At 50.0% G+C, this 102,788-nt stretch overlaps 1 protein-coding gene and 1 non-coding gene across 2 annotated transcripts; both read right to left on the reverse strand.

The window, feature by feature from the left end:
• Positions 1 to 2,116: 2,116 nt before the first annotated feature.
• Positions 2,117 to 95,064, reverse strand: Fbxw8 (F-box and WD repeat domain containing 8). The gene is made up of 11 exons (XM_076922590.1): positions 94,680 to 95,064; positions 82,519 to 82,623; positions 68,737 to 68,901; positions 64,062 to 64,150; positions 52,706 to 52,863; positions 37,624 to 37,820; positions 34,510 to 34,716; positions 17,535 to 17,662; positions 6,353 to 6,526; positions 4,395 to 4,505; positions 2,117 to 4,000 (listed from the first exon to the last, which is right to left on the reverse strand). Exons 1-11 carry the CDS (start codon positions 94,989 to 94,991, stop codon positions 3,856 to 3,858), a joined length of 1,791 nt encoding a protein of 596 aa, XP_076778705.1. The 5' UTR covers positions 94,992 to 95,064; the 3' UTR covers positions 2,117 to 3,855.
• On the reverse strand, positions 88,741 to 88,846 carry LOC143438276 (U6 spliceosomal RNA). The gene has a single exon (XR_013107221.1). It is a non-coding gene; the product is annotated as a U6 spliceosomal RNA (small nuclear RNA).
• Positions 95,065 to 102,788: the final 7,724 nt, after the last annotated feature.

Here is a 102,788-nt window from a genome sequence, read left to right on the forward strand (position 1 = left end):
TGCTAATGTCTTTGAAGCTCTGGGCGCAGCTAATCCAAACAGCTAATTAAAATGAGATTGACTCACTGGGAGCCCAGTCCTCCAGGCGCAGAAGCAAGCTCATTTGTTCACAACGGCTAGGCCAGGATGCATTTCCACTGTAGAAAGCACCATGAGTACCTACTGCTTGGTTCCCAGCATGCTCTGCAGCAGGCAGGCTAAGGACCATGAACTGGTGCAAACCTGTTCCCAAGCAGTACAGACTAGTTCCTTAGTACCCCATGTGAACTGCAGAGTAGGGAGTTAGCAGGTAGACTGTTTCTTGCAGAACTGTGGGTAGGTGGGTGATACTCCGCCCCTGTGCAGCCAGGCCTCCCATCCCTGTGTGACACGAGTCAGAAGAGGTGCCTTCACCAGCAGCGTGAAGCAGGGTTTGTGCTAACATTTCTGTTGGGACAGGTAAGTTCAGGCTCTCCATCAAGCACAGTGCTAGAGATCTTCATCAGAGACTGGAGCTGGCTAGGTGGCACCTAAGGCTACTGCTGAGGAGCTGAGGGCCCAGGGCTGTGGGTGGAGAAGCAGGTGGAACCGGGCTCTCAGGAGCTGGGTGGAGGGCAGGTACGCTCTCTGTACTCTATAGCAAGTTGAAAGTGGGATCTACCCTATAGTATTGTCCGGTTACCAACTTTTGTTTCTAGAGACAGTTCCTCAAACTTAAAATCCTCCTGAGTGCTGGGATGGCAAATGGGGATCACTGTGCTCTACTTCTAAAGTTGCCCCTCCCCCCAGTTTGGTGGTGGTTTGAGGCTAATGTTTAATCTGGTCTATTTCTCAGAGGACTGTGATACAAACCTCAGAGAAATGGCTGGGTGGACACCTGCAGCCTAGTGACATATAACTATGGGTAAGAAACAGCAAGACCAGTGCAGCCTGCAATTCTGACCCCCTTGGCAAACCAGGTTCTTCGAGACTTGAACAAAACCACTGTTAGGCTCTGGTTCATATTCCTGTGTGCTGTGCTAAGTGGGAGAGGGCAGGCCCTGAGGTCTGGTCCTGGATCCTGCAGTTGAACAGACCAAGTTCCACTGTGCTGGAAGAGGCCCAAGTTGGTAGAAGGAGAAGCGGAAATGCAAGTCACCTTGAGGTTTGGCAAACACCTGCCATAAAGGCCGTCCTTGTATGCTGTGACCTTAAGGAAGTCAGTGCCAGAACCAGGCCACTTCCAATGGCATCAGTGGCACCTTTGTCTTTACCATGAGTTGAACAAATGCCAATGGGGCTTGGGGCAGGAACATGGCCACAGGAGAGCTCAAAACTCTGGCTAGGGCAGGGTTGTAACACAGTGACGCCAAGCCAGCAAAGGAGAGGCTTGTCCCCCCAGGGAAAGTGTGAGAGGCAACACGTCTGTCCTGGGAAGGGCAGCTGCCACAGTACAGGCTCAGCTGGGCACAGGCTGGAGCTGCTTTCCTGTTCCAGGGAGAAGTTCCCTAGTGCACAGCAGGAGGCAGCATTGGCGGCTGGGCGCAGGCTGCTGCCCGGGAGGGGCTCTGCTACCTCGCACATGGGCAATGGTGGCCAAGTCGCCACAGGCCTGCCACAGTAGCCAGGTAACCATCTGGCTTGGCTGCGTGGCCATAATGCCACGGACCGTGCCATCTGCTGCTTCAAGCGAGAGCTCATGGGTAGTGGTGTCTCTATCTAAGCCACTGTCACAGGCAGTCATCACCTGAAACCCCTCACCAGGGGAGACTGTTCTTAACTCCAAGCAACTAGTTTGTGGTGCTGCCCTGTAACGAGTGGACTGGGGCATGCCACCCCCTGGAGGATGGGTACCAAGTGCGTTGTCCTTGGCTGTTGGCTTCCCCATTCAGGAAGAACTCAAAGTGGCCCTATTGGGGAAGGCTGGCAATTCTGTTGCCCAGCTAAAAGCCACACAGTACCCTAGAGAATCTTACCATGGGAACGCTGTCTGAGCTTCAGAAGCATGTCACCTGCATAGACCGACAGCCCAGTCTGCATGCACATCATGTTGCCCCGCACCCCCAGCTGTGGAAATAAACTGGAGCTGCATGTGGTGGAGGAAGACTTCCAAGGAGTCCAGAACAGCACTGTACCTTACAGGAGCAGCAATCAAGGCTGTAAGTCCAGAACCTTTAATAATAGAGCAAACGTGGTCGCTTAAGGCAAAAGGCAAGCTGCAGATGTGTGGCCATCTCTGGCTCCCAGGGTGTCTTCTGGCTTTAGAGGCAGCAGAAGGAGCTAACAAAGACTCCCTGTCCCCCACCTGTGAGCAGGTGCAGCGACAGCAACCTGAGGAGCCAGTGAGGACAGCTCTGATGCTCCGTGAGGGAGGGGCATTTTCCAGGAGGCTGAGCGCAGACCATCTCCGGTGCTTTTTCTAACGGAGGCGGGGGCTGGGGCCTAGGAGGGCATGTATACTTGAAACTACTCTAGTCACCTCTGCATCTGCTCTTAACGCTCTTCAGTGGCCTTCCATGGCTGCAAAGCCCAGAAGGGAGCTGACTGCACAACCAATTTCTCTGACAAGTTTCTCTAGTGGACAGCTCCAGGACTGGGAAAGCTCGAGTGAAGACGTAGCAAGACCAGGCCAGCAGGGGGCGCAGCCCAGCAAGAGGGAGGTGAGCTGCCCTGGGCACTCTGAAGTGCTTTAGAAGGGTTCTGCTAGGGGAGAGGCCACAGCCTCAGCTGGCTCTGTGTCCGGTGAAGCACACTGTGGACGTCTGAGGCCTCAATGTCGTGGTCTGAGATCACGCCACAAAACCACACATTGGTTGGAGGTGTGACTCAGTGACAGAGCACTTGCTGAGCACGGACATGAAGCCTCAGACTTCATCCCAGTACTGGACACAAGAGCAGGCCACCAGGGCACAGTGGCTCTCAGCACTGCTCCAGGTGAGAGCCGTCAGCCCCTTCCCTGTGAGGGGTGCACACCCTCTCAGGCCCTCCAGCACCTTTGTTACCAACTTGAGTTCCACCTCATGGAGCTCTTTACCCCCCCCCCCTTTTTTTTTTTTGCTCTCTGCAGACCCAATGTAGAGTTTTCTGGCCCACTTGTTTTTTGAGCTGGTATTCGCTGGGAGAAACACTGTGCCTCCTGGTGGCCTTTGTACAGGTGTGTTAGGTGCCTGGACTGTGCGGATTTTGAAGAGCTCTGACTGGGTCTCCTGGCCACTGTGTGTGGATTTGCCTGTGACACTCTGAAGGAAGAGGGGGTGAGCTATGGCGGCTGCAGCATTTGTCAAGAGTGCTGCAGCTGCTGAGGGAAGAGACAGCAGCAGCCAGGCTAGGAAAATGGCCAAGTCCATCCCTGTGGAATGGCCGTTTCCCTCTGCAGGGAAGGATGGCTGTCTTCTTCACATGGACAGGACAGAAGAGCGAGTGAAGCAGAGCGCTCCTCACATAGGTAAGGGCGGCTCTAAATTATCAACAGTGGGGTCAGGAGGCCACCGTGAGCTGGGGAAGCAGCCTGGAGGCTGAACGCTTGCCTCCATGTGTGAGGCTCTGGCTTCCACCCTCAGCACCCACACCCAGGAGACAGGCCAGTGGGAGTGAAGGCCCCATGTCCCTGGCCTGTAGAACGAGGGAGGGAGGGTGTCACTGCTGCCACAGGCTGAGGGAGGAGCCACCCCGAAAGGTTAACCCTGAGTCATCAGCCAGTTCCACCACAGCCCTGGGAGGGAGGAGGAGGGAAGTAGCGATGGACTCCGGGTCTGTACAGCAGCTGCACGGGGCCACAGGGCTGTGTGACCGCAGGCATACACAGCACTGTCCCCAGATGTCCACTATGTGCTGCAGAGCCTCCTTCCAGCTCTAAGGTTTGTAAAACCGCCCTTTCCGTCTACATGAGGTGACACTCTAAATATTGTCATGGGGGAAAGACAGTGCGAGGTCATAGCTGTACCCAGCCGTGGTGTTACGGGGCAGGCGGCAGATAGGAAGCGGGCTCTGGAAGGCCAGCTGGTCCACAGCAAACTCATAGGCATGGATCAGGCCGCGATGTCTAGAGGAAGCAGAGATAAGCACCAGTTAACAAGGCTGCTGGGGAAGAGACAGATGCACAACCTAGGCTGGCTCCCCACTGAGATCATGTGCTCTGAAGCCATAGTGTGTCAGATATGCATACTCCAGGGCTGAGGGGAGTAGGGGGCCCCAAAAGACAGTGTTTATGAAGAAGCATCTGAAGGGACCTCAGCACAGAGAGTCTGCCTGTCAGCTGACATTGTGTCTCTGCTGTTCCCAACAGCAGGAGCAGCTGCAGAACACTGCATGCACAACACTGCAGACAGACAGACAGACACTTGGCGTGTGCTCCTGCTAGAGCAGTCAGGCCCGTGGCTGATACCCAGAGAGGACGACGTGACTGGGCTGAGCAGGGAGCCCAGCCCCACACTGACCTCCTGTGACAGGCAAAGTTGTCGAGGTCGGAGTTCCGTAGCACCTTCTCGTAGGGCACGTTGGCGGTGATCAGGCTGTGGCTATTGAAGGAGATGTAGCGCACAGGGTGCCTGCAGTAGTAGGAAGAGCACTGTAAGGCAGGAGCAGCCTTCCCCTGCTGTACGCTGTACGCTGTACGCAGCAGGACCCTCTAGGCACACTTTCCACTATGGAGAAGAACTGGGCCCAGCGTCAGCTCCCAAAGCAGGCGCGAGCAAGGTCTCCTTCTCTGGCACCATGTCATTTTGTAAACACACTTCTAACCTTCTCACATTCCAGCTGACTGCTTCAACAAGTTGGTGTATTTGGGACATAAGAACATTCAACTGAGACAAGCCTACAACAGGGCATAGACATCCCACAAGCCACATAGGCGAGTTCTTATCCTTGGGGTGAGGCCCCAGTCCTGAAGTGATGGCTACAGCTGACAGACCCTGTAGCTGGCGAGGCCATACTGTGAGCCAGGGGACAATAGAGAGTCTACACTGCTGAAGATGGGTGCTTGCCCTTAGAGGCTGCAAACCAGTGGGAAGGTAAGGAGCCCACCTCTGCAAGGAGGAGGGATACCACAGCACACTAAGTGGGGCTGAGGCCACTAGGAACAAGGAGGAGGCCTGTAGCAAGAACAGGCCTTTTGGCAAAAGGACATGAAGGAGAGGGAGTTGGCGAGGGAAGGAAGGCTGAAGACGGGTGGTCTGACAGCAGCTGCATTAGACAGAGCTTGGGACAGGCCCAGGGTGCCTACAGAGAGAAGGCCTTAGCAGGGGTGCCCTGGGCTGGAGAGCAGGGATGTGAAGCACAGGGACCTCACTTCCCTGGCTTCCCCTTGGTGGTGAGAAGGTGTGAGCACTGCAGAGGCCCAGAAAGGCTGGTGCTGTCCTGGACACACAGAGACCCAACTACAAGTACTGGCTATCCTGAAGTTCAGGCAAATGCTGTTTCCAAGGTGGGACTTTTGAACTGCCTTTTGGCACCACCTGGTGGCACCATGGTGTATCACCAGTGAAGCTGGGGAGGGGCAAGGCTAGAGGTAGTGTGGTGAGACCTGGGGTTCTGATCTCATAAAAGCTGCTAGCCAAAGTATTCACCATCCTGCAGGCCAAAAAGAAACCAATTGTACTTTGCACCTTTGGGAGTGCTTGTGAAGCCACAGACCCTGCACTTAAATAAAGGCAGAGCTGTCTTGATTGTGTATCTAGGGAAAGAGCTGTCTATATTATGTTCTCAAGCTGGGCAGTTACAGCATCACACCCTCTTGTTATGGAGGAGCCAGTGTTCAGCTAGAGGACTCCGGGCAGGCTCTGCCACTGAAGGCACAGGAGCCAGATGGGAACTCCAGGCTGCTTCTAAATTCAAAACGGAGGCAGACTCCCATGAACAATTGCACAGTAGGGCTCCAGTCCTAGAGGCCCCAGGCCTGTGCCCAGGACAGGATCTTCCTCTCAACACTCCAGCTTGAGTCCCCCTTAGCTGAGGCTCACTCAACTCACACTCCAAGTACCCTTCTTCATACTGAAGGGAGGCACAAGCCACACTTGGACACATTGAGTCTGGTACATGGGGGGACCTGTGTCAAACCCATCTACCTGCACATTGGGAATTAGTCTCCCCAAGCAGGCTTCTTCCTTTTCCTGGTAACTAAGATGAAGGAATTCACACAGTGCTCTGCACCGCAGTCGTGGAGTTCACCATATCCTGAGAGGCTAGGATGCTCGGTGAGAGAGAGGCTGTGTTACTGAGGGCGGTATTCCTGGGAGAGAGGAGCTCAGGTCTCTGGATTGGTGTCATTCCAAGCCTAGGTCACCTCTCCTGCAAAAGTGCTCTCCAGGAAGGTGCAGCGACCTTCCTGAAGGTCACTTCCTGCGCAGCGAGGGGGCAGGCAGCCTGGGAACCACAGTGTAAGCAGGAGCCAGCTTACCTGGAGTGCACCTCCCACAGCTTCTGGTTCATGCGGTAATCCCACACAGACACCAGCCCCTCCTCGCCTCCACTGACAATCTTCCAGTCATCCATCTGGACCGCAGACACCCCCAGCTGGTGGGCAGACAGCGACAGGGCAGTCTTATCGATGCGGAGGTCATGGATCCTTACTCTGGAAGAAGAGCACCAGGAAAAGAGGGGAACTGAGGAAGCCTGCAAGGACTAGTACTGCCATTCCTAGAGCGTTCCTGCAAGGACCAGGACCGCAGTTCCTAGAGCGTTCTGGTGGGATTCTCCCATGGGGAGTCACCAACACAGAGAAGCTTTCTCTTGGGATCAGAAACAAATCTGCCCAAAAGCCAGGCGAGGTAGAAGTGAGCATGCGTTGCCCCAGATTCCACCTCCACACAAGATGCTTCCAGGGCTTGGGATGACTTTAACCTGCAGATTATGCCTCGCTCACTCCCCAGGCCCTGAAGGCATCATAGAAACTTGCCTGTTAGTGTGTGGTCAGCAGGCACGCAAGGGACAAGGATGGGTGTTGCAGCTCTGAGCCAGCAGAGGTGGATTTCAGAGCAAATGTTACCGAACGTTTGGTAAACTTGCCCATGGGAACAGGAGGCAAAGCCATGGAGAGCTGACTTCCTTTCTACAGACAGGCTGTTTATGAATTTTATAACGCCATTTCTCCCTCGGCCACCGCCTCCAGGTTCCCTGCGTCTCTACATCTGCCCAGTTTTTCTTTTTTTCTTTCTTTCCCTTTTTCTCCCCCCCCCCCTTTCTCTTTTGTTTTTTTGAGACAGGGTTTCTCTGTGTAGCCCTGGCTGTCCTGGAACTCATTCTGTAGACCAGGCTGGCCTGGAACTCAAAAATCCACCTGCCTCCTAAATGCTGGGATTAAAGGTGTGTGCCACCACTACCTGGCTCTGCCCAGTTTTTCTGCTTGAGGGTTTTTTTTTTTTTTTAAAGTTCAGTTTTTTTAAAGATTCCAAAATTCAAAACGTTGATGAGTAAGTGACTTTTTAGGAAAACACAGAAAAAACCAAACAGCTTAAATAAGAAACAACAGTCATTCCTTACACAGAGCAACAGGCATTGCCAGCCATGTCAGGAGCAGCCCTGCCAGCTGTATACATACAGGAGCCCAGGAAGGGAGGGCAGCTCCCACGCCCCAAGAAAGGTAGGCTGTTAACATCTGGCAGACAGCAGGACCAGAGGAAGCCCCCTGGAGACTAGTCAAGCTCTCACACACTGTACAGAAGAGAACTGCAGTCAGCTCCGTGGGGCTGAAGCAAGACACTGGCTCTAACAGGATTCCTCTCAACAGCCAGGCACTGTCAGCACTGCTTCTGCCCACTGTGATCAAAAAGGATACCAAATTTAAGAGAAACAGCCATTTGTCAATATCAATATGCCCGAATCATCAATTACATTTAAAATTATGTTTGTGTGTGTTTGTCTGCAAAACCCAGGGGAGGCTATCAGATCTGTAACCTGGAGTTACGGTTGTGAGCCATGTGGGTGCTGGGAGTTTGACCTGGGCCTGTGTGCTTAACAGAGGAGCCCCAACAGCTCCCGTCTGTATAGACAACCACTAATCGTAAGAAACATGCTCAAAGGGCTGGAGAGGTGGGGCTGCAGTTAAAAACATGGATTGTTCTTGGAGAGGATCCAAGTTCGGTTCCAGTACCCACATGAGGCAGACCTCGAATATGTAACTGCAGCTCCTGGGATCCAGGTGCCCTCTGTTGATCTACATGGGCACCATCTGACCTCAAATGGGTTTTTAGTTTTATGATAGCAGTCAATGTCAGTGTATGCTGTTTTCTCAATTTGGAGCCAAATACATGTAATGCCAGGAACCTGAGAGGCTGAGGCAGGAGGATGGCAAGTTCCAGGTCACCCTCAACAGCTTCAATCACATTCTGTGTCATATAAAAATGTGCCTTGGGATATAGTGTGGTGGTAGAGCCCCTGCCTAACATGGGGAGGTTTCTGGGTTTACTCAGAAAGCTGAAGCATGGGGACTGCTGAGGCTAGCCTAGGCTACATAGCAAGACCTTGTTTCATATAAATTAAAGCCCACAAGTACGTTAGATTATGAACAGTGAGTCTGCAGCAGTTCCTTTATAACAGGTCCCTCCAAGTTACAGTGGAGACCCCGCACGGGAATGTCTTGGCACGGCACACCCAGTTACCCGTCCAGAGCAATATGAATACAAACGCTGTAATGCTCCTCAGACTCTGGCCTGTGGTGAGGCGCATGACTACTGCACACACAAACTCTCTGCAGGGACTGAGCTCGAGCCCCCTGAGTGTGAGGCCTAGGCTGGAATGGCTGCTGCTGGGCATTTCTCGAGTGGATAGAAGGAGTCCGGCTCCAGCATGCATCCCTTTCTCCTGAGTGCAGATGCAGTGCGATCACAGCTTCACATGCCAGCTACCATGACTCCCACCCTGATGGACCAACCATACCTTCAGTGACTCATACACTAAGGGAAACTCAGAGCTTCCCTGCCTGCCTGCTGTAGTCAGGATGTCAGCCACAGGGCTGCATCAGTAGCACCTTCTACCACACACCACCATCGTCCCTGCCCTGTAGGACTGCAGACCGTTTAGACTCAGAGCTGGATGGCTGTGGAAGACGGAGGCTGCGGCCCACAATTCCCAGTGCAGGGACAGGGAGGAGCCTTGAACACCTCAACTCCTGCTCACAAACAGCCATCCATCTCCCAGAATGAAGACACCAACCCTAAACAGGAACTTCCTGAGAAGGCAAGAAGGATTCCAGCCTGGCCAGCAGAGGGGGCGTGGTCGGCAGTGGGGGTGGGGGCATGGAGGGTAAGAGGATCACACTGAAAGGAGGTCCGGGTGCCACCCTGGGTTAGTGCTAGAGAACATTGGTCCGAATAAAACACACATACTGCAGAATTCCATTTTAAAAAACGGGAGCACGCAGAAATATTCAGCAGCCTGGGGGAGAAGGAATCACCAGTTCAGGAATGATCATTACGCTGACAGGGAAATTAGAGGCACCATTAAAGACCATGAATGTGAACGACTGGATGGGGTGTTGTTCGGGCAACCACAGGACAAGAGCTGCTCAGATGTGACAGTGATCATGGAGCAGGGTTGGGGGTGAGTCCTCAGAAGTGAGCAGGTATACGTGGGGACAGGTGGCCATCACAAGGCCGCACAGAGGCCACTGCACTGGCTTCTGGGTGCAGAGTACAGTTCCCATAAGCACAGTTCACAAGTTAAATGCTAACGGCAGTTCCTTGGGAGGGGAAATGTAGCCAGAGCCCTAAGGGAGGTTTTTACTTTACTCAAGGTACTACCATGCTGTTTAAAAATCAGGCCTCAGAGGGTGTTGGCTTTGCCCTGGTACGCACACAAATGCACACACCCAATTTGTTTCAGAGCATTTACGGGTTCATGGCTACTATGAAGTAGGTAGAATGTGGAACAATGGAAGCTGGGGTCCCAGCACAAGGGAGATGAAGGCAGGAGGTCCAAGAGTTCAAGGTCACTCTTGGCTATGAAGCTACATCAAAGCAAGCTCAGGATCAGCCCGGTTATAAGAAATCCTGCTGTAAAAGCACAGCAACAACAACACAACAGATGACCACAGTCCTGGGGTGCAGAACGGAGGCCTCGCGGCAAGATGGGAGTGTAGACTCTCTCCCAGTCTCACTCCAGTGACAAACACGACTGCCTGGCCCCAGGCCTCTATAGGCAGAGACCCAAGGCTGTTGGGGATCCAGGAGGGAGCAGACGGGTAGAGCACTTCTCCACACATGCTGGTTCATGAGCTCTACCGGGGCCCCTCCCTCTATGAGTGCTCACAGTGTGGCTGTTAAGAGTACAGGGCAAACACCTTTGGTCCATAGTTCTGAGCTTGTCATCTGTTCTGTGCTGTTTACAGCAGCACAACGGTGTCAAAGAAGACAACACACAGAGAGACACCACAGCCCAGGTTTGCTAAGGACTCAGAAACTGGCCTACACAGTGGAACCCAGTTTTGAGACACCTGGCTTGTCTCAGACAGAGCTGCACATGCTGCGGTGTCCTGTCCATTCAAACCATCACATTCACATAAAGAAGCAGGTATCGGCCCAGATCATCTGACAGTGAAGTACCAACCCACAATGCAGCAGCTCTGGCAAAGCCGGCAGCCTCAGCACCCACACCACACACTCCACACTGGGAGACAGGTAGCCTAGCAAATGGGCAGACACACATGCCAAGGCCACCGATTCCAGGGACAAGAAGGGGCCAATGGTAGAAACTGCAAATCCTCACCTAGTAAGCATCACCACTTTGCCTGCTGAAAGAAAAATAATTGGTCTGAAAGCTATAATTGTCCTATGTTTAATATTCATAGATGGGCTTGGAGGACAGCCCCAACACTGCCTCTCTGCAGCCCTTGCTAATGAAAACCGAACCATAGGAGGCGGCTTTAGCCCGCCAATTAAAACAAAAGACACCAGAACCTTCCAAAGACTCCAGCAGAGGAGCATCCATCAGATGGGCAGGAAAACGCGCTGGAACGGAGAGGGAGGCACGCTCCGGTTGGTCCTGCGCGAAGAGCTTTGAATAACTCATTATAACACTTGCAGATGGAGTGAGCGTAGTGTTCGCGCCCTGCACGCTCCCTGGCAGCAGGCAGCACACATGAGCACACCACAACTTTCTGTGTGCTGGGCTGGAAGGAAGCGAGAAGACTCTTTAATTGGGGGGTCACACCTTGGGGCGTGCTTCCTATTGGTTTGGACTCAACAGTCCTGCATGATAACAAGACAGACTGAGGAGGCAGAGCTGGCAGTGTTCAGACTCTGGGTTGGCTGTTTTTCAGGAAGAGTCTACACTTGGCTGCACTTCTATCCAGGAACTAAAGGTAAATGTACAGAAATGTAAAATTATGACTACATCAGCTGGAAAACTGCTATTTTTAAAGGGTTAGCACACACTTCCCTCTGACCGTACTGTACCTGAGCTGTGGAGGAGGCTGCACACAGGTACATGCGCAGAGCCCACACCTCACCCACGTAGCACTGTCAGCCTTCTGGGGAGGTTTAAGTCCATAGCAACTGAAACACTGTGTCTGCAGGTAGACATGTCCAGCCCTGTCCAGCTGGGCTCAGCTTAGCATGCTCTGTGCTAAGCTTGTGTGGGGTGGTCCTGAAGCTCTTAGTACACGACTGCTCAGACAAGCGACTAAAGCCCAAACTCTGTGGCTCAGAAAAAGCCAGCCTGGGACACTGCCCAGGACAGCCCTGCCAGGCCAACGCTGCAGAGCTGGAAGCAGGAAAGCTCTGAGCTTGTAGTTTGTGTTTTAAGCCCACGCGTGAGCGAGGCTCAGCAAGTGAGGGCCATGCCTGCAGTAGCCTGGTGACCTGAGTTTCGTCCCTAGGAACTTGGTAACGGTGGAAGAAGAGAACCGACTCCACAGTTGTCCTCAGACCCCCAAATGCAAACTGTGGCCCATGCATCTCCATCATCATGCATACACACAATATATTTAAAAATATGAAATTTAAAACCATTCCAGAGAGTTTGCATTCTATGTTGTACATTTCTGTCGTGTTCCTTTTAGACTTTATTTTTGATTGTGTGTCTATGTGCACTATGTGCAAGTGCAGGAGCCTGCAAAGACCAGAGCGGGGCGTCTGGTCCTTGAGCTGAGTTACAGGGCTGTGACTGGTTACAGTTGTGAGCACCTCATGTGACTGCTGAGAATCAGGCTGAGGGCCTCTGGAAGGGCAGCGCATGTTCTGAAGAGCTGGGCCACCTCTCTGGCCCGTTCTCACTGAGAGCCTCACTGTACAGTCTGCTGTCCCGAGACCTCCAGGTGGTGACTCTCATACCCAACCCTCCATCCACAGTGAGCGAGCACACAGCAAGGCTGGCTCTAAACGGTAGCTATCCAGTACACCCTAACCAAACAATGCAGGAAGCCCAGCCCAGCTGGGGAAGACTGATCAACAGGCAGAACTGGAATGGGAACACACTCCATTTTTATGGCCAGGTCATACAAGGACAGAAAAAAACAATCTTGTCAACAAATGGTACTTAGACAACTGAGCACAAAGCTAGACTCACCTCACACTGTACCCGAATTACCTGTCAGGTAGGTCATGCATTTCAAATATAAGAGATTAAATTATAAAAGTAAAAAAAAAAACCAAAAAAAAAAAAACCCAGATCAATAACTCTGGATTAGGAAACCATTTCTTATAAATAAATGCTAGCACAAGCAACGAAAGGAAATTAGATAAATCATACTGGACCAGAATTTAAAGCCTACGCTTTAGAGTACACTGTCTGTCAGCAGTGAGAACACCCTGTACTGTAGAATACAATGTCAGCAGTGAGAACACCCTGTGCTGTAGAATACAGTGTCAGCAGTGAGAACACCCTGTGCTGCAGAGTACAGTGTCAGCAGTGAGAACACCCTGTGCTGTAGAGTACAGTGTCACCAGTGAGAACACCCTATGCTGTACAGTGTCAGCAGTGAGAACACCCTGTGCTGTAGAGTACAGTGTCAGCAGTGAGAACACCCTGTGCTGCAGAGTACAGTGTCAGCAGTGAGAACACCCTGTGCTGTAGAATACAATGTCAGCAGTGAGAACACCCTGTGCTGTAGAGTACAGTGTCAGCAGTGAGAACACCCCATGCTTTAGAATACAAAGGAAGACTTGAAGAGGATTCATCTGACAAGGGATTTGTACCCAGAGAAGTGAAAAACCTGCCACAATTCAACAATAAAACCCTCAATTGAAAATTGGATTGGGAGCAGAGCGGTGGTGCAGGAGGATCTGTGAGTTTGAGACCAGCCTGGTCTATAGAGTGAGTTTCAGGACAACCAGGGCTACACAGAGAAACCCTGTCTCAGAAAAAAACAAAACAAAACAAAACGGACTTGGGAATGGGTGTAGTAGAGTATGCCTGTAACCCAGAACTCAGCAGCAGACACAGGGGATCACCCCAAATTCTACACAGCAGGTCCTAGGCCAGTTGGCTACAAAGTGAAACCATGTCTCAGCCCATATACCTAAAGTAGGATTTGGATAGACACCTCTCTGTGGAATGTGCCGATGGGTCCATGAATCGGGTCCTTAGGCACCTACATCAGGGCAATGCAGATCAAAGCACATGGAAATGTCACAGACCAGTTGCCTGCCACAAAGACTAAGGACAAGGAGAAATGGGCCAGGACAGGCAGAATGAACAGCTACTCCAGAAGGGTGAGACAATCACCACTGAAGCCAGCAACTCAACTCTCAGGTGTCTACACTCATAAGAAAACTGAAGACACACACACACACACACACACACACACACACACAATTACATGCGGATTACTATAATGATCAAGACTATTAAGAGATTGAATTAATTAAAGCACACAGATGTCAACTGGCTTAGAGATAGGTGGATGCTGTCTGTTCAATGATGGGCCATTACTTGGCCATAAAGAAGAACAGTGTTCTGACATACACCAGCACACCGGCTTACCCTGAAACCACGACACTAGGTAGCAGTAAGTCATCAGAGGCCTCCCACTGACCATGTACATGGATGTCCACAGGTAAGTGCACACTGAAGGGAAGTCAGCTAGTGCTACTCAGAGTGCAGAAGCTGAGCAGGCGCTAGTGACGCTCATGGTGCAGGGCTTCTGTCTGGACTACTATTCTGAAATTGACTGTGCAGTTAAGTTGGTGGCTCACACAGATTGTGAACTCCTCCTCAAGGAAGAAGTTCTAAAAATGAACTTTCGGTGGAGAGATGGCTTTGTGAGTAAAGTGCTTGGCAGACAAGAATAAGGTCCTGAGTTTGGGCTCACAAGGCCCAGGTAAAGCTGGACACAGTAGCACACATGCATAATGTGGTGGCCGTATGATGAGATGAGAGGTGGAGACAGGTATGTCCCCACAAGCTCCTGGAGCAGCTAGTCTGTACACACAGCCAACATGGAGGACGCACGGACTGACAGATAATGTTCTCCTCTGATCTTCATGTGTGTGTAGCATGCACACATGTGCACACACCCACACATGGATGTGTACACACACATATATCCCCTCTCTCCCTCCCCTCCCCACCTTTCTCTCGCCTCTTCTCCTCCTCTCCTCCTCTCCTCCCCTCCTCCCCTCCTCCCCTCTTCTCTCTCTCTCTCTCTCTCTCTCTCTCTCTCTCTCTCTCTCTCTCTCTCTCTCTCTCTCTCTCTCTCTCTCTCTCTCAACAAATGAAATCTGGGAAGGGTGAGAATTGTTGGTCCAAGGAATGTACTTAGCATCCCAACAGCCGCCCTCAGCTCCACCTCTGTCTCTGGCAGCGTGTGAGTACGCTCTACTCTAGACCCTGGCTATCACTGACGAGGGACATGCAGTTGAAGAGGCACATAGGGAGGGGTCTCACTGGACACAGCCCTGTGCCAACAGCAACAAGTTTCCTCCACTTGCTGACAGACATTTTATTTCACAGATGAAATAAAAAAAACCAAGCCCTAGCTGCGATAGTCGTCAACCTGATGGGCTTCAGCGGAGCACCCTGGGGAAGTGGCTGTGCCAGGAGGCTTCACACTGTCCCAATGTCATCTTGCCCTCAACAGGGGTTCCCACAATAGGGCTGGAGGGTAGGGCAGGAGGCGGAACCATTTTCCTGGAATTGAATGGCTTAAACCTCTCCGTTTCCTCAGGAGAACAGAGCAGACTACTGACATAGGGTTGCGAACAGTGTGTCCATATTACTATTCCTAGCTGTTGGGCAGGCTGCCCTAGCAGGGTGAGCCTGGGAATAAACAATACCTTACCAACAGGACTTACATATGTTTCACTTCTTCCATAGAAACTACACATGGGAGAGGGAAGGATTGAGGATCTAGACTTTTTTTTTTTTTTTTTTTTTTTTTCAAGACAGGGTTTCTCTGTGTAGTCCTGGCTATCCTGGAACTCACTCTGTAGACCAGGCTGGCCTCGAACTCAGAAATCTGCCTGCCTCTGCCTCCCAAGTGCTGGGATTAAAGGCGTGCGCCACCACTGCCCGGCGAGGATCTAGACTTTTAGGTGAACCATGTCTGGCTTTTCCTCCAAAGGCTAACTGTAAGCCCTCACTGGAGAGCGAGCCCAGGCCTGTAGCTTGGGTTTATTCTAAAGGGGAGGGGTATCCAGGTTCTAACTCTGAGGAGCTCTGTCCCTGCCTGTCACCTGTTGACTGATGCTGTGCTGGGAATCTGGGACCTCCCGTTTTATTTAAAAATTTCAGTTCTACTACATTCTAATAAATAGATTTCTCAAAATTAAACTTGGGCTTCACACACAGCAGAGGGCCTTCTGAACTGGGCAGGCGGCACCCTGTCATGTCACCGTATGTGAGGAGGTGGACACAACCCAGAGGAAAAGGCAGCTTTACCGAGAAGACCTACATGTCTCTGATGACAGCTTTCAAGAGGCAGCTAATAGTGGCTGTACGTCCTGGAGCTACCTGGGCTAAGGTCTTCACATACGAGAGGCTCCTGTGCTCTGGAGAGGGCTCTGGTTCCTGCCAGCACCAAGAAGCTCATAATGCATACACATCTGGCCAGGGCCCACGGCTCCAGGCTGCTATGTGGTCCCGAGAGGCCCTCGTATTTGCTCCACTAGAGAACGGCTGAGACTGTCAGCTCAAATCCCAGGGACTGATCAGTTTCCCTGGCCACACACTGGAGCTACTTGCCTAGGTGGTGGTGGTCGGTGTGTGTGTGCGTGTGCGTGCGTGTGTGCGTGTGTGTGCGCAGGTACACGTGTGGTCCATGTATGTGTGCACCCCTGAGCAAGGGCATGCAGACATCAGAGGTCAATGGCACCTACCCTCAGTTGCTCTCTACCTCACCGTTCAGACTGCTTTCTCACAGAGCCCAGAGCTGCTGGACTCGCCACACTGAGCTCTGAGGACAGTGCTGCCTGTGCCCCTCCCCCATGGTTACAGACAAGTATGGCACACCTCTTTTGGTTGTTACTGTTTTATTTTTAGATAGGCTCTCAGCATGTAGCCTTCACTGGCCTAGACCTCACCATGTAGACTAGCTTGGCTATGAACTCACAGAGATCCGTCTGCCTCTGCCTCCCAAGAGCTGAGATTGAACGTGTGAACCACCATGCTCAGTATGCCTCGTCTTCTGCTTTAACCATGGATTCTGGGATCGACCTTTAGGGTGTGTTTGCCCAGCAGTCATTTACTGACTGAGCCATCTCTCCAGCCCCCCAAGCCTTAGCACAGCAAACTCAGAGCTCCATTTGCAAGCCCCATTCTGAGTCTCTGAGGAGCCCCTGGGCTCTTTCTCTGTAGGTAGGAGTGGGGCTGGTGGGTGAGGTCCAGGGGTTGGAAATGCTGTGTGATCCAACAGTGATTTCTGCAAACTGCTGCCCTACTGGGACAGAGCTTCGGGACTTGGCACAAAGAAACGGCCGCCTCAGAGCTGATACCCACAGCAGAGCAGCTCGGCACCTGCAGCCTGGCCGGGCCCAGGGGAGGGGTGCCAGCAGCCTTGGTCCCCATCCAGTCTACCTCTCTCTGGGGCACTGGAACAGACACAGCAGGTAACTAGCCAAAAAAACAGAGAGAAAGCAAAGGAGAAGACGAGACACGGGGAGAAAACTAAAATCTGGACCGGAAGGGCCTTTCAAACGCTTTAATCCTGCAGCGAGAAAGGCTGGCACTAGCCCGTGTGCTGGGGAAACTGACTCCCTCAGCCAACGTTAAGGAGAAGGCCGCTAATCAGCTAAATACAAACTGGAATCTGTTCCCATCAAGTCTCTTTCCTGTCACCAGAGGGACACAGTGCTCTGAAATATAGTCTTAGTCTCTCTTGGCACACGGCCCTGTTGTGATGAACACGACGCATCCCTTAGGCTACTGTTTGTAATGCTGGAAAGTGAGCTTTTCAGTGCCAAACAAATTCTGCAGCAGGGGGACAAAGACCCTCCAAGTGATCTCTCTGCACCATCCACCAACTGCCGGAAAAGGGAGCTGTCCTGTGGAGCTTCACGCACCGGGTGGACGCGTAGCAGGTCCAACTATTACCTAATGTAGACTGTGCTCCAAGAGCAGAGGATGGGGGTTGTGCCTGGGGGCACGGATGAAGCATGAGGCACTCACAGCTCAGGGCCAAGACGACGGGCACTCCAGCCCTGACCTACCTCCTGTCCATGTTGCCGCTGACCATGAGGTTGGGAGGGCTGTCACGGAGGTTAACACAGGTGAAGTCTCCAAGGGCATTGCCTAGCTTCGAGAGGCAGCGTTCTGCTTCCAGGCTGTACACCAGGATCTGAGGGGAAGAAACACAGGGTGTCAGTCCCATATGTTAGGGGACATCACCCACTTTTCACTGTGTCACCCTTGGGGAGTGAGCTTCCTTCTGTCCCCAGGAGACGTCTTGCTGCCCAATGGCTTGGACACTTGCAGGCCACTGACAGTAGAGGGACATGGCCGAGCAAGTGACAAAAGACCAAGAGTCCTGGGCGGATGAGCAGCAGTCAGCTAGCTTTCCCCGCACAGCTCAGCTGAAGCCTCGTCCACACACCTGGTTTTCTGGGTTTGCTTGTTGGTTGTTTTAGAAATGGAAGCAACAAGTCCCTGGCCTCTGACCTGGGGTTAGCTGAAGAGCTTACAGGAGCTGAGGAAAGCCTTACTGCAGACGCTACGGCATGGAGACATGTCGCTCACGCCGAGCCACACTCCAACAGCACCTCCTCCCCCACTCTCCCCTCCCAGATTGGGTGTCAAAGACAGTGAGCAGCGACCGTCACCCTCCTGGACGGCTGCGCCTCTTCCTCATTAGAGGAGAATGAAGGCTAGATCACACAGACACCTCCTGGAGTCAGACCCTGAGTAAGGGTTTGGGTTTTGGTTGCTTGTTTTTTGGGACAGGTCTCACTCACTATGTAGCTCTGGCTGTCCAGAAACTGGCTCTGTAGACCAGGCTGGCCTCGAACTCACAGAGATGTACCTGCCTCTGCCTCCAGAGTGTGTAAGTCATCATAGCCTGTTGTCCAGTCAGTTTTGTAATGAAAGACATTTTTAGCTCAGCTGGGCAGCATTCAGTGAACAGTGCGCAGACCTTCCCACTCCACTTCCGCTGAGTGCACGGTGAACACTCTGGGTTTGCAGAGCAGCTCTGGCCTCCAGCAGAGGCCGCGCGTGCTCTTCTGGTCAACCCAGATACTTAGCACTTACGAGTGGAGATTCCTGTGTCCGTCCTGAGAAATTCCTAACACATTAAATCATCTCCACAGTGGGAACCATCAATCTCAAGGTGGCACACATTTCTAACACATGACCCTTCAAGAGTCTGTAGGAGTTTAACAGCATGGTCAGGGTAATTAACTACTGTCAAAAGACAGCGGCAGAATCTACAACACCTTCTTAATGCCTAATCCACAAGACAAAATGCAGCGAACAAGAAAAGTTCCAGACAGAGAGCTGAGTGTGCTTGTTTGTTTATATTTATTTATTTATTTTTAAAAACAGGGTCTCACTGGGTATTCCTGGCTATCCTAGGACTCAGTGTATATAGATCAGGCTGGCCTCCCACTCAGAGATGCACCTGCCTCTGCTTCCTGAGTGCTGGGATTAAAGGCATGTGCCATGCCTGGCTCCTGAGAAGAATGTTTTTAAACAATTTAAATAACTAAGATGGTGCTGTTTCCAATACAGACAGGATCAAATCCATCTTCAGCAGCTGAGCTGGACACTATTACAGGTGGCTTCGGAAGGAGGAACCGTGACAATCAGCCACCTGACCGCGTGTTTGGACAATGTCCCTAGCACTAAGCAGCAGCTCTGAGGTAAGATGTTCCAGGTGTAGCTCTGTTCTGCACATGCAGAGAAAAGCCAAGGAAGCCCGGATGAGTACAGCTGCTATGTAACAATTTAAAAAGATCTATTAACTTTTTAAGAACAAAACCATTCTAGACCTGATTATCATCACAGAGACGTCACTACTTCTGCTTGCACAGCATGTCAGCGCGCACAGCAGGAAGGTGGGCCTCTGGCGCAGAGGGAGAAGCACAAGACTGAGGCTCACACAAGGCGGCAGCAGTCTCCACTTCCTTTTAGTTCCTTTTTGACAAGTGGATGGATCATCTGAGTGAGGCAGAGAGATAATCCCCGCCAAAAAGACTCTGCAAATTCATCATGAAGACATCCAAGTCGGCAGCCGAGCAGTTCTAAAGTGCTCAATAATTCAGCAGATCAGAACTATCCAAAGAGAACCTTTACCATTGCGTTTAGTTAAAGACCACAGAGATTGGAAAACACATCCCCATCTCCAAGGCAGGTCTTCCACGCTACAAGTCCCTTAACGACCTTTACCATGGCTCCCTCCCTCCCACACTCTCTCTCTTTTAATAAGGTTGAGCAAATGGGACTTCATTTGATCTGATTGCCACAGCCTAGTGACATCAATTATTCATGCTCACACTCCCTCTTGTTAAGACCATGCATTAGACTAATTTCTCTCTTTATTGCCCTGGTTGGGTGAGTCTTAACCCACGACCACTTGAGTTGTTCTCAGAGGTGTTCAGAGATGCTTGAGAGAAGGGGAAACTCCCCCCCAGCTACAATGTGGGAGCAGGTGCTCTGCACTAATGTGACCACCGAGTCGATAGATTGGCATCAAGTGCAGGTTCAGCAGTGTTAGCAGGCAGACGCCGTGTGCTGCCATCCGCTGAGTCTCCAGGACAGCTGCAGGCAGCGCGCTGTGAGCTCTCCCTCTCCGTCTGCAGTGCAGGTGGATCCATACGGCCCTCTGGGACCGAGAGCCGCATGGTCATAAGGGAATCAGCAGCAAGTTTTCTGTTTATTTCCCCCTCAGAAAGATTGAATTGTTTCTGATAAAACACAGCTTTACAATCCTAGCTTTCAACTATACTGACTGCTCAAGTCTACTTTTAAAGACATGTTTTAAATATAATGCCTCTTATAGTAAGTTTAACAATAAAATAATAAAATATGTAACAGAAGAATGTGGTGTCTGGAAATAAATGCATAGATTTTTAGGTTAAAGGTCTGTCTCTCTTGCTCTGTACATGCACAACTCATCTCTCTGTGGGCTGGTGTTTTACAGATGTGTCTCCACTATACGAAGCTCTGGGTCTTTTGAATGACTAGGAGAGCTTCCATGATGAACACACAATTCCATTCTGATAAACAAGCTGTTTCTATCTGGTTTTTGATAAATCACTCAACAGCCGGGTGACAAACATTTACAAATCTTCTTCTGTGTAGCAGGCACTGGAGTGAACGGGTGTGGCAGCCAACATACTGCCAGATGAAAGAGTCATATCTGTGCCAGCTGCTGCTGGCCCAGCTGGCCCACTCGTCCCCACATGGGACCTGCCTCTTCTGGGACCACAGAGCCCCTGCAATGCTGTGTCCTAGCAGCTGACGTCTCAAGCAGGAGGGCTGTTGTGCTGGCCATAGTATTAGGACGGAGCTGGTGACAGGCCCAGCATCTAGAAACCATCAGCGACTACTCTAGCTGGGGAGCCTGCATCTTCTACACCAGGTCTGCTGGGGGCGCCACCTGGAGGCTATGGCTTTCCAGACAAATCATGACAGAAGGGCCAGAAGGTGGCTACTACCTTCACAGAGGGGTCAGCTAAAGCTTGCCACCCCCTTCTCCTTCTCCACTCTGAGAAAGCAGGATTCAGCACAGGAGGTCCGTCTAAACCTGGGACTGACATCAGCCATCTGTAAGCAGGAACCACCAACAGAGACGCCTTCCAAGAGCTTTGCCGACCGAACTGTGGCTGTGTTCTGATGAATGAGGAACACAACTCTGACTTTAATTTTACCAAAACTTCAGAGAGTGGCTGGCTCCCTTCCTTGGAGCCTCAGGCTGCCTCTCCCCACAACAGCAGCATTGAAGAACCTCCAGAATCAAAGAGAATCTTCCTGCTTCCCTTTAAATAAGGGGCGTGCAGAACAGGGATGGAGAACATGCCAAAGACACAGAGGGAAGGCCTGACCTAACTCTTGGAGACTGAAGTCGCAGCTTACCCTCCCCCTCCCTCCCTGCTACTCGACCTCTCCTGTCACAACCAAATACACTTTGCTTTTTGGGGGAGAGGCCCAGGCAGAAGCCAGCTCTCAACAGGGCAGGCCAGCCTTAGCACCCAGGCAGTGTGCTCTGCTCTGTTCTCTCCACCACCAAACGCCACACATGTGTGCTGCATCTGCTGTTCCCAAGTGCCACCGTAGACTGTGTCATCTGCTTGCAGCTCTCAAACACTGAGAGCAGAAATGCTGCTGCCCCACCTCTGACACAGCTCAGCACTACAGCAGGTACCAGACGCCATGGTCCTTAGGTGGGCCTGCATCTGGCTAGGCGCATGCTTTTGTATTTAGTGATAACTGGTTCAGACTAGGGACCGATCAAACCTAGAACTCACTCCAGTTTGGGCTTTTCCTTACTGCTTAACTCCTTCTTCCACTCCCAGGTGACCTGAGCTTTATACAGAGCTGCTTCATTCTGCCTAGGCAGAAGCCCACAGTGGGTTCTCTCGCTGTCTGAGGAGGTGGTGGTGGAAAGTGTCTCAGAGTGTAGCTCAAGTCAGCTCCCTTTGCACATTCCACTCACCACAAGGGAATCCGTGTCATATGCAGGAGCCCAAAGTGAAGGGAGCATTGAGATTACAAAGGACTGAGGGAGGCTGGCAGGGGTAGGGGTGGGGAGGGGGAGGAGCAGCTGCTCTGGGGACCCCTGACAATGTTAGGTGGGGACCCAGCATTTGTCAGCACAGAGGACATCACAACTGAGATCTTTCCATAAAGCTGAGCCTATGCCTTAGAGAGCTGGTGGGAAGGTGGGACCTTGCCCTGGTGTAGCTCAGCTCAGCTCAGCTCAGCTCAGAGGAGCATAATGCTCTCACATCACCTGGAGCCACTCAGACCTCTGTGGTACCTGAAAATCAATACCAGCTGTGTATCTGCTCACAATAAAGGATGAATCCTAGACACAGAGAGAAGCAGGGACAGGCTTTTGAAGCACTGACAGTTTCAGGTTAAGGACAGAGTTGGCTGCATCCAGTCTGGGGGTCGGAATGTGCGGATGGATGAGCTAAGCAAAGACTGAGGGTAATCCAGGGAGACCCCATGAGCTAGAAGCTAGATCTGAGCAGTTCCTCAGACACACTGCTGACATGCAGATGGGACTGAGGCCGGATTACTACGTTGGTCCAACACACATCTAACCTGAGCTCCACAGAGTGAACAGAGAAGCTTTCAACAGGCACTGCCTAAGTGTTTGCTATGGCTGAAAGGAATCATCAGAAATCCCCTACAGGATAAACAAATCCATACACAGATGCCGGAGTGAAACACAGAATGTTAAATCCAAGTGATGATCTTAGAGATCCCGCCCTCTGTTTTTGACACACAGTGCCATTGGGTCCCAGCCTGGCTCGGAGCTGGAGAACTGAACGTTCCAACAGCAGAGGGAGAGGAGTCCTCAGAGGGATGAGCAGCCACGGCCACGGCCACGACCACGACCACCTTTGCACCAGTGTCAGTGGATGTCAAAACCAGCAGTCTCTTCAGGAGACTGAGCAATCTAGCCGGGCTGGTCTTCAAGGGGAGCTAAGCAAAGACTGAGGGCAATCCAGGGAGACCCCATGAGCTAGAAGCTAGATCTGAGCAGTTCCTCAGACACACTGCTGACATGCAGATGGGACTGAGACTGGATTACTACGTTGGTCCAACACACATCTAACCAGTGAAATGAGGACATTTCAGGTAGAAAGGCAGCCTGGGGCTCACTGACAAAGTGAATAAACTGAAAACCACTCTGGAAAACGTCTGAGTGGTTGGGAGAAGTGACTCAAGGAAGTGCAGAGAAAGAACAACACTGGCCGCACACAGCGAGGCCTCAGCAGTGCCATGGGCAGTAACAATGCCAGAAGAGAGGGAAATGTCCCACAACCACCAGATGCCAGCCGCACAGGGTGAACATGGGCCTACTTCTCTGAATTCCAGAGCAGTGCCTGGCTGTGCACCAGAAGCAGATGAAGCGTGCAGCCCCCACACACTGTCTGACCATGGTCATGAGTGATGCTGTCTTAGAAAGACAGGCTTTGAGTGTGAACACGAACACATGTCTGCTGTCTGCCCAGCAGTTCCGTTGCACGGTGCAGCTCTGCAGAGACGGCCACCAGCACTCACTTTTGCAAATAGAAGAGACAGGAAGGGAAAGGCTTTGCATCCTGGTAATAACAACTGATACATTTCACCACAAAGCAAGGTGCGCACGCTGCTTCACACACAAGGCTAAGTGAATGGCCCAGGGAATTTACAGATGAGCTCAGCTTTAAAAAAAAAAAAAGGATGAGAAAGGTGGACAACTGGTGAGGGCAAGGAGGCTTGGGAAAAAGTAAATCACATACAAAACAGCCGATAAAAAATAAAAAAGCAGTTAATATACATGAATAATGGATGCCTGATTTAAAAGCAGTTTACTCTGATATGATGTAATTTTTGACAACCAGCCAGAGACGATTTTAAGTCCTTGCCAGAGATAAGTCATAGCGTGAGGCCTGGCGCAGCCGTGTCTGTGAACATGTGGAGAATGACTTTCACCACCGTCTCAGAGGTGACTTAACTGTTGGCAAACAGAAGCTGCCTCTCAGGTGCCCTGAGCAGCACCCTGCATGAGGCAGCGCTTGAAGAGATGGCTCCCTGACATGAGCACAGCCCCCTGAAAACAGCCCCCCAACAGCTTCCAAGACAGACTCTGGCACTGTCCACGCTCCCTCACACAAAGGAGAAACAGCCTGGCTGCTCTTGTGCGTAAGTTTTAATTGGAGTGACAAGCCCACAAGGCCAAGATATTTCAGGGACAGGACGGTGTTGCTGAGTGTAGCCAGGCACTGGGTAGGCAAGGCCCTACACACTCCCTACCACGTGCCAATGCACCTGCAACCCTGGTTGTTCCAGGACTAGGCTCTTCCTGGGAAGGCAGTGCCAATCACATAGGCTGTGCCAGGCTCAGGGCTTTGTGATGTGGGCAGATGTCTACAAAGGACCAGGCCAAGGCCAAACCAACACCTCCTGTGACCCAAGCCTGAAAGGAATGGAGTGAGCACATCCTGTGGAGTACAGGACTTTTGGGTCCCCGAGTGTCTCCTTATACATACCCTGGGTGGTGAAGCTCTCCTCAGAGCAGTGAGCAGATGCAGCTTCTGCCTGCTTCGGCTATCTCCTTACAGAAGCATCTCCACAGGGGAAGAGGGGAAGGACACGAGCACCGGGAGCACTGAGGTGAGCAGGAGGCGATTCTTGTCCATGCAGACACACCTAAAGCCTGAGGGCCTGTGCACTGTGCCTCGTCACAGAAAACAGCATGGATAGTTTCTACACAGTTCACAGGTATTAAGGCCACAGGCCACACGGGGCCTGTGAGACAGGCATCAGTGCGTGCACTTTGTATGGAGAAATGGAAGCGGCACAGCGGGGCACAAGCTCTTTCTACAGTGTCTTCAATGGAGGGTGACAGGTGAAAAGTGGAGACCAGAGCTCTCACAGCCTGTAGGCCTGATGGCATGGCCAGGAAAGCCAGGCATTTACCGAATTGCCCTTTCTTTTGACCAGCGTGACTTCTGTTTCAGCCCCAAATTAGAGAGACAGCGGCTCAGAGGATGGACTGGCAGAAGGTCCCTAAACCAGACCTTGGAAACAAATGGCAGCTGAGGGGGTCAGCGGGTGGGGGGGGGGCGCTAAAGTCAGTAGGGAACAGGCAGAGCCTTTACTATGGGTACACAGTCCACAGACAGGATGCATTTACTTGTTATTCCCAAAGTATAGCAACTTCTGCTCGCTGCGCAGTCCATGATGCTATCCCTGGGGACGCGCAGAGCAGTGTGGCACTCCATTCTCCTACAAGCCCTGAATACACTCATAAGTCTCAATTACCACCTACACTTAGCCAGCAGAAACTGGACGGAAAGCCACCTGAGATGCCCTGCCCACCCCAGCTACCACACTGGAGAGCCCCTTTCTGATCTCTGCCCAAATTGGGTTTTCCCAAGAGCAGCAAATTCTGTGTGCAGGACTCCATTGTGCCTGTAGTTCATCTGACCCTAAAACATGCTACAAGGCGAGACTACCACTTTTCTCATTTCCTATAAAGAAATGAAGTTGATAGAGGACACATCTCTCACCCAGCTAAGAAGTTCTGTAAGTAGGCTTCACTGGAAGCTGGCCATCAATGGGCCTGTTCTTTAAACCTCTACTCCAGGACACCCCAAATGCAGTCCCAGCACGAATGTCAATGGTAGCTCTGGGAACGCCACCCACTGGCCAGACACACTTCTCACCAGCTCTGCTCCTGTGGGTGCCAACCTCAGACATGTTAGGACCTCTGTGCTCCAACTACTTGTGCTGCTTCCCAGCTGCTGTGGGCTACAGTGCTGGTTAGCAACAGGGTCAAAATGTGAGCTGTGGGTCCCTGTGTGCTAAGGTCAAGGGAGGGACTACAAGGCTGAAGCCGAGGCCTATGCTTCTGGAAGGACATGAGGAGATGAGCCGGGAGAGGGAAAGGAGGCATCCGCTAATCCCGGGCAGGAAGGAACACCACATTCAAGAGGTGAACATCTCTGGGCTGCGTACAGAGACTGTAGGCGTGGATAGAAAGCTGGAAGCTAAGTGGTGTCTGACTTTCGAAGGCCACAGTGCTTGGCATGGGCCATTTTTCTGATCTAACTGGAAATAGTTGGTGTATAAGTTTGTACCAAGGAATGTAGGGTCTGCGGGAGCGTACATGTATGCCAGAGAGTGCAGGAGTGAGGGTGAGGGTAGGGGTACAGGGTGTGTGGATATGCCAAGGAGTGCAGGGTGCAGGGATGGGAGGAGGGGTGCAAGGTTATATTTAGCTCTGGGGGCATTTTCAGTGTGCATTTCAAAGTCTCCTGTGAAAAGATGTAAGAGTTCCCAACCCAAGGAAATGGGCAAGTGGACCCCAGCCCACAGCAGGAATAAGAGCTCGGGCCAGTGCCTCAGCCTAGACTCTGAAAGGGACCTGAAGAAAACTGGGTATGGACTGGGATTAGGTCCAGTAAATTGGCACTCCCTCATCAGTGCACTCACTCACTATGCTCCAGGAGGAGGGAAGCAGTGGCTAGGGCCCAGGTCATGGCGGGGCTGCCTCTCACGGTTCATGGTGAGCCTCCAGAGGACCCGAAGTCTTGAAGTCTCGTTTAATGCTCAGCAAACTTCACAACCCTGTCCAGTCCTGTAATTGGGCAAGAGACTGCTCACGTGCGGGTTGCTCACGTGCAGGCTGCTCACGTGCGGGCTGAGCTAGTTCTCCTCTGCCTAGCTGCAAGGGAACCATCCTGTAGTTCACTGCTGAGGGATGCTGCAAGGAGTAGTCTGGCATCCACAGTACAAGTACATGTGCAACTCAGTAACTGGTGCCAGTGCTAACCCTGCTCTCTAACCCAGGACTTACAGAAGACAGATGTGCAGGGTACAATAATAAAGCACAGTCTTCTAGGGACTGAGACAGAGCATAAGCCCTCTACTTTAACTGCTGGGTGTTACCTGAATACAGTAAACATCTAAAATAGTTGGAGACTGAGCCCACACAGGCCATGTGCTGTGTGTTTTTACTCTGCCTCACTCCTTCCCTGCTCAGCCCGTCAGCCTCAACTGCATGGACCGAGTGGAGACATGCAGCTCACCCCAGAGTCACTGTTTTCACGCCTGGAAGGAGGCAAGCATTTCCAGCAGGCTCGCTCATATCTTGGACAACATGCTGATTTCTAACACTGACAAACCTAGCTGCTATCTGGGCAATATTTACCCTGAGACTCTCTGGCACAGAGAAATCAAAGCCATCCCCATCTGTGCTGGGGAAACAATCCCAACAGTCAACTCCAAGTTCAGTCTCCCACGTGTGTAGGACGGTGAACTGGGACAGGAATTCTACATATAACCAGGGAAGCCTCTGGAAAAATTAGACTCTAAATAAAAATCTAATCTTAACTCAAAAGCCTAATAAGGAAGGGTAGTGGGCGTCGTATTTGTCAATATAATGCTTTGTAAATTTGGTCAATGTTTTCAGAATACTTATAAATTGATTTAAAAATCTGGAAATATTACAAACATCAGTGGCACACAAAACCACACAAGAGTGTGCGCAAACAGAAGCTCTCCGAGGTGTGTGCCCGTCCTGCCAACAAGGCCTGACAGCGACACGGCGCCCATATCAGCTCTTCACTTCAGCTCTGCATGGCCCTTTCCACTCATAGGCCTCTTTCAAACCAGTCTCAGGAAGAGAAGCTAACCTGGGCTCCCACACCTCCCAGGGATCACTAGAGCTCCAGCTGGCCTGGGCCACCTCTCTCCACAGGCCTGTTGTCTCTGCCTGCACAACTCCAACTTCACCCCAATACTAGTGGGCACAGGAGCACCAGACGTGCCAAGCATTACCCCAATTTATGAATTGGAATATTAAGGCAAGTAACTTTACCAAGTTTATGACTTTGAGAGCCCTGTACAGCCCAGCAGTCAAACCTTCTAGCATGTCATTCACCCTTCCAGGAACCACAGATCCTAAGTCACAGTTACCTTCCCCAAAAAGGAACAAGAAGAGCTTCCACAGAGCCCTCCATGCTGCATGGCCTTAGAGACGCTCAGGTCTGAGTCCTCAGAGGCTGCTGCACTGAGGGGCACCGACAGTCCCAAGCACCATGGGGTCTGTGGGGATGTGTCATGGTTCCCACTAAAAGTTAAGAGTATGCCATTCATCCTTCATCAATAATACCAACAAGATCAGGGATGGGCATTATTTTAAGAGTAAAACCTGCACAGAACAACCTGGAGTCTTTGTTTCTCGTTTCTCCGATTATCCTTGAGACTTTCAGCACTCTGGAATTCCCAGAGTTCCCCGTGTCCACCCTCACAGGACAGGACCTCTGCATTCCCGGTCACTGTTACAGAGCACAGGCTGGACACAGAGAGGGAAGCGTGCCTGACTCATCATCCAGGACTGATGGTCATGCTCACTGACGTGACAGCACATAACAGTGCTCGGCCCTCTTCCTTCCAGAAAACAGGTCCCCAGGAGTTAGCCATCAACGCCCCAACAAAGAAGTAAATCAGATAGAAAGTTCTGGAGAGAATGTGAAAATATTTTACACACTTTCAATTTTTGCTTGCTTGTCCTGCATGTGAAGTATCAAGTCTTGAGTCTCGGAAGCTGAAACCTCAACAGAAGAAAAGATGGCTCTCTGATTTTGGCAGACACAGCAGAAGGCAGCCCGTCTGCAGCACACTCTGACCCAAGGCTCCAGACAGACGCTCACCTTGTGGCCAGTGCAGGCAACCAATCCCAAGTCTCTTCCTGGCTGCACATGGGCAATTATTTTCTAGCGTGATGTAAGCTGCTGCAGCCCAAGCCAGCCTCCCTGCCCAGCACACTCCAGCCTGCGATGACTTCACCCCTTGCCCTGATTAGGATGCACTCCGCGTGCTGCTTAATACAATCTGCCATCAAATGCCAAGAGCTTCAGCACTAAATTGGGAAATATGTCCAGATCCACAGAGCGATGCTAAGAGCACTAAGTGGGCTCCGGCTCCCTTTATGAGTCACGAGGCTCATCGACAGCTTGGTGCTCGCCCGTGGCAGCTCCTGCCTCCAGCCATCCACCCTGAGAGCGAGCACATTCAGGCAGCAAGGGATTCACAAAGGTAGCGTGCTGTTATAAATGGTTACAGAAACAAAAGCACTGCTGATGAATTCCCAACTGTGAGACAAAAGCCAATCTCAGGAGGCTGCTGGAGCATCAGGGCCATGCTGAGGGCTGTGTGGACGCACCGCAGTGTGAAGTGACGTGGTCAGACACTTCTGTCTCTTCTACTGCCAGCTGCCATTCAGTGACATTTACACTCAAGTCTGTGAATCCAAGAACAGACTTCAGGGACTCGGAATTCTTTTCTGCTGTAAGTTAAAGGCCTTTGAGCAGCGGCTCTTGCTGGGACACTCCATGACTGTCTGATGCAGTGAGCAAAGCCCTTAGAGACAACATAGAAGCTTCGGTTGCTCAGAACCACTCACAGAACCCAGAAGTCACGGTCCATCCCTCATTGCCTAAGAGAGGCCAGACAAGCGGTCCACAGAATCATGGACCCCCAGAGGAGTACCCAGAAAGCAGTGGGGAGGTACCCAGCAGTGCGCTCACCACTCTGCACCATGACACTGGCCCAAGTGCTGCCAGCCCTGCCACACGATGCTAGGAGGCCTTACAAGTAGAGAGATACAAAGTATGAACTGAACAGCAAAGTCAGGCAAAGCCTAGAGAAGAGGCACCCAGGAAGTCTGTGGGGTGGGCGCTGTCAGTGTCATGAAGGACACACTGCTTTGACCCAGAAAGTCCTCAGAGAGGAGCTTACCTTGTGAACACTGGTACAGGCCACACTCTTGCAGAGTGGGCAGAATGTGAGGCCATCATAAGACAGCTCTAAAACCCGACCACACAACCGCAGGGGACTCTGTGATGTTCTTACAAACCGAGCCCAACAGGCAGAAGCAGGAGCAAACAGTGATGCGGAGGGCTCCAGCCCTTACGCACTGCACGATTGTCTTCCTGAGGCGGGGTCTCTCATGAGAGCCCTAACTGGCCCGAACTCCCTATGTAGATCAGGCTAGCTTTCAAGACACACATCTGCTTGCCTCTGCTCTAGAGGCTGGGACGAAAGGTGAGAGCCACTCAACCGGGCTCCATACGTACTTTAGAGAGAGGGAGAGGCCTCTGCTTGGCTGCATTCACACTTACAAAGAGAGGCCCATCTCACAAGAACGCACAAGGAATGGCAACAGCAACTTGGCTCCAGAAGCAAATGACGGCAGTGGCTGACACGCTCTGGGAAGAAGCTCCTGCCTGGCACCTCCCGTATCTCAACTTCTCAATCAGGAGAAAGCTTTATCGAGTCAGAATAAAAGTACTCTAGGGGCTAGAGCAGTGGCTCAGGTTTAAAGTATTGGCTGTTATGACAAAGACCTGGATTCAGTTCCCAGAGCCCACTTGGTAGTTCACAGCCATCTGGAATTCCCACTCCAGGAGTTCGATGCCCTCTTCTGGGCTCTGCAGGTACTGCATGCTTAATGCCCAAATAGACAATGCAGACAAAATACCTATACATATAAAAAGTGTTTAAAAATCTGTTTTAAAGTAAAGGCAAAATTATAAATGAGACATTTTCTTTGACTTTGTATAGCCAAAGAAAAGGCTGGTAAATGCTGTGTGGCCACCTGCCCTGCCCTCCAAATCAAGCCTCGGAACAATGGCTCCATCAGAGTCCAGGTGTGCAGAGCACTCTCTCTCCGAGGCCTTCCACCCTGCACCACAGAGGGCAGCCTTGCTCCCAGCTCAGACAGACAAGCTCTGTAAATGGCTTTTTAATAGATGTCAGTCGCTTGACGGGACCAGTGTGGAGAAATCAGTGTGTGATGTTGTTTAACACTGCAATGCCAGCCACACAGTGATGTGGCGAGTACCTGCGATGCCTGTATGACCTGCCAGCTGAGTGGATGGAGGGCGGACGCCGGAACACATTTCTCAGTGCTCACACAACTGTGGGGCCTGAGCCACCAGTGTGGTCAGCACATGGGACAGAGACATCGTCCGGTGACCAGAGATAGCACCCTTGGACACCCCTGCAGGCTACGGAGAGTTAAGCTCCCGACCAAAATCAATCAGTGTCTGGGCTTCAGCAGGCTTTTACCAAGCTTGCTCACTAGTGGACTGTCGTTAAGCCCCAGCCCCATATCAGGTATGAATGAAGACAGATCAAACTCTCTGTTCTTTCTCATAAAGCTTTCGTCTGAGTCCTAGCTGTAGAGGCCCAAGGCACAGGCCTAAGTTCCCTGTGTGTGCACAGCTCAGGCAAACCACATGGCAGCCTAATGAGCAGCGCAGAACTTCCACTGCCGAGCTGGACGCACAGCCAACTCACAGAGAGCCTGCAGTGTGGCTTACCTCACTCAGACAGCAACTGTGACTGGAATGCGGCTGCTCTGAGAAAGCAGAAGACACAGTGAAGACGGAGGCTCTGCTGGTCCCCATTGCCTCCCTCCTCGGCTGCGTAGCACTCCTGATGGAGAGCCATCTCCGTGCTGGGCTGAGGACTGTGCAGCACTGACACTGACTGACCGAATGTCGCTGCTGGAATCTGAATAATGCCTAACAACATCCTGTCGACAGCTACCTCCACCTCAAAGAGCAAGTCATCCAAAAGCAACAAAACTAGTCATAAGTTATTTGAGGCATAAAGCATTTCTAAGCATTAATTTTTTTTTAAAAAGTAGTGTCTCCTTCAGCTGAGATTACAATCAACTCTTTCCCTGGCTGGAAGCTCAAGAGTCATGACAAGGAAACGTGCCATGACCAGAGGAAGCCTGTGCATCTGAGTCACAAGCAGGCCTGCGTGCAGAGAGGAGCAGAGTCAGTATGACTGACTCAGTGGCCCGTATTTATTAGCAACTGAAGCCCTAGGAACCTGGAGAGAGAGTGACAGAAACTACAAACACCATTTTGCGCAGACCAGTTTTAATGTCACTATTACCCAACATCTCTGAGAACTCTGAAAACAAGACTGTGCAGGCTAACCAGATAGAAACCAGCAACCAGGGCCTTCCACCAGGAGTCCAAGTCTTCCCAAGCGAGGAAGGAAACCCTGTCAGGAACCAGCACCTCCTACCCACCCCTTCCCAGGAAGTCACTCTGGTGTCCTCACTGCAGGCTTCCTAGCTAGGAACATGGCTCTGTTCCAGCACACAAGTGGATCCCAGGCTGAAGTGCTACCTTCCAGAGAGGCTTTGGTGCCACTGACCAGTCTTCCCGCATGTGTAACCAGTGCGGTCCTCCCGCACGTGTAACTAGTAGCCACGATGCCTCCATTGCTGAGCACAGCTCTAATACATGTGAAAAATGAAATGTACAAATGGTCTTAGGAGCCTGGAATCCGTGTGAGAGCAACAGATGAGAGAAAACACAGCCCAGGGCTGACAGAACATCAGTAATGTGAGCGAGGACACATCTCTCACTAGTGTGAACTAGGACACATCTCTCACTAGTGTGAGCAAGGACACATCTCTCACTAGTGTGAACTAGAACACATCTCTCACTAGTGTGAACTAGGACACATCTCTCACTAGTGTGAACTAGAACACATCTCTCACTAGTGTGAGCGAGGACACATCTCTCACTAGTGTGAACTAGGACACATCTCTCACTAGTGTGAACTAGGACACATCTCTCACTAGTGTGAGCGAGGACACATCTCTCACTAGTGTGAACTAGAACACATCTCTCACTAGTGTGAACTAGAACACATCTCTCACTAGTGTGAGCGAGGACACATCTCTCACTAGTGTGAACTAGGACACATCTCTCACTAGTGTGAGCGAGGACACATCTCTTACTAATGTGAGTGAAGACCACGTCTCACACTAATATGAGCACGGACACATCTCTTCCACAGAGCTGAGGGCACTCATTAGCAGGTACTGTCAGGAAGGGGCTGGGGACACTTGGCATCCACGAGCACATGCTGCTCTTGCAAGGGACCCAGGTTCAGTTCCCAGCTCCAAGATGATAGCTCAAAACCACTTGTATGTTACTCCAGTTCCAGGAGATCCAAAGCCCTCTCTGCCCTCAAGGGGCACAAGGCATGCATGTGGTGCACAGAAATGTGGTGTGTGACTCACACACATAAAACGGAAAATACTAATCTAAAAGATGTTTTGTTTTAAGGAGAAAGAGAAACAGACAAAAGAAGACTGAGCAACTTCTGTGAGGTCACACAGGGTCATGGCAACTGGGCGTGACAGTGTAAGTGCAGAGCCCGTCTCTTCAGTTCATGGCACCCTCTGTAGGAAAGGGAACTCCCTCCTAGAAGGCCCCAACTGCCAACGGGTCAAGAGCAGGCAAACCGGAAAGGACCTAAAGCCAAATGAAACGCCTTCCTTCGGTCCTGATCGCACCTGCAGGGGGTGTGTCCTGGAAATGAGCTTTCAGACGGAGGACTTGGCCTGCTGGCAGCACGGTGTGGATCTGCAGATAGGACATCCCTCAGCTAAGGGCTAACGGTAGCTGTGCTCCTGTCCTGCACGTGTGAGTGCATCCCTCAGCTAAGGGCTAACGGTAGCTGTGCTCCTGTCCTGCACGTGTGAGTGCATCCCTCAGCTAAGGGCTAACGGTAGCTGTGCTCCTGTCCTGCACGTGTGAGTGCATGAGTGCCTGCTGACGACAGCAGAAACTAGGGCGGAAACTGCTCAGTCATTCTACTTCTTACTTTCATTACATTATTGTGTGTGTACACGTGTGAATAGTGGCGGAGCACACGTACCAGACACGTGGAGCTTGGAGGATGGTCATCAGGTTTGTGCTACAGCCATGGTTACCTGCTGAGCTGTCTCACCGGCTTCACCTCGTGTGGTTCAGCAGTGACCACCTACACATCCAAGCATCTAACCCAGACTGCACAAGGAGCTCGGCAAGTTGCAGTGTGGTGTAGCAAGCCTGAGATAGCCTGAACAGTGAGGGTGGCCCAATACACGGCCACCAGGGAGAACACTGGCTACACAGCCTCTAAGCTCTAACCACAGCTGGAACTCTAGGCTAGAGAGCTGGGGACATGAGAGATGAAACACTGCCTAAGGTACACTGCTAGGAAAACACTAGGCATGGAACAGCTCACATACCATGACCCCACGTCTGCAAAGATCTGTCCTTAGTCTAAAGATGCATCTGTGTCTGTCTGTCTGTCTGTCTGTCTGTCTGTCTGTCTGTCATCCTCATGGATACCTGTGTACAGTGGAGGAGGAGCCCCATCTCATACTTCATGTCATGGCTTGGACTTTTCTGCCATGCTCACATACTGCCCTGACCTAATTGAAAACAAGAGCATCCTGAGAGTTAGCACATTGCTTGTGTGGTGGTGCACATGGTCATGGCTCTTCCCAGTACACTGTGAGTTCAAGGCCAGCCTGGGATATGTGAGACCCTGTTTGAAATAACCAAACCAAACCAAACCAGAAAGAGCTTCATTTTTCAGCCACCTTAAAAAACAAACTCACACCTCCCTGTTAATACATGCAAACCACGGTTTCCATACCTTGTTTCCTTCATACACCCATCCCAGACTCTTCACTCCAAAGGCAACCTGGCTGGCTGAGACATCCAGACATGTGGCAGGCTGGCCATACACATAATGGAGGGTTCTGGCTGAGTCCTCGGCCTTCAGCAGGTACACCAGGTCCCCGGCAGTGGCTATTGCCACAGGGTACCTCCCAGCATTCGGGACTATCTCAAGGTAGTCAACCTGTGGAGAGAAAAGTTGTTTGGTCCCCCAGTCACCTTGACTTAGTCTGCACAGTCAAGAAACAGCTGAGCACAGGGACTATTGACAGGGATGGACATGGCTCCTGCCCAATGAAAAGATGCCTCGAACAGTGAAAACAAAGTGCACTCTGAGAAGGGAAGCCAAGTCCAGGGAGATAGCATTTTCCACCTGACTCAGCATGAGGCTCAAGAGGCCTGAGTTCACAGAGCTGGAGGTGCACAGGAGCTGGGATCCAGTCCAACTCCTACAAGGAAAGGATGGCAGCACTGAGCACTGGTGTGAGCTCACTGTGGCCCAGGAGGCCCTTCTATCAGTGCTTACAGACACCTGGCATGGCACAGGCTTGTGCATGATGTCACGAAAAGCCATTCCTGTCAACGTGCAGACAGAGCACAGCCACACCAGCACAGGAGAAAACCTCAAGTCTTCCTTATGATCCGAGTTGGGATCATTGGGGGAGGAACTGGGGCAGGAAGCAGAAGTCCCAGTGGGCTACCCCTTCAGGAGGGATCAGGCTGGGAGATGGAAAGACAATTTCCAGCTGTTGGTCTTACCGGTCTTTTAAATCCTGAACATGGCAGTGTTTAGAGCTTTCTTTACTTGTTTTGTTGTTTTACCAGACACTGAAACAGTAAAACTGCCCAGTTTCAAGTGAACAGAGAGACATTTGTCAAGTATGTGTGAGCATCAGAATGCAACACCACAAGAGCTGAACTGCCTGTCAGGCAGGGACCCCACCCCCATGCCATGTGACCATCTGAGGACAGAGAGCAGCACACACAAACCACCCTCGTGTCATACTTTCTCTGACGGCATGGGGTTGGGGGGGAGCACACTCCAGGAGTGAGCCGATTCTCCCCAGAGCATGCACGCCATGCTGCACCTGCTCAGTAATCACAGACAGCATGGATGCTGAAGGCCAGCTACTGCGGAATTATCAAGATCCATGGTGTAAGGGACGGCACCACGCTGATAATATGCCAGAGGCGCTCAAAAGCCCAGGTTCTGCAGGCTGCCCCGGGGAGCTGAGCATAAGCAAACACCCGGTGCCTCTGCTAATCCTAGGCCCAAATCGCGCTGCACAGCCCAGTATCTTGGGCTGTGGGTCCATCACAAAGGCCAGCTGCTCCAAGCTAACACTGTAGACCCGGGAACGTTGCCACAGTTATTCAGGAAACACAGAGAACAAAGATGGTCCGGCTTCATGGGCCAGGGGTGCCTGATCCAGGGATGCACAGCATACACTGTGGTAACTTGGCACCCAGACTAAAAAATAATGCTGAGAGCTGACCTGCCCCACAAGGGCTGCTCACTCCTGTCTCTACAGAAACTCACGTCTTACTTTCCTAAAATCCACCTTTTGGTTGCCCATACTCAGACTGGCAGTGGCAGCATTCACTGGGAGGTGTCAACGACCTCCAAAGCTTCCAGTCAGCCCCAGGACGGCAACTGACTGCCAATGCAGGATTTACGCTTCATGAGGGATTCTCAGCTTGTGAAACTGTGGCTGGTCCACAGAACAAATGGAAGCCCTGCACCCCAAGTCTCTCTCTACAGCTGCCAGTGTCAGGTCCTGTTAGAGGACCACTGAGCGCTGAAGAGCTAATCTAAAGCAGTGACCCCAGGTGTTTGGTGCTTGGTATTCAAATCCAAAGATCCCACAGGGAAAGGGAGAGAGGGCCGGTTCCAGGTCCCCAAACCTCACTGCTCAAGGCTAGCTCCTCTACTCCCCTGGCTCATGCCAAAATGGTGTGTGCTCAAATGAAATACAAATTCGGCACAGACAGATGAACACTGCCACATCACCAAACCATCTCTGCTTGGTGAACAAGACTGGTGGACAACTGAAGCTGTCGGCCCTGTGCACAACCTCCAGAGCTGGCTCAGCTTCGTGTGGGATCCTAAGCCAAGCTCCCAGTCCACACTGGCTCCCGTGGACCTCCTCAAAGGCCACTCCCACCGCTAGGGGAGACAACTGTGTGGGATGAGTACTTTCTGCCACACGGACTGCAGTGAACCACTGCTGTTCACTTAGGTGTTAGACTAGCAGGGAAGCTGGAGCTTCCAGGGTGAGCCTGCAGCGCTGGGAGGAAGGAGGCTGGGACCAACGTAAGAACAAACCCTGGCCCTGAAGCCACCTCAGTGTTTGCATGTGCTGTGGTGTTGCTTTGTTTTAGAAGCTGGGGGTGGAGAGATGGCTCAGCAGTTAAGAGCACATAGTGATTCTTACAAATGCCTGGAATTACATTACTAGCTCACAACCACTTACAACTCCTGTTCCAGAAGACCCATCACCTCATGAGCACATACCCAAATACAGTAAGAAAAAGAGGAGGGGGGGGAGAGGAAGAGGAGAAAGGAGAGGAGGAAGAGGAAAAGGAGGAGGAGAAAGAGGAGGAGGAAGAAGACGAGGAGGACGAGGAGGAGAGAGAGGAGGAAGGAGAGAGGAGGAAGGAGAGGAAGAAGAGGGAGAGGAGGAAGGAGAGGAAGAGGAGGGAGAGGAGGAAGGAGAGGAGGAAGGAGAGGAGGAAGGAGAGAGGAGGAAGGAGAGGAAGAGGAGGAAGAGGGAGAAAAGGAGGAGGAGGAGGAGGAAGAGGAAGAGTGGGGCTGGAACCCAGGGCCTCATGTGCACTAAGGGAATGTTGTACATTAAGCTTTAGCCTCACAGCCCAGCAATTGGATTGAGTCACAACTTAGCTTGGAAAACGGGAAAGTCAGTTCACCACTCTGAGGTGCTCTGGACTTCTTGGGGAAATGAAGGCAATTGTAGCCCTGTCTGAGTGGGCTGCTGGGAGTTTCATGGACAGAAGCCCTGGGCATTGTCACTCTGCCTATGTCAGATCAGGATCCTCTGAATGCAAACTAACAAGCACAGTAAGAGCTCACCAGTTTCTGAACTTCAAATTCTGAGGCTACATGCCAGTGCCCCTCGTCGTTGGGGTACAACATCACAACGTCAAAAGCAGAGGCTGTGGCAACAATGGCCTTTTCCCGGCTCAGCGCAAGGGCTTGTATTCTTGCATCATGCTCAAAACGATAGATAGGGAACCTCCCGGTTCTCAGCTCCCAAATGTTCAGAATCCCTAGAAGGAAAACGTAGAGGACAACCGTAAAGCTGGTTGGTACACACAGACACAGAGCAATCATGCAGTCATTTCTCAGACTACTGTGTGAGGATGGCACTGTATGGCTCTTTGTTTGAGCCTGTACCGCTGTCCTAGTGCAGGACTTTAGGGGTCACTCCATGAGTCTCTGACGACAGCAGTACTCACACAGGATTACTGGGCAGGCCATGGGAGACTCTCCACAAACAATTCAGATGAGTTCCTCTATGGCTCACCCATAAAGCTAGCCCTAGTTCCTACCTTCTTACTGTTAACAGTGACACAATTCCCTCTTGGTCTCTGTGCAGTCCACTGTCTTTTCATCTCTAACTGAAAGTGCCAGAGTCCAGATTCTTGCTCTGACGTAGGCATCCTGCACAGACAGTTAGGTGTTGCAAGACTTTCAAGCAACTGAAGCGGACAGCTGCAAACAGCAATAGAGCTCCCTTCTATGGAAAGGCTTAAACACACATGCACTTCTCTAAGAACTATGATCAAATGGACAACAGGCAGGTCACAAAAGACTTCGTGACATGGTCCACTAGGATATACTTTGGTAAACTCTCTCTATTCTGCCTCAGAGAGAGAGCACCTCTGGGGCCCACTGATTAAGTAGGAGCTGGTGTCTCCCTCTAGGAGGCCTCATTTTGACATGGCCTCGTCCAAATCCTGCTGTGTGTGTTCCATCACACAGTGGGGAACGCTGCACAGAGCCTCTGGGTGCTCAGCATCGCATGCCTCCTCTCACTCTGTGTTCTCCAGTGTGAGAAGAGCAGAGCTACCCCATTCCACACAGACAGGACTGCAGAAGCCTTAGGTGGCTGGCTAACTGCTTCATGACTACTTGCTCTGTGACCGAGCTGAGCTTGACAGGGACTGACACACCACTGAAGTCACCTCCATTCTGCCTGGCTTGGAAGCTGTTGAACCCAGTGCTCCCTGGCACACTTGGAGTGTAAGTACAGATGCAGCTTTCACTCTCGGTTGAGGACTGATGTGTCTGGCATTCTTTCTCAACAGAACTGGATGCGGCAAACACTGCTCAGTACAAAGCGAGCTCCAACCGACTCAGACACTTAGGGCCATACTGTTGACCCTCTCCTTCAGTTACACTTTTTATGTATGACCAGGACAGCCAACTCTTGTCAGTGGCATTGGTGCAACCACAGTCCCTTAACACCAATCCTGGTGTGTAAGCATTTAGTGCTCTTAGGTTTTCTCGAATTAACTGTCCCTCTCTCTCTGCCCTGTTACTGGCTCTGCACTGAAGCCCACTTCCCCACTGACTCCACACTTAGGCTTTGTCTGATTCTTATTAAAACAAGACGCTTTCTCCATCTGTTTACTTTGCTTTGTGACTTTCTTTTTAACATGGGACTGTTGGAGCCAGGCATGGACACACACCTGTAACGGCAGCAGCCGGGAGGCCGGGACTGCAGACTGACAGTCCGAGGTCAGCCTGAGCAACACAGCAAGTCCAGGGTGAGCAATGACTTGTCTCTAAATACATAATACATAAAGTGGATTTCTTGGAGATACCACTTCTTTGGCCTTGTCTCTCTTTCGTTTTTTAATTATGTGTATGCCTATGTGTACCCCATGAGTGCGGGTGCCCTGAAGGGGGAGCTTCTCGTGAGGGTCTGGGAATCAACCTCTGCAAGAGCAGCAAGTGGTCTTAACTACTGAGGCGCCGCTCCAGCCTCACTCCTTACATCCTTGTCAGCTTTCTCCAGACCTAATTTTGGTTCTGTGTTTACTCCATTACGACTCCTCTGATGACTCACTGGCCCAGATTCTCCCTGCAGTCACTGGGTGGGCAGCTTCTTCAGGATCTTAGGATGCATGCTTAGGTCAGCATAGGCTAGACTCACGTGACCTACTGACCTTCACTGAGTACAAGGAAGCCACACAGCCATTTCCCCCTCCTGACCTCTGTCCTACTTGTTCTGCTTTTGCAGAAGCAGGTGGGCTAGCATCTTTTAGAGTGCTGTAAGAAGGAGGGACACTTCTGTTTCCCTAGGTAACCGTCACCTATGCTCACCAACATCACCTCCAACATCAGAAACCAGAAGCTTTGCTAAGAACACAAGGAAGCAGCTGGGCAGCTGTGACAGTGTCCACTCAGCCTTCACCCTGTCGCCCCTCTCCCCCCACTGCAGTCCGCACATCAGTAAAGGCGGAGAGCTTGCAGGAAGACAGACGACACCAGAGCAAACCGTTTATCAGTGAACACAGCTCTGTCACAGCACTTTTCGACCTGAGAACTGCAGACTTGCAGAGTCAATACCTCTGTTAGGAGACTGTTCCATGCTACAGCATGAGGCTACTCTCCAGAAGAGAAAGTTCAATAAAGTCACACACTGAGCAAGTGCTCACCAAGCCCCTTGCAGCATCAAGGAGCCCTGTTAGCACCAAGCTTAGGGTCATAGAAAGCAGAAAATTCCTTACTGCATGAACTGGATTTCTGATGGCATCAACAAAGTTACCCATGAAGATTTAATTGTCAACTTGATACAGCCTAGAGTCACCTGAGAAGTGAGTCTCAATACAGGAATAGCACGGAGGGTGTGATGGGAGTGGGGTGGGGATGTATTGATTGTTAATGGACACTGGAAGGCCAGCCCACTGTGGGCAGCACCATTCCCTGGCAGGTAGCTCTGGGCTCTGAGCCAGCAAGAAGCATCCTCCCTGCTTCAGCCCCTGGGTACAGGAAGTCTAACCCAAAGTTGCTTCTGGCCAGTATTTTGCCCCAGAAACAGAAAGGAAGCTATAAACTTTGTTTAGACCACACACCCACACCCACACCCACACCCACACAATCTGTCCATCTGTCCTCATACTCTGGCAAGGAGCAGTTGACCTTTTCAGACACTCACTGAGTTGAGCTGGTCCATGTTCGCCACATGACTATTAAGGGAGATGCCAGCAACAAACCGTCAGAACCAAAGCAATTCAGTTCTCAAACATACAATATTTAAAGATCTGATGCGGATGCAAGGTGGACTTGGCTTCCAGCACTGGGTGACATATAAAGAGGCAGGCTGTGTGCTGGGCTCCTGCACTCCCCAACAGTGGGTTCAGAGGGAGTCGTGCTATTAGCTGAACCTGACTAACACACCTCCTGTTTCAGTAAGAAATGTTCAGTTGTAAGAGACTGCAGCAGAGCCACACAGAAGGACAACTGATCAGACAGACACAGGCTGTATCACATGGGCCGAAGATAGGACAGGACAAGCTGACAAGGGATTGGAACCAGTTACCCAGACAACACTAGGCATCAAGGCCCCCTGTGCATGCCTCAATCTCACTGCTTATCTCTACAACTGTTTCCTCCTTCCTGTCTCTGCTATGCAGCTTTCTCTAAAGGAGCCAACTCCATCCCACAAGGGCTTCTAACCCAGGCACACAACAAGATGCGAGCCCAGGTCCATGAACAGGTCCCCATCCCTGGTCTGACCAGCCAATGCCAAAGATAAACTCAAGTTCTGTGAGCCTGTCCACCCCTCAGTGCTTGGAAGAGACCTCAGGGTGAGGAGGCACCCAAAAGGTGGCCTCAATACTCAGCTGCATCTCAGGCCCCACAGGATGGTAACAAAGGCAGCAGGGGCCCTCCCCAGCACCAGCTTACTCAGCAGAAATGTAAAAGGGTGCAGACAAAGAAACAGCGTGTCTTTCAAAGCACATCTGAGAGAAGACAGTGAGTGAAGGCCGCAGTCCCCAAGTAGGCAGGGGCGGGATCTGGCAGCTTCCCTGGCCCCGCTCAGTGCCTCCAGGTTGATGAGCAGCAGCCGGGCTACTGGCACTCAGCACTTGCCCTAGACCAGGAAGTCATTAGCAGTGACATGAGTGACGAGGGCCAGGCTTTGGAGGAGACATAAAGGCTGCTAAGCAGCTGTGGATGGGCACCCATGCCAGTGTGCAGCACGTCCCTCCCACCTCCCGGAGGAGGCCAGCCAGTGTGGTAATGAAACTGCACATAGTAGAAATGGGATCTAAATGAGTTTAAGCTGATTTATGTTAGCTTTTGTGAAGATTACTCGGATCTGGAAAGTGCTACCACTGTGCACCAGCGATGACAGTCCTTAAGAAGGCCGCCTAATGGTGCTTGCGTACAATATTTATACTCCTCGGCATGGGAACAAGGACCATAATGGATACCATTTTTGTTTTATTAGGGATGCATATTTAAATTAATCTGCTATTTGCCTAAACAATTAGCTGCTTCTGTTTGTGTGCACAAAGCCAAAACTGCAATTAGGCTTCCATCAAAAAAATAAGTCCCAACTAAAACTGTCCCTGCGGGGCCGTCAGAGCTCAGGGCAGAACTTCCCCAATTACTTTTCAGCACAATGGTAATTACCTTAATTGCTTGAAAGGTAAATAACCACTGAACTGGTTTTGGAATCACACACTGGCCTTGCCCCTCCCCTCCGATCTGCTCCATGCACCTATGGTTTTAAAAAAGCTACACTTTCAACATCCACACACTGGAGCCTTCAACTACTAAGTCTGTTGTGGTCTCTGGAGCCTTCTCTTTGAGGACGCATCCTCTGTGAGCTCCAGCCTCTTGAGCTTACACGGTTACCACCTGAAGTTCAGTCCCAGCATCATGGCAGCTAAAGAGACAGGGTCAATTAGCTACGTTCAGAGACATGGAATGAGGCTGACTATTTATACAGACAGCTGGCATGCCCTGTTCCTACTATGAAAATAAATGCTTTTCTCCAATCAGTTAGGAAGGACGCAGAAGGAGTTCTACACAGGAAAAACATTTTAACAGAAATTTAAAATGCACCCATAGCAGTCACTAAACAGAAACATGCATGTCTTCATCAACTGCACATGCACACTCAGCTCAGGCTGGACACAGGCATCAAGCCAGAGGGCGAAAGCTGGCGCTGGCGCTTGCGCGCTCTCTCTCTCGCGCTCTCTCTCTCTCTCTCTCTCTCTCTCTCTCTCTCTCTCTCTGTGTGTGTGTGTGTGTGTGTGTGTGTGTGTGTGTGTGTCTACCTCGTGTGAAGAGATCTCTCAGTGAATCTGGAGCTCACTGTTCTGGCCAGGTTCCTGCCCACTGGGGCTGGGGTCACAGCATGTGTGAGAACTACACAGCCAGCCCCTTACCCACTGAGTCATCTCCCCAGATCAGGAGTCCTGTCAGTGCAAACGAGAGTCCTTAGGGCTGTGTCAGATAAGTCTTGACAGAGAAAGGGTGGAATGAAGGAGACTTCCCCCCAAGGCTGTATGCTGCTGCCTCCAGAGGAAAAACCACGAGTAGAAAATATTCTGGATGGTGCATTCAAGGACCAAGGTTAGGACAAAGGAACAGAGGCTGAAGCTGGGATGATCAGGGTGGCAGAGGCTCAAGGAGGGAAGAAGGGAAGAAGGGAAGAAGGGAAGATGGATTCCTACAAGTGCTCAAGCCCAAAGCCAGGAGGAGGCTAGACCAGAGAGACCTAGGAAGGCACATGACATCCAAGGTATGCAGGAGAGCTTCAGATGCTGGCCAGGATGGATGCTGGGGTGCTCAACACCAACTAAGACAGACACGCTTGCTGGCATTCACACTTCACAATGTTTCAAGTCTTTTCACAGGCAATGCTATGTAAAAAAATAAAAATAAAAATAATACAATGTGTTGCTGGAAGCCAGCTCCAGCAGCTCCAGATCCAAGGAGATGTGGGGTCGGTGACTAATGCAAGGCAGGCACACACTCACACACTTGGTGGAGGAAGCAAGGCTCCAACAACCTTTCCTCCCACAGCTTACATCCCCCAGCAAATCCTTCACCCAGTATACAAATTGCAATGTGGTTACATTCTATTTTTCTTTAAGTGAATATTGCAATAAGTATAAGAAAAACAAAAATAAAACCAAACCCAGCATGCTCCCCAATACCCTTCCATGGTCAAGTGTTTTATGTATTATATATAGGTGGACAACAAACGATTCCCAAGGACCCATACACATTTATGTCTTGGCAACTTGTCACAGAGTAACAAGGTGTGAGCAAGCAAGGTACTGTCTCAGCCCAGTTCTCTTACTGACAGGCTACATTTTGCAGATACAAAAAAAAAAACCCAAAAAAACAAAAAAACAAAAAAACCCAATCATTTTATTATTTATCTTAAAAAGTAATCTTATTTTTTAAAAATCTCAAAAGAATCACAAATGTAAACTTTTATATATATATATAAAAAAAACCAATCAGTCATTTCTACTTTAAATCCTCAGGGTGCATGCCTACCTATCCACTAATTTTTTTTTTTTTTTTAAAGTAATCATATCAGAAAGCCAAGGGCAAAAATGGGTACAAGAAATTAATCACCACCTTGGTCACCAGCCCAGCTTTAGCAAGAAAGGCATGGTTAGTACCAGCCTGGCTGCCATTGTCTTGTTCCCTGACCTCAAAAAACCACTTACAAAAACACCTTAACCTAGCTATCCCAATAATCTACACCTAAGCCCTTTCTGAGGCTGGTAACTGAATCATTATCTGCTCCAGCAGAAGTACCTGGAAAGTCAACCACTGTTGTTGTATGTTCCAGTGACTGCCCAGTGAGGGCTGTGAAGCCCCTTAGAGTTGCCATAGAGCTCAGAGATGAGGAGGGACCCTGTGATTGTGGAGCTACAAGCCCAGCATGAGGTCCTCAGGACAATGTCCCTGGGCTCTGCCTGAGGCTCACTCATCATGGTTAATGCTGATGGGTGGGCCCCAACAATCTGTTAACATACCTTTATGACAATCTGACTAGTAATGAGATTTTTCTTTTTGATCATAATCTGTATCATTTTATAGTAGATATTTAATTCTGGTGGGCAAAATTTAAATTAGAAACTCAAATTCTAAAAGGTATATCAATCATGTCAAGTGAATTCAACTCTGACAGAATCCAAAAGGATCACTGACATAACCTCCCTGGATCAGGCGCCTCCAGTAAAGGCTGCTGTCCTTGCCTCCTCCCCCCTTCTTTTAAAAGATTGCTTATTTCTAACAGGAAACATGTCCTGTCCCAGTTAGCTCAACAGTCAACCTGTCACAGCCTAGAGGCACCAGAGAAGGGAGTCCCCTGGCTGGAGAGCTGGATCAGTCAGTGTTTAAGAGCATTTGTTGCTCTTGTAGAGGACTCAGGTTCAATTCTTAGAGCCCATGTGACAACTCACAAGTGTCTGTAACTCCAACCCCTGAGGCTTTAACTCTGACTCCTAATCTTCTTAGGCTTCAGCAAACATGTGGTGCACATACATACATACATACATACATACATACATACATACATACATGCAAAACACTCATAGTTCTAATGGTCTTGTTTTTGATGTATAAAGGAAGGCCCCACCCACTGTGGGCTGCACCACTCTCTGGGCAGGTGGTCCTGGACTATGTGAGAAAGCTAGGTAGGCTTGGGCCTCTTGTGTGAGCGTGGCTCCTGCTGCACTTCTCTGGCTATGAGCTCCTTGGCTGGGGGGGGATGCTGTGTGAAAGAGCAAGCGGGCCTGTCTCCAGCTCCTTGAGTTCCTGCCCTGACTTCCCTTCACAACAGAATGTGACTGGCAGTGTAAGCCCAGTGAACACTTTCTTCCTGAGCTTTTAGTCATGACAGCTATACAGAACCCAGAACCCTGTAAGTTAAGCATGTTACAGGTATAAGGGTGTAACAGATGTGCTGACAGCTACTGAAGCAGAAGACAGGGATAAGGGCTCACCACACTAGTCATTTCTATTTTTTGTGTTACTCTTCTCTTAAGCAGACTTTACATTTCCATGTGTTTGGATGTGTCTCTATGCACTTGCATGCCTGGTGCCATCAGGGTCAGATCCCCTGCGCTGGAGTCACAGGTGGACGTGAACTGCCATCCAAGTGCTGCAAACTGAGCCTGTGTCCTCTGGAAGAGCAAACAGTCCTCTTAACCAGTAAGCCATCTCTCCAACCCCTCATGCACAGCTTTTAGAATTGTATGCATAATTTCTAATAAAGTAAAAACAGAAGGCCAGGCATGGTGGTGCACACCTGTACCTGCAGCACTACGGAGGTGGAGGTGGGGGTTCATGGCCCAGCTGGGGCTAAACAGTGAATCTGAGCTAAGTGTAGCAGACAACGGTGAGTTTACTTCGGCTGTTGTTACTCATACGCCTCTATGGAAACTCGTGGCTTGTCCTTGTGACAGAACACCTTACTCCTGTGAGTCGTAACTCTCGGGGTATGAACTGTCTGACATGCTGCTGAATGGAGCTGGTACTGCATGAGACTTCAGTCTGCCTCGGTTTTCAGCCTCACCCTGTGTTTCCACTCCTTAGTGGTAGCTTCAATAAATGAGGATTTTCAGTTCCGATGAAGTTTTTTCTTTTGTAATTTGTGGGTTTTTTTCTCTAAGGAATCTCTGCCCAGATCAAAGGCACAAAGCCTTTCTGGAGTTCTTCCCAGTGCTACATTTAGCACTGTAATCTATTCTGAGATGCTTGCCTGCAGCATCAAACGGGGATGGTAGGTTGTTTTGGGGAAGGATATATGGGACAGTGTGCACCTCAATGCTGTCTGCTGAAAAGCCAAGGACTTCACTGAAGTAGCCTAGACCCTTTAGGGCGGGGCAAAGGGAAGGGTCCAGTGTAGTAGCTGCTGGCGCACAGGTCCACTCTGGTGTAAATGACACTGTCTCAATCACTGTGGTTTTTAGTGCAAATCTTAAGAGTAAGTATACCTCTAGGCTGGAGCTCTCTTTTGGCCCTGTGGTGAGGTTTCTGTTGTTTTAGCATCAGTGTACCCATTTTCCCCACATTCACAGCTTGCCTGGAACCTCTATCAGGCAGGTGAGCAGGCTGTATTTCTCTGTGCATGGCTTTCTTCAGTCTCTCGGCATATTCCACAAAACTCCCAGCATAGAAATCTTACCATAGTTTGTTGAATAAATCCTCAACTCTCTCACACATTTTTCTTGAAAAATATTTTTTCATACATTGTGATCACATTTTCTGCTGCCAGTTCTTCCCAGATCTCTCCTTCCACCTATTCCCCCTCATATTGGAATGCAAGATCAGCTTCTAATTGTTTGCTGCTAACTTGAATACAACTCATTTTTATGTATTCTTGCTTGACCCAGGAACCCGACTAAGCATACTTATATGAGTTTTATGCATAAATCATCTCCAGGTGTTTTTACTTCACTTCTTCTGTTTCTAGCTCTTATTTTCTTGCAGCACATGGAAGGTCTATGCAGCACAAGCCAGCATGCAGCAGGGTCTGGTTTCTAAGAGGCAACTGCTGTGCATGATCATTGAGGGTTTGGCAAATGCTCGTAAGCAAATAGAAAAGTTTTTCTGTGTTAGCAAAGGTTTTTTTTCTTTTTTGGTACTACCAAGAAAAAATAGCTTCTACATATGTTCTACCCCATAATGCTCTGCTGTTATGGTGTACAAGGCAACTACTCACTCTTAAAGAGACTGTTTAAAGGATAAAAGTCTCTTCATGTCCCTGGACTAGGTGTGCATCCTGGAGCTCTCGCCACTGTCTGCTAACCTCCAGCTCACACGTTCATTCCCCTTGCCTCGGCAGGTGCTGCCCACGCACTAGTACAACTTTGGGCCTCACCTTTACTCTTCTCTAAGGGACGGCACAGCTGGAAACTCACAGCTTAGCATGTTTTATTCAGGGTCTGAGATCCTTGTAACAGAGGTGACAAATGCCTCACGGTGTCAAGTACCTGCCACATAAGCATGAGGACATCAGACACTGTGCACATACATGTGTACACACATAAGCATGAGGACATCAGACACTGTGCACAAGCATGCACAGGATGTGTATACAGGTGTGCACATACATGTGCACACACATAAGCATGAGGACATCAGATACTGTGCACAAGCATGCACAGGATGTGTATACAGGTGTGCACACACATAAGCATGAGGACATCAGACACTGTGCACAAGCATGCACAGGATGTATATACAGGTGTGCACATACATGTGCACACACATAAGCATGAGGACATCAGACACTGTGCACAAGCATGCACAGGATGCATATACAGGTGTGCACACACATAAGCATGAGGACATCAGACACTGTGCACAAGCATGCACAGGATGCATATACAGGTGTGCACACACATAAGCATGAGGACATCAGACACTGTGCACAAGCATACACAGGATGCGTATATAGGTGTGCACACACATAAGCATGAGGACATCAGATCCTGTGCACATACATGTGCACAGAGACTCAAAAACCAAACCCGGAAGGATAAATCCAATTCCAGATGCACAATCCTGAACAGAGAAAAAAGTTTTATTTTTATCTTGTTATTCTGAAACAATTTCAAAGTCACAAGAAGCCGTGTGACTCCTGTCTAATCGTACCTTCCATAAGACCCAGGCCAGGATGCCTGGGTTCTCAGCTGTCCTCTCCCCAATCCCGGAGGACATGATGCAGCTCGGTGCACATCAGACCCTGGGTCTGATATCCAGAAATAGAAACAAAACATGTAGCACAATGCTGACTGTCCTTTAGTCCAGAACAGCCTGGAGAGACTGTCCTGGCTCTCCACGGTGCTGACTGCCCAGAGAGAAGGGCAGCCATATAATGGACTAGCCCTCCATTTGGGTTTGCCCTTTACTGCTTCACGACTGTGTGGGCCTGAAGGTCATAGCTGCACTGAGCGGCTCCTGCTGCGCCTTCCCACATGTGGTAAAGATGTCAGTAAGACAGCACGTGCTGCTTCATTCTTTTAACTGCTCTTACTCTTTGGGACTAACGGAAGTTCTGATCTCAACTTATGCTTACCCACTAGTTTTTAGCATAAACTACCTTTTCTCTTGATCTAGTTACTAGTCAACAAACAGTGATTGCTCTACTCCCAGCATCCTTTGTGTGCTTAGGAGCTGGCGCTTCAGCTCACGGTGTTCTCTCACCTTCTCTTCTTATTCCTCTCTTCCATCACTACTCGCCGGGCAGTGGTGGCGCACGCCTTTAATCCCAGCACTTGGGAGGCAGAGGCAGGCTGATTTCTGAGTTCGAGGCCAGCCTGGTCTACAGAGTGAGTTCCAGGATTCAGGCTGATACTCAAACTGGCCAGGTCTGACTGATGGGACGCCGTCACACTAGCTCCCATGCACCATGCAGGATACCTTCACAATCCCGACTTCGCCCGTCCCTCCCTCCCTGCAGCTGGCTTCTGCTGGTGGGAGCAGCATCCTCAAGAGCAGGGCTCACGCTATGATCACCGCTGCTGGGCTGATGACCTTCCAGCCACGACACACGGTTCTGGTACCATCTTTGCTGCTCTGATAAAACACTGACCAAAGGGAAAGGCTTGATCTCGGCTGGCAGCTGTCCACGTTGAGGGAGGGCAAGGTGCACTTAGCTCCCTCCCTCCTCAGTGAGAAAGCCAATATGGGAGACAGGCCAGCAGCAGGGGCAACAGGAAAACCTCAGGTGGTTTATTCATAGTTGTTTCAAGAAATATTTTTGCATCTACCTTGAGTGATATATTCAACAACAAAAATTCTGACAGGACAGATGGTTCTCTTATCCCAAAGTGCCTTGTCGGTGAGAGGCTGAATTTAGCAGTTCTCAGAGCTCCAGAGGCAGAAAGGAAGAGAAATGGATTTCCTAAAATGGTTTTCCAAACTGTTCTCTTCTGTGGGGAATCTGCCTTGCCCATCAGCTTGCTTTGCTGACACGTTAGAGAGAGTAAACAGCAGAAGAGACAGTAGGAGCAGGTCCTGGGTGCTGCCATCTGTGGGATGAGCACAGCTACCAGAGAGCCCACCCCACCACGCCCAAGCAGGGCTGGCCCCCTTACAGTTCAGTTGCAGAGACAGAAACACAAAATGTGGAATCAGTGTCACTGCTAGAGACAGGGTGGTCCTGTTGGGCACCTGTGACCTGCTCACTGAGAGTGACATGACATAGCATATCTGGAGTGACTCTGGGCAATGTAGGTTGGTTTATTATGTGTTCTTAAGTATCAGCTCACTTCAAAGAGCAGGTCACTATTAGCCCTGGAAAATAAAAGGCTCATATCATCAAAAGAATTCTCCTCAGAGCCCTCTGCTGGCTTCCTGCCCCAGCACACACAGCAGGCCTGGTGCTGAGTTCTTCTCCCCAAGAGCAGAAAAGCCTTCCAACAACAGTTTGTTCAGTAGCTCAACATAGTACAGTCAAACAAAACCGAAGGCCCTGGGATGTGATGGGTGCTGCATTAAAGTTCAATGTCTCAGGATAGCCTGGATTACATAGAGATACCCTGTCTCCAAACCAAAAAAGTTCAATGCCTTAAATACTTCTAAACCATTTCAGCTCTGGACTCTGCACTCAAAAATTTTAATACATTCTGTGTGTGTGTGTGTGTGTGTGTGTGTGTGTGTGTGTGTGTGTGTAAGCACATGGCTCTGGGAAGAGCACAGGCTGGCAGCAATACCTTTACCCACAGTCACTGCACACCTGAGTCTGTGAACTCCCCGTGAACATGAGCATCCGCACCACTGCGAACAGTGTGACTGCGGGAGTGTGTCCTATCTTCTAAAAGGATATCTGGTGGGTTTCACTTTCTGTTGGAAAGGAGCTTCAAGTCTGTGGTCTGCTCCTGAGCCTCAGGCAGTCAGGATGGCAGGCAGGACCATTACTCACAGTTTAAGAAAAAAGTGACAAGAAAAAGACCCGTGGGTAGAAAAAAAACTTCTCCACAATCCATGGTCGGGGTGGCAGGCAGCTCCCAGCTCACACGAACCTCACAATGATTTTGCCCCATTTCTAAAGCTTCAGCACTGATCAAAGAGAAGAAGGAAGCTGCACACTGGATTTAGGCATCACCATCAAACACTGGCAAAACTATCAGACAACTCACTTTGGTTTAAAACATCAACCTAGGAGCAGCAAGTCTTAATAGTTGTGGAAGTCAAGCATGGCCCACCTCTTACAGCTATGGAACTTGCAGACCTGCTCTCAGCTACTGAGATCCACTGGAAATGAAAAGCGGTTCCCCAGGATGCAGCCAGCCAGTGCAGCCTGTGTGTGTGCCACTGCACGAGGTGCCGCACTGACCCGCACTGACTCGTCAGGGTTGATTGCTGGTGCCCCCAGGCAGCCAGGCCAAGAACCTTCCCTCATGGAACAAGCATCTAATCTCATTTCTCACCAGACTGAGGTTTGAAGAGAAACTCAAGTGGGGAACGGGTCCCAGCACACACCATCCCTACTGTGGTGGCTTGAGGCCAAAGGCAGGCCAGCGTGGAGCAGATGGAGTCCTGGCTGGTCCCGCTGTCCCTGCACTAGCAGCTGCTCATCACTCAGAACCTTCGCTTGCTTTAGCTAATGCTCCAGGAAAAGCATTTTGATTTGATTCATTTCGGGACGGTAACGCGCCGCACAATTAGTGGTAAAATCAACCTGGAGAGTGGCCAGTGCTGACAATTGGAAACAAGGCACAAGAAATATGAGGCCAGTGGGTTGGAATTCAAAACATCACAACTGTGGCTTGCCTGCCAAGTCCCAGCCCCCAGGTGCGTGAGCGGGGCTCCTCAGGGCACAGCTCCAGAAAGGACTTGCTGGAGGGCTTTCTCCTGAGTCCTCCTGCAGGGAGGCCCCTGCTGTGGAAGACGTGGCAGCTTCAACCAGGGGTCTGAGCCTTGCCGCTTCAGGAGTGCACCTAGGCACAATGGGAAGGCTGGAGTTCATAACCTCAACAAAGCAGCACAGCAGACGGCACAGGGCCTTTTCTACAGGGGTTTCACCCAAGAAGCAGCAGCCAGTGCTCTTGGGGGACAAGCGAGTGTGCACTTGACATTCGGACCTGTGAGTCTTGAGTCAGCTCTTACGGCTGTCAATCTGTCACTCGAGTGAGACGAGGACAGGGCCACCAGGGTTGGGAAAATGACCACAGGAACCCTGACAACCTGATCCGGCAGAGAAAGGCTGCTAGTGTGGAGGTGGGCTGCTGGAGGAGAAGGACTGCACACAGAGGCGGACAACGCCAAAGCTTGGAGGCGTATCCTGAACGATGGGAGGACTACAGTTTACCTCACAGCAACATGGCTGCCTGCCAACATGACCTGAGACCCTAGATACCAGACAGGTCAGCAGTGCCCTGAGCAGGCCTGTCTCATGGCTAGAGACCCCTGATACTTCCTACTAATCCAAAATGGACTCAGTATTGATGAGGACTTAACTGTGACACAACCACAAAGGAAACACAAGGACCACAAGAGGCAGGTGTGTGTAAGAAGCTATCAAACCCTTCACACTGGGGAAACTACAACCGCATTATATGCCATTTCCTACCATGTCCACCAATAACCCAACCTGAGAACAGAGGGACAGCTCACACCTGCTGGAGAGCAGAAGACAGCATGGTATCTGTACTCACCTCCCACCTGGAGACCCTTCCTACAGGAAACTACTTCCCTGCACACAGGGAACGAAATGAAAGGACATTTATTCAAAGCTTCTCACTACAATGCTGCTTGTGAAAGCAAATGCAGACACACTGCTTTCTGCTGAGCCACAGGCTTGTACAGCAAGAATGATCACATGTGTGTGAAAAGGAAGCTTTGTGAATGCACATATGCCCTGTGTGAGGAGGCAGGTGTGTGTGAATGTATATACACCCTGTGTACAGGAGGCAGAGGTGTGAGAATGTATATATGCCCTGTGTATAGGAGGCAGGGGTGTGTGTGAATGCACATACCCGCTGTGTATAGGAGGCAGGAGTGTGTGTGTGAATACATATACACGCTGTGTATAGGAGGCAGGTGAGTGATTATATAAGTGTGTGCATGCTCAGAGAAGGAGGGAACAGCTGCAGCTACTGCATTGGGTAAGGCTTTCTCTAAGACAGGGAGGAGGGAGGACGGAGGTACTCACCATCCTCGTAAGCCGCCACTGCCAGTGAGCTGTTGATCCTCACAAAGGAGACATATGGCTGCATTCCAGGATCCTCCTCCTCAGACTCAGACTCCAGGAAGGGGGCCACATAGTCCCAGGTGCGGGTGTCCCACACCCTCACGTCCCCTGACGTGTATCTGGAAAAGAAGAATACTCTTGGTTCCAAGAGAAATCTGGAGGCCATACACAGTGGCATGTGGGCTGGCCGGGAGGCTCTGTTCCTACAGTGGTTTCAATGACTAATGAGGAAGTTGTCAGCTGAGCCACAGAAAGCTGTGGACACAGCTCACGCTGTTATAACACAATGGTGACCACCTTTAATCCCTGCACTCTGGAGGCAGACGCAGGAAGATTTCTGTGAGTTCAAGTCCAGCCTGGTCTACACAGTTTCAGGACAGCCAGAGGTCCAGAGTGAGATCCTGTCTCAAGGGGAAAAAGGAAGGAAGGGAAGGCAGGAGAATGTGCAGTGTGACACCCTCTCCAGCCTTATAACCAAGCCATCACCGTGGACCAGTGCTAGCATCCCAGCAGGCACTTGTGCAAAGACACAGATGCAACTGGGACAGAGAGCCAGCAAGCTCTTCACACCTCCTCCAGGAGCACAGCTAACTCATTAGGGCCCCTGAGGACACCAGATCTGCTCTAGCCAGGCACTGCCGCCTTCCTGTGACAAGTGCCTGCACTGCCCACTAAAAAGCAGGGGCCCTAGTTCTGGCCTGGAGCTTTGACCACTTCTTCCTGGATGACCCAATGTCTTAAAGCCCTCATGATGACAGGGTAGCCAAATGAAGTTGTGTCTTGCCTGTCGCTGAGAGTCCACATTCCTACTGCTGAATCCCTCAGGCAAGGAGGGTGGGGGTTGAGGAGAAGGAGCTGTAGGGCCTCTTGAGGAGTACAGGGAGGCAGGGATCCCAAGGAACAGTATTCCTGAGGCCCTAAGCACACTTCCTCCGAGTCTCGCTGCAGAGACAAAGCATCTAGTCACCTGTGAACCCTAGGATATGATCACATCTGACATGGCACAGAAGGCCCACCTCAGGTGAGACGTCAGGTCTCTGTGTATTACTTGCGCATGCATGCTGGATGAGGGCCGCCTGTGTGAAAGCCAAAGGACGAGTTGGTGGAGTTGGTTCTCTTTCATCATCTGTGCAGGTTCCAGGATGAACTCAGGACACCAGGCTTTCAAGACAAGTACTTCTAATTCCCTCAACCACATCAACCACCCAAGATGAGATTTGTGTGTGTGGGGGGGGGGGTTGGTTTGATTTGGTTTTCAAGACAGGCTTTCTCTATGTAGTCCTGGCTTTCCTGGAACTCCATCTGCAGACCAGGCTGGCCTCAAACTTAGAGATCTACCTGCCTGTACTGGGACTAAAGGTGTGTACCACCATTGCCTGGAAAGATTTTTTAACGAGACAATTGTGAGTGCCCTGATTCAGGGTCATTTTCTTTATAACACACTGCACCACACCCTCCCAATAAATGTACAGTAAATGTGTAGGTTGTGTAGCCCACAGGTCACCCTGTGGGTGATCTCACTTTGCAGGACAGAGGGGCACACAGTAGAGAGGCTTCCCCACACTTGACGGCCACTATGATGATCACTAACCCTCCTGACTGTCCTTAACTGTGGCAATGCATAACTACAGCTGCACACTGATGTGACCCTGATGGATCACAGCCACAGGGTCCAGGCTTTTCAGGAAGTGCTCTGGATGACCACACTGATGAGGAACCTCACAAGAAGCTGCTCCCCATAGCTGCACCAAAGCACCAGCTCGGCACCCTCAGCCTGACTCAAGCTGTTCACTGGAACAGGCCGTCTGTTTCCACTACAGAGATGACAGGAAGGTTGGCATAGGAGTCCAGACTATGAGTCTATTCTCCAGGTTCCGTTCCACATAAAGGGAAGAAGTACACATGCATGCATGGCTCAGGAAAGCAAGATGAAGAGAAACCAAGAGCCGCTCTTGCTGCAGACAGCCCTGGTTAGACTCTTTCAGCATATCCAAGGTCTCCATGCTGTGTTCCGAGATACCCCGCTGGGGATACACAGGGAAGGTCAGGGTATGGAAGGAAGGCTCCGGGGGACCAGGGCTCCAGCTCACTGCCTTCTCCAGAGAGTTCTGAGGTAAACCAGCAACAACTACCACAAGGAAAACATGTTTCACCTTTGAACTACACAGAGGTGTGCTGTGTAAAACAACTACTGCTATGTTCTCATCTGAAGAATAAGCAGAGGAGAAGGGCAGGACTCACAGGGCACAGTGTTGAGTCATTAAACTCACACTGACCCTGTGCACCAAGACAAGCTCACTCCTCCTGAGCACTGGCTTGCAGGCTCCCTAACTTCTGCACAGACGCCTGCCTTGTCAGTGCTGTCACTGGTCCCATCAGAGGACAAACCAGGTTCCTCCAACACTGACTCATAATCCTCTTCATTGCAGGACCCGTCCGAGGCTCCCTGCCCACGCTGACTACAGACAGCCTCCGCTGCTGACTTAGGGCTACAGGCCCTTGCCATTGGCCTCTGTGCAGGCCCATCCTCACCTGACCTGCATCTCTGTACCCCATGCATGGCTAATGCTATAAAGACGTGGTGTCTGGAGAGAGTGGGTCACTGGCAGCACCCTCACAGGGGGCAACAACTGTCTTTGCTCCCAACTAGCAGCCCCACTACTAATGGGGAGTGAACTACCCAGAACATAGACCATCTCCTCAGACTCCTGCATCTTTCCAAACAGACTGAACTGTAGCTCTTGGAGACATCAGGCAAAGCCAGTTATTTGCATAAACATGGAATTTTGCAGATAGCCACTTGAATTAACTCTGTTCTTCAAAGCGTAAGAATCGGGCGCATTCTCCCTGATAGGGGCAGATTTCGAATCTGAGCAGGAGCTGCAAGACCCATGCACAGGCTCTGACAGCTAAGGGAGAGAACTTGGTGCTGCTGAGCCATGCTGCAGTCAGGCATCCCCAGTGGACAACACTGCTCAGCAGAGGCCCTGCACAAGCTCCTAAGCATGGTCTAAGTGTGCTCACCCACACTGGCCAGGAAGAGGTGAGGAAGATGCGGGGGTGAAGGTGGAAAAGGCTCCAGATGTCTCCATTGCTGCCTAGTGACAATTACACTCAACCAACTAAGACACTACTATGACAGCGGGCGGCACTGTCAGGAAGCCTGTGGACCTCAGCGCTGACGGCTGTAATTACAGTGTGCACAGTAGAACTACAACTACGTTAGCTGCCGGAGGAGCACAGAACAACTTAGGTGGCCCTTCACTGCGAGACAGGATGGACCCAGCTGTACTCGGGCTAGCACATGAAGAACCCTGTGCTTTCCCAGTTATGCTATGCCTGGCAAAATGGAGGTCAGAGGTGGTCACTGACTTTTTATTAAAAGAGTGGCACTAGCCCCCAAGCCAGGCCCCTCGGTACACCAGTGCAATAATCAATTTAAAATGATTACAATTGAAGAGTTTTCTCTAATGTGTGCGTCTGTGAGCACAAGATTTATTCAAAGCAAGAGGCTACAACAAAAGGAGGGTAGAGGAACTAGTCCTACCTGACATAGTCTTTCACTCCCCTCTTTCACTCCCCTCCCACGTGGCACCCAGCAGCAAAATGTGCATCTGTTCTCTCAGTCACTCAAAACAAATGTGTTCGAGGTTCTTCCAAGCCACCTGGACAAGTGGAGGAGGGTTTACTAAAGAATGTTGAGGCCCAGAGTTAAGTGGGCTCCAACTGTGCCCAGGTATCCCTGTCTGCTGCCAACAAGTTGCTCCACACCCTGGAACTAGGACTTCCAACAGACACTGCTCACAAGAACCAGCCCCAGTGAAATGACTCATAAGGGATTTGTGGTTTGCACAGTGTGCTCAGCTGGGCAGGGCACAGTCCCCCCACATCTTCCCAGATGCATCTCTCTCCATCATCAGTCCCATCACTCTGCTCCATGGGAAGTCAGAGACCAGCAACCAAAGTCCCAAAAGAGGGAACCAGAACACAGGGAACCAGAACACAGGACCAAAGACCACCTTCCACGCTCAATTTCATATCCTGGGTAAGTATTTACAAAGATCAGTGAAATTGAGCTAGAAAAATGGCTCAGCAGTTAAGAGCACTGGCTGCTCTTCCAGAGGTCCTGAGTTCAATTCCCAGCAACCACATGGTGGCTCACAACCATCTGTAACGGGATCCAATGCCATCTTCTGGCATGTGAGTGCACATGCAGACAAAGCACTCATACATAAATAAATAAATCTAAAAAAACAGTGGAATTTCTTTTTCCACAGGATCCTGTCTCTGCTGCTCCCAAATGAAGTTCCAACTTTATCGTGATCAGGTCTCCCAGGCCTCCCTCAACAGCACACAGTTCACGGTTCTCAACTTTACTGTGATCAGGCCTCCCTCAACAGCACACAGTTCACGGTTCTGAACACTTGGATCCCTGTGCCAAGGACTCGCTCGGCTGCTGCCTTCTCTCCAACTGGGAAGACAGATGCTACAATGGATTACTAATGACCAGTGTAGCCTAGAGTGCAGAGGGACACCCCCTCCCTCCAACTGAGCACTCCTAAGTGCTGACAATTCTTGGGAGGAACCTGGCCTGGTACTAGGCCTGTCTGGGATGCTCTCCATGGTGTCCTGGCCCCTGCCTCCCATCCCTACCACCCAGCATCTCCTGTACTGTTCCACAAGCACCAGCAGCTACAGCATTTGTTGGCCTAGGAAGGGCTCCTGTCAAGGAGTGCTGCGAGCAGTCTACCCATGCTGGCTGTGACCTGAATGGGTATCTGCTGGCTTCAACCTGGAAGTAAAAAGTGGCTGAGAGCTGCTGAGGTGCAGCTCCCACACAGAGGGTATTTACACCCTCGGCACACAGAGGTTTTGAGAATTCTTCACTTGCTTTGTGCTTCTGTCATGATCAATAAACTCCAGAGTCTTTGCTGTTTTCTACAGCACACGACTGCTGTACTGCACAATTGATGAAAGAAACTCGGCCCCACAGTGCAGGCACTCTGTGGAAATGCACTAGAGCACACATCGAGGGAGTGTAAGACATAGCAATTGAAAAATAATGAACATCTTAATGGCCCTTGTGTGGTCCATGCCCTGCACACTTACAACTGCTTTCCATACATCTTGGTTAATGACAATCAATAGAGTCAGAGTCGATGATGATTATGCAGAGTTATTGGAGCTGTGGCCCTTCCCATAATCCCCTGGAGAAGCAGAGATGGATAAATGCAGCCATGAGTTCATCAGTATTTATTAAGGACATTCTGGAGCACCTTCATTAAAGATGTAATAAATGCAAAGCTCTCCTCCAGTCACGTATCAGCAGCTTACCTCAGACTTATTTACTAGAAGAGCACGCATGCCTCATGGCAGAAAATAAATAAATTTCCAAGTATTTTTAAAAAGCGATCCCTGGTGGGTCGTGATGGAGGCCCTTATGGGAAGCCGTCCAGAGCCATGAGCAGCAGCACAGAATCCATACAAGGCGAGGCTGAGAGAAGAACTGCCAGGAGCAGGTTTTCTGAGAAGGAGAAAGCTGGAATGCATGTCCTTGTTAAATGTAAGGATGGGTGACAAGGACGTAACAGAACCTCACCACCAGTCTGCACTTAACAAACCCTGCTGTCCCAGGAGCCTTCTCAGAAGCCAGCAGAGCACTGTCACACCTGAGACGTTCGGTTCCTGAGCAGGAAAGATTTGAAAATTTAGGGCAAATGCACACTGCTTCAAAGCACAGCCTGTCGTCCTGGTACAGCCGATGCAAAGGCAGATGTTTAGTCACTGAGAAAGTGGAGAAAAGATGCTTGTCATTAAGTTCCGTTAACTTACCTTAGACAACTGTGTGTAAATGTGCATTTCTAAGTATCTTTCACTGTAAATGACCATTGCCTGAGACAGATGACAGCAAGCATCAATTCAGACTTTAAAGCTTAGGAACCAAAAAAGCTCCAGGTCCAAGAGCAAACATGCAGATCCCAGATCCTGTGGACAGATAACAAAATAAACCCACACCAGGCAGGCCTGCAGCTGAGACATAGTCAGGGTTCACCTGGCTGCCAGAAAGCGGCAGTATTTCTTAGGCATCTGCTCTAGTGATCTTGACTCTAAGGCAGTGGTTCTCAGCCTGTGGCTTGTGACTCTACTGGGGTCACACAACAGATATCTTACATATCAGATATTTACGTTACGATTCGTAACAGTACCAAAATGACAGTTATGAAGTAGCAACATGAGGAGCTGTTAAGGGGCCGCATGTTAGGAAGACTAAGGACCACTGATTTAAAGGATGGGATGGAACAGGACAGCCAAGCACTTTTAGGTAGAGAGTTAACTTCTGAGCACTGATAGATGCAGTTTTCCTCCAGCCCCATCTGCAGAGGAGAAACATGAACACACAGCTGTAGCTTCTTCCAGGAAAGGCAGGTGACCATGGAAACAAGAGAGAAACACCTGGGTAGACTGGAACATCCCTCAGCATATACAGAGGCTCAATAGTCTGAAACATCTGGGAGATGCGGTACTCTAGTGTTAGCAGAAACCGAGCCAGCTGACAAAAGCGGGACGCTTCAGACATGTGATACTGAGTGGGGGTGGGGGGGAGCTAACTGCACACCACCACACACTCCTGGGCATGGATAAAAGCTTTTGGTGAGCTAATAGCTTAATGGCGGCAGAGCTGGCATGGGGCCTCAAAGGAGCCTAGGCTTGGCTCCCCAGACCCCAGGCTCTACCTGGGAGGCTCTTTACTAGGTGGCTTTCCCACTGTACTTACAGCAAACTCTACTTGGCCCCACACCCTGGCCTGGTGGTGTGACCTTCCTGAGCCTATGATGTCATCTGTGTGCAAGTCTTAACTTGCACAGGGAAAGCGTGCGGCCCAGCTCACAGAGCAGGGTGCTCTCATAGCGCTGTGTCCTATTCATTCTCCTCAGTGAGGTAGGTCCACAGGATGTCCCTGATGTGCTAGGGATCGGCACTAACTTATCCTGAGCTACACCTTCGACTCCAACATATATAAACCATCATTACAAAGTCAACACCCTAAAAATTTAAGAGTTGTCACCTACAAAACTCAAAATTGAGAGAGAGAGAGAGGGGGAAAGGGAGAGGGAGAGGGAGAGGGAGAGGGAGAGGGAGAGGGAGAGGGAGAGGGAGAGGGAGAGGGAGAGGGAGAGGGAGAGGGAGAGGGAGAGGGAGAGGGAGAGGGAGAGGGAGAGGGAGAGGGATGTGTGAAAGAGGGAGAGAGAGAGAGAGAGAAAGAGAGAGGGTGAAAGAGAGAGAGAGAGGGAGAGGGAGAGGGAGAGGGATGTGTGAAAGAGGGAGAGAGAGAGAGAGAGAAAGAGAGAGGGTGAAAGAGAGAGAGAGAGGGAGAGGGAGAGGGAGAGGGAGAGGGAGAGGGAGAGGGAGAGGGAGAGAGAGAGGGAGAGGGATGTGTGAAAGAGGGAGAGAGAGAGAGAGAAAGAGAGAGGGTGAAAGAGAGAGAGAAAGAGAGGGAGAGAGAGAGAGAGAGAGGGAGAGGGAGAGAGAGAGAGAGAGAGAGAGAGAGAGAGAGAGAGAGAGAGAGAGAGAAACAAAGCAGACACTTCCTGATGCACTGCCACCCAGCACTACAGATTACAGTGTAGCACAGAAGGCAGGTGGGGCCTCCTGGGTAGCGCTCCAAGGGCAGAGCACAGAGAATGCAGGTGGACACTGAGCCCAGGAGGACAGAAAGGGACTGTATTTGGGGGGAACCTTGAAAACCATTTCTTCCTAAGAAGTGGGAGACACTGTCCTGGTGGATGAGCCTCTGCTGGCCCTCACATTTTCTGGAATGCCGTCTTGTGGCTGAATGACCTATGGAGACTCAACAGGACAGGGCAAAGGCCTCGGGGAGAGTGCAGGAGGGTTAAGTGGCTCAGACAGACTTCTCTTGGGACTCTGGGACTCAAAGGTTCAAGCAGGTTCTGTGGAGGCAAAGATGTCTAACCCTGATCCATGCCATCTCAAGGAGAGTGCAGTTGTGAGGGTCAAGCCGTCAAGAGGCTCAGAAGGCCCAGTCAGCAGCCACCCTGAAGGCAGCCAGGATTCTGGCAATGTCATGGAGTAGGGAGCTGTGTGCAGGAGCTAGCTAAGACAGTCTGCACACTTCAGATCACAGTCACACTGGAACCACACCGGGCTAGGAAAGAACTCTCAACGTTCCTGAGTTTGGAAAATACAAAATTCCTCTAAGGGATGGACTATCCCACATACACATAAGGAATCCCAGCTAGAAAAAGATGAACACAGCAGTGGTGACACTATTTACAGAGAACATGTTTCTACAGCAACCTCTGCTTTCTAAGTTCAAAGATGAACTGTGCCACCAAAACAGAAACAGAAAACTCTACAGACCCGGCCACATGAAATAATCGTAACATTAACACAATCATGTGCCACAGAACAGTCCAATCAGCAGTAGGCCCATACACACACATACATACATACACACATACATACATACACACACACACACACCTGTGTTCCTAAGAGACTCTGTAGCCTAGTGACATCATAGCCTTCTAACCTATGCATGTCCATTCTATGATGGCATCCTCCAAACCCACTTCTCAGAACATCTAGAAAACAGGAAGTGACTTATTGTATTCCGTTGGGTGAACAAAGGGGAAAAGTAGGGACTATCTGAGGAATTTTATAGTAAATCTAATAAAGTAATGAAAAGACACATGGGAAACCCACACTGAAAAGTGCTTCTTAGTCAAGGGGACTTGGGAGCTCTTACAGGGAGGCAGAGCTAACTGGCCCATCAACACTAGGACTGAGGATGTTGGGTGTGGTGGCAAAGGTCTTTAGTCCTAGGATTCAGGAAGCAGAGGCAGGAGGAACTCTGAGTTTGAGGCCAGCCTGGTCTACCACTGTCTTAAAAAAACAAACAAAATGAGAAACCTGGGCACTGGGTTTGTTTGTAGGGTGTTAACAGCACTCTGGATTCAGTATCAGTTGTACAGTCTTGCCAATTACTAAAATTCACAGAACTCAATTCTTTGAAAGAGTGACTGTCATGGTATATTTACTAGATCTCAATTTTCAAACAGATGTACCCAGTAACTCAACAGACTGTGGGCAAACACAAGGTGTGTAACTTGAGTTAGCTACAGACTGCACAGAGGTCTGTGCATCAGAAAGGTGACTGACTGGTAAGCACACCCGAGACAGTAAAGGAGACAAGGAGGTGGACAGCTTGGGGACATACTGCACATGGGGCCCAGATCAGCCAGGAAGCCCAGGAGCAGGAAGTGACTTCACATGAAAAAAGGAGTCAGGAGGAACCAGGTCTGGGTCAGCCCACAGATGCCGGCCTGGTCCTACACAGCCCAAGCCAAAAACCAGTGCACCGAGAACGCTACCTGGGGAGAAGCAAGCCCACATTCTGACCCTATGGGGTTATCTCACAGGCTTGATGGAACATGGAACCCAGCCTTTGGGTCACACAAAGAGAAAAAGGAAAAATAAGGAAACCTGCGTGAGTGAGAGCAAGGGGAAACGGTCCTGTCTCTTTAAGAGGCTCCTTGGAGATGCCTGACTGCAGAAAGCCTGGAGAATACAACATTGATTGGGAATGAGGTAACCACAAACACCACTGTCTCAAATGAAAAGGGATTCAAGAGCTGACCTAGAAAACAAGCATCGTAACCGCCAGATGAAATTTTAATGATAAACACAAGATGTTCTGCATACAAGCAAGATGGCAGGGTCTCGGACTGAGCCATCAACTGGACGTCTCTCAGAGAAAGGAGCCATGGAGCCTCTCTGACCCACAGCTCAAGTTTCACACAATCGATCCCAGAACACTGGCATCGCTGGGCCTTTGGTGGCCTATCTAGTGCTGAGCAGATCCCCAGGGAGAAGGAGGTGGGGGAGGGGCAGCTGCCTTCAGAGCTGCTGGCCTGTGTCCCCTCTTGGGGCTCCATGCTCAAAGATGCTCCTACCTGGACTTGGGGAAGGAGTGTCCTACATCTGTAATCTCCTAGAACTCTTAATCCCATCTCAGCATCACGGCCTCCAGCACCATCTTATAAGTCTAGGCAGAAACTTGAAGTGGAAATAAATTAACCCTGCTTGGTTACCACCAGTCCTCAAACAGGAAACAAACTACTCTGCCACACCTCGCAATGAAGCTGCAGGCCTGAGTGCATCCTGATAGACGGACAGGTTACATAAGAGCTGAGGCCAGTGAATAGAAGCTAAAGAAAGCTGGCCCTCCTGGCCAGACTCTTAAAACAGAAGGGCCAGCAAGCCTGCTCAGCAGGTAAAGGCATCTGCCACTGAACCTGACAACCCAAGTGGAATCCCTGAGCCCCACAGTAGCCAGAGAAACAAATCCTGTAAGTTGTTCTCTGACCCATACACATGTGTTGTGGTACTTGTGTACCCATACATACACACAAAATCCAAACAAGAAACAAGCAAACAAACCAACAATTTTTTATGGAAGGGCCTGCCATAATATATTTCAGAAATTTACTTGGAATTTCAATTCAAAGGTGCTTTAACTTTCTTTTTAATATCTCAATCATTTGGTGCCATGTCGCACATAGAGGTCAAAGAACAACTGGCAGAAATTGGTTCTCCTTTCCCCAGCACAGGTGTGGGCTTCAGGGTCAACCTTGGGGCTGGTCAGCTTTGGTGGCAGCACTCTGACCCTCTGAGCCATCTTGCCAGCCTTCACTGGTGCTCACTCAGTAATGCTAACAGAGAGAAGTAAAAGGAAAGACAACTGACTACTCACTGTGCGAGTCTAAGCTTGACCCTTCTGCTTTCCTCAAGGCAGCAGCCCTGAGGCAGCTCCCACAAGCCGATCGACTCGACTTTCTGGCACACAGCCTGTGCAGTATCTGTATATATCTGGCACACAGCAAAAATATATCAAGTTTACATTTTGAGACATTAGCTCAAGAGATGACCTAACCCTAAAATAACGTTGATCTCACTGAACAATGAAGTAGTGCATATCCAGACCTCTGTAGTGACAACCAGGAAGAGAGTCTTTCATGGTGGGCTCTGGAAGAGCAGCGGAAGGAACTCACTCAGGAGACACAAATGCCGGCTGCAGGTGACAGAAAGAAGAGCTCATGGCCACAGCCTTGCTGGGAGTGAAGACTTCAAACCAGAGAGTGAAGCAGGGTCTGTGTGTGCCAACACTCACAGTCCCTGCTTGACCTCTGACCTGCTCCACACAGCTTCGCTGTGTAGCTGAATCTGAGGTACTCAGGCAGTGGGCAGGGGGTGAAGATGAGGACTGAGCGACGAGAAGGGACACGGCTTTGCTTACCCTGCGATGACAACACCATCGTGAGAACGCACGTCACACAGAACAGCATCAGGAACATGCTCCAGCTCGCTCACAGCACCTTTGCGATTCTGTGTAAGGAAAAGGGGGTGTGGTTTGTACTATTCTTGGGGTAGCCTCCCAGTAATGTCCTCTGCTCTCACCTACATGCTGTAACCATCTTCTCTGGTGTGGACCACACTCAAGTCAGTGATATTATTCAGAACTCAGTATTTTATTTAGAAGGATAAAACAGAAGTACCATGCACGGGGAGCCTGCCCAGGTTAGTGCGGTCTGTGTAAAGCAGTGAACATGAGGTGCTGGCCTGTCTGTGTGCTGGCCCACATAGCAGGGCCTGAAGCTGTGTGTCACACATTAATCAGCACAGACTACAGGAGAACACTTAGTGGATATGTAAGAGGGTTCCCAGAATAAATGAAAGGTGTTGCAGCAGACGGGTAGGGAAGTGCAGAGAGAGAGCAGTCGGAGTCTGCGTCAGTCCCTCAAGGCGATGGTCTGACCATTACCTTGGGTTGCTCCTTGAGAGCAGTAGGTGGGGTGTTGAGAGAGGTGGGGTGCAGGAGGCTCCAGCTGTATGCCCTTGTGTGACTTCTGTGTTATTTCTCATGATCACTGAAAAGGACCTTCTATTGGTAAACTGTCAAGTGTTTGAACTCACTGAGAAGCTAGCTCCCCATTGTAGACCCAAGCATGGCCCTGTCTCCCTTGATGGAGGAAAGAGGGCGGCAAGCAGCTAGGGCATTTAACAACTCATCCATAAGCTGGGTGTGTTACTGCACAACTTTAATCTCAGCACTTGGGAGGCAGAGGCAGATGGCCCTCCGGGAGTCTGAGGCCAGGGCTATGTGATAGAGCTTGTCTCACAGAAATAAAATCCAACCCCTTCCCTTGAGTACTGAGGAGCTGCTAACTGCATGAGGACCCATGAGCTCCACAGGGCACTCGGCTCACTTTCCTAAGGCAGAGAAACCTGGAAGAGAGAAGCTGGACACTCGCTCGTCCTGGGACAGCGCTCTGACAGGAAGCTCACCCATGCACACATTCTCCACCAGGAACCCAGCTGATGGCCTCCACTTCCCAGGCCACTTCTGCTGGACACTTTAGGCACAGTTTGCTGCTGCTGCTCCTGCTGCCTTTGTCTGCTCTTTCCATTGGGCTGCTGCAGTCACCTCTGCTAGATGCTTTGAGTACCTGCCTTGATGTCTTGCTGTCTACTGTTTCTCTCCACCCACCATTTATTCCTTTATTACTGCTTGCTTAAACTTATTCATTCAACATCAAAAGTCTAGCTATCATACACTACTCTCCAGACTGCACAGCGCAACTGTCAGCAATTCAGAAGACCTAACAATCATTTTTAAAATAAAAGCGAGGGGACTCTGAAGGGATATCAAGTATCTCTGCAGGGAGTAGGGGGTAGAACACAGTAGACAGGCGAGCTCTGAAGGACACACAAACAGCAGACATGTTCAAGAACACTACCCCATCCAACTGGCACTTCTGCTGGCCCGGCCCAAGGATTAATACTAAGGTGCATACGTACCACATCTGGTTGGTAGCCATGGTGATTAGTACACTGTTGGGAAAGAGATGGTGGCACCTACTCCATTAAAGCCAATGGTCATTAAGCAGCTAAGCCCTTGAAATTAGACAAGAGAATTTACACAATTACCCTAACTTAGTCCTTAGGCCAAGTCTACAGCTCAGAGGCAGAAGACATTCAGGGGTGTCAGATGGAGCTGAACTGAAGGAACAGAGGACCTTGGCAACCTGGGAGAAGGGACCAGAAGAGCTGTCTTGAGGGGAAGGTACTGAAAGAAAGCAGAGGGCCTGAGATGAAAGCTGCATCCCAGGATGTCACTAAGCTCTGTGAAGTAGCTGCCCTCCCACTCTGGGCTCCAAGCCACAGTGTTATTGTCGCTTAATAGACCTTAGAACGCCAAGGTTAGCAACCACCAGGAAGAGCAACATCATGGCAGGCTTAACCACCTGTCAACCCATTTCCAGGTCAGCTCGGAAACGCAGGTCCAGGTAGACATGCATCCACAGCCCTTTCCCATCCACAGCCCTAAGAGGAGGTCTTCAGAGATCTAGGGTCCTCTCTGGGGTTTCCAGACGATGACCTAGGAGTCACCAAGCCAACTGCCTGCCCAACCCCTCCTGAAATGGATCTCAGTTAGGTCAGAAGTTCACTCTACCTGTGACTTGGCCGGAGACCTGAACACAGGCAAGCTGCATAGGGGACACATCAGGTCATCCCTAGGCTGCCTTCCCACAGCCACAGGCCTAGGAACAGTGCTACTGTGAGGCACCTGAATGAATGAAGGCATGCCGAAGTATCACACCTGCCATGATGCCTGTCACCCAAGCTGTCCTCACTGTTAACAGGTCTGGAGGTGGTCCAGGATTCCAGAAGCCCCTCCCACACTGCTGCCCATCTACAAGATCACCTGGTAGACTGCTGCACACTACGCTTATCTGATGGGTTTGCTGGCTAGAGAAAACCAGTGAACAGACATGGGGTAACAGCACATCACCTTTGTAAAGTATTACAGATGACAAATGCTCTTTACTTTTCCTGTGTCTAGCCCGAGGGAGGACATCCTGCCCTCTTCCCCTTGCCCTTTGCCCATGCACACTCACACATGCTCACTCGCGCACACGTACTCACACATGCACACATGCTCATTCACATAGGCTCACTCATGCACGCACACTCATATGTGCTCACTTGCACATGCACTCACATGCTCACACACGCACACATGCTTATTCGCGCACACACTTGCGCAAGCACTCACATATGCTCACGCACGCACGCACACCCATGCATGCTCACTCATGCACACACACACATGCTCACTCATGCATGCACTCATATATGCTCACTTGTGCACACACACTCACACACGCACACTCACACAGGCTCACTCACACATGCACCCTCACACACACTCACTCGCGCATGCACACTCACACATGCTCAGTCGTGCACACACACATGCTCACTCATGCATGTGCGCTCACGCATGCACACTCACATGCACCCTCACACACGCTCACTCATGCACGCACACTCACACATGCTCACTCACGCACGCACTCACACATGCTCACTCATGCATGCACACTCACACATGCTCAGTCGTGCACACACACATGCTCACTCATGCATGTGCGCTCACGCATGCACACTCACACATGCACCCTCACACATGCTCACTCACGCACGCACTCACACATGCTCACTCATGCATGTGCACTCACACATGCACAATCACGCACACACACACACGCACACTCACATGCACACGCATGCTCCTACGCATCATCACAGACAGAGCTACTGCTCTCCCTCAGTCAGACATCTCCTACTTCCAAGCCAGGGACAAGTTCCCTCTCCTGGTTCCCTCCTCTCTGGACAGAAAGGTAGGGAAGCCAGCTCTAAGCCTCTCTTCCCTCCACCTTCACTTCAGGCCCCTGGCTCCTCTGAGCAACTTCCTTCTACAGATCACTCTGTCCATCCGTTAGAGAGCCTAACTGGGTGCAGAGGCTCCAAATGAGCCTACTTCCTGTTACCTTCTGTGGATGCAGACAGCATGGGCCAGCTAGATCTGACTCAGTGGGTACTGTCTTAATGGGCTAAAGAAGACTGGCTTGGCCAACTCTCCAGTGATGACTAGTTCTTAACTAGGAGCAATTCTGCCACCATGGACACCTGGCAATGCCTGGAGACATCCTGTAGTGCCACAACAGGGGCAGAGTGCTACTGACATCTAGTAGGGATCCTGGGGTGCTGCGTGGCATCCTGCAAAGAGTGAGCTGGTTTCAAGTCACCAGTACTGAAGCTGGCCACCCGGTGGAAAGCACTGCCTGCTCACTGATGCTATAGATCCAGTGCGTTGATCATTCATCAGGTTACAAGGTGACTGGGGACAGACATGCACTCAGGCAATGGGTGTCACAACAAGTCTTTCTTGTTTCAAAGTCTATTCACAACGACCTTTAAGTAGGAGCAGGACTAAGCTCTGCCTCATCTCCGATGGGTGAGTTCCCAGCTGCCTGTCTGGGAAAGCAGCTTGGCCATGCAAGCACCTTGCTGAGCCTCACAGAGCCCTGGAACACCACTCTTAACAGCTTGCTCCCCCAGAAATGCTTCTCTGCAAATGCTTAGCTGTGATCTAATGTTTCTGCAGAGCCTCAAAGTGATAAATGCTGGGGCGGCAAGCCAAGGGTTACGTGAGGGAGAGCAGACAGCACTCAGCACCTCTCTGCTTCTCCAGCAGCAGCTCCGCGGGCCTCCAAGAGCCCACTGGGGTATCCTGTGTGCTGGGGCTGCTGCCTTGTCAGCCCTCTGGGAAGGGAAGAAAGAAAGGGGGAGGGGGCTGACAGAGCAAGACTCCAGTAACCGAACCAGCCAGGAAAGGGGTGTTAGCCAGCCCAGCTCAGTCCCTTTCCTAGCCAGCAGGTGGAAGCTTTAAGCCCAAGGCCTGGAGAAGGGCAACTCTAAGGTGGATGCTGAGTTCAACAGAGTCCACAGGGCCTGGGGCTGCTCAGCATGCCTGCTCCCTCCACTCTGGGAATGAGCCTCAGGCCACAACCGACGCCTGCCTGCCTGCCTGCCTGCCTCAGGGGATGCCACCGGCCACTGCCTACCTTCCAATTGGCTCTTAACTTGTGTTCCTTGGCAAGGCACTCTTGCAGGATGAGCTTCCAGCAGGTGTAATCGGAGAATCTGCTGTGGGGAAGGTGTCCCTCCTGTCGGCACAGCCGGTACCACAGTACCTCGTCCTCGGCAATCATCTTCCATGTCTTGCTCACCTAGAACAACACGAGTGATGCAAATGTCAAGATCTGCAATGAGAGAGGCCTTGCCATCCAAAATCAATCAACACCTACAGCACAGCCCAGGCTCATGGCAGCGTAACGGCTCATTAACAAAACACTCGGAGGTGAAAAAAATACGAGCAAATGTTTCCAGTTTTTTCTTTCACGATTTCAGAACTGTTATACCACCATACAACGTCACATTTTAGATGGCATGATAAACTGTCATCTAACAAATGAAAGAGAAAAAAATTACACAAAATACTAACAAACTTGAACACGGTAAGAACACAAGCACACAGCTTTCCAGAAGCGTCTGAGGGTCCGCAGACAGTGCTGGCATGGCCATCTTACAGAGCAGGAGTCTGAGGGCCTGTGAGGTGGAAGGCTTTAATAAACTAAATTTCTGATGGTATAAAATTAAAGTTATGCTGTATGGAGAACTCTAACATGCACAGATTAAAAAAACAGTAATTGCATTAATAAAGCCCTCGAGTTGCTAAGCAGGACACAGTCTGTGATGGAGAAATAACTGCTCCATGTAGCACACATCTCCAATCCCAACAGTGTGCAGGATGGTGTTTGACAGCATCATTAGGGGCAACAGGCTTACTTCACCACAGGACAATGTATGAAGCTGGCTGGAGTTCTCAGGGCCCCACAGATCACACAACCAGCCTGCAGCATGCACTGGAGATGTAAGATGGAAGCCGTGTTTGCTGCCACACGGAGGCTGAAGTGCACCCTGGTAAACAGAGGGAGCCAGAAGCTTACAAGAACCTATGCTGTTAACACTCTTTTGGGACCATGTCAGGCCTCGGAGGAGGAGGTAAGAGAACACAGCTGGTACAGGGGTGTGGCGATGTCTCAAAACCTGCTGGTTGGGCTGGTGCTGTAGCTCAGTGGTCCAGTGCTCAGCTAGCATGTGTGAGCCCTAGCTTTGATACCTGCAGAGGGGAAGGAACATGGTGGAGGATATGGGTCAGTGGGTCATGTGTTGTGGCAGTGTGATAACCTGAGTCTGGATCCTTAGAGCCCAGGTAAAGCTGGATACAGCAGCCCGTCTCCTATGGAAAGGTGGGAGACAAAGAAAGACAGGAGAACCGCTGGTATCCGAGGGCTACCTAGCATACTATACACAGTGGTGAACAGACTGTCGCTGGCCAGTGAGATAGCTCATTGGGTACAGTGCTTGCTGCGCAAGCTGACAAATCCCTAGGACCCACATAAAGGTGAGCGAGAACTCACTCTACAAAGTTGTCCTCTGACCTCTACACATGCTGTGATAGATACACATACCATACACTCATGCACACCACACACACACACCATACACTCATGCACACCATACTCACCATACACTCATGCACACACCACACACACACACCATACACTCATGCACACCACACACACACACAACATACACTCATGCATACCATACACACACCATACACTCTGCACACAACACACACACACCATACATACAAATGTGCATACATGCACTTGCCCCCACCTGGAGGTGGAAGGGGAGGACTGACACCTGAGGTTGCCCTCTGACCTCCATGTGTGAACTGTGCTTCCATGCACCCACACTGAACATGCATCAACACATTCTTTATTGACTTTCTCAGGATCTTGGAATGTAATGAAAAGCTTGAAACCCTCTAAGAACCAAGTACTCAATAAATCAGTATGTAAAATAAAAATAAGGGATGAAGACAGACGTGGCAGTACGTGCCTTCAATCCCACAACTCGGGAGAGGCAATCAGTTCTATGTAAATTCAAGGCCAGCCTGGTCTAAACAGTGAGTTCCAGGCTAGCCAGAACTACACAGTGAGACCCTGTCTTTAAAAACAAAGAAAAAGAAAGGCTGGATTCAGTTAAGGGGTGAGGTGCTAGCCCACAGACTTGTGTTATCACGTCCTCCAGCTCCTTGACATTCCTAAGAGCTATACAAACAGAAGGATTGGAGCTGGGTCATGGGACAGGACAGGAAGGCCTGCAGAGCTGCATGGCCGGCCAGCCTGGCAGACTGCTGGAAGGCACTGCGCAAGCTTTAGCTGATCCGTGTGCCTGCAGGGAAGCTACCGCAACAGTGAGTACCGAGCTGGCTCACACCTGCATTGCAGCACAGGAGGCTAAAGCAGAAGATCAAGGCTAGCCTGGGCTACACAGTGAGTTGTGGGCCTGCTAGAACTACATAGCAAGCCTTTATCTTGGGAAGAGGAAGAGTTGCTTTAACACGGTTACTTGAGAAGACACTATGTTGGGACTAACAAGATGCCAACCAAACAGCTCAAGAGGAAAACTGGGGAGTGCAGCATGCCATGTGCGGGCATGCTGTGCCGGGGCTGCCTCATGCAGGGCATGCTGTGCCGGGGCTGCCTCATTCAGGGCACCATGTGTGGGGCATGTTGTGCCGGGGCCCCCCCCAAAAAAAAAAAAAAAAAAAAAAAAAAAAATATATATATATATATATATATATATATATGAAAAAAGAAAATCTAAAAAAGCTATGACTTCGAGATCCCACCTCCTTCCAAGGGACAAAGCAGGCAGCACTATGACCCGCTGTGATGGAAAGATGCGCCCCACACTTATGGGCCCTTAGCAGACGCTGGAGGGTCACTGGATCAAAGCAGTTAAGAAGTCTCCACTCACTGCTAACCTAGTGGGACTTGAGTGGCCACAGTAGCGTGTAGACAATAGTTAGCCCACCCCTTGCATAGAGGCGGGAGCAGGTATTCCAAGTGTGACATTTGCCACAGCACCTGCCCTACTGAGGAAGAGGGGTGCAGAGCACCCAAGAGGATGGGGACAAACTTAAGAAAAGGTGAACATGTTTACTTAAAATAGATAATAACTTAAAGGAATTTATGCCACTAGGAAGGATGATGCTGTAAACAAAAAGAATCAAACGTGAGAGAATACCCTAACCCAGGGCAAAGCAGCAGCTGGAAGCCACTCTGACACCAGCTCAGGGGAAGGCTGTCCGGGCAGGGCTCACAGCATCATCAACAGTAACTGAAGAGAAGCCATGAGGGAGGTGTTTCAGAGATGCAAGTAACTGCAAAAAATGCAGAAAACCTTCACTAGAGGGCTCACTGACAACTCTGAGCGTGTGGACAACCAGGTCAGCTGAGACCATCCACTCTAAGAAGAAAGAACAAGGGCTGTGGGCAGCAACAGCAAAGTGCCCAAAATCTGCAAACGGCGGGACAGGAGTAGAGACCTGAGCTGCTGTGAGACACGTGGGTGAATTACCGTTCACTGTGACCTGGGCAACAGCAGGAGCAGCCAGGGCCTGCAGCACTGCAGTAATGCCAGGAGCACTCCTATAATGCTCACACTGGAGGCAGAGGCACAAGGATCTCTGCAAGTTCCAGGTAGCCTGGTCTGCAGTGAGACCCTGTTTCAAAAAACATCAAAAATAATAATATTGATTATAGTAATATAACAAAGAAAATACTCAAAACTGTTAGTCAAATGGCACAGTAGAAAATATGTTTAACTTAAGAAACAATGGAGGAATAGACAGATGGACAGAAATGAACAGGGCTAGAGAGCTGACTCAGCAAATAAGAGCACCAGCGGCTCAGGCAGAGGAGCTGGGTTCAGTTCCCAGCACCCAGGGTGGCTCACAGTCATCTCTAACTGCAGCTCTATGAGAGCCAACACTGTCCTCTGCACTCCATGGACACCAGGCACACTAGGGGCATGCATACATGCACACAAGCAAATATTCATACACACACACAAAAAAATAAACCTAAAAGAGACTCAGGCTGGGTGTGGTGGTGCAGACTTTAATCCCAGCCCTTAGGAGGCAGAGGCAGGTGGATCTCTGTGACTTCAAGGCCAGCCTGGTCTACTGTTACAGAACAGCCACTCAAAAAGAAGCTAAAACGTACAGAGTAAAAGGTGGTTGGAATCCTTGAGTTCCAGCTATCTCTGCCCCACCACAGCCATCACCATCAGCACTGCTTATCCACTACTCCTGGAAGCACGCCAAGCACCGTGAGCAGGACAACACCGGTGCCACAGCACATTTCAGGCTTCACCACAACTCCACACGTGCACTGCACAGCAGGCACTTTCTTATGGGCACAAGCACGGGGGACCCACAGTAAAAAGTCAGGCCAAACAACCAAGAAGTTGCAAAGCGCCTGTCAGTCCTCGGAGCCAGCGACACGGGCTCTCGCTGGGAACTAAGAGGAGCCCTGCACATCAGCTGGGCACACCCACTACAGGAAGGCAGCCGCACACCGGTAGCTCCTTGGCTGGCAGGGTCCCGGCACTCTGGAGCATCTCTCCCAACCGGCAGTCTGGCTCAGCTTGCTGAACCGCCCTCCCCCTGGCTGTCCCTGAGGACAGCAGCCCCTGCCCGATTGCTAGTCCACTCAGTACTCCTCTGCAGCCTCACTGTGCCCTGCCATTCTGTCACTAAGCTCAGCACCACCCCTTCTCTTCCTCTTCCTTCAGTCACTGTCACATGACTGGTTCCCATAGCCACCTCTCAGAAACTATTTAACATCTGTGAATCCAGACTACGCCACCGAGATATTCAAAATGGAACAGCCCCCCAAACCATGGGCTGTCAGGTGCCATGAACATGACCCTGACATGGGGCTGTGCTAGTGCCCATGGTGCTGTTAATTAGCAAAGGACGCATGTGTCACAGGCTGGTTTCCACCCCAAATGGCACCCAGCCCTTGGACACTAGTCCGTTCATTGACTCGCAGACAAGTCATCATGGCTTCTCAGGGACAGTGTGCTGAAGCCTCTGGAGCTGTTCAATTTACTGGCATTGCTAAAGGCAGACATTTTTATTATGGACAGCCTTGCACTTATACCACCTACTTAAAAAATGTTAGGAGTTTGCAGCTACTACAAAGTCTCTCACTGTTCTTTCTCATTTTCCCACTGGGAACTTCAAATTAGTATTCATCATTCTTTAAGGTCTTTCAAAACATGAACTGGAGTTCAATTTTTACAACGTTCCAAAGGGTATGTAAGCTAAAGAGACAGCACAGTTGTTTGAGAGCTCTGGCTGCCCTTCCTTCCAGAGTTCAGTTCCCAGCACCCACAAGGTGGCTCCCAATGGCCTCTAACTCCAGTTCTGGGGGATCTGGTGTCCTCTTCTGGCCTCCACAGGCACTGCATACACATTGTGCCATACATACATGCAGGCAAACACTCATAAACAAACAACAAATACTTTTTTTTAAAGTTCTAAATAGGGCTGAAGAGACAGCTAGATCACACAAGCATGGGGACCTGGCCATGGTGGCATGCATTTGCAATCCAGTGTGGTAACAGGGGTAGAGGAGGAGGAGGATCACTGGGGCTTGGGGACCAGACAGCCTAGCCAGACTAGTGAGCTCCAGGCCAATGAGACCAATGAGAGAAAGAAAAGACAGGGAAGAAAAGAGAGAAGAGGCGAGAAGAGGCGAGAGGAGTAGGGAGGAGGGGAGGGAAGAGAAAGAAGGCAGGGGAAGGGAGGGGAAGGGAGTTAAATAGAGTGGGCAGCATCTGAGGACTGACGCTATGCTGGCTCCACATACATTCATGTGCAATGGGCACCTCATCCCTCACACACCAAGTTCAATCTCTCACTTCCATGACACCGTCTCTCCAGTCCTAAGTCCTTATATTTCATTTTTTTTTTAGTCCTTATATTTCTGAATACCCTACCTATATTAAGTGCTGCCCCTCTGCCCACTGTCCACACTCCTCAGATAACATGAGCCCCACTTGTGTCCTCCTCAGAAGTAGCTATTTCTCACATTCATCAGCCACTGGGAAAATGTGAACCGTGGGTCTTTGTGTCCTATTTTTAAAAGGGAAGAGTGAAAGGGGGGAGGTAACTAACCTAGACAGGGCTGAAGACAAACCACGGCCCCTAGCCCACAGTTGACATGGATCCATTATGCAGCCCGTGCTGACACAGCCACACCATCAGTCAGAAATCCACTTAACCGCACTGTCGGGCCACACTCCTCTACCTCAGCCCTAGGGCCCACATAAACCTCATCTGTGCACATGTGGTCAGGCTGTAAAGAGCAGGAAAAGACTCAGGAAAGTGGAGCCCCCAGTTTTTACTAGACAGAACACTGTGGTTTTATTTCTGGCTTGTTTGGTCCACAGCTGAGCCTACCCATGACTCTACCCAAGCAATGTCTGTTCATCTGTCTATGCCAGGATGAGGCTGAACATGAGGGAGAGAAGGAAGCAGAGGCTGTCGCAGAGTAGCCACACTCAACTCAGAGTGGAAGGTGCTTCCTTCCAGGCTACTAGAACTCAGGAATCTAATGTGGTTAAGAGTAGCAAAAGCGTGGGCTCTCCGAGGACAAGGTATGAGCTTGGCACAGGGTATGAACTGCCCTTAGAATTCATTATCATCTTTGGCAAAAAAAGCTCTAAGCAAACTTTTATGAGAAGCCTGTGAAGCAACTACTGTAACAAGATACAGATGCTCAGAGACAGAGGCATGTCCCTACACATGCACACTTTCATGCTGACAGGCACAGCGCAAAGCATGGCTTCTTGGAATGCTGGTGAGCTTCTGAGGAGAGATCCCACAGTGAAATGAGTTAAGAAAAGTATGGTTTGAGCAACAAACTCTTTTGCTAAGACTCCTCAGGGCCTCAGTAGTCTGGCATTGCTTATGAGAAGGGCACAGGAGGCTGTCTCTGGACCACTTCATGCTAGGCAATCTCAGCCCCAGCTCTGCAGCTTAACCTAAGGCAGCAATCTTCCCCCACCTCCTATCTCTAGCTGCCCAAACTGGGCCTCCTGCAAGTGTGTGCTGGCTGCTTCTGCCAGCTTGGGGAGGCTGGATCACAAGACTAAACCGGAAGAAGAACCCTTGAAAATCAGCAACCAGGTCACACTGCTCCTCCTCCGAAGTCCCAGTGTCTCTGGAGCATCTGGACCTGGTGCACAGAGACTGCAAAGGAGACAACTGGTTACGTGAGACAGTCTGAACCTGAGAACCTGAAGGGTTCTGGAAGCCACAGAAGATTTTTATAACCATCTCCAAGAAAAACACCAAGCTGTATTAGGTCCATCGGCAGTGATGGCACAGAAACTGAGAACACGAGGATGTTTTGTGACTGTGTTCTGCAAGATAAATATTCAGAATAAAGCTTAAATTCTAGATGCACCAGACACATCTCTTAGAAGATTTATAAAAGAGGGGTTAAGCATGATCTCCACCAGGGTGTCGACTGTACCTATGACCAGGTATTACACAGACATGCACCAACAGAACCATCAAAACAACAAAACAAACAGGGGGCATCATTCTTTTAAAGAAAATGAGAGACAGCCTTTAAAGGATTTAACTCAGGAAACAGAAGGACACAATTAAACTTTCACAAGCGAATCTGAAAGGGTCCCACCAAAGAAAAGCCTTTCTAATGGTTTTGATTTCTTATATCACAATCCAGCAACTTAATAAGCCTGAATTTCCAAAGGTCTAATGGTCTGTAATAGCCCAGGACCGGAATACCCAGCTTAAAGCCCCACTGAGCGGGCCTCAGCTGCAAGGACTTGCTAATAAAAGTGGCTCCAGCATTTTGCTTTATAGCACCACTGTGAATTACCACATTGAGAAAAAAGAAGTTCTTGGCTAAAAACCTGACTTCTGTGCCTGGATTAAGCTTACCAGCTTACCAATAGGCTTACCTCCCCACAGGGCCACACTCCAGGTCCACCTGGGCAGGGCACCATGGAGCAGGGCCATTCTGTGCACTCCTCCTCTCGGCTACCTATCGGTGCACTCCTGACCCCAGGAGCTTTGCCCCCCCACCCACCCATGGGGCCAACGCCTCTGGTCATTTTTGAGCCCTGGCCCACATGGCAAACAGCAGCACTTACTTTTAGTCCCTTTTGCTGTCCTGAAAGCCTTCATGCCTTAGTGCCAGGCTTCTGTGGGCCCCAGCTGGTTGGGAGCAGCTGTTTTAGAAGGTGAAGGAGGTGGGGTTTAACTAGAAGTAGGAAGAGCCTTGGGGTTTACAGCCCAGCCCTCTTCCTGCCTTCTCTGCCCCTGCTGCCACAGGATGGCCTTTAGTCATGCCTTCTCTGCAACAAGGGTCTATACCCTCATGCTATAAGCCAAAGTCACCACTTTCTCCCTAGGTGGCTTGTTGAGCATTTGGTGGCAGGGACAAGAAAAGCAACTGAAATGCTGTCTTCTTCCTGCCTCACAGACAAGCCCGTCTCCTCATCACCGTCATCCGGAGCACCCTCCTGATGCTCACTTACCACGTCCCTTGCCCCTTCTCTTTTGGACTCTGGCCTTAACTACCGCTGATGTGCTGAGAGCACCCAGGGCTCAACTGGGGACTCAACCACAGTCTCTTCCTACTACTGGTCATCCCCAAACTTCTTCCTCAGGAAATGGCACTCATGTTCCCAGCTGTCTTAACTAACCATTCCTTCATCCAGCCCACAGGCAGTCCCAACTCTACCCATTTGTTCTTTATAACTCTCTCCTCAGTAAGACTCCACAGTACCCATCCCCAGCTAAGCTCTTGTCTTTTACCTACACTAGCCTGTCCATCCAGGTACCCATGGCCATTTTCTCTCATCAGGACCCTTGTTGGGCCCCATCTGCAAAGGCCCTTTACCAGGACACAGGTACAGGGCTCCAGTGACACCTTTGTAAGAGGAAAACGTTGGCAGACCACTGTGCATACACCACAGCCCAGCCATGTTGACTCTCCTACCACTCATCCACAGGAGGCTCTGCAGGACAGCCTCAGCTGCACTTGCCTCAGGACTACTTCTACATGCTTCCCCTTCCTTCCTTCCCTCCCTCCCTCCCTCCCGTCTTCCCTGTAAGGCCCCTTCTCTGTTCTCTGACAGCTCTACCCCGCTTAGGAGGTGCTCCCTCCCCAGGACTGACATCCCTGCAAAGTAGGTTCTTCACCCTGGCACTTGCAGTGAGGAACAGCACCTGGCCCTCAGCGAGCCCTCAGACTGTGAGGGAAGGGGAGCTCAACCCCTCACAAATCCAACCTTCAGGCAGAGGGAAAGAAGTGCTTTTGTTTTTATGAATCTATGTGTACTGTGCCCAGGAAGCTCTGGCTTTCTTACTCTCCTGCCTTCTACATTCTCTTTCTAATGTTTCAGTCGTAAAGATTTCCTGCACACTGGTACAGCCAACAGTGGACAGGCTTTCCAGTAGCCACCACTTAGTCCACTGATTCTGTTTCCTATAGCTCAGGACCCTCCTGGAGTGGCTCCACCTTTCTCTAAGTCTCTGGGTAGAGACAGCCACAGAAGCCAGGGACTAGAAGTGGCTCTTGCCACCAGAGCTGCTGGGATTGAGGCTTGTGAAGTCATGGTGTGAGAGTCTGCTCAGCCTTACTTGGTGATGGATCAGTGACTTGCAGACTTCAAGATCAGAGCTGCACGGACGTTTGGCCAGCTTATGACATTACATGCCTGTGAGAGCTGACAGCTTGGCCATCCATGTGCAACCTCCTGCCCTTTACTTGAAAACTGTGACATCACTGTGTATGCAGCTCTACCATTAAAACTACACACTAAGAGATACACTCGGCTATTAACATTTGACCAAAGGCTGCAAGGGGCTGCTGGGGCCAGGTGGAGAAGAGGTTGGTGTGGCCATGATGGGTACAGAGATCCCTTTGGTGGGCCCTGTGTGTGATGACAGTGGTGGGGAGCACTCACATCTATACCCACAATAAGAAACAATGGAACTAGGAATACAGAGTGGAGCATGGGAAAGCAGAGAAACCTGAGTAGGCACTGACAGAGGCCCACCCTCCGTCAGTGTTGCTGATACTACTGCTGCTGCTGCTGGGCACACGAGGGATCATCCAAGGGAGGAACAGACAGACACACAGACGACAGACACACAGACGCACGCCACCACCTGCATGCCTGTTGGCAGCTTCCTGTGAACTGAGAATTACTTTCACATTTTATAAAAGAATGTTGGACGGGGCTGGAGAAATGGCTCAGCAGTTGGGAGCACTTGTTGCTCTTGCAGAGGACCAGGTCTCTGTTCCCAGTACCCACATGATGGCTCACAGCCATCCATGATGCCTTCTGACCTCAGAAGGGGCAAGGCAAGGGATGCAAGTGGTGTGCATGTGAAAGCATGCAGCCAGGACACTCATGCACACAGAATAAATCAGAAAACTGAAAAAAATGCTGAATAGGACACGGTGGGACACGCCTTTAACTTCAGCACTCAGGAAGCAGAAACAGGCAGATCTCTGAGTTTGAGGCCAGCCTGGTCTACAGAGGGAGTTCCAGGACAGCCATGGAGAAACCCTGTCTCGAGGGTAGAAGAGGGAGGGAATAAATACCTGAAACCATCCTTCTTCACAATTATTCATGTTGCAATACAACAGCAGCTAGTTTTCTCATAGATATGAAACAATTTTGTAATTTTAGAATTAGCAAACTTCTCAGTATGCATGGTAAAATGCATTTAAAATGCTAGGACTCCTGTGGGAGTGGAAAAAGATGGACAAAAATTATAAACAGCGAAGAGTTAGAACTGTCAGACCGGTAACATGCTTCCTAAAGGTCCTGCCGCTTTCACAAGCTTCAGGATGAAGCCCTCCCAGCAGAAACAGTGCCTACACAGCCAGAGCCCAGAGGGCAGTTGCTGGCAATGGTGGAGGGTACATCAGTATATAGGCTGCCAGCTGAGGGGAAGCACTTTGGTGCTGAAAGCATGGGACCCAGAAAGCAGAGAGAAGACATGTAGGGGGAGGCAGAGCCCTCAGCAGAGGGTGGACATGACACCTCCGAGGCTTCCCTTGTCAGGCCTCCTTGCAGCTAATCCAAGAGCAGCTTGGCATGAAGAGCTAAGCAGCCAGTTTCTACACAAGCACAAAACTAGTTCAGGTGCCAACTGCGCACAACATAGTCCCATTTCACCAATGTCCCAAAATGCCAGAGAGAGAGAGAGAGAGAGAGAGAGAGAGAGAGAGAGAGAGAGAGAGAGAGAAAGCAAGCAGAGGGAGCCCATAAAGCAGCAGGTCTCCATTCAACAGAAGGACTTTCTCCCTGCTGCAAAAGCAAACACACCACAGAACAAATGAAAACACTGCTTATATTTATTACTTTGTAGTTTATTTTAATGATGATAGAAACCAAGCCAATCCTACCAACGACGGGCCGAGGATTGTTGTCTTCATGTAAAAACTGTTAAAGGCCAGCTTCCTGTCACAGCCAAGTGCATCACTGTGCCATGAAGAGGCTCTGGCTAAGAATAGCTTCCACACTTACATGTTACACACAGTGACACACACATGCACATATATTCACGCGCACATAAACACTCACACTGACTCACACATGCACACACACACCAGAGGCCAATGGACACACTGGGAAGCATTCTAGTGGAATCTAGACTAGTTTGCTACAAATTAAGTAGTTCAATCCCAGCACTTGGGAGGCAGAGGCAGGCGGATTTCTGAGTTCCAGGACAGCCAGGGCTTCACAGAGAAACCCTGTCTCGAAAAACCAAAAAACAAACAAACAAAAAAAAAAAACAAAAAAAAAAAAACAAAAACAAAAAACCACCAAATTAAGTAGTTCACACCTGCAGGCTAATTACCCAGCAAAGCCCATCTCTCCTGAAATGCAGCCCCACTGTACCTCAGGGGACCTCTCCTGCCTGACCCTATCGTGCCCTGATAAACTCTTTGGACAGCAAGACAGCGGACTTGAGCAGAGCATTGATATGAAAGCGTTGTTTCTTCAATAGGAGCTCACACCCAAGAAAGTAGATCAGAGCACCTAGTACCAACTGTGCAGGACAGAGCTGGCAAGAGAGGGTCAAGGGCTCTGGCCCTGGCACCAGGCTGACCTCGCTCTGCTCTCATTCTCCACTCTTGGGCGCAGAGCCAATGTGTGAGCTAGAAAACAAGTTCTCAGGAGGAAAGACAAGCTCGTGGCACCCTTCACTCTTCCGTTTACTCTGAGTGTCACAGTGGCTTCCCTGACATCATTTCCTATGGACACACTGCAGCAACACCAGCTGGACCTCCACTTAAGCACGCTGCTGCAAACACACACTAAAGGCACTCAGTGTCTCCAAGTAACTGTCGAAGCAGGCACTGCTGGGCGGTGCTTACTGTGAACAAGGCTGTTGGATGCTGAAGTGTACTGAGTGCTTGTTCTGTATCCACTGAGATGTGACACACTCCTTGACTTCCACACCAGTCATGCTGACCACATGCACACCCACTGAATGAGTCCTACATTTGCACTGATGGATTCAGACCCAGGGCCTCATGCTAAGCAAGTACTCTAACCCTGAGTCACATGATCAGTCACATGCAGCTCTGTTTCTGGTGGCGGCACTAGTGCCTTGAGCACTCACTCAAATTTAATGGACATACAGATTTTGACAACTGAAAAACAAAACAAAACAAAAGAAACAGGGTAATTTAATTACATGTTTGTGGCCAAAAAGATGAGAGCAATTTTAAGGGCATAAACCCCAGCCTCCCCAGTGCATACCTGGTCAAAAATATGAACCACTGTGGACCCCAGATCTCCATGGTATCCCATTGCAGAGCACTGTCCAGTGAGCTGACAACAGTCACCATCATCAGGGCAACTGCAACCACTGGCAGGGGCCTGCTTCGACCTACTGACATCCCTCAGAAACAGTGGGGTGGGGACGGTCACTGGACCCTCACTGGAGAGTCCTGCATCCTACATACCTCCCAGCCATGAGTATCTAATTCTGCCCACATGGGGAGTCTCCAGGGAGCTGAAGTGTTAACTGTGGGAGACTAACTGAAGGGGGGCTCCATCTATGCAGCTGGGGTGCACATCCATGCTGGGTAAGGCTTTCTGGTGTGGAGCTTTGGGGTCCTCTTGACTTTACAGGTCTATCTCACCCATGCTCTGTAAGGAAGCCCAACAGACTCACAGGCTCCCTGGGCAACACTGGGTGCAATTGTACTTTGGCTTGTCACTGGCGCCCTAATGTTTGTTTATGTTTACCCAGGGAGAGTTCCCACAACACCCGCACATACAACCAAGCTAGCCAATGTTCCATTCCACAGGCACACACTCAAAGTCAGCATGACATGAACAACACTCCTGGGCAGTTCCCTCTATGTGTGTTCCTTCTCAGTCACCTCAGGAGTGGGGGTTCTGCTATTTAAAGGGTAATTTAGACTATCTCTCTAAAACATAACTTCAACAATCTGTCCCTGGGCTGACCCTCAGCTGCCACCCTAATGACTAGTCTGATTTAAGGGCCTCATCTTTGTACTAATACATGTGATATATTAACACAGGCTAGCTCACTGCAGGCAGAGCCCAGGATTTCAGCTGTAACTCGGCCTTGGTACAGAAGACACTCACAGAAGACAAGGATCTAGTGGGAATGTGGAACGAGAGCCTGAAGTTCACGGCTGCTGTGCTTGCTTCTGTCAGTCCTGTCAACTGCGTGATTCTGCAGATCCACTGTTCATGGGGCTCCCGCCCCACATTTGGTCAGAGCTGCCAACCCTGGGACACGTGTGAACAAGAGCTTACCTGAGCACACAGACCCAACTGTCTGGGGGATCCTGGGACATGTGTCAGAGAGAGCTTACCTGAGCACACAGACCCAGCTCTCTTCTGTTCAGATACTGAAATATATTGATCGCCAGTTCGTAAGGCAGATGGACATCAAAGAAGGGCACATCATCCATTTCATTCTGTGGAGAAAGAAAGAAGTTGTGTAGGGTGAGGCTGAGAGCAGCTTGTACTTCTAGGCCTTTCCACCACTGGACATTCTTGCTGGTGACCACAGCTGGGGCTGTTTCAAGGGAGAACCTGAAGAAATGGGGTCTCTGGCCCCCAACATCCACCCTCCTTTCAGTCACTGTGAAATCCATGTGACTGTTTCCCATGATGCACCAGGAAGAAGCACAGATGCTATGGGATTAGGTGAATGGATGCAAAGTTGTGGAAGAAGCCTCCTGACTTCTAAGGGAAGATGCTGAGGCAGCAAGTACCCAAGAAAGCTGGCCTGATTCCCGAAGGCCAGCCAAACCTCCTCAACACACAGGGTGGAGAAATACTGACCAGGTCACTAACATGTTTTTGTGGGGAAAGAGCAGGGTGGAGGCTGCTTGGCTGGAGGGGAGGCCTACCTCTCCTCGGGAGAGGAGCTCATGCTGGTTAACCTGAGCTAGCCAGTACAAACAAAGCTGTTCTCCAGTGCTGTGTAGTAGTGCACAGCAACAAGAGCTCGCCTGCCCTAGGGTAAGCAATCAGAGATGAGGTAAGAGCTTCAGATGAAAGATAAGGTCAAGGGATCCCAGCATACAAAGGAAACCAAGGGGGATGGGGAAAGGCCCAGTGTGACATGGCCAGCCCAGGTCCAGCTGCCAGCTACTGGGGTGTTGCTTCTCTGCTAAGCTTGGGAAGGAGGCTCGTGTTTAATAAACCCTGGCTGACATCACTGACTTGCAGGCTGGAAGCAAGATGTTAATTCACTGCTCACTACAAGTTTCCACACTGCGAGGTGGCTACTTCAGAAAAATCTCTGCTGTACTAAGGAGTGTGCGCACTGCTCAGACTCTCCCAAGACTGAGTAAGGAGTGCTGGAGAGTCACGAGACTCATCCAGGAGTGTCAGCACGGAAGCAGAATCTGGAGCCTTAGAGGAAACTGCGTGTTTGGCTGTAAAAACAGTCTAAGCACATAGGCCAAAAGGCTCTCCCGGGAAAGGATGCTGTCAGGTCTCTGCGGACAAGGAGGAACAGAATGTTCACTCAGTGGAAGGATGCTGGCTGTGCAGAAAAACAGGAAAAAATCTGCAAGGATAATTGGAAGGCCTGGGTCCTGCCTAAGAAAAAGTTGCCAGGACTCACGTCAGGCAAGGTCCTTGCCTAATGGCCACTTTAACTCACTGGTGAAGAGTACCACAGACAACCAGATGCAACTGGAGACACCTCAAGCCCCTGTGGGAGTCACTGCTGGTCTGTGGCCTAGCAGGCACACGCAAGGTAAGAGGCTATTATTCACAAAGCCACCCTGGATGGCCTCCTGCCTTTTCTTCTACATTATTGTATCTGCCCACATGGTAAAGAAACAAGAGGAAAAGTCTTTTTGTCCTCACACAGCCAAAGCTAATGCAGGGTGAGGCTAAGCGAGACAGGATGAGGGCGGTGAGGCGTGCTCTGTCACGCTGTGGGCTTCTGCATGGTGGGCCACACTACAAACTGGCCTTGAGATGAACACGGAATGCCATCTTTAGCTTTCATTCTGGGCAGAAGTCACAGCCTCCCAACAAATGCCTATTTCGTTGGCCTACTTCCCATGCTCAACAAGGAAGACAGTCCCACTGTGAAAGGCCTGCAGAGCCCGGGTGCCAGCTCCTCTCTCTTCCTCATGCTACAGACCTCCCCATCATCTTAAGCCTGCCTGTTGGTGACACACTGCCCCATAACTTACCCCACTGTCAGCAGACAGTCCCAGCAGACAAGAGGACTAAAGAGTGAGGCTAAGTCCGTACAGTGGAGGACGCACACACCACACAAAGCAGCATTACCAACTCTAAAGGGCACCTAACCGCTCGGAAGGTTTGCTGTGGTGCATGGGGAGAGGGAATCCAGGATGTAGTGACCACCAGCACTGTTAGGGTCACCACACCAACACTTAGACTCTGTGCTGGGCCATTTGTAAGATCTGGAGGCCAGCCATTGTTTCTAGGCTGAACTGTAAGACTGTAAACAACACTGCAGAACTAACTTTTTCTTTTAAATCAACATTCTTAGGATTGCCTTTAAACTATAAAATGACTGACAATGTCAATTCAAAACAGTCTCAGTCCCCTCCCCTACTTCTTTGAGGCTGAGCTTCCTTGCTCCACCACTGGCTAGGTAATGGCAAGAGGGAAAAGGAGGCCAGTCACCAAAGAGGCACCTGCAGCTCATGACCCACGCACAACCATGGTCAGGAGATCACACACTAACTTCTGTGTGATGCTGCCTCTGGCCAGAGGGGCTGCCACACAAAAGTGCCATTCCCTCCAAGAGTCTGCACTGAGGACAAGACCACTTGCCTCACTCCTGACCCGAATGGTCAACCCACTAAAGCCATATGTGAGTTTACACCTGAGAGATGACTCCATTAAGTCCAACCTTCCCCCAGTCAACCAGTGAGCCCATGGGATCCTGTGCAGAACACAGGCAACCCCAAGGGTTCTTAGTGCACAGCTGCAGAGAGGAAACTACCTTCCAACATCCACTAAGGTGGTACAGGGGCATGCAGGTGAAGAGAGAGATGCTATTCTATCTTCCAGTGGAGGATACAGGCCCATAAGCTTCAGCATGTTGTGATGTCTGTCCACATGGGAAACACCTTACCAGAGACTACATTACAAGTTTGGTCAACCCTGTGGCAGGACCTGATGCCACCCTGACCCAAGCTGTAGCTCAGCAACCACTCCACGCACTTAGCTGCTGCAGAAGTGTCCTTTGATGACACAAAGCCATTCCTCCCTCGGTGCACAGAGAATGTGCAGACACTGCTTGTATTTGTGTGTGAAAAAGGCCCTTGATACCAAGGATGCTGTCCGGCTGCCACCTAGACACCTGGAGCACATCACCAGCCAGCAGTTACAAGCCACACCAGGACAAGACAACACAAATGTTCCCAGGAAAGAACAGCACAGGCAATGCGACACTCTAAGAACATCAGCTGACAAAGGGTGGCAGTGGAGCTCTCCCATCTCAAACTCTAGACAAAAGAAAGCCCCTTGCTGGTGAGGACCTGGCTTTACAGCTTTCACCACGGGGCCTGCAATCACATGTGGCGTTGTTTTTAATATTCAGGGCACCTCCTAGAACTAGTGCCCCAAAATTCCATGGGCAGGGCTTACAAGATCTTTCTCACAGATGCTTTGTGTGAGTTACATGTTGAGAACCACAGCCCTAAATCATAGGGAGATAGAAAAATTCAGAGAGGAATCAGACAAAGAGGCTGTGTTATGGCTAAGGTCAGTGCATACTGGATTTTCCCAAAGTCTGTTGGCCTCACTCCAAAAAACCACTGAGACAAACTGTGACGGGATCTGTCCCCAGAGAGCCCGATGTCCTTGTGTTCTACTATAAGTCTAACTCCATAAATGGACAGCCTTTGTACCATCGTGTTAGAAACTTAATCTGCCTTCTCCTGTTCAGCAGAAGAGGCGTAATTATAATTATGAAGACCAAATCAGTGCAGGGGGAAGAACTCGACTCCAAGATGCACTTCCCAACACGTATCTCTGGGGCAACCGCCACTCAGGCGCTCTCTCGAGATGGTGCCTAAACAGATCTGCAGGGCCGCTTCTGCTGACCCTGGGATGAAGACACCTGCTATCTGCACAGCTTATCTCAACCCCCCATACTGCACAGTCCCACTGCAGGGATGGATGTCGTCCAGTTTCACTTGTGGCTTGAGAAAATAAGTTGATAGACTGGGGAAAGGCTGAAACACTCTCAATATAGGCACCCATTCTGTCTTGAAATACCTTTCCCTGCAGAAGCAAACAGGAATGTCAGAGTGCATCAGATACCAACAGAGGCAGCACTGGAGCTAACACCACAGACTTCTGTTCTTCTGAAGTCCCTAGATACCAGTACAGGAGGCACACCACCCAGCTTAAATTAATGTATGTGCAAAACATTGTGAATCCAGGGAAACACCTACTGCTGGGGGAAGGGAGGTGCTATTAGCAAGTGTATGAGGAACAGCCTCTGGATGGAAAGAGGTAAATCTTTTATGGAGATAAGTCATCGCATATAAAACAGAATAAATACAGGAGATGGTCCCAGAGGTATCCAGGCCTCATTAGTAAGTCAGCTATTTAGAGCTTAGGAATCCTTTCTCTTGCTATAAAGAGAGGTTAAGTTCCTAAGCAGTGCACAAAAAGCTGATTTATCTTTGCATCGAACGCAATCCCAAGCCCAGCTACGAGGGTAAGCAGAAGTGGTCAATCAAGCCATGGATGCCCACTGAGACAGCTCCACCTGCAGAAGCTAAGCTGCGCAGCACCTTGCACACCGCCTATGCCTGGAGGTTTCAAAACTATGAGGTTCACTCTCATCCCTCATCGGCTGCTGATTTCCCAGGAAATATCTGCTGCTCTTTCCAAATACACGAGACTATTTTGAGAGTGTCTGAACCTGTCCCCAGTCTTACCAGCTTATTTTCTGAAGCCACAAGTGAGACTGGACGCCATCCATCCCAGTGGTGGGACTGTGCGGTATGGGGGTAGAGATAAGCCATGCAGGGTCAGCAGAAGGGAGGTGGGAAGGGCAGCTATGAACCTGAGGACTCCCAGGAGGCTGGGCGTGGCAATGAAGAAAATCTGTGTGGCACACAGGCCAGCCTCTGCTTTCAGAGCCCAGCTGAGTCAAATCTGGGATTGGAGATGCAGGATCTGGTCTGGACAGAAGGCAGAAGAGGCACTCGCAGGAAGAGAGAGGGTTCAGCTCAGGAAGCGCTGGACCATACATGTGAATTGTTTGGTAAGTGACAGCACAGCCCACCATCATCGTCTGCTGCAGACACTGTGGAGCTTGATGTGATAACAAGCGTGCAAGGGTTCCTAACACAAGACAACTTTAACAATACAACTGTGGGGCTGCAAATTAAGGGAATAATAATAATAATAATAATAATAATAATAATAATAATAGAATTGTACGGGCTGGAGAGGTGACTCCGTGGTTAAGAGCAGTTACAGCACCCATGTCAGATAGCTCACAATCCCCCACAACTCCCCCTCCAGGGAATCCGATGCCTCTATTGGCACCATACACAGACTGACATATAGATACATACATCATTTAAAATAAATAACAATTGCAAGCATTAAACTAAGTGCAGGGTATGACCCATGTGACCACTCAGCTTGCATAACCATGAAGCCACTGGCACCAGAGACCCTCTGCCAGCTCCTCCCCCAGTCCTCTGTAAGCAGCTCGGCCTTCCAGAAAGCCTTGCAGGATAGCACTGGGTAAGACAGAGCCCTCTCCTTGAAGGCACTCTCCACTCTGCCTAGGGTTTCTTCTCTCCAGAGCACTTGTTTGCCTTGCAAGTATCTACTCAAATCGGTCAGACTTTGCCTTGTTCACTGCTGTATCCTCAGAGCTTAGAATAATGTCCGGTGTTAACAAGCCACTTAATGCATAGTGTAGACTGAGGAGAAGATGGATGGATGGATGGATGGATGGATGGATGGATGGATGGACGGATAAGTGGGTGGATGGACGGACAGATGGATGGATGGACGAACAAAACCCATACCTCTTCAAGGAGCAGAACCTTCCAGTAAAGACATTCAAATTTGCTTTAGTAAATACGCACATAGATCATGGGGAAAGGCCCCCAAGCAAAGACCTGATAGTTCAGGAATAACTTTTTTACACTAATTCCTTTATTTCATCCCAGAATAAAAGCATAAACATACTTATTTTGATTTTAAATCAAAACAAAGGTTTAACAGAGTTTTGAATTGAGGCAAAAACCAGGGCCTTGGTTCCTAGCACTGCACACAGCACTCCCTCTGTAGCTCATGGACACTCATTTCCAGCAATACTGGAGAGAAGAATGTGGGACAATCACCCTGGTCTTCCAATGTTTCTCAAATTAATCGTGTGTCCTTTTTCCTTAACATTTCAGCTCTGAGGAACTGTGTGTCTACATCATAGCTCAATGAAATGTGGTTTTCCTCTAAGTGTGATATTTCTAACACAATCTTCAAATGTCACTATCTAATTTACTAATAACTAGAGATGCCAGATAAAAACACAACCTTCTCATGCTTTACTTCAAAAAAACAATATGGATTGCTTCAAGAATTTGCATGTCATCCTTTCACAGGGATATGCTAATCTTCTCTGTACTGTACCAACTTCACTCCACATGCCACCCAAGCAAGCACACTGAGTAACGTTTTTAAATGAATGTCACTGATAAGAACATTTTAGTTGGAAGATAAATTTGGACTGGGGGATTAGAGCTAACACAGTAGATGGAATTAAACTGAGCCATAATAGGAAGGTAAAGACCAGCAGAGGCAGGGGAGTCACTCCAGCTTAGTTGACCAATGAGTTAAGCACACCAGGAGACACAGCTAGCCAGCGGTGCGGTCTGAATATGAGGTGGGCAGATCCAGAGCCCACCAGGGCTGGCTCGCCTCCATGAACATCATTTTAACAGTCAAGAAGCTAGAGAGGCCAGAGGAGAGTCTACACTGGACACTGCTGACAACCCAGCTCTAGCTCAACAATAAGTACAGACCTGCTGGATGAACAGGAGTGGGCACTGGACTCAGATCTGGACCACTCTCGATCAGTAACTGGCTAGAAATTGCTCAGCTGACCCAGTCTGGACCACGAAGAAGAGATGCTGTGTTCTCCTTCTCCGAGCTCTGCTGTGCTGGCACAACATAAGGCTGCAGCTGCTAGCCGTCCTCTCCTGAAGAGAGAGACAGCAGGGACAACCTTCCGTGGGGAAAGCCAGCAGACAAGCAGGACACCACTGCCCAGAGTGAGCACCACCTCCTGGACACTTCCATGGACCCAAACACGCGTCAACAGATCCCAGTGGGTGTTTTAGGCCAGTTTGAGCTGGGCATCTGTGTCTTTGTGGGTCAGATGTGATCAACCACCTCAACAAAATTCCACCAAGCAACTGCAGTCACAAACTGCACTAAAGAAGCTGGCATAAGCATAACTGAAATGCCACTGTCCACAAGGGACCTGGATTTGGAGGGGGCATGAAAGACAGTACATACTGCCTCTGGAACTCAAACCAGGGCCTACCATCCCTTGCACTAGCCCACCCAAACCTGCCCACTGCCAGTATGGGTATTCACCAGCCACTCCCATAAGCAAACTGGCCAAGTGCTGCTATTAAAAGGTTCTTGTAAGAAGGCAAGACTGAACAGAAGACACCTCACAGTTTCACTTCAGCTGTGCTTATCTGTCAAAGGTTCTGGCCTATATCCAGTCAAAGATACACTGAAGCAGCTGTGCCCAGTGAATGCAGCTTTTCTCTTGTTGCCCTCACACTACTGATACTGCAGTGGAGGAGACAGCACCAAAAACCATGACAGTGGCTAGAATGTAGCTCAATTAGGAGTGCTCACCTAAGGAGCCCTGAGTTCAACCCACAGTACAAGAAAACATATTTCCCACACTGGGGGAGGTAGAGGTTGAAAAATCAGAAATCCAAGTTCACCCTCAGCTGCAGCATGTTCAAGACCAGCCTGGGCTACAGGAGCCCCTGCCTCAAAGCCTCCTCCCAGGAGGTCTTAGTGTGACACAGCCATGAGACAAGAACCAGCTTCAGGTTTGCACACTCTGCCTTGGCTGCATCAGGGAACCCAGGGGAACCCTACCTTCCTTTCCAGGAGTTACTCCTTCTAAAAACTCTGGGAGAAGCACAGGGTAACCAGATCCTGCCAGATAGAGCTTACCTTGCAGTGCTGGCACACTTAAACCACTGCTGTTCTTGCTTTATTCCATACCAACAGGTGGAAATGGGAAGTCTGTGGGGAAGACTGCTGGAACTATGAGCTGCATGCTCACAACCCTGGGACTCCACCGCTAAGCAAATAACCAAGAGAAACATGTACATATCCCAAGGGTCAGACCAAATATGTTCCTGGCAGCGCGTTATGCCCAAACCATCTAACCATCTATTCAAAGTTATCTCGTTGTTGGACAACTTGTCCATAAGGCTCTGCACAAGAACCCAGGCTAGAGTAAAGCTGCCTTGCGCCACTGCAGAGGCATCCAAAGCGGACACGGTGAGGAGCATGGTGCAGACAGGCTAGGAACCCAGTCCTGTGATCAGCTGTTTCCGATGTATGTATGCACACATTTTAGAGAAGGTGTCGAGCTATGCAGTTAAGATCTGTACATTTCAAAATGTGGCTAATAAAATATCCAAAGACAATTCCACTGAAAGAACACAACCCTAACATATATCACATTAAAAAATTAAAAACAAAACCAAACAAACCAACAACAAAATCAAAACCCACTTCTTCCCAACACAGCAGCCACATCTTTGACCCCAGAACTGGCAGGGAGATTTCTGAGTCAGAAGCCACCCTGGTCTACACAGTGACACCTGTGTGGTGGTCTGAATGAAAATGGCCCCGTAGGCTCATATATTTGAATGCTTGCTCCCCAGTTAGAAGAACTGTTTGGGAAGGATTAGGAGGTGTGGTCTTGCAGGAGGAGGGGGTGGGCTCTGGGGTCTCAAAAACCCCCAAGCCCACAGTCACTCCTCTGTCAACAGATCAAAAGGATGTAAAGTTCTCAGATACTGCTCCAGAACCATGCCTGTCAGCTTTCCACCAGGATTACAGACCAAACCTCTGAAACTGTAAGCAAGCCCCCAATTAAATGCTTGCTTTTATAAGAGATGCCTTGGTCACAATGTCTTTTTCACAGCAAGGGAACTAAGATACCCTGGTTTTTGTTGTTGTTGTTGTTTTAAAAAATAAATAAATAGCTCATTGATGTAATGTGTACTTTGACCAGTGACCATGATGGAACATAGAATGGTTTTATTCAGATCATGAATAAACTTTAAGAAAAAAAAAAAAAAAACACAGTTGGAAAGAACACCCTACACTACCTACCTTGTTTAGTATTTAAATCTGGTTGCCACAAACAAATCTTCACAAAGCTGTCTGGTAAGACATGGAACAAAGTTCCTGATGAACTACCCAAGGCCCCAACATCTGCTCAGCTGACCTCTGACCCCATGTCCTATGGGGCTCACATTTATCCTGCCACAGGGATCCGAGGTTTTTAAATAAACATTACTGCCATCTCTTAGACTGAAGACAAAGGATGAGTTTGCTGTCCTTTAAAACTCAAGCTACCTTCCTCCTGTTCACCTACCAGGACAGTCTGAAAATGGCCATGGGTGAGGGTTGTTGAGAATGATGAAGATATTGTCTTTGAAGCACTGGACAGCCAGCACCAAGCTAGCACTGTGATCACAGCACTCAGGAGATGGAGGTGCAAAAATAAAGAGCTCCAGGCCAGGGATGGGAAAATGGCTTAGTCAGTAAAGCACTTGCCTTACAAGTGTAAGGACCTCAGTTTAGACCCCCAGGACCCATGGAAAAAGCCAAGTGCAGAGACATAAATGCCTGAGATGCCAGCGAAGGTGTGGAGAGAGAAGCAACAGATCTCCAGAAGTTCAAGGGACAGCTAGCTTGGGCTTCACAACAAAGCTCCAGACCAAAAAAATGTGGAGGTGCCTGAGGGTCAACATCTGGGGCTGGCATCTGATCTCCACATGCGGGCTGACCACACAGACGTCTACAGGATAGATACCTCCCTCCCTCCCTCCCTCCCCCCCCCACTGAGAGAGAGAGAGAGAGAGAGAGAGAGAGAGAGTGAGTCTGATGCCCATCTAAGCTACACAACACCCTGATGGTTAAGAGCAGAGTCTGCACATCCAGGGGTCCCAAATTCTATTCCTAGCACTCAGGTGGCTTAGCCTCTGTAACTCCAGCTACCTGAGCACATAATGACTTACTGCCTCTTTATTTGTACAGCAGTTGGCTGCTACTCAAAAGAAACCTTAACAGTACCTAATGTGCTTCTGACAGGGAAAAGGAGTCCACTATCATTCAGCCCTGGCACAGGACACAGGGAAGGCTTTTGTCAACTCCATATGAAACTTAAGATTCTAGTATGCCCTGGATCTTCCTCCTAGATCCCTTCCACTTCAGGACACTTTATTTCTGATTATGGGATGCTGCCTGAATGTGAGGCCTGGAAAGTCTTGTGTATAGGATTTAGGTTCTATGTTAGTCAAGCTTTCTAAATGCTGCGATAAACACCATGACCCTAAACAAGTTGAGGGCCGAAAAGGGTTTATTTGGCTTATACTTTCATATCATAGTCCATCAGTGCAGAACAGGACAGGAACTTGGGGGCAGGAGCTGCTGCAGAGGCCATGGAGAGGTGCTGATTACTGGCTTCCTTTACCTGCTTCCTTACCCAGGACCACCAGGCCGCAGGTGTCTCCACCCACAATGAACTATCCCTCCCCCACCAATCCCTAATTAAGAAAATGGCCTACAGGTTTGCCTACAGTGCAAGCCTATGGAGGTATTAGTTGAGGCTCCCTCCTTTCCAGTGACTCTAGCTTGTGTCAAGTTGACATAAAACTAGACAGCATAGGTTCCAACAGAGGCTACCCAGCTGACAATATCCAAACCCCCACAGGTTCTCAGTCATCAGACACAGAGCTACTTCCCTGGGCTGCTGGTTAGCAGGTCTGGGAGGACTCAGGACCTTACACAACACCAAGGCCTGGGGGGTTTGGGAGGGTGGGGGAACTCAAGCTAAAGTTAAAGTGATGGTAAAACACAGGAATCCAAATTCAATCCCCACAATTTCTCAGTTGGGTAATCCTGAGCAAACTGAAAAAAAAAAAAAAATGTCTTGGAGTCATTTCATATGTTAAAAAAAAAGTTATCTACCTCATATTATGGCCATTTTAGAATCAAGGCAAAGCACCAGACACTTATTTAAAAGAAAGATAGCCTTAAAACTCAAAATAGAGGTGCTGGAGAGATGGCTCAGTGGATAAGAGCACTGACTGCTCTTCCAGAGGTCCTGAGTTCAATTCCCAGCAACCACATGGTGGCTCACAACCATCTGCAATTAGATCTGATGCCCTCTTCTGGCTTGCCTTAAGACAACTACAGTGTACTCATATATGTAAAATAAATAAATAAAATATTTTAAAATAAATAAATAAACAAAAATAAAAATGGTAAAAAAAAAAAAACTCAAAATAGAAGCTACTGGTGTCATTTAAGTAAAACTTTCTATAGCATAAAATTAACCATTTTTTTAAAATTATGCAGACACATTAAATCTCCTGAAACTGCAGTGATAGGAGGTCGTGAGCCACCTGGCATGGGTACTAGAAACCCAACTCCAGAAGAGCATACTGTGCTCTTAACTGCTGAGCCATGTCTCCACCTTTATCCCACTATCTCTCCGAACAACTTTCACTTACAGAAAAGTATTCCCTACTGAACTGTAGAAATTTTCTTGGAACTTGGTTTGAGTGAAACCATTAAATCCTTCGGTTCTGACCTAACTCTTAACCTGGAAGGCATGGATCCGTGTCAGGGGGTCTTGTTTTGATTCTCCCAACTTGGAAAATGAGGCTGGAGAAAGCTTCCTGATTCTCTGAGGGACCCATGCCCTCCAAAGGCTAAGGGCCTTCCTAAAAATACTGACCAAAGGTTTCTTCTTCGCCATAGTCCTTTCGTTTCTTCTGATTTATGGGTTTTGTTTTTTTTTTTAAATTTAAGTAACATGTTATGAAAAAAAATCAAAGAATACAGAAAAAAATGAACATTAATTCCGCCCTCTGCTTTTTCTTGACCTTTCACTCCAAAGTCAACCTTTCTTACAAGTTTAAGGACGTTTCTAGAGCAGGCGTTCTCAAACTCACGCGTAGTTCTTTATGGGCGGATTCTCTTTGGTGGGGCGGGGTGAGGGTGTCCTGAACATTCGTGTTTACGAGCATTCCTCTACCCTCTTGTAAGCCCAAGAGCGCGCGCACACCTACTGTCATACCCCGAAATGTTCACAGGCAAAGCTGCCAGAGGAGAATCTCTGCTTTCCAGGGACTCCCTAGGTGCAGGGTCCCTGCTGTACCCGCGTCCGCAACCCCATAGGGTGGGCCACAGGGAAAGTCATCTTGCCCCGGCCACTCACCAAGTCGCGGATGAGCTGGTCCACCAGCGGCTCGGGCTGCGCGGCGTCGCGGTCCGGGGGTGAGCGTGAACGGCTGGAGGCATCTCTCCTGTCGGCCCGGCCGGGCCTGGGCGCCGGGGGTCGGCCCGCGCCCTCCAGCAGACCCTGCGCCAGCCCCAGGTACCCCGAGGCCGGCTCGCCGCGCGCTCCCGCCTCCGGCCTCCGCGGTCGCCGCTCCCCAGCCTCGAGTCGCCGCCGTCGCCTCAGCGCCTGCGACTGCGCCAACTCCTCCTGCCAGCGCCGGCGGAACTCCTCCAGGTTATGGTCGTCCATGCTTGCCGCTCCCAGGCCTACGCGTCACCCAGGGGCTGCCAGCTGTGGACGGACTGTCCGTTCGCCGGAAGTGTCCGTAGTCGGCCGGAGACTTCCGGGACTGCGGCTCTTAGGTTCCGGGCAGCCACGCCCCTCCTCTGACATCTCTTGTTTTTGCCACCTTTGAACCAAGCACTTTTCCTTCCTCCAGCAAACCTGATTTTAAATGGCTGCTATATACATATTGCAAAGGTAGCGTTTTTAAATGTAGTGGTTTTTATTGCATTTATTTAGTGTGTGTGTGTGTGTGTGTGTGTGTGTGTGTGTGTGTGTGTGTAGGTCAGAGAACGACTTGGAGGAGTCAGTTCTTGACTTCCGCCAAGTGTGTCTCTGGGATCGAACTCAAGTCGTCAGGCCCCACAGCAAGCACTCTTTTTTTGCAGAGCCAGCCCAACCAGAAGTAAACCTTCAGATCTACACACACCACACCCAAATAAACATCTCTGCCTTTCTTAAAATCTACATTCAAATAAAACAGAGACAAATATATTTTTAGTGTGAATGTCTGAGTCTGCGGGAAAGGTTATATAGAAAATTCAGAAATAAGGTCTGATAACAAAGTGATCGACAAAGCCGGGCGGTGGTGGCGCACGCCTTTAATCCCAGCACTTGGGAGGCAGAGGCAGGCGGATCTCTGAGTTCAAGGCCAGCCTGCTCTACAGGGTGAGTTCCAGGACAGACAAGGCTACACAGAGAAACCCTGTCTCGAAAGAACCAAAAAAACAAAAAACAAAAAACAAAAAACAAAAAACAAAGTGATCCACAGAGGGAGGAACCAATTAGGGATTAAGGGTAGTCATGAAGACCTCTGTAAGGAAATGCCATTTAAGCTACTAGCTGAAAAAACAACAACAACAACAACAAAACCATGGAAAATCAGCAGAGATTTCCAGAAGGACTACAAGTCCAAAAGCAGTATAGTGGGAAAGAACGTTCTGGAAAGAACTCCCACCTCCCCGCCCCCAACCTTCTGCAAGACTGCTTAACTCATCAGAACTGCAGTCACCGTGGGGAAGTTGGAATGTTGCAGGTCCAGAGTTTGTCTTGGGCTATCATTAGTGCTCCCCATTAATCATTCTGTTCCCACCTCTGTGTCAAACCTAGCGCCCCTGTGTTTGTCAGGAGAAATCTTTTGCTATATTAGCTTCATCAACGCCTATCTTCCAACCCAAAAGTTCAACGAGGCCCCACCTTGCTGTAATATATATATATATATTTAAATTTTCTTTGTTCTTTTCCTGAAACCTCTGCCACAGTGGAACATGGGATTGGGGTGACCTAAGTCCATGTTCCCAGATATGGGTTGTGACTAGAAAGACAGAAGGGCCAGTTTATGTTTCAACAGCATGGTACTGGTGTGGGCAAGGATGGCTAAGGCTGAACCTGGGGTGAGGGGCCGCTCTGAGTCAGCACAAAATGGCTGACATTGGATGTCCTGGGAACCCAAAAGTAAACAGTGATGTCATCTGTTATGCAGCCGCTTCTGGCAGACGGCCACTTTTGTATGGACTTTTTAAATACAGCTTTGAGGTCAGAGGCCTGAGCCTTCAGCAGTCGGCCTGGTGTCTGTCTGTAGGTGTGTGTGTGTGTGTATGTGTGTGTGTGTGTGTGTGTGTGTACTTCTGTGTGACCTGCATGTTTGTCTGTAGACCTGTGTACCTACCTTTGTGTGGCCTGTGTGTGTGTCTGTAGGTCTGTGCACCTAACTCTGTGTGGTTGTTTATCAGTCTGTGTGCCTACATCTGTGTGGCTGTCTGTAGATCTGTGTGCCTATCTTTGTGCAGTCTGCATGCCAGTCTGTGTGTGACCTATGGACATCAGTGTGTGCCTGGGTACCTGCCGACAGCTGACTGCTTGCTTGCCTCACCGCCTGTGTGCTGGTTAATGCAGTGTTGTATCTGACCTCTGCCCATCACAATCTCTAACCTCCAGCCTCCCCAAACCCTCTTCCTTTCCTAGAATCAGATGATGGTTCCCACACCAGAGTCACCCCTATTTGGCTCCAGAATAAACTATGTCTTTTCCCCTCTGAGGTGAGAATCGTTTCTGTGTTGACATAGTATAAGGTGGCACCCCTCCCCCTTCATAGCTGTGAGACACGATGATCTTTGGTTTGTAATAGGAGCACTGGAGAGTCAGGGCAGTGAGCATGTGCCAGTTTTACTTCAAGGTTGGGTGTGCTGAATGAGCGAAAAGGTTTTAAACCTGAATGCAAGCAAGCGTCTTCCTCCCTGTCCTCGTCGACCAGACACAAGCTTAGATCATTTGGGTTTTATCTTTCTGTCTGTTGCTTCCATAAACTTTTTTTTTTTAATCAACAAAAGCCATGTGTGGGTCATCTCTACATTTTATATCCTGTTTATTTTAAAGCTTGGCAGACATGTGGCCTTGCAGGCAGGCTCGGCTGTGAGTAATTTTCTGTTCTACACTTCTAATTTGTAGAGGAAGGATTATCAGGGCTCTAGACACTGGAGTCTAGTGTCTTCTGCTCATTTGTAGTGAAACCAATGCTGCTGCCTCCAAGGCATCTTTGAAAATGAACCCAGCAGAAGTTATTTCTTATAGTAATGCCGGGCACCTGCCCTGCCCGCCTCAGGGATATCTCCCCACCTTGGCTTGTGTGGCACCCTCTCACACATTTTCCATATCTCAAGTCACAATTCGATTCTTCTTCTCCTGGTTCCGAATCCATCATGTTTCCCTAATGCTCATGCCCCAGATCGTGTCTGCCCCATCACAACACATGACACAGTTGGTAACTTTATATTAGCGCAACTAGCCGGGGCTGTCTCCCTTCGCTTGTAGATGATTGGCTGTTATCGTGGAAGCTGGTGACGAGCAGGCAGCAGAGTGATGAATTACCAGATGCCTAGTGACTCGTTAGAGATGAGGAAACCCAGGAATAAAAGTTTGAGTAGCATCCCCCGAACTACACCACTGGTGATTTGCAAACCTAAGGTTCTACAGGGTTGTATGTTTGTTTGTTTGGACTCTAGAGGATAGTGATCCAGTTAACCATTAAATCACACAACCCACAGCTAGGCAGGTAGAAAACTAGATGCCTTTTTCTACCAAGTGTGTCTGTCTTCTGCTGGAGTGATGTTAGCAACACCATCAGGGACCTGAAGAGGTGGCTCAATGGGTCAAAGCGTTTCTGGTCCATCAGAAGACTCAAGTTCTATTCCTAGGACCTATGTCAGGCTGTTTACTCTGGCCTGTAACTCCAACTCTAGGGGATCTGATGCCCTCTGGCCTCCAGGGGCACCTGCAGGCACTTGGTGCACATAAACTCAAAGGCATGTATAGACACACATTAAAAAAAAAAAAAAAAAAAAAAAAAAAAACAAGTAAATCCTTTAAAAAAAAAAAAAAAACAGTAAGTTCCAACAGACTGCTTAGCCACAGACAGACCAACTGAAATGGTCATCCCAACACATCATGGACATACGTCCACTTCTTTCAGCCATTCTAATTCCAAGAAAATCGAATCAATAACTAAAGAGAATACCCAGGGTGTCAATATTAAAGATTATCAGCAATCCTCAGGGAAGCACGACTGAGAGACAGAAAACTGGAATCACGTGATGCAAAGTTCTCCATGGGACATTCGTTAGATAGAGCATTCTGGTTCCATGGGAGCACAGGCTGGATCCTCTTCCTTCATTCTCAGCACTGGAAGCTGTACCTGGGAGGGACATGGAGATGCCATGTGTAAGGATGCTGTGAGTCAAACATTAGGAAGTAAGCCTGCATGTCACCTGAATGCAGTGGTCCCAAAAGTCTTTAGTGGTCTTCCTAAAGCTGCCACCCTCCAATACAGTTCCTCATACTGTGGTGACACACACACCATAAAATTATTTCGTTGCTACCTTGTAACTGTAAGTTTGCTACTCTTATGACTCATAATGTAAATATCCGATATGCAGGATATCAGATATGTGTCCCCTGTGAAAGGGCTGAGAAGCAAAGCCTTAAGAAAAGATGTAATTCTGGATCTGGGGGATGGTGTTTAAAAGCACTGCCTGCTCTCCCGGAGGACCTGAGTTTAATTCCCAGCATCCACAGCCCAGGAGATCCAATGCCCTCCTTTGACATGGCAGAGACGGAGCACATGAGTCTGCCAGCCTCTGTTCCAGTCTCTCTATTTAATTACCAGGATTCAGTCATGGGGGTGCCCACCCTAGTGGCCTTCATTGTAGCTCCCTCCTCAAAACAGTCTGTTAAGTTTCTACACTTGTAGTACCTAATGCGGGGATTAAATTCAACACAGGAAATCTCAGAGGAATGCTCAAACCATATTCAAACAATTAGAAATACACTGTCATGTCCATCGTGAAAAAAAATTGTTACTTTTTGAGATAGGATTTCTCTGTGCAGGGCTGGCTGGAACTCAGATATAAATCTTTAAAAAAAAAAAAAAAAGCCAAAGCTAACACAAAAAGAAACAAACAAAAAAAAGTCACAACGGAAAATCAAAGAACAAAATGGGGGCACTGGAGAGATGGCTCAGCGGTTAAAAGCACTGGCTGTTCTTCCAGAGGTCCCAAGTTTATAATCCCAGCACCAACATGGCAGCACATAACTGTCTGAATACTCCAGTTCCAGCGGATTTGGCACTCTCACATGGACTTGCAGGCAGAACACCAATGCACATAAAAATAAATCTTTTTTAAAATGGAGGTGGTGTAGCTCAGTTTGTGTTAGTCCATTGATCCTGAACATGTAGCCTGCCCTGGGGTATGGTTGATATACCCAGAGCCAAGCCATTGAAGTAAACTGATTTTTTTTCCTTCCCCCAAAAGCTATCAATTGCAAACAGCTTTTTGATCAGGGTTGGGGAATATTCTCACTTCTCCTTCTAAGTGCTGGGACATTATGCTTTTGATGTGTATGTGTGTAGTGGTGGTGGGGAGTGATGAGTTGGAAGGAAGGAGGGGAAGGAGAATGGGAGGGAGGAAGGGAGGGAGGAGGAAGGGAAGATATACACCCTAATGCCAACAGAAGAACTTTTCAGAGAGGACAGAACCAGGACTTCGTGATTAACATTTTTGAGACAAGGGCTTACTCTGTAGCCTAGGTGGCATTGAACTCAGCCTCGATGGCGTTGAACTCACGGAGATCCCCCTGCCTCAGACTCCTGATAACTCGGATTACAGATCCAAGCCTGCATTCTTTATCATCTATGTGTTGTGGTTTCCCACAGTGAACATGTCTTGAGTTGGTCCTACTGTGTGCGGTTGAGCTCCAGCCCACTAGATGCTGTAATGATCCCCGAAGAGCACAATGAGGTAAGAGCTGGCTGCATTGATCCAGGGATTCTCCTCTCATTCAAGTCTGGTGTAGCAGTAAATGGGTTGCCACGGACACCCATACCAATACAGTAAAAATGTCCTGAGGCAAAAAGTAAGGGCTACTCCCGTGCAGCTAACAATAAAGACTGTCAGCTTGCCCGTGCTCAGGGCTGGTTGCTGCAGCAATATCCACAGCAAGTAATGTTTCCTGTGAGGATTTTATTAGTCACAGTAGGAGAAAACGCTCAGTCCTGGGCAACTGATTGTCTCCTGGGGGTCAGGACCTTTGTGGTTCAGCTCTTGTTTCTTCTTGGTGCACAGGCATGCCTCACCCTTCCGTGCTGAACTTGAAAACCCACTTGTCCTTGGAGAACCGGAGCAGCTTCCAAGGTATGCCACCTGTATGAGGCAAAGCCATACCCTCTCTGGAGAGATCTCAAGTGACCCCTGTGCATCCAACTTAGCAACTGTCACAGAGGCTACACTTGGGCTTGCTGGGGTCCCTGGTCACTCTGTGGTCCTTGCTGGGTTCTGTAGTTACCTCGAGGCACAGAACTGTGTGGCTGCTGGTGGGTGGCCAGGAGGTAATAAGAATGAAATGAAACCCGGTGTGCGGGCTCACCTGTCACCTGTCATGTTCAGGGGGTCTGAGACAGGAGAATTGCAAGAAAAGAAGAGGGGAGGGAAGAGGAGAAAGGGAAGAAAGTTGGAGGGACTGAGGGAGGGAAAGAGAGGGAGGGAGGGAGGGAGGGAGGAAAGAAGAAAGGGAGGGAGGCAAAGAGGGAAGAAGGAAAGAAAGAAGGAAGGGAGGAAGGGAGGGAAAGAGAGAGGGAGAGAGAGAGAGGGAAGAAGGAAAGGAAAGAGGGAGGGAAGGAAAGAGGGAGGAAGGGAGAGAGAAGAAGGAAAGAAAGGAGGGATGGAGAGAGGGAGAGAGAGAAGAAGGAAAAGAAGGAGAGAGGGAGAGAGGGAGGGAGAGAGGAAGAGAGAGAAGAAGGAAAGGAAGGAGAGAGGGAGAGAGGGAAGAAGGAAAGGAAGGAGGAAAGGAGGGAGGGAAAGGGGAAGGAAGGAAGGGAGGAAGGAAGGAAGGAAGGAAGGAAGGAGGGAAAGAAGGAGGGAGGGAGGGAGGGAAGGAAGGAAGGAAGGAAGGAAGGAAGGAAGGAAGGAAGGAAGGAAGGATAGATAAGCTGACCCATAACTCTTGGCAGACAGAGACATCATCATCCATGGGCTTTGTGAATGCTGGGCTATGTAGGCCACCTTCTGCCATACTGAGCATGCGCCTTAGAAGCCTAGATCTTCATTTACAAGCACCAGCTCCCAAGTCTTGCAGATTTAAAGAAGAGCTGAACTTGAAGGGTGACTAAGAAAGTCAAGCAGAGAGAGCCTCCAAATGTCATACCCTGGTCTGGCCCATGGCTATCACCACAGAAACCCAGGAGCCGTCTCTGCAGAGACTTGCTCTGGTCTTCCATCTTCTGGGACTCAGATCCTCTGGCCCCAAGCTTGAGAGTTTAGCCCTGAACCACTCCATCCAGGAAGTCACTGGGCTCTGGCTAGGCCCTCTGGGCAGCTGCTTCAGGCCAGAGACTTCTGCAACCCCAGTGGCCTCCAGATGGTTCTGGTGTTCAACACAGACTGCTGCCCTGAGTCACATGGTCAGCTTTTGACCCGGTAAGGGCTGAGGGAAGGGATAGCAATCATCTGAATTCCCAGAACTGCTTAACCTAGAGGAGACAGAGTATGCCCCTCAGGCAGGGTGATGATATTTTGTTTGTCCCCTAGGCTAGTGAAACACATCTCTGTATATGTGGGGATGTTTCCAGATAGGACTGACTCATGAGACAGTGGCTGGGGTAGTGACAAGGGCCTTCCAGAAATGGAGTCACACCCTTCCAATGGGCCGGACAATAGAGGTAGGCAGTGTGCTCATATAAGCAAGTCCTCTGTTGTTCTGAACCAGAGTGCCTCCTGCCATTGTCGGCTCACATCAGACCCCCGCATCTTCAGCCTTCCACATCAGACTCAGTACCAGCGATCTTCTGGGCCTTCAGCACTGGGTTGGAGCTGCTGAGGTTCTCACACTGAGCTTCTCACACTGAGCTGTCAGCCATTGTTAACTTTCCTAGCCCTATCTCACAAGCCAACCTGATCACTCTTCTTTGAAACGTGCACACACACACACACACACACACACACACACACACACACACGTACGTTCTATGCACTTGGTTCCTCTAGAGAGCCCTGACACAGAGGGAACTCTTGGAATGGAGCTGTAGCATCTCCTTTGTCAGCAGCCTCTTACGGTCCCACTGTTGATATTGGCGTGCTCTCCTGGGAATCCCCCCCCCCAATAGTTTCTGGGACTGCCCCAGTAGGATGACTTACATCCATCCATCACCCTCCCCCGCCCACTACGAATTCCTCTGTCTTCTAATCCTGAGACCTGTCACATGCTGGACTGAAG

Source organism: Arvicanthis niloticus, chromosome 24 (genome assembly GCF_011762505.2).
Source record: "Arvicanthis niloticus isolate mArvNil1 chromosome 24, mArvNil1.pat.X, whole genome shotgun sequence".
NCBI classification, from domain to species: Eukaryota; Metazoa; Chordata; class Mammalia; order Rodentia; family Muridae; genus Arvicanthis; species Arvicanthis niloticus.

Excerpts from the sequence above, each read along its gene's own strand:
- Fbxw8 (XM_076922590.1), bottom strand. The coding sequence starts at position 94,991 with ATGGACGACCATAACCTGGAGGAGTTCCGCCGGCGCTGGCAGGAGGAG. Across the intron at positions 52,864-64,061 it reads GATGGTGTTGTCATCGCAGG|ATACACGTCAGGGGACGTGA; the intron begins GTAAGCAAAGCC and ends CTTCTTTTCCAG. Across the intron at positions 4,506-6,352 it reads CTGTGGGAGGTGCACTCCAG|GCACCCTGTGCGCTACATCT; the intron begins GTAAGCTGGCTC and ends CTACTACTGCAG.